General features: G+C 39.9%; 4 protein-coding genes across 5 annotated transcripts; 3 read left to right on the plus strand and 1 right to left on the minus strand.

The window, feature by feature from the left end:
* The first annotated feature begins 8,117 nt into the window (after positions 1-8,117).
* fam180a (family with sequence similarity 180 member A) lies at positions 8,118-16,395 on the plus strand. The gene is made up of 3 exons (XM_030720733.1): positions 8,118-8,193; positions 15,580-15,677; positions 16,045-16,395. Exons 1-3 carry the CDS (start codon positions 8,118-8,120, stop codon positions 16,372-16,374), a joined length of 504 nt encoding a protein of 167 aa, XP_030576593.1. The 3' UTR covers positions 16,375-16,395.
* A 33,399-nt stretch (positions 16,396-49,794) lies between these two features.
* Positions 49,795-91,816, plus strand: sema3c (sema domain, immunoglobulin domain (Ig), short basic domain, secreted, (semaphorin) 3C). Of its 2 annotated transcripts, none has more exons than XM_030719876.1 (18): positions 49,795-49,962; positions 53,231-53,406; positions 69,171-69,331; positions 69,980-70,042; positions 73,195-73,314; positions 75,551-75,641; positions 77,261-77,380; positions 77,470-77,612; positions 77,697-77,811; positions 78,367-78,436; positions 79,586-79,730; positions 80,063-80,285; positions 82,620-82,708; positions 84,589-84,630; positions 84,874-85,031; positions 85,914-85,981; positions 86,712-86,842; positions 88,740-91,816. In XM_030719876.1, the coding sequence occupies exons 2-18, from the start codon at positions 53,271-53,273 to the stop codon at positions 89,160-89,162; spliced, it is 2,298 nt and encodes a 765-aa protein (XP_030575736.1). In that variant the 5' UTR covers positions 49,795-49,962; positions 53,231-53,270; the 3' UTR covers positions 89,163-91,816. The 2 variants fall into 2 exon arrangements, with proteins under 2 accessions (XP_030575736.1, XP_030575737.1); XM_030719877.1 differs by having other exon boundaries at positions 53,234-53,406.
* Positions 91,817-93,301: 1,485 nt separating this feature from the next.
* Positions 93,302-102,113, minus strand: cd36 (CD36 molecule (CD36 blood group)). Its single transcript, XM_030720460.1, has 12 exons — positions 101,877-102,113; positions 101,321-101,481; positions 101,016-101,160; positions 96,996-97,151; positions 96,793-96,884; positions 96,494-96,543; positions 96,308-96,377; positions 95,892-96,079; positions 95,660-95,778; positions 95,493-95,566; positions 93,949-94,003; positions 93,302-93,861 (listed from the first exon to the last, which is right to left on the minus strand). The coding sequence occupies exons 1-12, from the start codon at positions 101,997-101,999 to the stop codon at positions 93,688-93,690; spliced, it is 1,407 nt and encodes a 468-aa protein (XP_030576320.1). The 5' UTR covers positions 102,000-102,113; the 3' UTR covers positions 93,302-93,687.
* Positions 102,114-105,984: 3,871 nt separating this feature from the next.
* On the plus strand, positions 105,985-121,013 carry gnai1 (guanine nucleotide binding protein (G protein), alpha inhibiting activity polypeptide 1). Its single transcript, XM_030719781.1, has 10 exons — positions 105,985-106,155; positions 106,341-106,500; positions 112,431-112,473; positions 113,973-114,114; positions 114,431-114,588; positions 116,205-116,333; positions 117,886-118,015; positions 118,214-118,367; positions 119,016-119,248; positions 119,741-121,013. Exons 2-9 carry the CDS (start codon positions 106,383-106,385, stop codon positions 119,204-119,206), a joined length of 1,065 nt encoding a protein of 354 aa, XP_030575641.1. The 5' UTR covers positions 105,985-106,155; positions 106,341-106,382; the 3' UTR covers positions 119,207-119,248; positions 119,741-121,013.
* The last annotated feature ends 883 nt before the right edge of the window (positions 121,014-121,896 follow it).

A 121,896-nucleotide genomic window follows, 5' to 3' on the forward strand; every position in this document is an offset into this window, starting at 1 on the left:
TCATGTCAGAGTTCACAGTACAATTAGAAATACAAGTAGAAAAAGACTGAACAAGTATGACTGCCAGGAGAAACCTCTTCTCACTGAAAGACCATGGCAGCATGGCTTAGGTTTGCAAAATTGCATCTGCACAAACCACTTCTGGAACAATGTCCTTTGGACAAAGTGGAGATGTTTGGTCATAATGTACTGTGGCTACATTTGGCAAAAATAAATACATTTAAAAAACCATTATATCAGCACAAATTGTCAGGCACGGTGGTGGAGGGGTGATGATTTGAACTTGTTTTGGACCACAGGACCTGGACACATTGTAGCATTTCAGTGGACCATGAACTACTCTGTATACCAAAGAATTCAATTCAATATTATTTATATAGCACCAAATCACAACAGTCACCTCAAGGTGCTTTATATTGTAAGGTAAAGACCCTACAATAATTTCAGAGAAAACCCAACAGTCAAAGTGACCCCCTATGAGGGGGTGACAGTGGGGAGGAAAAACTCACTTTTAACAGGAAGAAACCTCTGGCTGAAACGGGCTCAGTGAAGGGCAGCTATCTGCTGTTTGGGTGTGAGGGGAGGGAAACAGGACAAAAGATATGCTGTGGAAGAGAGACAGAGATGAATAATAATTAATGACTGAATGCAGTGAAAAGAGGTAAATGAAAAGAAATATTTAGTGCATCATGGGAACCCCCTACCACGAGTAAGCCAGCAATCTGAGAGCAAAGTGCTCTATTGGGGTGATATGGCACTATGAGGTCTTTAGATAAGGTGGAGCCAGATTATTCAAGGCCTTGTTCATAAAAAGAAGAATTTTAAATTAAATCCTGGATTTAACAGGGAGCCAGTGAAGAGAAGCCAATATGGAGAAATCTGCTCTCTCTTTCTAGTCCCTGTCTGTACTCTAGCTGCAGCATTTTGGATCAGCTGAAGGCCTTTCAGGGAGCTTTTAGGACAGCCTGACAGTAATGAATGACAATAGTCCAGCCTAGAAGTAATAAATGCATGAATTAGCTTTTTAGCAACACGCTGAGACCGGATGTTTCTAATTTTAGAGATACTGCACAAATGCAAAAAAGCAGTCATACATATTTGCTTATTATGTGCATTGAAGGACATATTCTGGTAAAAGTCCAGAGAGTAAGTCTCTGGTTAGACATTGTGGTTCTAAGATTTGTAGGGCCGAGTACAACAACTTCAATTTTATCTGAATTTAGTAGCAGGAAATTAGAGGTCATCCAGGCCTTTGTCTTGAAGAAATTACTGCAGTTTAACTAATTGATGGCTTCCTGGATATGTAAAGCTGGTTATAATCTGCATGACAATGAAAATGTATGCAATGCTTTGTAATAATACTGCCTAAGGGAAGCATGTATAGTGTAAATACAATTGGTCCTAGGACAGACCCTTGTGGAACTCCATAATCAACCTTAGTGCGTGAAGAAGACTCCGCATTTACATGAACAAATTGGAGTCTATTAGATAAATATGATTTAAACCACTGCAGCACAGTATCTTTAATACCTATGGCATGTTCTAGTCTCCATAATAAAAGATTATGATCAACAGTATCAAATGCTGCACTGAGGTCTAGTATTCAAGAGGCAAATGTGAGACCATCTGTCTGGGAGATAAAGTACAAATCTACAACAGAATAGCTCAAAAGAAATGATCAAGGCGTTGCAATGGCCCAATCAAAGTCCAGACCTCAACCTGATGGAAATCTTGTGGCAGGACCTTAAGAGAGCTGTGCATAAACAAATGGCCACAAAGCTCAATGAACTGAAGCAACATTGCAAAGAGTGGGCCAAAATTCCTGCACAACAATGTGAGAGACTGATAAAACAATTAATTCAAGTTTTTGCTGCTAAAGGTGCTCCTACAAGCTAGTCCTGTTAAAACCTGTATTTAAAAAAAAAAATCACAGGATTGCATAGTGACTTATATTACCTCTTTCTGGAAAGAGAGGGACAGTTTCAACTTCTCTCACTGTCAAAATGTGGTTAATCTGCAGCATTTTTAGCTCATCACTGGTTATGAAACTAAATCACTACAAAGAGAATATCGGTCTTGAATGAATGTTGACCATTTTTTTCTGCAGACACATTATCATTTTGCCAGATGGCCATTCCTATGTAAAACTTATTCAATTAGTCTTTTTTTTGATAAACACAAAAAGTAGTCTATTCATCAAAATAACACAATTGTACAAATTTGTACTCACAAGCATGTAAAGTTAAGAAATACAAAAAAAAAAAACATTGCACCTCATCAATTTGCATCATTTCTTTTTCATACATTTTTTTAATAAAAATATTTTAAATCGAATTTCCTCTTAAATATCCATATGTGTGTGTTAATACTGAGGCACTTATGATGAGGCTCAAAAAAACTGCATCCTCATTACTCATGACCAGTTAATAACTGTAACTGGAAATCATGAGACCAATTCATGCATTGGTCATGATCATATTGAGGGATGTTGCTCTGTACATGCATTTGTCTTTCACTATGACTCAATAAGTACCTTTCATTAATATGCAGAAATCCACCAACGCACAAGCAAGGATGAGGGGTGCATGATTACAGGAAATGAAGTGCACATTGTTATTTAAGATGCAAGAAAATGGTTAGGTGTTTGGCTTTCCTTCAAATCCTGTCAACTTTTTTTTCTGATCTAATATAATATTGTGTTAACTTTCACTGCAGCTAACTTAGCTTTGTTTTACTTTCACATGACAGAAAGCTTCCCATTTATAATATTATTTTGGAGGCAAGCTCAAGCAATTAGTGTTGCCTATTTAACTTCATAATTTAAGATAAATGCAACTGAGCCCTACGATTGCATACCCTAAAACATTATAATCTAATGGATCTTAAATTTATATGAGAGCATGTTGTCCCCAGATAGTCCAGCTTTAATTCTGATGTCATATTAACATATCTTTTTTTAAGAAATGCAAACAGGCTTAGTTAAACTGTACGTTTTGATGTGATATTTTGATCTTTTCCTCTTGTGTTCCAGAAAGTACACAAGATTAGTTTTTTTTTTTCAGTGTATATAACATTATTTTATGCATAGACATGATTTTTCATTAGAAACATAATCGGCCAAAGGGCCTTGGGTAAAATGAGCTGTGCGCCCCTGTTGAGCAGCCTCATGTCTTCCTGGGGCAGCTTTTTGCTGGGAGCCTGCTAATTTTCCCTTCAGTGGATTACTTCCCTGCCCTACTTTGAGTGCATATCAGTTAGTCAGTGATAATTTGATGAGGCATATTTTTTTTTAAAAGAAAATTCGCCATGTCAGCATTACACTATCTAAAATATTAAAGGTATTAAAACTAGAGTCTGGGCCAGATTTAGCAAAATACAGAAGCTTTTTATATGTTTGCATTTTGATGATCCCACAATGCTTCAGTAATGTCGAGGTCCAGGCTCTGTGGAGGCCTGATAGTGTTCCATTGTGTGCTTTTCTATCCAGGTATGCTTTTACTGCATTGCCAGTGTGTTTGGGATCATTGTCATGCTGAAAAATGAAGTTATTGCCAATCAAATGGTTTCCAGAGGATATCAAATGGTGCATCAAAATCTCACTTTACTTTTTTTGTGTTCATAATTCCATCAGTTATGATGGAATTATGAACACTAAAAACTTCCAGTTCAAAATTCCATCAGTTATGATGGAATTATGAACTGGAATTATGAACACAAAAAACTTCCAGTTCATAATTCCATCATAACTGATGGAATTATGAACTGGAATTATGGCTGGAATGCAGCCAGCGGTGTGTGTGTGTGTGTGTGTGTGTGTGTGTGTGTGTGTGTGTATATATATATATATATATATGCTATACATCATGTTAATAAGTGTGTCTGCACTTTTAAACTACTAAGACAGTTATTTATGTTGTTTAGCTTTTTTACACTGCAACAATGGCTGCACTGTTGACTATGAATCAAGTTATTAAAAATTAATTGGTCAAACAAGATAAGCTTGAGAACATGGGAGAAAATTAGCAACCTGATTTTTACAAACACGTTCTATTAATTTCTCAAGATTTACAAAGCATTGTTTCCTGTCATGGCTAATTGGGATATTGTTAGGTAATAAATACTGCATGCCAAAGTAATGTGACAGGTGGTCTGTTTAGGCTAACATGCTGGTGTAGCTGTCTCCTCTCCAGTGTGCAGGATATATCAGGCAGACAAGTACCTACTTTTTAGGATTTGGAGACACCTGGAACCCGCCAGGGCCGATCATGATGTTCCAAGCTGTCCAAGACATGCTAGCTCCATTTAAAGACTCAATGCTGTGCTGTGTCTGTGCTTCTGTGCTGACGAGCCCTGATGAAATTGTTTGCAGAGGTGTGATGGACAGTTGAGGTAATTATTCTGCTTGAGGTATGATGATTAGGCATTGTGGTTGAGCACTCACACACTCGCAGTATTTTGTTGAGTTGTTTTGATGTGTGATGTGCCTCCTGCCAGCTCGGTAGAATGTGTTCTAGACAACCCGTTCTCACGCTGGCCTCACTTGTTGTGACGGCTGCCATGCTGCCACTAACTATGGTCAATCAATAGATCTTGGTTTTAAACTCTGGGAGTTCATTTCTAACTGTTCTCAAACTTTTTTTTTTTTTCAGTTTTTCCTTAAGGCCCAGATCTCTAAGTTGTTATTATCCCCATGATACACATTTTTTCTACAATCTTGTCCCTGGTATTTACTCTCATTCCATCTTTTATTTTAATATGGTCCTCCAACACGCTCCTTCTGATTTGTCTTTTCTTTTTACCACTTTGCAGCCTTGAGGACAAAGCAAGAACAAATTGTCATTTACAGTGAAAGTCTTACAAAGGCAAGCTTTTCAGCAGAGCTTGGATTGAGGATTAATAACCCCACCACCACCAAAAAAATAAATAAAAAATCCCAAACTCTTAAATGTCTTGGCTTGTGAACGCATCGGAACTGTACAGCAACATGTATATTAACAGTACTGTTCATACACTGGAGGCATTTTTCTCCAGGTAGCATATCTAAATGAGTATAAGCAGTCTCTTGCTGTGTTCTCTGGGCTTTACTTGCTGCAATATATCAAACCATTAACTACATGCCTATATCATAATATGACATCATTTCACTATTGCTCAAAACACTCCCCATGAGTCACAGCCTTTTAGCCAGGAAATGGTACCAAACCCCTACGGTCCAAATCTCAGCAGTTTCTTTATTTGTACTCTCAGATCAGGTGTTTACGTATTATCCCGACTCACTGTATTGTAACACAAAACTGCAGCTGCAGACTTTTTTTTGCGTGATAGTAATTTGACTATTAAACAAGCATCATGCAAGTTGAGATGTGCACTGGGCTCATGTAAATTTGCATATTTGAGGCATTCCACTGATTTACAGCATAGAAGCAATTAAACTAAAGGATGTCTCGAGGGTCCCCACCTGGTTTAAACCCAAACAACCTCTTTGATCTCTGTTAAGTGGCTGCATTCGCATTGCCAGACCTTATCTGAATAGAATTCAATTATTTCTGAATTCATGCACCATCACCAAAAGAGTTGGGGGAGCGACAGCAATCACTGCAGGATCTTGGATAAGTTGGGGAATTGTGGATCACTTAGGATCTGTGTCATAACACTGCCCCCTCATGGTTACAAAGACAAAAGAATTGTTTTTCTTTTACTGCGCATATGATCCGACAGTGTTTGTACAACCTCACGCACTCAGGGGTCATTACCATTTTTCTTTTCTTACAGGAGTTAAATCTGTGCACCTGCAGGCAAACACAAGGGACACGCGCAGCAGAGAATAATGTTTTAGGCTTTTGTTTTGCCCTTCAGAATGCCATCTGCTTATGCCTTATGTGTTACTCATGTGAATCACATGAGGACGAGACTTACAGTTTGCCCACAGAGGCAGTCTTCCAGAGTTCTCATCCTTGTTACTGTGTTTTGTGTTCAGTAGGTTAAAAAAAGATGAGGGCATTATACCTCGGATGCCCATCTGCTACGAGCAAATATTCAAACGTATGGTCGCATTTAAGCAAAACCACATAAATTTAACACTGTGTTTGACTTTTGAATGTCACTATATTAACATTATTATGCTTTATGTCTCCCAATCAAGCAGGATGAGCTGGGGGTGGGGGTGTATGCTGTATAATCCTTCCATGCACGTTCTTCACTTTATTTCCCATCAGATTTGTGGCACACTAAAATGAAATACACGAATCCCGCACTGATGATGACATTTGTCACGCGCAGAAATCACCCGAAGGGTTTCCCAATCGTCCACTCGCTTTTCATCACCGCTGAAATGAAATGGGAGCACTACTTGTCTCACGCTGTTGTATGATTGCATTTTTGTGACCTAAACTGCTGAGGCTTCTGTCAACTGGGAAGACCTCAGTGGCTTCCCATTCAAAAGGTGGATGATAACTGCATGCAGATAGTAGACTTCATTGTTTATTCAAACGGTATAGTGTTGATAAGAAGAAGCTAGCTCTTATCGGCTTTATTTTGTAAAATAAACATTTAAGTTTGGTGTCTTCAGGCTCTATTTGAATAATTAATTGTTGCTCTCTAATCTACTGCTGGGTCATGAGTGTCTGTCTTTTTAACTGCTTTTACGCAGGACCATCACTGGCATATTATCTCTTTTATTTTAGCAGACACAGCCTTGGAGGATCAGCCAAGAAAACAAACTATCTGAAATCCAAAAGCACCTACACAGGCTATTATATGCTTTGGCAGCAGAAGGCAGACTGTGTGTTTATTTCACATATTCTGTGACAACGAAGAGCAGAAGGCACTGTGGAGGAGAGAATATAGACTTGTGGAGAGAGTCTTGACAGCCTTTAATCAAGATGCTCTGAGTGGTCCTCACAACGTTGTTGATGTTGACAAGCTGTTTGTCTCCAGTCTGAAGGAACATGGGAACATGGGAATACTTCTTGAAAAGCATAGTTTCAATTAATTATATAACAACAGAGAAGATGTGAAGATACTTAAATAGGGAGAGGGTTTCCATTTTTAGTGACTGAACAGAATTATTGTTTAAAGGTTATTTTGACAGTGGCTTCTGTCATTTATGATGGATTGTAATCATCAAGTGCTGAGATTTGTGAACACAGCGGCATGTATTATAAAGTAGTAGGACAGACCTAGGGGCTAAGGAACCCTACGGTTAATCAAGCATACTCAAAGGAAAAACAGGCAAAAAGTAGACATATTCTATTGTAAGCGCCCAACCTGGGGCAATATCTCATGTAGCTGGAAAAAAAAATCCAAATTCCCTGAAAGAAATACCTTGAATATGAGTGTAATGTCACTTGTACAGCCAAACAGCATTTGTCACTCTCTGCTATCCAGTTTTCCAGTGAAGATTGGAATGTTTAGCAATAATTCCGATTCATGGATAATAATCTAGGTTGGAACTGATCTCCAGGCTGCTTCTTTATTGAACTGGTGTGAAAAAAATACTGACTGTTATCTGGAGGCAAAATTAGCCATCTTCTCTATTGTTATATACTTGAATTCTTGGTTAATTAATTGAAACTATGCTTTTCAAGAAACATTCCCATGTTTCCCATGTTCCCATCATCACTAGACTGATTTTGGCTCAGTGGATGAAATTATGCTCAGGCAGTAATTTAGTCAGCCACTCAACCATTTACTCAGTCGCCTGGTCAACTGAAAAGTCACCCAGTAACTGAACCACTCAGCCAGTAAAGCAGTCATCCAGTAGCTGTAAAGTCCAGCCAAGAGGGCAGGCGTTCCCAAAATCCTGATGAATTCCAGATGAGAGCCCAGACACCCTGGCTTGAAAAGAGAACACACACACACACACATAGCCACACACAAAAAAAAAGAAAAGAAATGAAACGAAAGAAGATGATGAAGGGAGGGGACAATAGAAAAGTGAAAACAGTGAATGAAAGAATGATCCTGCACACGAAACTTGTGGAGTGGAAAGAAGGGTTCTTATCCCCCCTTGAGATGTTCATTTTTGACTGAGATTGCATCCCTTAAGTGAGACAGAACTCAGCAAGAAGAGAGTGTGTGCTGATTTGTGTGAGTGGATCTTGTGTGTGAGGATCAACATGGCACAGTGGTGGACTTTGCTCACTTTTATTTTCCTGTGCAGCCCCTGTGCAGCCAGTCAGCACCACAGGAAAGGTAGGTTGGTACACCTGCTCTAGTAATTAGGTCTAATAAATGATTATTAAGAATCTGATAAGTCTCTCTCTATCTGTCATGAGACCAGTGGGAATTTCATCATCATCACGAGAGAAGAATATTTCCACTGACAAATTATTTTGCTTTTATTTGCGACCTCATTTAAAATGTTACTAGAGGACAGAAATAAACAAATCACGATGGCTGAGTCTTGGTGTGTGTCTTTAGTTGGTTCCAGCTGTGAAAGAATGTGTTTATCTTCTTGAGTTAGCAGGAACATTGCAGCATGCAGGACATCAGCAGATCATTTTCAAGTGTCTGGCCTGTTGTCATTGGATCTACTCATTGAGGAAATTCCTTTTTCATCACTGTCAGGCCTTTGAATCTGCAGACAAGTCATATGATGCTAAGACCAGCCACAAGAAAGACATTTTTGTTGAAATCCAGGAAAAACAAACAAAAAAAACCCCATATTTTAAAATTATTGCTTTGGAAGACCATTTTCTCCCTCAGGAATGAATCAAACATCCTAAATGACATTGGTCATAAAAGGAAAAATATTGCATTTTTTGATACTGATCATGGATTGCTTTTGAGTCAGTATGTTTTTTTTGTTTTTTAGCTCTTGTCTTGCCTCTACTCATTCTTAAAAAGAAGTATCTGACATTTTAGAGGTTTGTTGCTCCACTACATTCACCATCTATTTGCTAACTTTGCCATTTGGTGCTGGACAATCACAGTAGATTTATCAGACATGTCTGTGTTGACAACAGCAGCTCACAGCTGCTGAAAGCATCAGCACCAAAACCAAAACCAAAACAAAGATGAGCTCATGCTCAGAAACTCTTTAGAGTTGAGGGAAACTGCAGAGTCTAACTGGTCTCTATTTAGTTTGCCACCATGAGCGAGTCAGTTTACACTGAAGCAGATGGCACAACTCAGAAGAGCTATCTCGCCCAGGCCAGGAGTCTGCAGTCTGTTTACACCTACAGGCCAGTGGCCATTCTTCAGTGATTAGCATGATCCTGGATAGCAGCGGGAAGTCAAGGAGGCCATTTATGGGAAAAGGGAATGACCACTGCTGAACCAAGGATGGGTCTAAGAGTGCATCTTTCACCATCTTATAATGCTATGGTTAGAGCCACTCAACTCTCCGTGAATAGTACTCATGCCATTGATCAATGGTCGTGACAATTTGCATATTAAGAGTCATAAAACTGAGCACAAGGCTCATTGTTAGGCAATAGTGTTGGTTTTGGTTGTTATGCAGCTGTACTGTTTGTAAGGCTGAGAAAGCCTGCACTCAGCTGAGGCTGAAGAAGGCACTTGAATGAGCGGTGAAACATTTTCTCCCACTGAAAATGCAACATCCAGATGAAGAGAATCAACTTTATGGGACTACTGAGCATGCATTAAGTCATTCACACTGAAGACTTCCACTTGATCCATTAAAAAAAAAAGGCTACATGACAAATATTTACTAGTACAGCTGCATTTCTGTGGGGTTTCATTGAACATTGTCATACATAACTGAAAACTTTCATTGTAATCAAGTCTTCAGCTACGTTTTGGTTCCTACCTGTCTCCTCTTTCTGCATTGCCTTTTGTGTATATATTGTCTCAGTCTTTCTTTGTATTTTGTCATGTTATCCACATAGCCGTGCGATCCCCTGTTCTTTGTGTTTCCTGAGTAATACTCCTAGTGTGCTCTAGGTATTTGGATTTCTTCGCTAAGTGTTTTATTGGCTAACTGATTTTTGGACTTGTTTTTGGACTTCGTGATTCTCTGAACTAAGAAACATTCTCTCTGCTTTTAAGATTAGACTTCAAACTTTACTTTTTGAAAAAGCTTATAGTTGGGGCTGGATCATGTGACCCTGAACCATCCCTTAGATATGCTGCAATAAGCCTAGGCTGCTAGCCTAGGCTCTTTTCACTCACTGTGTGTTTAAATACAACTACTGTGTTTAACCATGAACAATTATTAAACTCCGGCTCTCTCTCCTATAGTTTGCCTTTTGTCCTGTCTCTCTCTGCTCACCCCCTATTGCTACATAAAAGATTAACAGTCTTTTATGTACAGTATATGTTGTGCTATGCATCTTAACAATTTTAACATTAATGCATGTTGAAAAGTGGTGCTAAAGGGTAGACTGTGCATTTAAACATGACACCAAGGGTTTACTGACCAAGGGTTTCTTCTGTGATGAGTTGGGAATGTGTCCGGACATAAAGGGCTAAGCTCACATGTCTGTGGAGTGTGAGTGATGGAGGACTAGTAGAAACTGCAGATATGTAATCTTTCACCCCATAACTCCAGTTCTCACCAGTATCCACAGTTTTCCAATATTCACAGTGTCAAATCCTATCAGTATCCCTGGCAACGCAACATGACTTTATTGCAGCTGGGCTCAGCTTTACTAGGAATATTTATGTTAAAGTCTGTGTTTGCATCACAAATCGTGGAATTTGAATTAGACTCACTAGAATAATGTTATGGTTTGTAATTTTACCATTTTCTATCATTTGGAGATGAAGTGAAATGTAGAAGATGGGCTATTGCAGGGAAGATTTCATTGCATCCTGTGTCCTTTTCACCCTCTTTTATCGTACGCTGGAGGGATCCAGACATCCATTTTGGTTTTTTGTTTTTGATTGTTTTCCTTCTCTCTCTCTCTTTCTCTCTCTTTATGTCTCTCGTCAAGACATCCTTCCAGCCAGGAGTACCATTTAACCCAGCTAATTAATGGATCTTTGTCGTTCCCTCATCTCCTTGCATGCAGTTAGCTGGAGATTACAAGTTCCCTGCCTCTACATAATGACACTGGGGGGAAGCCTGCCCATCCAAACATTGATTGTTTGGAGCGCCGAAGGAGGGAGGGCAGCATGACGGATGAATAGGCTTAGAACAAGCAGTAGGGAAAGCTGATATGTTGTGATAAAGGACATCAGCAGTATATTAAACATCCAAACTGAAAAAAGAAAAATCAGCTCATAAGAACGAATCATCTTGTTTTGTTTTTTTATAAATATATATATGTGTGTGTGTGTGTGTGTGTGTGTGTGTGTGTGTGTGTGTGTGTGTGTGTGTGTGTGTGTGTGTGTGTGTGTGCCCTTTTCCCTTAGTTACTTGCCATATTATCATAGTGTCCCAAACCTGTTAGTTAATTATTTTCATTCTAGACTTGCTTGTGTCATTTAGACACCCAGTGTGTGGCACTTCATAGCCTTCATCTAGGTCAGTATAGCCCTCGTGACATTAAACATGAAAAAATTGAAGAATTTAACCAAATGACTAGATTGTTATTGCCTGTGCACATTTACAGCAATGCAGCTCCAACCATAACAAGCTACAGTATAATGTTTTTATTCCAAACTGCTGTTGCTGCTGCCATAAACATAAAACACACACTTTCACATGCCAAAGAACTATTGCAGCAGTATACGCTTTTTTATGCAGATTGCACATTATTAATTTTAAATGTAAATCAGCACTGGGTTGGCTTTCAAGCTGTCATTTCCCTGCATCTCCTCAATCCTTTAACAATATAACCCTTGCTCTAATGAGCACCCTCGAGTGTTGTATTGTTTACATCAGCAATGGCCCACTGAAGCTGCAGTATCTGTTTGGTATCTAATATGTTTGCACAGGCATTGCTCCTCTACAATGCCTGATGCATTTGGGAGTCACTCACTCATTGAGGAGTATGCATTTTCACCTACAAGTTGTCATCCACTTAGAGGTGGATGTTAGTACTTGATCTAGGGAAATCTTCCCACTACTTTTCCTTGGTGATTTGGGGTTTGGACAACTGTGCATCTTGCATACTATATTGTTTTAGAGTCACTCTTTAGAAACTTCAACCTTCTCTGTTGGAATACAATTTCTCACATTACATCTTGACCAGCATTTAATTAATTATGTTTGGATTTGAAATTTACAAAAAAAAAAAAAAAAAAAAAAGGAAAGTACATTTTAATGCTTAAAAGCCAAATTCATATTTTAGGGAAAGGGCAGTGAAGTTGAACTTGGCCACTACTGATCTGAGATTTCAAAACATCTGGCTATAGCCGTGTTGGACAGGTGCACAGATTGAGATAATATGATGAGGATGACACAGATGTGCCAGATTTGTGGAATTCATTACTCCACTATAGAAATGTGGAGCTACAGATTTTCTGTACATTCAGAATGGTGGCTGTGTTGCCAAAAAAAAAGAGCTGAGACTGGCAGTCACCCAAGCAGGAAGCAGGTACACGGGGAGCTCTGTCAGATTATGTGGCTTTGGCTGGCCTCACTATTGCTATAAAGCTAAATGTATCTGGCCAGCGAGGCTGCAGGCAGTGGAGCTGATCATTACTGCAGAATTGGCAAAGCAGCAATCCATAGATGCCACTGTAGAGCAGAGGAAGGATGTCATCCAAATTCACATGGCGGCCAGTGTTTATATACTGTATACCTCATTAAGATTTATGTGTGTGATCTGTGTGTTGGTTTATACACTGAATCTTGCACCAAATGGCAACAGAAGCAGTGGAAAAAGCGAGCTGAACTTCAGAGGAAGTTTTACCTCAATACATCATACTGTGAATCATCTTTCTGTGCAAATTAAATCTGCTTTTCAGTTCCCTCTCCTGAAGCAACATTAACAAAAACTGCTCTTGGACTCACACATAACAGAGACAAGTGAGGAAATCAGAGGTTGTACTACTACAAACAGACCCTGCACATCCTCATGTGATCCTCATTCTTCTTCCTTTTTTTTTTTTTTTTACAGACATGTTTAGACTTGATCTCACAAACTCTTCACATTGCCAGTAGGAATATCTGCTCACTATCACACAGGACTGCTATACAAAAAATGAGAACACAAATGCGTTGTTGGATCGAGCTAGTTCATAAATCATTCCTATGTCATTTAGATCATTTAGATTGTATTGGTGTTTTTCATTTTAAACCAGCGAACTAGAACATCCCTGTTTTTAAGTACTCTAAGTCTGATAGGTTTTCGAGGCTTCTTGGCATGTCAGATGGAGCTGTTTACAATAAATCAAATAAATTACTGAATTTCAATATCTATCAAAATCTTGCTTGTAAGTTATGAGGAGCCAGTATCATTATTCAGGTATATTACAGATCATCATTAAAATATATAAATTACAGTACTGTGCCAAAGTCTTGAGCAGCCCCTCAGTTCATTAAGTAGTCTTCAGAAATGGTTCTTCAGGCTTATTGAAGGACATTCAAAGACCTTCTTTGGATGTCTGCTGCTTTTTGTTCCATTCTCTGCCAAGACAATCCCACACTGCTTCAAAAATGTTGCCTCTGAGGAGGCATGACTGGTGGTGTTTCATTGTGTGTTTTTCTATCCAGGTATGCTTTTACTGCATCAGCAGTGTGTTTGGAATCATTGTCATGCTGAAAAATGAAACCATTGGCAATCTGACAGTTTTCAGATACATAGTGGGTCAAAATCTGATGGTACTTTACAGAGTTCATAATTCCATTAGTTTCGACATGGTCCCTAATACAACTGGCTGAAATGCAGACCCAAAACATGACAAGCTTCTACTGTGTTTTACAAATGTCTGTTTGAAAACTCACTGTTGTACTTCTCTCCTGACCTCCTCTGTACATATTCATGACAATTTGGAGCAAAAAAAATTTATTTGGTTTCATCAATCCAGCTTGAAGCCTTTCTGTCTGGGTTTCGCGTGTTCTCCCCGAGTCCGTGTGGGTTCTCTCAAGGTACTCCGGCTACCTCCTGCAGCCCAAAGACATGAATGGGGTTAGGTTAGGTGATTCTAAACTGACCATAGGCATGAATGTGAGCATGAATGTTTGCCTGTCTCTGTGTTAATCCTGCGACTGACTGGGGACCTGTCCAAGGTGTACCCTGCCTCCTGGCCTGTGACATCTGGGATAGGCTTCAGCCCCCCCATAACCCTGAATTAGACAAGCAGAAAAAATTGGATGGATGGATGGATGGATGGCTTTTCACTCCAGTTCTTATGTAACCTGGCATACCTCAGCCTTTTCTCTCTGTTTTCCTCACTTAAGAATAGTTTCTTAAGAACAGCCATACTTCTGCTGAGACTATTTCTGATGAGGCTTCAGTGAACAGCAGATGGATCAAGTGAAGGACCAGATGCATCTCTCAGGTCCTGTGCCAGGTCTTTACTGGATTTTCTTTTCCTATTTTTTAAGGACATCATGTTCTGATACCTACTGTTTTTTTGTTTTTTCTTTTTCTTCTTCTTCTTCTTCATCCTCAAATCGTTCAGTTTTCTCAGTTTTTCTTTTAAGGACATAAATTTTCAACTAATAGTTATTTGGGAATCATCTTGGTGGTGCAAAAATATTATTTTATGCCTGTCAGACTGTGTTGTCTTTGGCTTTTTTCATAGATTCAACTAAAGAAATGGGCACAAATTATTTATTTGTGTGATGGGCTGTCAGTAACAAAGTGCCCAAACATTCAATTTAAAATCGGTTCTTTGATAAGTTGTCTGTTATGTGTAGACACAACACTGGTTCATCATCAGTGTTAAGTGGCTTAACAAACAAAAAACATTCCTCTGAAAATGGTTGGGTGCAAGGACTGGACTGAATGAGTGAAAAAGCAACAAATATGCAACAAAAAACTGAAAAACTCCAAAAATCCACCAGGGATTGAGAACTAATCCAAGAATTCTCATGTCTATACAGCAGTTCACTCTGGTAGCCCAAACTTATTAACTCTGAAGTTTTACTCACACCGTACTCTCTGTATTTTATAAACACACAGTGAAAACTAAAATATTTCAGAATGGTTCTATGGTTAATTGCTAATACATCAGAAATATACGTAGGCAAGAATATGAGTAATTTTGGTTGCTGTCCACCTCTGGATGTGAGCTGTGTGGCCTGGTAGATTTTACCTCTTGTTATCACGTGCAGCAAAATATGGGTTTTGCAGAGTTTTACTGCAGAAATGAGGCAGCAACAGCAACTATTTCTAGCTGAAAGTGAGGGGTTTCATTCCAGCTATATCAGGACACCTCACATTGTAAGGTCCCCTCACATATGGACTGACACTGAAATCTGACCAAATGAGGTCAGTTACACCTGCCCTTCTGCAAGTGAATGAGCAGATCTCTCACCTCTGGGGAGCACCGGGCCACTGGCATTTGTAGCAACTATGGCTCAGGTCAAAGACCAGTTGCTCTCTTCACACCTGGAGCCCAATTCTTACCCACATACATAATATTTGAACAGTAATGAATATGTGTTTACTCAACCTCTGGCCCACCCACATAAATGCCACAATAAATAATGTGCTGCCTTGTTTCTTGAGCACAAGGGAGATCGTCTATAATCCAATTTCCTCTTCTCATGTGTTCCAGCTCTGTATCCATCTGCATACAGGATAAAACGTGGAACATATTCACTCATCAACCCCACATTCCAGCAGTCAGTGGAGGACATCGAGCTGCTTTTTGAGGTCAGTTTATTTCTTGTGACCCTGAAACAGTTCACGAGCTGTTGTTTCTTTACTGGAAACCAGTATGGCTACAAATGTGTTAATTTATGCACAATCTCCCCCTGCTGCTTAGAATGAAACACTGTGTACCACTGCTGTGCTACTAATCATTAGCAGGAATGTGAAATATGTGTTTACCCAAAATCTTGGTGACACTGATGAAAAAAAACTTTTAGTATCCAGTCTTTGGCTCATTTTAAGATATTTTGATAAATAGGTTCTTTGGAATAGATTGAAATAGCTGTTAAGGGGTGTGACCTCACTAGCAACGTTTCAGTTAGTTGGTTATATAAGTGAGTGTTTTTCTGTATGCCCCACTATCTCCCAGATTCTGCTGGCTGGAATGCAGATCCAAGGTGATAAACACACCCTGCTGATCCCGGATGAGGAGCTGGCCTCCCTGAGAAGTGTTGAAAAGTTGGAAGTCATCTGTGAGGATGTACTCCCTAAAAGCCTCTCTGACATCCGCCGTCTGACGGCCGAGCTCACCCAGCGGCGCCAACCACTGAGCTGGCAGGACTTTGAGAGGACAGTGCTGACACTAGTGTACATCACCCAGACACTGGCTCAAATCAGTAACAAGCACCAGAGAGAGATGTGGACCGACACCCTAGTCCAGCTGTTCCGAGCTGTTCATAGAGACCTCAAACCCTTCTGAGGAAAGAAGAAGTCGTTACATATATGTTACACACACACACACACACACACACACACACACACACACACACACACACACACACACACACACACACACACACACACACACACACACTATATTACCAAAAATATTCGCTCATCTGCCTTCACATGCATATGCACTTGGGTGACATCCTGTTCTTAGTCCACAGGGTTTAATATGATGTTGGCCCACCCTTCAACAGCTTCAACTCTTCTGGGAAGGCTTTCCGCAAGATTTAGGAGCGTGTTTATGGAAATTTTTGACCATTCTTTCAGAAGCGCATTTGTGAGGTCAGGTCTCTGTGCAGGCCAGACAAGTTCTTCCACACCAAACTCGCTCATCCATGTTTTTATGGACCTGCTTTGTGCACTGGTGCATGTTGATCATGTTGGAACAGGAAGGGGCCATCCCTAAACTCTTCCCACAAAGTTGGGAGCATAAAATTGTCCAAAATGTCTTGGTATGCTGAGGCATTAAGAGTTCCTTTCACTGGAAGTAAGGGGCTGAACCCAACACCTGAAAAACAACCCCACACCATGATCCCCCCCTCCACCAAACTTTACACTTGGCACAATGCAGTCAGACAAGAACGGTTCACCTGGCAACCACCAAACCCAGACTCATCCATCAGATTGTCAGACAGAGAAGTGTGATTCAAGACTTCAAAGAACATATCTTCACTGCTCTAGAGTCCAGTGGTGGTGTGCTTTACACCACTGCAGCCAGTGCTTTGCATTGTGCTTGGTGATGTAAGGCCTGGATGCAGTTGCTCGAACATGAAAACCATTCCATGAAGTTCTCTATGCGCTGTTCTTAAGATAATCTGAAGACCACATGAAGTTTGGAGGTCTGTAGCGATTGACTCTGCAGAAAGTTGGTGACCTTTGCACACTAAGCGCCTCAGCATCCGCTGACCCCGCTCTTTCATTTTACATGGCCTACCGCTTTGTGGTTGACTTGCTGTTGTTCCCAATCCCTTCCACTTTGTTATCATACCATTAACAGCTGACTGTGGAATATTTAGTAATGAGGAAATTTCAGAACTGGACTTGTTGTACAGGTGGTATCCTATCGCGATACCACACTGGAACTTACTGAGCTCCTGAGAGCGACCCATTCTTTCACAAATGTTTGTAGAAGCAGTCTGCATGCCTAGGTGCTTGGTTTTATACATCTGTGGCCATGGAAGTGACCAGAACACCTAAATTCAATGATTTAGATTAGTGAGTGAATACGCTCAGTGTGTGTGTGTGTGTGTGTGTGTGTGTGTGTGTGTGTGTGTGTGTGTGTGTGTGTGTGTGTTAGTGTATAATGACCATCCCATGACTTTGAAGTAACATCAACAATTTCCCAGTGTCATGCAATCTAAATACTAATTCTGTGACTGTTATACTGCTTGTTATATGATACTATTTGTAGATATAAAAAAACATATTCTTTAACATAAAAACAAACTCAGGGTCCAAACTCACTTTTATCAGAGCTTTTAAGCACGATTTGCAGCCTCCCTTGGCTGACTGAGCGGATTCCAATTAGCAGCTCAAACCACAAACTCCTGAAAAGTTGTATCAAGTGTTTTTGTTGTGTTTTGTTGCCAACTACCCTTGTGAGGTAAATAATAAAATTTTAATGTTCAACAGATCAGTGCAGCTTACTTTTCTATAAACTCCAAGTCTAGAGGGGCTTTGAAGATTTATTTCAGCAAAAATTTAGTTCAGGCAGACCACAAAGTCCCAGAGCATCAAATGATAGGTGAGCTGTCAGACGATATAGGTTTGTATGAGATCAGCCGCTGATTCACTTGTTTGCATCCATTGGCGTGTCTTCCACAAGGCACCTCGCTTTAGCCTGCCCTTACTGCTTCCTCTGTGAGCAGCTTTGCAAACTCCCTCCATCTCAGCTGCTCCTTTTTTTTTCTTTTTTTTTCATGCTGTCTGATGTATCAGCGTGTCAATATCATGATGTGATCTGGTCCTCAAGGGTACTCATTCATGCTGCTCTCCCTGTCCTAGATTTTCTATGTGAAAGACAATGGTCATACATTAGATCCATAGCACCAAATATAACTCAAGCTTCTGCAAATGAGAATAAAAATTTATTTGAGTAAAGTGGTCCTGGGTGAAATCTTTTTTTTTTTCTTTTTTTTTTTTTAACTCTCTACCTGAAATTTTATGTTGCACCATTTTCAGATAATAGTTTCCCTTGACAGTATATTTAAAAATCAATGCTTGCCTCAATTCTAATTTGCTACGCATTCATCCAACTCTTTAGAGTGGTTTTCAGAACAATTTATCATAATCTGCTGCAGTATGAAACTGTCACCAATGTGCCCATTTAGGCTGAGTCCACCTACACATGATTAATTTCATGTCAAAATACTAGGAAGTTACAGTAAACAATTAGTCTACTAATTTATAAAATAAACACTCATTAAGTCAAAAAGCCAGCATACTAATAAAGGTAAACTATTAACTACTATTTTATATGTGATTACGATATGTAACTACTTTTACATTTTTTATGAAGTGTTTCTATGGGCAGTTTTGTTACTGCAACCCTTGTTAAGTGTCACTTCGTGACTGTGTGTTTGTTTTTCACTCAGTAATGCATTATTTCTGATTCCGCTTATTTGTGCGTCATGCAGAAATTAAATTAAATCAACAACGCTTTTGAGCTCTGTGTATATGTACAAGCCACAGGACGACCTCATTAATCAAGTGCGTCCCGGTGAGCTCAAATAAACTTCTCAATCTAAGTTTAATGAAAATCCATCACATAAATACACACATATGCGCAATTATGCCAAAGTTTTTACTTCTGATTTTTCTGATTATCCCGATCTTTGACCTAGTTTAAAAAAAAAAAAAAAAATCAAAGCAGTACATTAGTTTGACAACTCCATGGGAAGTCACCTCCAACCCCCTGCCATGCCTGTGTACATGTTTGATGCCATCAAATAACTTTAGAAGGCGTGAGATGCTTTGCTCTGTCTGGAAAAAGGTTGCTCAGCTCATTTGATTTGCCACTAAAAGCCCTTTGAATAAAACCCACAGATTTATACTTAAGAGTCTGTGTACATCAATACGCTTGATTGCATTTCTGCAGTCTGTAAAATATCTGATAGATACCCATTTCCCCGCTCATTTTGGGAAATAGGTACTTAAGCTTTTGTGCAGTTCATTCATCGAGGATGGAGGATAGAAGGGATAGAAAGCAGATATCTGCTTTGTGTTGTTTTCCCTCCTTGAGTTGATTAGTTTTACATTTGCTTACACCTTACAGCATTTTGCTCAATTCACACTTCTTTCTAGCCTTGGAAATGCTCCTCATTTCCTGCTACCCAAATCGTGTTCTCAGTTGCAGTTTCTGAAAATGTATATTCATTGCTGAGCTATGTTGGCATTGACTAGAGGGCGCTGACTGATGAGGGAGTCAGTAAGGAATTTCCTTCCAAGGCGAGGGATCAGCCTTTACCCTATGCACCGCTCTAACTATGATGATCAAGAGGAGTCTTGGTTTGGGAACACTTTCACAAAGCATGAAGAACTTAGGGGGTATTGAATAAATAACATGGTTTGACATGGTTCATTCTTTTAACTTGCTTTGTCAGTTTCAGTTACTTACTGCAGATGTTGCCGTCTTCAAGCAGATTTTTCATTCTCAGTGACTTTCCTGGCTGACTTGCACTTGCAGGATTGAGAAAAGTCCATCGTTAGAGAGGAATTGTGAGATTGCGGAATATTTGCTAAGCCTGTAATTCAATTTTGCTCCGTGATCATATTGAATGTACAAAATACCAGGGACGTGCAGCTCCATTAGTACAATCTAATCCTTAATTGTCATAAAGTTTTAAAATGATCTGACAAACCGCTCTGCTTCGCTTCATTTCCGTCCCCTCTTCTGTGATTGTGGTGCAGATTCAACAAGAAAAATTGGGCTTTTACGTGGATTATTGACTTATCAGTGAGCTTCATGAAAAATGAGTCTGCAATATTTTATCCATTTAGAATATTATCCCTAAATGTCAAGTGGAGCCCTCTTCAGCATAATGCATGTTGAGAGAGCATCACCAAGTGGCTGCAAACAGAACTGCTCTCCACATCTGAAACTTTAAAGTTTGTCTAAGAACCATATCATGTCTTCATGTAGGATCATTTAGGATATTTCTACACAGTCACTGAGGCAGCGAGGTAAATGTTACAAATATCTGTTGTATCCTTTCCCATGTTTTAACTGTTTCGTGTATATAGGACATAACATGTGTATTATAATCTGTAGCATAGATGATGTACTAAAGGAAATTTTAAAAATTCCCTATTGTTGATACATATTCAGTAATAGCACAATTAAATCAAATCCAGTGAGTCCCGTGAGTGTGTCAACATTTCAACTAATTGTTTAAGAACTACCCACCCCCAAGAAAAAAAAGAAAAATATATTTGGCATAATTTTTTTTTTATATAGGTTTTATTTTAACCCTGTCTAATCCAGTAAATATTATCAGCTCACGATGCTCACTAGGTGGCAGCATTTCCAATCTGTTCTCCTTGATCCACACTCATGTAATCTGTCATGCTGCTGCCTTTTGTTATTGACTTGTGCAGCAGATATAATGAGGAGTAAAGGGTAAAAAGGAAGAACCGAACTACATAATGAAAGCAACACTGTAACTTGTACTCATACGTTCTCCTGTTTTGTTATGCATGCTGGAAAACTTCTTGTCCTTGTATGCATTACAATACATCTTCTCATGCTGACGCAAAGTGTGGGAGACAGAAAACGACAGCGTGGCATTTCTAATTTGATTTATTTTTCATCGGAGTGTGTTTTTGTTTGAGGTGGATTAATTAGAGCTGAATCTCGTCAAAACTGGAATGTGTCTTTCCTGGTAGAACTATCCTCTGATCACCTCCAGCTGAATACCCAGTTGTTTTAACTCAAGCTTATCAGCTGCATATGTTTTCCCCACAGCTGTCAGGCATATTTTCATGCTTCAAGTCTGCAGGCAGAGTGAGATGGAACTTTACAGTGTGTCACATATATACCCACTGTGCTTTCTCCATCAAGTTAAACAACTCAATGCCTGAACAAACAAAAACAGTGACTCAGGATCTTGATCCAAATTGTCATAATTAAGGGCCTTAATTATCCCTGCAGTCACTGAATATCACAATTTTTCTCCCTTGAAAAACAGTCAGTCTCTTCAACGAATCTTTGGCATGATATGTTCGTGAAGAAGACGTTATTTTTTAAAAGCAAACAAATTTTACTTGCTAAGCAGCGTACATGCACTGCCATCTCAAGAGGGAATTTGAAAAAAGAAACAGTGTGAGCATCCAGATGTAAGACTGAATGATGGGAGGTGATTTATGAGCTGCAGCCGCTAACAATGTGAGGTCATTAACATCTGCTCATCAGCCACCGTCATGCCACTGTTGTCTTGCCTTCTTGTATTGCTAATAGTAGTTTAACTCACACCACCCTGCATTGCCTGGAGCCCAAGTTTAAGGTTATGATTGTGCAGCTTCTAAGGATTTAGCATTATAGCAGCTTGTCAGCTGAAACCACAAATCTGGAAATAGGTTTCGGGCATTCTTGCAACCCTGTCATTCTCATGCGGCTAATGTGACGTGCATAAAAGTTGCTGAGCTTGGCAGAAAGATGGCGCCAGGGATGGCTAGATAGATGGACGGATAGACAGAGGTGGGCTGCTTTAGTAACACAACAGGATGCCTCACCGAGTAGGAGAGCCAATTGCACTGCATGGGTGAGAGCAGGCAGCCTGCTCAAAACAGCCTCCTGCTTACTCCGGCTTCCAGGAATCAGCATGGCTTTTCACAAAAACTTCACAACAGCTGGGAGCGCGTGACAAAGAAACAATTCTGTGTGGATAATTACTGTCCTGATACATTTGGATGCAGAATTCAAATGTGTTTCCAGTATTCAGCCCCCCCCATGTTTTATCTTATCATGCCATTCCAATCACGAGGATCTTCTGCTAAACCATTTCAGTTCTGGGATACCTTTCAGCTTTCCCACCAAATATTTTCCCGGGCTTTACGGAATTTTTGATAAGGAAATGGGAGAAAGTTGGCAGGCCTAGAGATAGAGACTAATGCTGACTTATCGAGCACCGCGATGAAGAGGTCTCAGATTCACATGGGAGTTGTGGTATGCTGTGTTTCAGCAGGGCTCCCCAGGTCCTTAATTTGATTTGGCATGGTGCAGATCAGCCACAGGTGGAGTAGTCTCAAAGGGACTCTTCAGATTGCACATGAAAGACTGATAATTCTGCTGTTTATGGATGATGTCTTAGATTCTCCCAAAATATTTTTGATTTGGAAGATTTTCACATTGACAGTCAAATATGGTGATCTGTAAGGGAGCTCAGCCACCTAACTCTGTGCTATAGCACTTCAGATTAACACCAGCGTTACGTCACATATGATATGTGTGTAAAAAGGCAACTACTTTGCCAGCCTGTCAGCCACAGCTTTAAGGAGATAATACAGTATGCCAAGCTGTGCTCAGGGGTAGTTTCACACCACCAGAGCAGCCAGAAAAACCTGCTAAAGCCTAACACGGTAGCTAGTACTCAGTAAATTTCCCCACAAATGGGAAAGAGTCCTCTCTTTTCTTCTAGCAGTCAGAGCCTCTTGGCAGCGCTCCAGGACAGCAGTAAATTCACATTTTAAATCGTCACCATGGCTGGAAATGTCGGTCATGACAAATGGTTTTTTCCATCTCATGTCCTCCACGCAGCTCCTTGTCTCATCAATATAGGATTAACAAACTCTTTCTAAAGGAAAAAACCAGTAACAATACAGGAACACGTTCTAATTGTAATGTGTTTCAGGTGAGCATTATCTTGAATCGCGCTTTAATGAGAACTTACTGATCACATCCAAGGTGATGTGACCCGCTTTCTTGCAATGAAGAAAGCGGGTGAGGCCTAAAGTCCCCAGGGGCTCAAAGACTTCTTTGCAAAAATCCTCTAATTCTACACCATTTTATTCTGAGTCCTTGTAACAAATCATGTGTGTTTGTGCTGCACAGCTGCATTAGCAGGCATGCTTTCATTAAATGTTTTATGGCACTCTAACGTGCAGAACTTTGGACTGCAGAACAGCCGTGCCCAAAATTCCTCTTAATTGATAAAATCTGCAAATTTCTTATTTATTTATTTATTTATTTATTTTTTTTTTTTTGCTGTTGATTTTTTTTGGAACTGTCGCACAAAGACTGACATTAAAGGGATTCTGTGGAACCAGAGCCTGGCTGTATGAGTACTGAGTAAACAGCCAAAGCCTAAGAGGTGGGCTCATGGGTACAATCTGTCATGCAAACACTGCTAAACATTTTATTTTCGTTTAGATTTTCCAAAATTAATTTTTATTTATACTCAGCCTCGCTTCCGTTGAACTCGGTGCACAGTGGTAAGTGATATGACGACAGCAGGTGGCCAGGAAACTTGACCATAAATGAATTCGGCTCAACAAAGTTTGACTCACATTTTCCTGTTTAAAGGAGAAATAATCATTAATTGACATGATCAGACCTCTGCTAGGTTTGTTTTAATGTTACCCATTTTAGTTTGTTTTTCATGGACTTTCTGCTTTGGCATAAACACTCTCGGGAAGCGCAGCGTCAGCAAACAGAATAGCGGAATTTGTTTCTTACAGAACAAACACTTTTTGGCTGTGTGTATCTGTGTGTATGAGAGTGTGTGTGTGTGTGTGCCCTGGCCAATTCACCAGAGGCCGCCTGTCTGCCCCATTATGTGTTTGGTGTCAAACTGACTGTGAAGAGGTGTACAGGGCCCCTGGGAGTCATATACCAAAGTTAACAATTTGCTTACACTCTCATTTCTCTTCACATCTGATTTGTATATCATCTGTGTACACTCTTGTGGTATAATAAACTGTGCTGGTAAATGTCTTTGTCCTGAAGTTGACCTCAGAAGACAGGCTATTGCCTTGTACCCCCACACCATGCAGTCTTTTAGAAGAGGCATTGTTTTCTTCTTCAGAAAGGATACACGTTTATGAGGAACAAATGATTAAGAAAAAAAAACATAAACAGCAAAGGTTCACTGGCCTCCAGATGAATTTTTCCAACAATCCAATTTAAAGAAACAGATGTGTGTTTAGTCACAAAGTGGCTCAGCAGATGCTTTCAGTTTGGAAGTTGGACAACAAAGCTCCACTCACCGCACAGACATTCACTCTGACATGTGGGACGGTGTGTTCACTGCTTTCTCTTTTCCCCCAAAATTTTACTTAATTCACCTCCTTTTCCAAAGATCCACTGAACTTTCAACAGTCGGGATCTTCTCTTTCAGAAAATCTATGAGTGATGTTTCATGTGCAAAGGAATGTGTTACATTGTTTCAGCGTGCAAGCATATCACTCCAGTTGTCTGCCCTCACAACAAATTTAGCCATTTTCACTCAGGAAATCCTCGTCTGGTATCTGAGCCAGGACAGCATACAAGAGTGTGCTGATGCCATTACACATGAAATCCAAAGATAAGCTTTTCGTCTGTATTTTACAGCAAAAAACAACCAAACCATGTGTGTTAACTGACTAAATAGCTGACACACACTTTATGGTTTGCTTTCATTATTGACCTCATAATCAATCATTTCATTTGCATTCTTTGTCAGTAATTTCTAATGTAATAAAGATACAGTCCATGGCTCAGTTAGCATGCCAAGAGCAAAGTCTCATATATGAGGAGCCATGCAATCAATAGTAATCTGCCAGTACAGCTCCTGCTATAACTATATTAAATATGCAGTTCTTGGTCTGAAGACCGCAATGTCTGTAAATAATGCCCCAATCCATTTGAGTTAAGTAAATATACACTTTATAGTAAGTCATTAATGCTGCTGCTTTAATGCTGCGTACTCTCATGTTCTCTGTCAGTACATGTCTTTACTGTTTTATTTCCTGTGACACAGGCAGAGTACATTGTGTCATATACCGTTATCTTGTTTCCTTTGTGTGCACTAATAAGACAATATGAATTTCCCAATGTTTAGTGGATGCATTCACATCCACTAAACATTGGGAAAGTACTGGAAAATGTAGTGACATACAAAACACATTCACACAAATAAATGTCATCATTATTCATTTTTCTTCTTTGGGCTGCTCCCATTAAGGGTCACCACAGTGGATCATCTGCCTCCATCTCACCCTATCCCTGGTATCCTCCCCTGTCACACCAACCTTCTGCATGTTCTCCTTCACTACATCCATGAACCTCTTCTGTGGTCTTCCTCTTTTCCTCCTGCTTGGTAGCTCCATGTTCACCATCTTGATGATCCACATGTTTGATTTGGCAAGGATTTTACACCGGATGCCTTCATGACACAACCCTCCCCATTTATCCAGGCTGTGGACCAGCACTAGGAGCACATTGGCTTGTTGCCCACCCATGGTTGGGTTATCATCATCATTTTTGTCATCATCAAAGCCAAACTACTCTGCTTCTACATTTATGTGTGGTTAACATTTTTGTAATAAGGCAGCATTTAAGCGTTGACGCTCTGGTACACTAAATCGTCACCTCTCCCTCGCTGTATATGTCTCAGTTTTGCAGATATATTTCTGCTGTTGCTCCTGCCAGTGTGGCCATTTTCTGTGCAAGTTAACTTACTATTATTGCTTAAATTTAAAGCATGAATGCAGCCACCATGACATCACCAACTGATCTGTGAACTCTGCATTTTTAAAGCCTCATGTTAGCATGTTTTGGTGCCATGAGTGAACATATTCAGACAAGAGGATGGACTGCTACTGTAAGTTATTGGCCAACACTAGCAAGCTAGGTTAGCAAGCTGCAAGACATATGGTTTGTCAGATAACTGCATCAAAGTGCACAAAAGCCACAAACACAACTGATTGGTCCAGTTCAATGACTCATATTAGCAGAAGTGAAGTCTAACAGATAGCGATTGGCAACGAATCCCGTGTGCTGGCAAACCTGTCAGTCACAGCAGGTCAAGCTCGAATTTTAAGCACTGCAATTTTAAGCATTACAACAGCACTAAAAGCATGCTTTTAAAAAAAAAAAAAAAATTATACTTCAGGAAATGCTGTATTTGGCACATTCATGGCAGCTTCTTTTTCAACCCCAGAGATAATTAGGCTACCCTAGTCAAATCATATAGTCATATTAAGGAAATCCAATCATCCCCTTTGAGTAAGGCATAGCAACAAACTCCCCGCCCAAGAGAATACTAAAAGTTGAAGCTGTCATAAAACAAGCAAAAACAAACAAACAAAATAAATCATATTTTTTTTTGCCCTCCCTACTGCTGGTGTCAGGCTCGAATTTGCACCTAATGCAAGCCAGAGTTTCCTGCCCTGCAGTCTGCAGCTACAGACCGCTGCCACTAATACGCATGTCAAGAGTACATGTCTCAGATTGGCTCGGCTGGCTTTTTGTGTGTTTGGCAAGTGTGAGTATACACTGTGAGGCTGCTGGAGACTATATTTTCTGCCACAGTTATGTTTGTGGGTAATTATTTTATATGAGGGTAAATATTAGTGAAATTATGGTCACTTTTCAACCTACATCTTTTACAGATGTTGTTTTAAAAATGCAACCTACACTAATATGGTTAAAGCCTTTTTTTGTACATGTCTCAGTTGTATATATGCCAATAAGTACAAATATTTTTAGATACTACAGTTTTTCTCCTGGCATTTGCCACTTATGAACAGCTTGTTTTCTTAAAATTAGGCAGCAGGCAGCTGTCACCTTTGTGATAACACCCCAAACGGTAAACAGCTAGCAATTTAAAGCAAATGCGGTTTAGCTGGTATCCCAGCATAGCCCCTTACAAACTGAAACACACCTAAATATTTTTTTTTACATCTCTTTTCTTCTCCAGTCAAAAACCTTTGTTACTGTCCGTGAGATTTTTCTGAGATTTTGCTGACATGCATGAAATCTTGAGCATGGTAATTCGAGAAAGTAACCGGTCTCTTTATGGGGATGGCCTCACGTGTAGCAGATGGTTGTCTAAACCAATCTGGAATTGAGACAACGATCTCTGCCACACACTCCCCTGGGAAACTGGGTCCACAGGTTAATTCTGACCTAATCAATCAGAGCCTTGAATGGAATTACCTTTGAGTATTCCTGATCTTTCACTCAGCCAATTAAGACTATTCATCTGCTCGGGGTGGAGACGGTCCCGTGGCACTTGCAGGGTCGAACTAATTAAACATCTTGGCTTCTTGCTGCTGTCTTCCAGCTCATTTCCTTAAAACCTGGTCAACTCCATCGTGGTTCAGCAAAACTGCTCTTTTTGTTTTAGACATTTACTGTGTTTGATTATTGATTTGGACCTGAAGTCATCACAGGTTAAGTGTAAATCTGTAAGAGGTCACACTACTGAAGTAATCAGGAAAATGGAGAGTGACAGGCTTCATTGTAGTTGAATTGTGTGGCAGACAAAACTCAAAGTGATACAGAGAGGTGGAGGAGCTGCTTAGAATGAGCACATGATAAATGATCTTCCCTACAATGGCAAGCCAAACAGCAATCAATGCTAAAATTAAATGATTGGCAGATGACAGCCATGCTGAGGTCTGGATGCCTTTGTTTCAAATTCTGCCTTAATTTTGCCTCTTGCTCACATATGTTTATAATTGTTTGCTGTAATGAGTCCCTTCCTTATAACCAAGCAGGCTTGTCCTTGGACACAGCATCTGGCTGCCATAGAAAATGAATTCATAGCCATGTCTTCCTTCCACAATATAATCTTCTCTCAATGCACTTCCAATTTCTAACTTAGATAGGATTACTCAGAATAGATAAGGAAAGTGGAAAATTTCATTTCTAATGGTTATAATAAAAATGCTGCATTACCTTCATGCTATAATCGCTATAATCTTAAAAATTAGTTACAACTGAAACTGATACAGTGGATCCATTTTCCTGAACTACAGTATGAGTTATTCTTTGAAGAGGGGGAAAAATGAAGCAGGAGATTGACCGGCAGATTGGTACAGTCTATGGTGAAGGCAGAGCTGAGGCTGAAGGTGAAACTGTCAATTTACTGCATCTTTCCTTGCCCTGGGTAGTGACCAAAACAATGAGATGCCGGTGAACAGCAGTGCAAATGAGTTTCCTTCAAGTGGAGTCGGAGCTTACCCTTAGAGAAAGGGTGAGGAGCTCATTCATTCGGGCAGGGCTGGGACAACGCTGCCCTGTGGAAACCTAACAGAAGGAGTGTTTCGGGCATGAGCACCCAGAACACAATGGAGGTAATGGCAGAGTAGTACTGCACTAAAGTGTTGTACTAAATCTATGGCATAGCCGCATAATGGCAGTTTAACACAAAGATAATGCCTATCTAGACAAAACATAATAGGCTCTAAATGTGTCTTATTTGCTTACAGTGCTAATGTAAGAGCCACTGCCAATGTCAATGTACTGTATGTAGCCTACACCATTTTTTTTTTTTTTGATAGCTGTGACAAACAATGTATAGACTAAACAGAGCCAATAAATACTGAACAAGTTACTTTTACTGAAATGCAGGAAAGTAACTTCAATATTTATTTGTTCCAAGTCCAACATGATTGGTTCAATTATACTCACAGTAGCAGAGAAGTGGGGACATACCAACACACAAGAATAAATGCAAACAGTCTCTGAGCATTGAATACAATACAGGACTATAACTCAAGCTCAAGAGTGATTTCCAAGTGATCTGGACATAGATAAAGGATGGATGGATGGATGGATGGATGGATGGATGGATGGATGGATGGATGGATGGATGGATGGATGGGATTTAGAAAAATCTAATTCAATTCATTGATATAAACTGACATGACTCAAAGAAAAGCTACATTTGGCAATATTTTCTCTCATTTTATGCCAAAGATGCACTAAACAGTTCCAGCATGCAACGCAGTAATGCTAATTAAAGGGGTTATTCAGATGATTACATCTTACCACTAATCCTGGGCATATTGATTATACTGTCTGGGCCTCAATCCGTGCATCACTCAGGGTTTAAGTGGCCTTTGGAAGCCTCGACACTGAAAGGAAGGCACAAATAAATAACAGATACTAAAGTAATGAGCCATGTTGACAGCCTGTATGACTTTATTTGACCATTTTAATAAAAGCTTTATTTTCAAAATTCCAGATTAATCAGTAAAAGCGTATTTGAAACAGAGGTGAAAGGTGTTAGCAAACAGCTGATATACATGAGCAGGACAATGAGTGTTCAGCCATAAGCATACTGTGGGTTTTGATCTGAATATGCAAACATTCTCAGGAAGAAAGCTGTCCTCTTCTTAACTCCATGTAAAAAGCAGACTGGTGTCCTCCTTAGAGGGGATGGAAGCAGTCACTACATCAAACTAGAGAGCTGCACGTTTTAGCATGTGTTTCAAGACAAGTAAAAAATTACATTTTAACTAAAACTGTGATCTTTTTCCTATCTTTTTGTGTCTGTCCTTATCCAAACTGCAACTACAAACAAAAGTCAACAGCAAGTGAAAACAAAGAATAGAAGTGGTCCCAGATAAGACTTTATTACTCCCGTCGCAAGTCAAGTGTGTTTGCCTTTGTTGGTCTTTTCATTAGGAACACTTTCATGTTGTTTCAGGAATGTGTACATGGGTAGTTTAAGATGGCAAGACAAACAGCTGGTTTAGACTGAACTTGTGAATAAGATACATTTAACTTACTGATATTTACTTAATATATGACAATATTTGCTTGTTAGTATTAAATACAAGATAGTTAATGGGGCTGTGTTTTAGTTTTGCAGACATTTGATTCATTTCACTGATATATTTAGATAACTACATTTTCATCTAACACTGCTATAGTGTAAGTTATGACGTTTTTACAGTTCATCCAAAGCAGGGACAAGATTTCATGGTAATCCACTGACTAGTTATTGAGACATTTTACTCTAAACCATAAATAACGCTCACTGGCCACGTTGTTAGGTACACCTGATGAACTGCTCGGTGCATTTAGGCAACCTGCTGAAGTTCAAACCGAGCATCAGAATGGGGAAGAAGTGTGACTCAAGCGAGTTTGCACGTGGCATGGTTGTTGGTGCAAGACGGGCTGGTGTGAGTATTTCTGAAACTACTGATCTACTGGGATGTTTCCCACACATGACCATCTCTCGAGTATTCAGAGAATGATCCAAAAAAGAGAAAATATCAAGTGAGTGGTAAATCTCTGGGACAAAATACACTGTCAAAGGTCTGGGAAGAATGGCTAGATTGCTTCAAACTGATAAGAGGACAAAAGTAAATCAAATAACCACTTGCAGCAATCAAGGTATGCAGAACAGCATCTCTGAATGCACAACACATTAAATCATTGATGCAGAGCAGCCACAGCAAAAGACCACACCGAGTGCCACTCCTGGATAGGAAACTGAGTTTTTATGACTGTGTGACACTGTCATGTCAACATGGACCAAAGGTGAGGATGTCATGATGGGGCCAAAACAAAGTTCAGGAGGAGACCAGAATCAGCAGGACTCGTGCTTCGTAGACTATGAATGCCTTTTATAAAACTTCCCTATCAGCCATCAAATAGCTTGTGAAATTTTAAGTGTGCATCAAACTGGTGGATCACTGATGTCAGCCGCATCATCCGAGTGGCTGTAATCAATTAGAAGTTATGGCTACATCCAAGGTATTTTCCACTTGGAAACAGAAAACAAGTTTAAAGTAGATCATCTGATACAACATCTGACATGTTATCACTTTATAAAATTTTCCACTGTGAGCATGCTGGAAAACAATTGCTGTTTTATATAGTTTTAAGCCTTAAAACTCATAAATAGAGTTCTTTATGAGAAGAACCTAAAATAAATCAACAGCATGCCGCAATTCAATACTATAGTTGTGTTAGCCAATAGAGTTTGTGCAGAGTGTGCATGCAAACACACGGTTAAAAACAGCATCCATCAAGATGAGTAACAACCCGGCTAATTGAGAACCTTTACAATGAATGAAAGCTAATTGAATTCTACTGTGCCGGTGACAGAGTGCTTTCAGACGTTAATTTATTTTGAAATTAGTCATGCTCGTCAGTTCACCCCTGACCCCAGGAAGCATATAAAACAGCAGGATGTTTACACAAGCCCCAATTTCTACAGGGCCCGTATATCCACCATGGTCCTATCGTGCAGGCACTCTAATCTGATAAATGGGCCTTTGTTTCACATGGAGTTATTTATTATATGGATTTACAGCAGGAGTGTGTGCAGTATTTGGTATCTACACTGAGTACATTTTTCATTTAGAACCATCACACAGTTGTAAAATAAAGGCATTAAAAATATATGGCACTATTAATCGATATAAATTGGACGCAATTTATTTAACTAGATGCTAGAAAGCAAAACCATATCTTCTAAGGAAGTGAAACAAGCCACTTAATTTCCCTGCACCGGAACCTCACGAGGCTTCCAGTATAATAACAGCTGGATGAAGTCAGCTTTTATCAAGGAGTGATAGAGATAACACATTAAATGTTACATCTGCTCAATACTGCAACTGCAACCCAAAATGTTACTATTTATTGAATTTTTTCCTCCAGTTTACAGCAAAAGAATGAAAATGCATTCTGAAAAGGTTTTGGTGCAAGGGCAAGAGTGCAGCAGTCTTTTATGGGAAGTAAACCGGCAAGGGGTGTGCCTGCCTTGTGTTCAATAAATAATAAATATGAGCTGCTCTGAACCAAGAGTTACAAGGCCAGGGCATACTGACAACAACAGCCTACAAAATCACAGGTTGAGACATAACTTGAACCTCTTCTTGTATTATATGCAGGTGAATGGCTTTCGTGGGTGTCTGGGGGCTGGCTGGTTGGGGGAATGTAGGGTGAAGGTGAATGGAAGAAAGTCTGCAGGTCCTTTGGGGACAGATAATTTGAGGTGGGTATCTGGCATTTGAAGGTTCATGGTTCACGGGGAGCTGACGGGATTGCAGTTCCATGGGGAAGTCTTTGGTGTGTCAGAGGGTTTGTAGCCACCTTCCAGTTCCAGCACATGGGAACTGACATCACGCATCTGTGTCTAATGCCAGGGTCGGGTAAGGGATATGTCTTGACCCTTGACCTTTGGTGAAATTCAGCCATTCGTCACGCGTCGCTGAATCAGGAGCTCTGGCTCCTGGCACATCTGTTCATAATGCAGGTAAAGTGTGGGGGCTGCAGCTTCCATGAATCCCATCAACCAATCTGCTGATATATAAATTGATCGCAGTTGAGACATGTTCTTACCCGGACTACAGCAGAAGGTTCTGTCCTTTGAACCTAAAAAAACAGCCATAGTTTAAAAAACTGCTTCTTTTTTTAATGCTCCATCTATCTTTACACTTCAAACACTGTCATGATTGTATCAAAATGCCCCATTTAGCAGTCCACTGGTGTTTAAAAGGATCATGAAAAGGGGTCTTTAAGGAACTTCAGCTGTTTACATTATCCAAGATGAATGATGCTAGGTCCCAGTTAGATACACACTTTGTACGTGTTACTTTTTGAATGGCTTTCTGTAAAGCCACACATTTATATACTCTCGTGATGGTCACAGAACAGAATACATTTTGAACTGACTATGAGGTTACTGTGTATTAAAATCCTGAACAAAACATCCTGGATAAAACAATAACGATTTTGGATATAACAGCTGCAAGCTTCTTCTACCCAACCACCACCGGCTGTTTCTGTTCTGGAGACTGTGAGGCTAAAACCAGTCTGATAAATTGTTGAAGCAGTGTCTATTGAGTCGGCATGAGCTGTGGCTAAACACTAGGATATTGAAAATGAAAGAAAAATCCGGGGCTTGTAATAAAAAGTAAGTTTAATAGACCTCTTTAGCCACCTATTTATTTCTGCTTGAGGCTAGGACTCAAGGCTACATTTATTCCTACCTTGACTGCTGCCAGTATAACACTAGATTGAATCATCTTAAAAGTGGAACACTGACAGTGTTCAAATGTCAAACTGCAGTCAAACTGCAAAGCGAGTCCTTTCCCTTTGACTTCTAATGTGCCCAGCTGCTTACTGGTTGGTCCGCTGTTCAACTACTTTGATATATTTTTCCGTTAGGCCTGTTTTTCAGAAGCCAAAATAATGATTCAAGATTCAGCACATTTATCATAATGACTTATGATATCAAACTAGCCGGCTAGTTTGATATCATAACGCTGACAGTTCCACCCTCTGATCCAAATGTGGCTACATTCTTCTTCAAAAAACCAAGATAGCTACAAATGCGAAAGTAAATGCAAAATTTTACCTGAGCTTATAACACAGTTATAAGACTCTTGATAAATGAGTTGAATCTGTTATGTTTCTGTACACTTTCTCCTTGTGAAACAGATGGGGCACTGTCTTTTTACTCTCCTCTGTACGGCCATCCTGCTTTTAATTAAAACTATTCTCATCATAAACAAGTACTGCATCTTCATCAATCTGCGACTGACACTGGGTCGCTGATAGACAGTTGACCCGACTATTAATTAAGATTCAATCGGATAATCACGACTGTTTAGAATTGACACTGAGAGCTGAGAACGCCCACAGACTATAAATGACTGATTCAAACTGAATGAAGTGACAGCTATTGAGTGACCTTGTTGCTCTGAGATGATCAAGAAGAAAAATCCCCTCTTAACCTGATTGAAATTCCTGTTGAGGTGGTGCGTGGGGATCTAAAGTTGCAGCAGTGATCCACGGCGACAGTCAAACAGCAGGAATTCAGATGAAAAAAGATAGCAGATATCAGTCCTACCTCAAGAAGATTTTTATCTGTATCTGTTTCCTATACACCATCTGCTTAAGTCATGAATTATGATAGATGGTTTGGGGTGGACTCTGCTTGTTGCAACAGGCTTTGCCTTCAGCTAAGACTTTTTTTTTTTCGTCCAGCTTGTGTTTTATCTCATTTTGATCAGTGACTGAGAGTGTTTGCGATTCAAAGTAATCACTGCAGGCTCTCGTCAAAGTTTGTATTACTAGCCAAATCAGGAATATGCTGCTGATTTGAGAGTTCAAATTTAGGTTAAACCAACATGTTCCTAGCATGAGGTATTGTAAAATCAACTAACAGGAAAACCAATTTTAGCCAGTCATTAGCCAATCTTGCATTTATTTATTTATTTTTTGCTCTTTATTAATTGTTTACCACATTTATTCATCAAGTTATTTTTTTTCACTTCCAGAGAATGTGCACTTGTACAGCACATTCAGTGTATAAAATCTGACACAGTGACAGTTCAGGAAAATGAGTGAAGAAATCCAATGGGAAATGCAGCAGAAAGCACAGTAACAAGATGGGAAATGGTTTGGAGAGTTAATGAGCAGAAGCTGACAGACCAACAAGGACTCTGTGATTAAGCACCTCTGCATCTTACACTGCTCAGTTTTAAAGTTTGTCATTACAATAACTTATTAAGCTAATGGCCTCTGGCTGAATGGATATGTGTTAGAATTGCAAATATCAGTCTTGCACTATGAAAAAAGTACAAAAGAATTAGAAGAATTCATACATTTTGAGATAATGCCAAATCATCAGTATGAGGTGTATTTTCTTAGCTTTGAATGACAGAACACTAGCAACAGCTGAACCTCTCAGTGCCTCTTTAAACACAAAAAGACGTAATAAATGAGAGTTAATGTGCAGGAAGGAAGGCGAGAGCTGGAAAATAAGTTCCCTAATTTTTAAAACAGAATCAAAAACTTATACTTGCACTCTTTGTTAAAAGGTAAGTAGAGGTTCCAGCATAATTACAAGATATAACATGAGCAGCAGGTTGGTTTTAATATTTTTTGATGATTATAATTATTCTCTATCACTGCAAAGCCTTTTTTTTCTACCGGCGTCTCCAGAGAGACAGAAAAAGAAAATGTGCACCAGAAAAAAATGGCCTTCACCTAATTTTCTGCTTATTGATGTGATGTAATTATAGCCCATACTGGGTTTCAGCAATACATGTAGCCTCTGCTTTCATGGTTTTTTTTTTGTTTGTTTGTTTGTTTTTTTAAATGCAATATAGATCCATTGGAGATTAAAAGGTCAGAGGTGTTGATGTAATGATAAAAATATGATTTTATTATGACTATCAACTAGGGGTGGGACTTTAACGCGTTAATTTCGATTAATTAATTACAGGGAAATTAACGCGTTAAAAATTTTAACGCATTTTAATCGCACTTTGCACCGTGGAACGTTTCTCAGTGCACGAGTTCCAGTCATACAGATTATATCGACGCACAATGTCCAAATTAGGGGCTGCATCCTGCGAAGGACCCGGCCCACGTCTTTCACAGCCCACAAAGGCCAGAAGTGAGCGGCTAGCCTTCATATCAGCGTCGCCTGCCGTCACCTCTGCATAGCTCATGTCGCCTAGCATCGTGAGTGCGAAGCACAGCTGTGTAAAAGCAGCTGGTTAAATGGAGAATGAACTTTTTCTCCTTTTTGTGGTTTAATTTTAAGCCTTTAATTCAAAACAAGCTGTTAAAACAAGCATAACACATTTCAACATCAAGGAATACAGCTGAGAGAATGATTAATTTTCAACTATAACAAGTGAGACATTAATGTTGAATAAAACTATCCAGTTATGATGCTTAACTTTAATTTCAGGAGTTTATCACAGGAGCACTTTCGCCCTTCGTTGATCTGTGTAGTAGACTGGTGGGAAAATAAACAAAACCTTGAAGTTTAAGCTTATGTATATTGAGTCATTCATCAACTAAACTTAAATTAATATTTATCATGTTAAATATTGAAATGCGATTAATTTCGATTAATTAATTACAAAGCTTGTAATTAATTCGATTAATTTTTTTAATCGAGTCCCACCCCTACTATCAACACATCTTTCCTGCCTAGATGGCTTCAAGACTTCAGCACAAGAAAATTCTCTTTAAACAAAGACAAAACAGTAAAGGCAGGACAAAAGACTGCTGGCACCAGCTTGAATTATGCTGCCCATACTTATTGCATTCAAAGAGCGTCTGAGTGACCTCAGAGTGGCTTAGCTTAATACCCTCAACACCCTCTTTGTGCAGTTTTAACCTCTGCCATCAGAGAGGAAGTAAGCTTTCATTAATAGGGCCAAATTTAAATAGATATCTGGGAAAATGTGCTGCCTTGGATGTAAGCACTAAACAAGGACCCCCCCCCCCCCCCCCCCCCCCCCCCCCACACACACACACACACACACACACACACACATATATACATATATATATATATATATATATATATATATATATATATATATTAGGGGTGGGACTTTTTAATCACATTTCAATATTTAACATGAGAAATATGAATTTAAGTTTGGTTGATGAATGAATCAATATACATGAGCTTAAACTTCACGAAGGGTGGAAGTGCTCCTGTGATAAGCAAACTCCTGAAAATAAAGTTAAGCATCATAACTGGATAGTTTTATTCAACATTAATGTCTCAGTATAGTTGCTCAGCTGTATTCCTTGATGTTGAAATGTGTTATGCTTGTTTTAACAGATTATTTTGAATTAAATAATTAAAATTAAACCACAAAAAGGAGAAAAAGTTCGTTCTCTGTTTAATCAGCTGCTTTTACACAGCTGTGCTTCGCACTCAGGTTGCTAGGCGACATGAGCTACGAGGTGAGGGCAGGCTAAGCTGATATGAAGGCTAGCCGCTCACTTCCGGCCTTTGCAGTCTTCGTGGGCTGCGAACAACGTGGGCCGGGAAGCTATACGTGATACTTAACTTATTGATTTGTACATTTTTGTCCAATAAAAATAAAAATAAAAAAATAAGCCTTGTAGCAGTTTCCGTCCAGTCCGCTGGGTGGCAGCCGCGACGCTTCCTCTAAACAAAAACCCTCTAAATAACTGCATCTTTTTTTTTTTTTTTTTTTTTTTTTTTTAAATTAAGTTTCACAAAAGTAAGTATACAATGAATAATAACAGTATCCACAGTATTCCTGACTTCTCGCCACTACCCATAATTCATAGCGGAAACCGGTAGTTTACTTCCGTTTGCGCTGTTGTTTACGGTTGCGGGTTACACACTTGCCGTTCATTTAAACATGTTGACACTGCAGTTTCTTTTACCTGGCCTAAATGGTACCACATCGGAGGTGGATACATTGCAAGGATGTTTTAAAAAGCAGCGAGGTAACAGTGCCTCACCCGTCACTTGTGTAAATGACATGAAATTATGGCCTGAAGTCAGCTACATCGACATTATCAGTTACCTTGTTTTTTCCGAAGGTGTTGATGGCGGGGAATCACGTAATTATAAGAGCACCAGATTACCTTCAAAGCAATAAAATCAATAAAGTAATGCTGAACAAATAAGGCAACGTTATTTTCCTTAAAGCAGCTGTAGAGCTGAGCCAGCGGCCAAGCTAAGCACTTAGCATGGGTCATGCTAAGGGAAAGTGGAGCGGTGGAGACAGTCAGCTGTTCCCAATCGCTGATTAGGGAAATCATGCAGTGATGCTGCAGCTATTCTGTGGAAGGTAAATCACTGATCTGGATATCAGAGTGTTCAGATCACTGAAACAGAAACACTGGACTGGCCGAAGGCTGTGATCAGGGAGACATGCAGCTGTCATCTTGCTAACTGCTACGTGTTTACATGAAGGCACGCATTGTTTAAGCTTTGTGTATGCTGTATGCTGTAGTGTCACACTATAAATAAAATAGTGTAAAAAAATAAGAGGCTGTACATTAAAGGAAAACTTAAAACATAAGGAAAAAATACGGTAATAGGATGTGCAACTGGGTAGTATAATTTGGGGGAAAAAGAACAAATTTACAGAATAAAATAATTTGAAAAAATGTACAGACTGATGTAGGGACAACCGGCAACAGCACAAGTTGAATCCGAGCTCATGTTCCAACTAATAAAGCCGCCTGTTACAGCACAAAGTAACTGAATTTTGTCATGAACTCTGGCTCTAACTTTGGGTAACCGGAAGTATAAAACCGAACAGCGGAAGTAGCAGTCTGTCATGGCAGCCTACGTGTGCTCTTCCAGAAACCCGTGAAGACATAAAGAGACATGTACGAAAAAGTGTTGTAATGAATAGATATGAATCCGGAGGACTTAATTTTTTGGACTTTACCACCGTGAAAAACACATTTAAAATTAATTGGGCTAGAAACTTCATAAAAAATCCTACATCAATTTGGAACTTTATTCCCCACTACATTTTTTCCCGTTTTGGTGGCCTGCACTTCCTTCTAAGGTGTAACTATAACGTAGATAAACTCCCTGCCTAACTGTCTGTATTCCACAAACAGGTTCTCCTGGCCTGGAGTCTTGTTTATAAGCATAATTTCTCACCACATTTTTATATTATATGGAATAATAGAGACATTATTTCCAAAAACAAATCACTTTTTCATGAATCTTGGTTTCAGAATGAGATTTGGTTGGTGAGTCAGTTAATTAATGAGGAGGGATCACTGCTCTGTTACACTGAATTTCTATCCAGACATAACTTTCATGTGACTCCTGAGGAATTTTCTATTGTCATCAGTGCCATTCCTTCAGGCGCTTTAATGTTGTTTAGGAACAGACCTACACCTTTGGCTGCACAGGGATCTCTCCTCTGTATAACTGACTGTCCAGAAGGGAAAATCTGCTTTTCATCACAACCCCAAAAGAAAAAGAATAAAGAAATACATGCTTTATTCCAAAAAGATATTGTTACCATCCCTTATATAATTGCATATTGGAGTCGACTCACCAATAACATTGATTGGGAAAAAGTTTGGATGCTCCCTCATAAATTTTTAATTACAAACAAAGTTAAGAAGGTATCGTATAAAATTTTACATAAATGCTACCCTGCCAACCATTATATGCAAAAATTCAAGAAAGACATCAATACAAACTGTTCTTTTTGTAACTCCCATCCAGAAACAGTGGTTCACTTATTTTGGCATTGTTCGCAGACCAAACAGTTTTGGGGAGACCTCAGCAGATTTTTCATTGATTATCTCCTCAAAGATTTTGTTTTACACTGGGAAAATGTTGTCTTTGGTTTTCATAAGTATGCCAAGAAATAAGGTAAATGCTATTCTTTAATAAATTAGATTTTGTTTTTAGCTAAATTCTTTATTCATAAAAGTAAATTTAGTAAAAAAAACCCTTGTTTTGCAGTATTCAGAAAGGATATGGAGTATTATTTTAAACTGCTTGCTGACTCAACAAACAAGAAGGCTATCAAAACGTTAAATATATGTTCCACTTATAACTTTTTTGTCTAATGTAGATAACCCCTGGCTCACCTGGCTCATTTGTATGTTATGTTCTTGTATACTATTCATTGTATACTTTTGTGAAACTTAATTTAAAAAAAAAAAAAAAAAGGGCAGCAGCCGCGATGCTTCCTTAAAAAAAAGGAAGGCCGGTCGTTTCCAGGTCCGGCCTGGAAACGACCGGCCGTTCGGGAAACCTCCCGATGGCCACCACGCCCCTGGCTGAGAGTATTGGTAAGAAAAGGACAAGCCCAGTGTAGCTAACATTAACTGATGAGCTGCCATAAAAGTATCTGTTTTTCCCTATTTGACAAGGCGTGTCAGCATTTTGGTCACATGGCTACCAGTTGGGTTTCTGAGACAGGATGTACTTTAAAGTAAAAAAAAAGTCAATCCATTAGTCACTCAGCAGAAGGATCTTAACTGTTTTCTGAACTGATTCCAAGGGGAAAAGCATCAGGTATCAGCTCTGGTGACACCAGTAATACCCAGTTCATTGTCATAATGCACCTCAGTATTTTTCTGTGCATCGGAGGAATGGCCAAACATTTTGAGAGGGAGCAGCAAGTAAACCGTGACTTTTGGGGGGTGTAGAAGTCCAGTTTGAAGGGACATGCTGGTCTTCTGCAATCATCTTTGTACAAACAAGCTTTTTATGTTCCACAACAGCAGACGTGGACCATAAAAAGGCTGAATGTGTGGAGAATGACCCAAAGAGCTGACATAATAAACACACTTATTTTGAAAGGAAAAAAACAAAGTGCAGCAAGGGTTTTAACAGATCTTAGTGATCAGCTGCTTCCTTGTGCTGTGGCTCAGTGAGTGTCCCTTCATCCTCAGATCTGTAAAGTGCTCTCAGTGAATTGGAGTTGATTTGATTTTAGCCTGTAGATTCTGTTCTGATTGTAGTTTTGTGCACTAGTGGCCATCTGCATGCTGAAACCTAGTTAGTTCATACTGTTCCCTGTGCATGAGGGACTGACTGTTACTTCTTGCACAGTGCCTCACATTGTATTAGTGTCAGTGCACTGCAGCCTCCTTTTTGGCTAGCATGGGGGGTGAAAACAAGCTGAGAATAATCACTTATGTCCTTTAAAGTGATGATTTTCAACTTGAATATCCTCTGAAGAAAGATGTTAACATGTACTGTTGCTTCTCTCGTTTTTTGTATAATTGTTTTACCTTTTATAGTGGACTTGTTCTGTTTATTGGGCGTTTTCTTGTATGAAAAATAATAAAGGCCTGCTGGGAACAAAAAAAAATAACTGGAACCCGTGCCCTGAGAAACGTTCCAGTGCAAAGTGCGATTAAAATGCGTAAAATTTTTAATTAATTAATTTCCCCGTAATTAATTAATTGAAATTAACTCGTTAAAGTCCCACCCCTAATATAGATATGTGTGTTTGAATATATGGACAGCGCCTGTCATTTACAAACTGCCAGTGCTAAGCTTTTAGTCATTGTCCCAGCTTGTGTATATGTCCTGTATTTTATGCTCCTTGTCTCCAGTTTCATCCTGGCTTTCATTGGGGATACATCTCTGCTTTCCTCTCTGGAGCCTACGATGTCCCTTACAAGCACTTGTCTCAGCCCTTATCTTGAGATGCGCTCTTTACTCCAGAGACTGTCTCAGTGGGTATCAGACATCCAATAATCCACCACCTGAATGGTATCCAGAACCATCACCCTTCCAAATATACAATTTATTCGTCCATTTCCCCGACACTGGTGCTGCCGCTAGTGCATCCACAGCTTGGTGGCAAATGGCTCGGCCAAAGCTATCATTCTTACAACCTCACCACTCCAGCAACTCCATTATTCCAGTATCCGCTTCCAGAACTCTCCTCCCAGCAGCTGTCACTTGCACGAGTCCAAGCACTCATTCCAAACACAGAGCCTCTTGGTACAGATTTGCATCATGTTTAATCCCAAAACTATCAGCCTCATCCAGAATATGTGCCAGATATCGATATCATACTGGTCTCCACCCCCCAAACTCTGTTTCAGTTCATTAAAAAATCCCTTCTGCTCAGAAAAGTTCTGTTATTAAACTGAATGTTGTCCAGCATTACCCCGCCTCATTCTGACAAAAAAGCTGCTGCACTGGATGTTTCAAATAATATCACCTTATGCTACAGGGATTTAATTTAGCAATGCCTTATTGTATTTTGCATTCCTGAATCTACCTCACAATCTTCATACATTTTTCACATATATATATATATATATATATATATATATTTATATATATATATATATATATATATATATATATATATATATATATATATATATATATATATATATATATATATATATATTAGGGGTGGGACTTTAACGCGTTAATTTCGATTAATTCATTATGCGGAAATTAACGCGTTAAAAATTTTAACGCATTTTAATCGCACTTTGCACCGTGGAACGTTTCTCAGTGCGCGAGTTCCCGGCATACAGATTATATCGACGCACAATGTCCAAATTAGGGGCCGCATCCTGCGAAGGACCCGGCCCACATCTTTTGCAGCCCACGAACACCACAAAGGCCGGAAGTGAGCGGCTAGCCTTCATATCAGCAACCGTGAGTGCGAAGCACAGCTGTGTAAAAACAGCTGGTTAAACAGAGAACGAACTTTTTCTCCTTTTTGTGGTTTAATTTTAAGTCTTTAATTCAAAATAAGCTGTTAAAACAAGCATAACACATTTCAACATCAAGGAATACAGCTGAGCTAATGATTAATTTCCAACTATATTGAGACATTAATGTTGAATAAAACTATCCAGTTATGATGCTTAACTTTAATTTCAGGTGTTTGCTTATCACAGGAGCACTTCCACCCTTCATTGGTCTGTGTAATAGACTGGTGGGAAAATAAACAAAATTTTGAAGTTTAAGCTTATGTATATTGATTCATTCATCAAATAAACTTAAATTAATATTTCTCATGTCAAATATTGAAATGCGATTAAAATGCGATTAATTTCGATTAATTAATTACAAAGCTTGTAATTAATTCGATTAATTTTTTTAATCGAGTCCCACCCCTAATATATATATATAATGTGTGTGTGTGTATATGTGGATATTAATTTTTTTATTTGGCTTACTGTATTACATAAAACAGGTCTGCCAAAGCTTTAATGAATCTCTCCAGCAAAGCAATCGATGGGTCTATAATTTATATCAAAGAAGCTCAATTTCTAACTTTAAGTAATACAAATTTATCTTGCTAAACCCCACAGGATACTGGTTTGAAATAATCAACAAAACAATTATTATTATAATTTTTTATAACAATGCACATATGAAAAAGCGGCATCTTGTATTTGAATAATTCCACACATAAAAAAAGCATGACATGACTCCAGTCATGAGCAAACAGATGTGGAATGCATGCTGTATGTGTCATACAGTGAGAAGCTTTTTTTTTTCCCTACTTGGAAGAAACTTCAGGGGGAACTCAATTTCTAAACCTAAATTCAAGATGTTGTTTGTAATATTCTGGAAAAGGAAATCTCGCTGATCGCTTTCATTTCAAATTTGACAGACAGCGTCCATATCAGAAAATCAGGAATGATCAAGAAATGATTATCGGAGGTCATTTCCAAGTCCTGATACAGAACTTTCAATATCCTGAAACTGGCTTAGAGACAAGTAAACATAAATCTCACTTGAGGCTTCTGAAAGCTGCCACTGAATACCACAACTGCTGTAACAGATTCTTTTTAATATGTAAGATCATTAAGTTTATTAGAGTAATAAAGATGCGGATGTGAATGTTGTTCACTATAAAATCTATTAAGACTTCAGGCTTGAACTCCGTGCTACTGTTGAAATGTGCATCATATGCACATGTACAGCAGCTACAAGAAGCAGGAAGTGGGGATAAATCATAGCCAGACTGTATTAGTTCCTTTGTGGAAGTTGATGCCTTCAGTAGAGAACTTTTAATTTGATTTAGTGTTTCCCCCACCCACTGAGATGGAAACGTGGAAGACAGGAAATGATGTGCAGGGATGAGAGAAGAGACATATATGAGAAATTACCAGCACGGCGTGCTATGTGAAACTGGGACAGAGAGGTTTTAAGCTATAGAGGAAATTACAAGGAAGTAGTGTCCCAGTAGTGTGACATTGTTGACACACTACTTGCACTACTTGTTTGCAGGTTATTTAATGATATTCAGTATTGTGCAAAAGTCTTGAGCCACCACTCATTTCTTTTTGTTTTGCTTCCAAGGAGGCAGTTTTTGTTGTACTAGTAGACTGTTGCAAAAATTTCTTTAGTTAAATCTACAAAAAAATATCAAAGATAACACAGTTCGGCAGGCATAAGATAGTATTTTTGCAGAAACAAGATGGTTCCTTAGGACCTGTTAGCTGAAAAGTAGGGATATTTCAGCATGGTGAACAGTGTGTTCTTAAAAGATTTGGGGGAACTGGACAAATGGAGGAAAAAAGAAAAAGAAAGGCCTAAAAAAAACTCTACAGCAGATGAACAGTGTCTGAAAGTCATGTCCTAGAAATAGGGGGGAAAATCCAGCAAAGACCTGACACAGGACGTGAGATGCATCTTGTCTTATAAAAAATGGTCTCGGTGGAAGGGTGGCGGTCAAGAAGACTTTCTTAAGAAAGGGAAACACAGAGAAAATGTTGAGGCATGCCAAGTTATGTAAGAACTTGACTGAAAATCAGTGGCCAGAAGGTTAAGTTCCTTGGCTAGCACTAGTGCTACCTGTGCATTCATTCATTATGATATTAAACGGGATCCTAGTATTGGCTTCTGAACAGCCAACTCCTTAGCATAGCTTTTAGCTCAGCAAATACTGAACAAGCCTCAGCATTCCCTGTTTTGTCGTGTATATTACTCTAAATGAGATCATAGTTTACAAAATGAACATTGTGATGTATGAAAAAGACTTTAAACTAATAATCAAGACCATAGACTCAATTAAATTTTTATCGAGATAATTAATAAAGTCAGAATGAAGGCAAAATAGTCAGATTTCAACTCATCCAAGCACCAAATCAAATATTTGGGTACCTCACACCCTTACTGCCATTTCATTAAACAGGGTACTGTAGGGATCCCTTCTGTTTTTGTTTTTCTTTGAGCAATTGTGACCTTTTACTGAGTGCACACTATAAAACTGAAAAATGTTGGGAAAAACTGACAACATGCAGGCAGATTCAAGGTTAGATGGAATAAATAATTAGTCAGCGGACAAATGAGTCACTTTAACAAGCTCACTAAATATTTCCTTTCTTTAGCTCATCACCAGTTGTTTGTCCTGTCCCTTTTCATCTTCTCTTATTCCCTCTTTTCTGTGCCAGCCTGTGCTGGACCTTATGTTTCATCTGCAGTGTGAGCTCATGCACCTCTGATATCTTATGAAAAATATCCTCTCACAGGGAAAGCCATTCTCCAGACTCCCCGTACGCTGCTGTGCTGCAATGTATGTATTCCAGCTGATGACCTCAGACGCTGAGATAGAGGTGCAGGGAGATTTCACTCCAGATGTTTTGACGCAGCGCGTGACTCTGGCAGAATTCCTCACCTCTTTTTGCAGGCGTGGCTAAACTCCTCGATTAATCTCTCAAAGTGAGCTGTTGAACGTGAAGGACTCTGCAGAGTCCTGTTTAGCATTTATCAGATCTGCCCTTTGGTGCATAGCAGCTAATTAGTGTCCCATTATTCACATCTCTGCCTTTTGTTTTTCCTCACTTTCACAGAAGTGTCAGTCATAAGTATGCCATGGCCGCACAGATGGAAGGAACATATGTAAACTCAGAGCAGCTGCCCTGATGGGGGGAAATAATCTGGTTTGATTTACGCAGTTATGAATGTGTGTGGCTCAGCCAAGTGATCAGTTAGTTAAACACGTTGCAGGGTATTGCTTTGGTTACGCAAGTTTAATATGAACAGTTTATCACAAGTCAGCATCTGAAGAATGTTGGGCAAAATGTCAGAACAGACACTGAGATACTGTCAGCACTGAGAAAGGACTTTTTTGTGTGAAGCCTTCTTGTGTCCAGCACTGTTGAAATAGAAACCATTTGCATATTCATGGATTTTTGTATAAAAGTAGGTCTTTATTTGTCCCAAAAATGTCTTAAAGGTAATTTTATCAGGACAAATCACTGCAGTGTTCACAGTTAGAACTTTGTTATCTGTCACTTTACAGAGAATTGCTGTGATTTCCTTATTGTTTCCGTTGTGATAATAGCAATCATTTATTTGTAACAATAATTATAAGTTTATTTGTAACTTATCAAAACCAGCATTACAAATTACTTCCCAGAAATATAGAATATATGCATAAACAAGGAGGAAATTAGAGAGAATTTACAAATCAAGTAAAATTGCCCAGATGAGACTCAAATGCAATGTCAAAGGACCATGATGAGGTAAGACAGGCCATTCCACAGCTGAGGAGGCCTAGCAGCAAACGCTCGATTGCCTTTTGTCTTTGAGCGTGAGGTGGGAACAGTTAACAGGTTTCTGCCTGGGGATCTGAGGTTGCGCACCGGTGGGTGCAGGAACAGCAGTTCGAGTATATATAATCTGGGGCCAGCACGTGAAGAGCTTTGAAAGTAATAAGTAAAACTTTAAAATCAATTCTAAAAATAATGGGCAGCCAGTGCAAAATAATTGTGACTGGAGTGATATGTTCAGTTATGGTTCTTGTAAGAAGTCTGCTTTTTGTAGCTTCTGAATACAATTTAATGCTTTCTGGTTGTTACCTTTTAAAAGGCCATAACAATAATGTAGCCAAGAGGAAATAAAAGCATGAATGAAAGATCATGGTATCCTTGTGATACTCCTTAGGTGGTAGTAGCATGACTGTGTGACTTTATGTCTTTCTTGAAGATAAAACCTGCAGGTTTTAGAACTCAATGCATTATAAATCAAAAACCTATAGGACACACTGTATGTTTACTCTGGTTGTTTAAACTTTTTTTTTTTCACAGTCAGGAAAATGTTAAACCATGAAAAAAAACCCTGAAAAATAAAATCTAACACTAGTGGTGACAGTATATTAGTGTGTTAGTGTTGACCATGTGAGTCGGCAAGTGCTTAAATGTGCATGTGATAAGGCCAACACCGCAGGAGGTCCTCCTTTAACCTTGGTCTGTGCTTTTAACATCAGCATGACAAATGCATAACATCTGCACTGCTAATGAGGGACAGGTTTTTTCAAAGGCACATGTGTGCATGGCCAAGAGATTAAGTGAGATGAGCATTTCACGCACAGAAACGCAGCACAGTCCTTGTCAGATGCAGTCTCTGCATCAAAGACTTTGACTGGATGCTAAGTAACCAGACTCAAGACAGTTATCATAATATTTTGCAATAAAAGATAATAAAAAAAAAAAAAAACAATTGACCAAATTAATCTGTTTTACAATCACTTACCGTAAGACAAAGACATCTATAATTATATCTCATGTCAAACAGCACACCTGTCTGCCATTTGTCACCCTCACTTTAGCTCACCACTCTCATCAAGTTAATTTACTGCTGTGGCTCTGTCATGGGGACCATAAAAGATATGCCTCATCTCAATTTTGCTCTCACCCACCTCTTTCTATTCTTCTCCTTCTCCACCTATAAGGGCCATGTCTAGCCTTCACGGACCAATGAAAAACCTGCACCGCTCTAGTGGGCCATCCTGACACTTTAATTGGAGAGGCGTAAATCTGGCTCTATTGTCAAGAAGAGGGGTAATTATTTCCTCCTGTCTGAGCCACCAGTGAACCCCTCTTTCCTCCCCCTGTTTTACTTTTTCTCTCTGTCAGATGCTTTCATCAGAGAGCTGGCTCACACACCACCTTTTATTTTCTGTCTTTCCTATGTTCTAATTTTTAACAGCCTGCTCAAATATTTCCATAAAACCACCTTGCTAACGTGTAAAATCCTTAACATGGTGCCTCATATACATGCAGTGAAGTGTCGTGGGACATCCAGCTACGGAGGAATAAAAAAAAAAAAAAAAAAAGTCAACAGTGTGTCGTATCTCTCTGCAGCTTAGGGTGGGAATCAAAGGCTTGGTGTGACTGTTACCTGGTGTTACATACTGTAGTGTTCAGTTTTAGGCCAAAGTCTTTCTAGACTCCTGACGCCTCTGGTTTCTGCTTGTGTCAAGGCTGCAAAATCTGCATTGGAATAAATAATTGTGTTGAAGCACTTTTGGCAGGGTTTAGTTACACAATATAGTTTTATAAGCTTCCCCATGCTGGCCGAGCTTTCCTCACTGAGCTCATTTAGAGTAGCTGTGTGTTAACAGTGAGTTTTTGTCGTTGATTTTTTTCAGTTTTTTACAAAATTGCTACACATTCAGGTTCGGGTTCAGGTTACTTTATTTGCACCCACAGGTACATCTGGTCTGCAGTCATCCTTCCTCACATGCACAAATAAACACAGACAACAGACAAGCGTACACAAGATAGTGAAGAAATAAATAAATATTAATATAGAATCCTCACAGCATTGCGTATGATAGCAAAACTGAGTGATGCTTCTGGAACAAAATCTGTTTGTAAACCATATTTTCTGCACTTTGGGACTAGAAGCCTTCATCCAGAAAAACGAAACCGAAGCTGAGCATGAAAAGGGTGCAAGTCATTAAGTCAAATAGAACCAGCTAACTGTCTGGTGTACAGGGATGCTGGGTTCAACTGTGAGTCACCAGTCGGCCTGTTAGACCACTTAACAATTTGATTTAGTGAGTTTTTGTTCTTTACAGACTTGTATCCAAACCATGACACCAAGGAAAAGGATTAAGCAGAATCAATAAAGGCACAAATAAAATGAAATAAAATCATCATGATTTTATAAGTATGGAAATGAAAGAGTTACCTCAAATGTGACAGATGTTGGTGCCGTTTTTGTTTTACACAGAGCTTCACTGTTTGCCTCAAAGTTTAGTTTGGAGTCAGTAATTGTTCCAAGATATTTATAAGACTGAACACATTCCACCCAACATCTGTCTCTCAATGGCCGTGGCCTCTTGTGTATGAGTACATTTTCCAGCAGTGTTCATATCCTTTGGCTTAGATATGTTTTAACTGAAGTACCAGGGTCATCTGCATATTTTAAAACGGTCCCATTCTACCTGCTCTGACACATATTTTTGTACAGTACCTGTTCAAAGTTGGGTTAGTGTGTGCAAACCTTTGACTGGTTCTCTAAATAATAACATTTCACATTTATTTTGCAAGACTGCATTAGAAATAGATAAAGGAATAATCTGTTTTTTTTATCCAAAATAATGGGATTGTGCCAAGGATGGCAATGCTGTCTCTCCAGCCACCACTTTTTAATGAAAGATGAAGACTATATTGGCTTTGGTGATCCCCTAATCGACCAAATTTTGGATGAAAACCTCTTATATTTAATGTAGATTTCCCCCATGGCAAACTGAAGTAATTTTTGAGCCCATGATTTTTCTAATGATACAATAGTTTCTTTGGTTCATGACCTGCAAGCTCAATATTATTATGCTGTCACTTCCAGCTTTATGGCAAATGTTTATATGCTAACTCAAGAGGACTAACCAGAGCTGGCTACACAGACATCACTTGACTCTAGTGATGTCACACAGTGCCAAGCATGACTGTACGTTATGTTTGAACCATTTTTAGTAAGAAACTCCTGAATGAAGTATTATTTGATTTGCAAAGTTTCAACTACCCAGTAAGTAAAATAGTTTTCTTTAAATACTCACAAGCCAAGTAATCCCCATGGGAAACAAAAAGGCAGATGAAAGTAGAAATAAACAGAAAACATCTGATTTCATTTGTATCATAGAAGGCAATCTGATTATTGGATCACCTGCAGATTAAAAGTAATGCAATCTATCTGTGATGTGAACGTGTCTGACCTTTTGGGCTTCACCCTCATACTGTGCGAGGCACGCGTCCTCTACCTCTCTGATGTTTTGAGCTGTGCATGTGATCTGTTTGCTGTCTAGTTAACGGAGAGAGGGAGGACGATCGTGGAAAGCAGGGGTGGGGAGGAGGATGAGGAGGAGGAGGAGGTGGAGGGGGGGACTTCAGTGGAGAGTGTGTAATAGGACACCCGCTCTCTCTGTCTTTTCGTTCTCCTCCCTCTCTCCTCTCCTCTCCTCTGTCCTGTACTCTCGGTCAAGTCTGTTCTGTGAGCACTTAGATGGAATAGCAGCATTTTTCTTCTTTGGTGTTATTAGAGGATACTGGAAACAGGGGAGAAATACGATCCTGCCTACTTAAACTTGGACCAGCACTGAAGGAAGCTCCTGAGAGGTGAGTCACTGACCAAGGTCTGATGTGTTCCTGTCTCTAAAGGTAGAAGGTTTACCTGCCTTCTGCACACTGTACTTTTCTGTAGCGGATCTCGCTGTGGATGCAGAGATGAGTTGGTAGGCAGCAGGCTAACAGGTGCAGAGTCCCACCAGTGAGAATTGGTAAAAAGGGCTGGAAGTAAACTCAATCTGACTATAGAAGAGTGTGCCAGATCACTTGGTGCTTCTTCTAAATCATGTGTGGTATTACATCAGACTTCTGTGTCATGCTTTATTTTCCACTCATGTGCCTGCTGAACAAATACTTTGAATTGAAATATGAATTCCCACAATATGAGGCATGACTGTTCATTACCCTGAAGCCAAAAACATGACTTTATGAACATTTCTAGTTTCTTCATTGATCTAAATTAAAGTTGTTGTCTAAGTTTTTTAAGTAGTGGAAATGCACAAGCTTTGAAATCAAAAGATCTGTGTTATTTAACATGCTGTTCTGAAGTTTAAGTAGTTGAAATATACACTTTTAGCTGTGCCTGCGAGTCATGTGTGCAGGGGAATGTGTGGCTGTAATAGAGCTGCTGACAACCGAATGACAGGGTGTGGTATGAACGCACACCGTCCTGTTACGACACAACTTGTTTATTTAAATTCTTGCCGTCTTGATCGAAACGCTAAATTTAATCTATCAAACTTAAATCCAAACGGGAGGACTCGTTCCCTGTCACTGTGTTCATGTATTTAAAGTATTAATCGGAGCAGATGGGAGCCCAACAATCCATGGAGTTTTCTACTTTCATCAATATTAGTTTTTGAGCCTCCAAAATGGCAAGATGGGAAGTTCATTAGGCTGCCAGCCAAGCAAAGAGCAGAATAAACATAATTATTGTTACACCCCACTGGAAATATAACTCTCCGCTCACTCACTTCACTGACCTGCTTTGTGAGAAGACATTTAATTGGTGTTACAGAGATTCCTGGCACACTGAAGCCCTGGAATTTCTGGGCTGAAAAGCTCAAAGAAATTAATCAGAGAATTTATTATTTTTGTTCATGGCAACAAACAGTGAAACATCTTTTTCTGGGAAACCCTTTCATCGAGGGGAGCGTTACGGTGCTCCGTGAGTGGGATGGAGAGTGAGCTCATTCATGTATTTGGCGTGGCATTGCAAAGTGTCCAAACCCAGTCTCATGGGGATATCACAGTATGTGCATGAGAGTCCCCTGAGGATGAGTTTAGCAGCTGTGAGACCAACAATTTCATGCCAGAGCCTCTCCGTGGGGAGATCACCAACTCTCTGGAGGGAGCAGGGAGTGGTAGGTGTGGATGCTCCGCAACTCAAGAGGTCAGTTCACCTAAAATCTGGGAAAATATTGTTCTCAGTCAAAAAAATGAAGGACTTGCAAAACTGCTTCAATTGTATGTGATAAAGGCAGAAATCTCAGTGAACAATATCTCAGAATCTGAGCACATCAAGCTTTATTTGCAAACTGGGTGACCAGATCTTTTAGGGACCAGATCTTTTGGGGACAGATTACAGAGTAGTACAAGTGTGAATGCTTGAGCTGAAGGGGAGAGTGTGTGTGTGTGCGTGTGTGAGGGTGTGTCGATGATGCAGCAGGAGAGGGGCTGCAGTACAGCGGCTGGGGCCGTCTGCCCCCGTGCTGTTTTATTTCTCTCAAGTGCAGCCAAAGACATCTCTTCCCTCTGCAGTTCTCCATATGTTTTCCTTATGCACCTGAAAAGCAGAATTCCACTTAAGCTATATATCAGTCATGCTGCACTCCACCTCACACACATATTTAACCTATTTGTATACTACACCCCAAAATTAAATTTTCATAGCAATCTTGCAGCTTTTGTATCTCTTGTCCATCAATTTTTTATTGCACATCTATAAGACATGACATCAGAGATTTAGTCTGTGAAATTTTTATTTTGTTTTTGCATGTGAAAGGGTCATTTTTTTTTTCTGTCTAGTGCACTGTGGTTTTGTACAGCACAGGTGGTGGAGCAACCAAATGAGTGGTTTAAAACAGCCGAGCCTTTCTCCAGCAGTGGAGTTTTTCATTGCAGGAGTTAGCGCCCCACAGGCAGAACGGTACCTGCCTCTATCAATAATTGAGCTGCTTTTGTCCTGTTATGGAAAAGGAATGAGGAGAGGCTGAGGGGAGAGTTTCTCCAGCAGCTCTTTTGTGCAGATTTAACTCATCCATATTTAAGAGAGCTACATTTGCGAGGATAGAGTAAGTGATGGGATTTAACTGGCATGTTGTGTTTTTATCTCTTTCTTTGTTTGGTGTAGTTTGTTTAGTGTGTTTTTTCTCCATAAGTCAGCATTTCTAGACCTGCAAAACAACTGTGAATTAACTGTAAATACTAGCAGTGTGTTGTGTTCTATATGGTGTGGTCGTCTCAGAAAAATATTTATTCTCTAGCAATGCATCAAAGTGTATTTTTAAGTAAATATTTAAATTTAAAATGTAAAAAAGTTGAAATCCGCACTAATCAGGAATAATGCTATATAACTAATAGGTCATATTTGTTACTCAGGAGCAACTTGAGGTTCAGCATCTTGCCCAAGGAAACTTCGGCACACGGACTGGAGTCATGGATCAATCCACTGACCTTGAGATTGGTAGATAATCCACTCTACCACCTAAGCCACAGCTGCCCACAACTAATAACAAACATGAAACTGGTGGTTTCAGTCAATTTCCTAAGCAACAGCAACTTTCTAGTAACCTTCCAGCAACAGTCTTTCCACTAGTTGCAAACAAATCAGCTGGTTCATATTTGGCATTTCTGGCAATAACTTCTCATTTTTCCATTGTATTTCTTTTATTTCTTCTTATTATTATTATTATCCTTGCATAGTGGTCTAATGTCCATAAAATTATGCAAAAGTGCATGCATCTTACTGCATATGAAAGCATGATCTGCCAAAGGTTAACTACTGTTTTGCAGAAATATTTAAGATATTTGATGTGTTCCCCAGGTGTCAATATGTTATAATTTCAATATAGACTATATTTTAATATATACTAGCACTGCCCTGCTAAATAATATTCAAATATTATTGCTCTATATTTAACCGGGACATCTTTTGAATCATACCTTTGGTAGGTTTGTGGTACCAGTTTTTGTAACAGAAGCTACGGTGGGTCAGGAGACACAAATATAAATGCTGTAAACCTTCTGTTGTTTTTAGCATTAAAGTATAATGGAAACATGTTCTCAGAATCCACTGTTTTCTCTCCAAAACCTCCAGCAGCAGTGGTGACTGGTTTTGGTTCCTGAGTGGTGCAGTTATGGGCAGGCCAGAGGGGTTGGCCAGGCCACCTCTGGTGTCAGCTATGGCGTTTTCCCTCCTGGCTCTCTTTTTCCTCTGCGCCGGGGTCTCCAGCCTCCCACAGCCTCTGCCAAGAGTCTTCCTTTCCTTTGAAGGTAAGAAAAAAAATGCTCATCAACTTAAATTGTCATGATCATCTTGTGATGTAATGAGTTTGCACCGATGCCAGGTCTTTAGTGCACTAATACTAAACAAATGGATGATTATCAAGTCTAGCTGTGGGCTACATTTTAACAGAGTAGAAAAAGATATTTAGGCTCTTAGGCAACTATGCTGGAAGTTTTAGTTTGTTTGTTTAGTCATGTTTTTTGGATCAGAGTTTGGAACCTTTCCCTATGTTTAATCTCATATGCCCCAGGCCTCAAATTTCCATTTCTGGACAATCCTTGTCTATCCATTGTCTTCCTGTGTGTCTACCAAAAGGAGGAGGTGGCACTGCCTGTCAGAACTACTCTGTATCTGTTCCTAGTTAAACTTTAATCATCCACTCTGTACCATGGGCATGTGGGTATTGTTGCTGCCTCTGGTTTTGATTCTCCTGTTTTATTCATTTATTTCTCTGATTATTTTAGGATTTCTTTTTTTAAATGCTACATTGGTTGGATGGGCAGGTTTAATTTGTGAGTGTGTGTCTGTCTGTGCACGCTTGTGTGAATCCACGAAAAGGATAGTGGATCACTCATGCCCCTGAGCTTTGAGTGGTGCAGTAACCTTTTTTTGCAGCAGCGGGATAGTGTGCAGGAGCTGAAGGAGACGTTTGATCACCTTTCAGTACCTCTCGCTGCGGATTAGGCAGCACAGAGCAGCTGAGGCTGTCCATCAGCAACGTTTCTGCACTCAGATAGTGAGTGAAGCCTTGCAGTATATGCCTAAAGCAGGTGTAGTTTTATTTTGTTTACTTTCTCTCTTCAGTTGATTAGATTTTTCTTAGTTTTGGCCGAGAAACAGGCTTTTCAAAATTCAATTTCCTTGTCTTTTATTCTCATTTCTTCCTCTGTATTTCTTTTCCTTTTATGGCTTCATGTTTTTTCTATTGCTTATTGCTTCATTCCAGATAAGAACCAGTCTGTGGTCCAGATCCAGACCTTCTCTGCTCTGCAGCCTCTGAGTTGTTAAATATGACAGTTATCTTTTAAGAAAAAAGCCCAAACTAATGACCAAATCCAAGGAGAAAGCTGACATTCTAGCTTTGGTTTTGACAACTGAACTCACATTATTTACTCAACTCCTATTTTTTTAGTTACGGTTTCCAAATAGCAATTTTAAAAAAGGTCACAGGTGGCCGTGCTGAAAAACAGTCTGCCTTCAACGATTGATTCTCTTTCTAAGTGTTGATTAGATTAGATTGTTTTGCTTAGTTTAAGAGTTTTTCACTGCAGGCAGGACCATAAATGGAGAGTTTGACTTTGCTATCTGAAGCACATTAATTCCTCGTCCACCTCAGAACTTTACCCTTGACGAATGCTCGTCTGTATAATGATGTAATGTGTGTATTTTCCTGTGCTACAATTGATATATTTGGATACATTTTGCACACCTATGTTCTAAAGTTCTAAAGGGTTGTTATAGCTAGGCTCACATAACTTTTTCTTGACTATTTTCTGTGGGTACTCTTTTCCCAGTACCGTGGCTTGTTCTAGTGATGGGTGATTGTCCTAGCATTCCTCTGACATATTTGCTTTGTGACAGCTTCCAGGCTCTGTTTCGCCTGCTATAACTGCCTTATATGTATGTGTTACCTAGATGAAGAAGAATGGCAAAAGCAAAGAGCTCTCTTTGCTTTTGCCATTCTTCTTCTGTAGTATTTTCTATTAGCAATCTACCATCTGTTTCCTGCTTGCACTGGCACAAGTGCAATGGTCAGCGTGATGTGTTTACAGTCAGCTTATTATATATGAATCTGTGGAAATACCAGAAGTAGATCAGTCACAGTTACTGCAATGGCATCTCCCCTACAATATGAAAAAATACAGTTTCCTACTTTTACATTTAGTTTCTTTGTAATGCTACTCTTAATAAATATGTCTGAAACTGTGGGGCATTCTGTGAAGTACTCAAGTGCTTGAACAGTCACGGCACAAAGAGCAGTCCTGTCTGAGACAGTGCACGCATGTTCACTGCAAGTGCACGGGTCCGAGGTGTTTGCCAGTAAAACACTAAAGAAAGGAATTTGTTCCAAAGAATAACAGCATGGAAGATTTGGGTTAAAAGTAGTCAATCTCAGAGTGTGATATTAGCTATCTAGCTGGCTGCCTAGTTTAAGATTGAAGATATGTAGGCTTAATTCCAGCTTCGATTTAGTACATCAGTAAGTCAAGAATAAACAGCTATGTTTTGGAGTCACAAAGCGCTTGCAATTCATGGTTGCTGGAAAAAGTTTGGCGTTGTTGAGCACCAGATGCAAGGAGAGTCTTGGGGAGCAAGGTGGAGGTTCATTTCTTACAAAAACATGAGGGTGGGGAGGGTGAAGAAGTCAGGGAGAATGTGCTCAGTCCAAAGCAGCCAGAAAGATGAATGAAGAGTTATAGAAGACGTACAGAAGACTGGCGTCCCAGTGGGGAGGACAGTGCAGGTGGTTTGGCACCTGCTGAGTGTTTAAAAGGTTAGTCATTCATTCTGGATTCTTCTGCTCCAGATGTGAGGACCAGTTAATTACTGTGAGCTGGAGCAAGCTAAACAAAGAAAATAAACCAGTGGCTGAACTGCACATAGATCATTTCACAACATTTGAGTATCCCTTTCCCTTTTCCTCCTGGTGTCACTGCTGAAATCCAATCCAGAGGTAAGGCAGGTTCGTGGGACTCCCGGTGTAGCCTCTCGTCCTGCAAAGAATTTGCTCTCTCCAACATTCCTCTCTCCCTTGTTTAATTCTTGTACTCTTCAGGCAAAAGCAACCAGACCGCAATTAAAAACCCATAATAAACAGTGAAAAATGCAGCTAACCCAAATAATAAACTCTCCAGTGGTGCCTTTTTCTTCTATGCCGCAGATAATAAACACAGGCCCCCCTTTCCTTACAGCAAAACTATTTAGGGATAGCCAGTATGATAAAAGATAATTGCTATACTCCCCTTCACTTATTTTAAGTGTCTATTGTTTTCTCAACATTTATTTTGGCCTGCTTCGTGGTGTGTTTGATGTATGTACTGTGTCAGAAACCGGCTGAAATGCTAATGTTAATTGCAGTCAGACAGAGAAATCTAACACCTTTCAGATCAATATCTGCAGTGTTGCTGTAATAGGTTTGGTCTCATCAGAACAAAGTTATAATTGATTTTCTTTTTCAATTCATGAAATCAAGTTTTTAGGCCTTTTCAAGAAGCCAAGCTTGTTTTAAACTCTAAAGAAGGCCTTTGGGGTAGGCTGTTTTTGGCCTCGGTGCCTTGAGGCAGCAGCTGCAGTAATATTTGATACTGAGAGATAACAGTGCCCTTTATATGAGCCACGGAGTAAAATATGCCCCCTCATCACATTAACCCTCGACAATGAAGAATGAAAATTATCCAGTTTGTTTAAATATGATGCCATAGGGTTCTGGGCCGGCCTGTCGGGCTTGCAAGGATTTCAAAGCACAGACAGATCCTGTCTTTTACTGTAACTGAAAAAATACATTATTAATCCCCCATATCGTTGTTATGAAAGAGGAAATTGCCCATAAAACTACAGAGATGTTTTGTACCAGGCTATAAACATGCTAATTTCTGCTTTAAATCTGGGCTTGTTAACATGGGTGTCTGTCGGGACTGACACACTTTTGGAGTCAGCCTCAAGTGGCCAATAGAGCAACTGTTTTTGGCACATCCATGTTCGCTTAATTTTTCAACCCCCGAGGCTGCTGCTTGGTTGAGATGACAGGATTAAAATAGTTCTGCTGTGGGTACCAGACAAATTACTACTACTACTCTACTAAAATACTCCAGTGATTCAAAAAGTAGTTTGAATATTGGGTGTGCTGTAGTATACAGGCTTTGTGTTATAGGCACCATCCAGTAGGTAACATTTCTACCTGTGGGAGAGATTATTATGCTGTCTGACACTGTGATTTAAAATGTAAAGTGTGTCATTCAAAATAAGCTGCTTACTGGTTCTGCTACTGTATCAGCAGTTGGCCTAACTGGTGCCAAATGTCATTCAGGCTCATTTACCTCACTGGTGGGCAGATGGGGCAGCGGTCTGTGTTTGTGATCGGGATCATTTACCCTCATCAACAGTCTCCCGCTGTTCTGGCAAACTTCCACATTCAATACAATACTGATTTACAAATGTATAGACTTGGAATGTCAAGTCATAAAACATGTTTATTTGAAAGTGAGTGGGCCATATGTGTTCATGCTAAATGCAGATTTTGGCACACACATGTTTGAGAGCCTGGCCGAGACAAAGGGGAGATTGATTAAGATGATGCCTGTAGTTAAAATCATGCTGGTATGAGCCACATGGGCCACAGCCTGAACAGAACCAGGCACGGAGATCAGGAACCAGACATCAGCGAGCGGATACGCTCCCTTTCATGACTCATTACTGCATCCACTCACCGCCCATTTATTCATACAGGAATACTGTTCATACACTGTGGGTGGATGTCAATCTGTTGAGGATGTTTACATGGTGCGAGTGAGTGTCTGCATGTCAGTAAACCTGACAGAGTGAGTGAGTGTTTGCTAATGTTAAGTGCCTGAATGTGCATTCTTTGACTTGATTGCATTTAAGTGGCAAACCTTTCAATGAGTCATTGTTAAAACTATGTGCTTTTCCAGCTTTATAAACTGCGTGCAGCAGTGAGACACAGTATGCAAACTTTTTTTGGCTATACCTCAAAAACAAGACTTTTTCTTATGTTTGTTCAAGAGTTATATTGCATTAACCTCTTGTACGATGTCTTAAATATGAATAAAAACTGAGAAAACAGAAGAATGACATACTGTAGGGTCTTCGTTTGCCTGAGGTTTAACAACTTTTGATAAATGATTTCTAAACATTTTTTTTAATTATTAAGAGAAAATCATGATCATTCAGCAACACAAACACTAGATGTGACATGACTCGATAATGGCATGCATATTCTCTGGGGATCAACAAAAGATCAAAGGGTCAAAGGGCAACACTGACAAGTAGCCAGAAGCAAACCAGGATGTATTTGACTGTGCTACAGCACCGACATGCCTCAGCTTTCCTGCCTCTGCTTTACATTTCATCTGCTTGTTAACAGCTTCATTTTTTGAGGTGTAAACATGATGAAGTCTGTGAAGTAAAATCAGTGATGCTCTGTTGTTGTGAGGAATTCATGGCAGGCCAAAGCATGAGCCTGTCAGGCTGTCAGCAGACAGAGAGAAGTGGTACAAAGAGCTATAGGTCAGCTATGTATATATGAATACCAGCATGCATGTGGCATATTTCTTAAGGGTGTATATGCATTCTCACACAAACCCACACTCACACCATTAGGTCTCCGTGTAACTGCCTGAGTGACATTTTCTGCAGGCGTATTTTCAAATGTGGTGAGCTCCAGCTTGAGGCTGACAGCCCATGAGATGTTTGACAGCTCCTCTCTCAGCTGGCCTTTCTCTGCCTGTCTCCCCATTTTTAGCCATTCCCAAGTCTGACCTTGCAAACCCTGTTGAATGTTTTATTATTCCCTCTCTGCACCATGTTGAAAGGTAATCAATGGCCATTAATACGAACAAAGACAGAGTCTCTTGAAGGAGAGCCAAGGTTTCCGAAAAATTCTTTAGCATTAACACAAAGCAGCAATCCGATTTTAATGAAAGGATTATGCTTGTTTGCTTCCATCACTTGTTCTGTTGTGTAGTATAGTTCAGCTCAGCTTATTAAAGTGTACAATAACTATATTCATATGCAGGTTTTTCTACACATTTGCACAGATGGCATTTACTCTCTCAGAATAAAGGCTTAAGACACATTATTTTCCCTTCACTGGAAACATTTTGTGACATCAATGGATTATCTTCAGGCACATGCATCAAAAGGAAATGTTTGCTACTGGAATCCACATCCAACTGAAAAAGTTTCAGTGGGTATGTGCCATTTTTTGAGCTCTAAACATGTCATTTTTTTAAGTCAGCACACCAGAAACAACCCAATTACCTCATTACCTCAAACTACAGTCCCAATAAAGAAAGGACAGCCTCTTTCAATTCAAAGGGTTTATGCATCAGGACAAAATAACAACTCATTTGGTACTCATAAGGTTCTAGAATTATTTAAATAAAACCTCTAATGAACAACAATACATGACATACTGCACCATCTCATTATTTATTTAAAAAAAACTTAGCCAACATGCAGAAGCAGGGTTTGCAGGCATTCATTTATGCACAGCTCTCTGATGTCCATTTCAATTGAGTTGAAGTCTGGACGTTAACTGGGTCACTGCAGCATCTTGATTCTTTTCTTTTTCAGTTCTGTTGTAGATTTGCTTCTGTGGTTGAGATCATTGTCCTGTTGCATGATCCAGTTTTGACCAAGCTTTAGCTGTCAGTCAGATGTCCTCACATTTGACTGTAGAATATTTTGGTACAATATTCTGCACTCATTGCCTGCAAAACAGGCAAATCATCACCCCTCCACCACTGTACTTGACAGCTGATATGAGGTGATTCTGCTGATATGCTGTGTTTAGTTTTATGCTGTTCATCATGGCCAGACATCTCCACTTTGGTCTCATCTCCCCAAAGGTCAGTGTTCCAGAAGTCTTGTGGTTTGTTCACATGCAACTTTGCAAACCTAAGCTGTGTTGCCATTGTCTTTTCAGAGAGAAGAGGCTTTCTCCTGGCAGCCCTTCCAAACGAGCCATACTTGTTCAGTTTTTTTCTAACTGTACTGTCATGAACTTTTACATTTAACATGCTAACTGAGGCCAGTTGAGTCTGATATGCAGCTCTTGGGGGTTTTTTGCAGTTTCTCTGAACATTGCATGGGACCTCGACCTTGGGATGAATTTGCTGGGACATCCTCTTCCAGGAAGATTGCAAACTGTCTTGAATGTTTTCCAATTCTGAATAATCTTTCTCACTGGTGAATAATGAACTTAAAACTGTTCGGAAATGGCCTCATAACCCTTCCCAGGATGACGGACAGCAGCTATTACTTCTCTAAGATTATTGCTGATATAATTGCTTCTTGACGTTGTGCCCCCACACCCCTGAATGCTCCAGATGAGTAAATTGCCAAAACTTCTGCTTTTCTAGAAGTGTTCACACTTGCTGATGATCATTTAATCAAGTGGATTTGATAAGCAGCACCTGGTTGCTGCTTACCCTCTTAATTCCCACCAAAGCAGTAAAGGTGTGCTTAATTTTCATATGCTACTTCTGCATTTTGTATTATTTAATCATATGGTGTGTGGTGTTGTTCATTTGAGGTTCCGGTGCTTGCTAAGGACCAGATAACTTTTTTAATGCCCTGATACAAGATATAATTTCAGCCTTGAAGATGGCTGTAGATGGTTTTCATATATGTCTAGTAAAAATGTCAGCTCTAAAAAAACCTCTGACCCATATCTCCTGAAGGCCTCCCCTCCCTCTGAGACTCTCTACAAGATCCTTCCTGACAGTAAAAGCACAGAGATTTACTGTCCACTAGGGTGACTAGTAACTAGAGACTCCTGATATGGGCAGGTGAGAGGTCACAGGTTAAAAGTGACGGCAGCTGTATGGATTGATTCTGTGTGAAGGAACGACTGCTGGTGACATCTGAAGAGATGGCATAGATGCTAATTGAGGCGACGGGATCGCAAACTAGCTGGTGTGCAGGGAGGCATGATGGACAGTTTATCAGCTCAAGTTTCGTCTCTTACAGGAAATACTAGCTGTTACCTTAGCAGGTCAGCCACGCACCAGCAGTTAACATCACTCTGCGCAAACACACACAGAAAACCAAGGGAGAAAATACACTTCCATCTCGCGTGTCATGTTTAGATATGGTGTCTGCTTTTTGACGCCAGGGTGAGAGAAGGCATATATTTCAACTCACACACTCTGTTCAGCCACATGATTCCCATTAAAAATGTCTGGATGTAGATAATTGGTGACAGACAGCAGTCAGGAAATTAATGACACACAGCAGATATAAAGCCAACAGGGCTTTTGTCCATGACCAGTAGTTGCAGTACAGTAAGTTTTAGAGTGCTGTTTGCACGCTGAGTCCAGCTTTCCTGGGAATTTGGAGTATGTCAGTTGCACAGACAATCGGACGACTTTGTCAGCCAGCACAAGATGTCTTGGGTGGTCTTCTTGTACTAGATTGGCATTTTAACTTCTTAACCCTTCTGCCATATTTATATGCCACCAACCATTACTGTATACCACCGGTTGAATCCTCAATGAGAATTGATGGCTAAATGTTTCAGCGCCAGCCATTTTTTTATCCCTAAAGAGGCTTGGAAGTTGCCAGGATAAAGTGTTTTGCAGACCCAGTATGTGTGAGTGGGTCAGCACGGTGTTAGGTGAGTGCAGCCATCCAGAAGTGAACCCAAGAGCTCTTAGCTTTGTCTGGATAAAAAGCAACGGTATTTGGCACCAGGTTTGAAGTCAGGCCTCTGTGATGAAACCCATTCCTTCTTGTAAGGAGAGATGAATGAGAAGGGGGCGGTATAAGCCCCTGCTTCAATATTTATCAAGATGAGTGATTGGGGTCCTCCCACCAGCTACCCCTGACAACCACAGAACGGGCTCTGCTTTAACTAAATGGAAAGCAAGCCTCATTAGCATGGAGTTAATATATTCATGCTGGCCTTTCAGGTAAAAAGCCAGTTGATGAGGGCTGATTTGCATGAGAGAAACTAAGGTTGGTTTGTAATTGGCCCACCGTTCAACCTTGAAGTGTGTTTAATTAGGTGCAGGGATCCTTTGGCTTGTGTTCAGACACTAGTATTAATCAAAAAACCCAACACTCTTAACACCCAGTCAGTTTGATTAAAGCTGTTTATCCCCGATCCACAAAAACTAAGCTAATATCCTGACAAAATAATCCAATATTGTTCTTCCACGCTGATTTTATCACCATTTCATGTGGACATAAAAGTCTCTGCCGGTGGAGTTTCTCGTCGTAACTCCCTTATCTGGGGAATCTAATGAGTTACAGCTGCTGCCATATTTCCCGTCAAAAAAAACAAAAAAAACAAAACGTAACACCACACTGTTCCTATTTCCTATCAAACTTGACGGAGATCCCTAAAGGCTGCTGAAGTGACACCAGCTGAGTGAATTGGCACCAGCTCCTAAAATCTCAGACCACGCGGTTCAACATTACAAATGCCTCTCTCATAAACATCCCGCATATTTTCCAGCCACTGTGAAGTTCCAATTTTTATGATGCTGCATTACAACAGACCACTTCTTGTATTATTATCCCTAACCAGAACCATGGAAGCATTGTTTTCTTCTGGAGTCACTGCTTTAAAACTCGTATTTGATCACGCAAACAATTTTGGGGGCCAAGTCTGTCAGAAAGTCTTTAAAACCTGAGAGAAGTCTCCTTGTGGCAGTTGCATTTCCTCTCCTGGATATGTAGTAACCTCAGAAGAAAGTAATTGAATTGTGCACTACAAATTCCTCCTCTGCCATACACCAAAAACAGGGGCACAGTGACGGGTCCCTTCTTTTTACACTAATTTTCTTTCTATTTCTTCAAAGTTTTTCACCAGTCACAGAAAAAAAGTGCTGTTTGTTTTTCACTCTGTGGGATGCCTCGCTCAGTTATTGCACTGAACCCTGTGCCCATGAACAATCGATTGTCTCAGAGTTTACAGGAGGCTGAATTAACTGCCACACTGATCACAGCTTGTAGCTGCTTCAGATATCTGTTTTTTATATGTCATAGTGACAGCACAAATAAATACAGTCTGCTTTCAGGAAACAAAGGTCTCCATTTCATTATGAAACTCCAAAAAGGATATGAGTCAGAGATCATCTTATATGATCTATGTTTATGACATTTGTCACATTGTTGGACAACCTACGATGTTAGGGTTTTTTTTATTAGTCTTAGTCACCAAATTCAGTTTTTTGAATGTTAAAATAGTAGAGAAGATGTCTTGTGCTTGTTTCGCTCATTACAGTTACTAAAAGAAAGGCTATCAAGGCCTCTCCTGCTTTGATTTTGATCCCTCTGTTTTTATTTTTCTGTCACAAGTCCCTTACCGTCCTGAAGGTACAATGCAAAACCAAAGGAGTGTCTACTTAAAATGGTAAACAGTGAAATTAAATGAATGCACTTAAAAAAAAATGTTACCTTTTCATTGAAATGCTTGATATCCCATCTTTCAACATGTGAAGAATGCTTTCTTGTTATATGATTAGCAGGAATTAATCTGCTGTTGAGTAGAATTGAACTGAATGACTTCTGTTGTTTCTTGACCCAACAAAAGGCTTTTGTACCTCTTCCGTTTGGCCAAAAGAAAAAGCATGGAACAGAGATAAAGTCTGAGTTTCCCAGCTACCAGCTTTCCTTTTCTGCTAACCCCACTGTCTATCCAACAGATCAGGGTGGAAAATTGGTCTGCCATCCAACTCATGGGGCACAATGGGTCAAAGCTTAAAGTCAAAGCCAGGAGACAAGGGACTGCTGTTACATCCACAGGGAGGGGTACATCCACCTACCTGCATCCATAATAGAAAACCCACCAGCTGTCAGTGCTCAGGCCCTGATTCCTCTGCCTTTGCTTGCTGGTGTTATCACTGCAGGTTGAGAGGAACCAGTGACGTGCGGTGAGGGTCGTGACTGGTGAGGCACTGACGTCATCACATCAGATTTACAAACATATAGCTTATTCACCATTTGATTGGCAACAGTTGTTTTGTTTAACATTAACATAGTCTGAAGCAAACCTTTTAGCTCCGGTGTTGGTCTTCCTTTAATTATTATCTTCTGCTTCGATTGAAAGTCCAGTTTAGAAAATTCTTTCAGTTGAGTTATGTAATCTTCCATGTTGAACATAAGGCCAAGCAACAGGAAAAACTAACTGGCCTTGCTAACTGTTTATGGTAGCTTGCCGCCGAGGAGTCGTAGAGTCCCTGGGATCACCAGCGCCCCCTACCATGAGGCACGAGAACTGCGTGCCTCACCTAGTGTCTCTTCGCAGCAGTTTCATGATCGCTCAACACAAGAATGCATTACACACACATACAGTTGTTAATGAAAAAAACAAAAAAAAAAACTGTGCATTATATACACCAGCTAAAATATGGAAATTTAGTTCATATAGTAAAAGTGTTAGAACGTTTTAATAGCCACATGCAAAGGGAAAGTAATCCGGTCTCACTGCATAGCATGCCAGCACAGTTAGTAGTCATTGGCAATGACTATACTGAGCCGCACCACGGATTGCGCAATCCGTGGTGCGGCTCGCCGGGCTGGTGCCTCACCGTTCGTCTCTTAGTATTTGACCGGCAAATGCGAAAATTCAGCGATTTTGAAAAAACTAATCTAAAAATGGTGTAGTTAAATCGAAAAGAACTTTAAAATACAAATCACTGAATGAATATAACCATTTAATTTATTTTTTAATTTTATATTTCCACGATGACAGGTGAGGCCGTGCCTCACCTGCCTCCCCTGACTGCACGTCACTGAGAGGAACAGAACTAAAATGACCAAAGGCAGAGGGAAAAAACAGATGAAGCCATTTCATCATCCACATTGTTTTTCGTATCATTAAAAGTGAGGTTCACACCCTTCAGACTGCTCAATAAATATTTTAAAATGCAGCTTCCAAATCCTTCCACTAGCAGGATGGGTTTATTATCTTGTCTTTTATTCTGTCCTTTATTAAACCAAGCAGAAAATGTAAATCTTGAAACTCCAACAAGAATCTCAGTGATGCTTCAATAACTGTGTAAACAACTGGTTTTGACGCTCTTGCCTTTTAGCGTTTGTGTGATCTCAGCAACTAGGAACACATAGCAAACCACAACAGAAGAACCGCATGCGATCCAAGGGATTTCGTCATCTTGGAGATACAAACACAGATGTACTCCAACTTCTGTTTTCTGTTTTGATTAAAACAAGAAAAAGTTGTGCTGTCGAAGAAAAAAAGAACTTGATATGATGTCATAGTGGATTGATGGGATCCTTGGGAGGTCTACAGATGCCTCATACAAAGGTTATGAGCTGGTGCTAATTCTGTAAACTCTGGGTGAATGTACTGAATGACTCTGGAAAACCTTGACTGTTCAGAGCAGCCCTCTCTCCCTAACAGAGCAGGTGCACCATCTGGCAATTTGAACTTCCAATGCAGGCGTGACTCATGTGTTTATATGAGATTGAAAGCAGAGCACTGAGAAGACACTGGATCCAATGGTATGCAGGCTCCAGTGGGTTTCGGTTTGTCTCTCACTGAATAGGCCGGATCCACGTGACACACCCCTGCTGTGTCCCGTCTCAGCACCAGGCTTAGCTGGTCTTCCACCTTCACGAGGGAACATAAATGTCTCCCATTTCTCCCCACTGAGAAAATAAGATGGAGTTCACCATAATATTAAACAATTATTTCACGCAGACTCCACCCATCTGAGCAATTCGTCCCCTTTGTGTAATGTTCTGGAAGGGTTCTGTCAAAAAGAACAGGAGTTCTTAATTTTATTAATGTCAATGTGAATTATGAGTGGAGGAGTCTCAAAGGTAAGTCAAACTCGGCTTTCGGAGGCAGATAGGAAAAAAGCTTTGATCAAAAATTCAAATGGAAAATAGAAGTTTAGTATATGGAAATTTAAACCAACTTAAGCAAAACTTTGAACAAAGGGTGGTGTGGTGGTGCAGTGGTTAGAACTGTTGTTTTATACCATGAAGGTTCTAGGTTTGAACCTCCCTCTGTGGAGTTTGCAGCCAGGTTCTCTCTGTGCCTCCATATACTCCAGCTTTCTCCCACTGACCACTGATATGGTCAGGTTTATTGGTGATTAACTGGTAGTCTAACACACTTTAAGTCTTTAACCTTTAAATCTTTAAATACCTTTAAAAAAATACCTTATTGTCTTTGCTAACTATGGCTAGTTTTATCATACTAATCCTGGATTTTCAAAACTTCACATACTTCCTCTTTTCTCCTGCACCTCTTCTTTTTTTAAACTTCTCTTTCAAACAACTAATATAACTGATTCTTTGGCTTCCACTCGCTGAGGTTTAACGCAACCACTGAGCTTATTCTTGCCTGGATAGGCTATAATGCAGGACTGTAAAACTGCAACCCCTACTTAGTCCATCCATTGTGAAGAGCTGCATGTTCTAAGAGCAGCTGCCACTTTTATGCTCCACAGAACTATCATGATGAAGAGTTTTCAGTGTTTCCTGAATCTCATCCAAGAAATTATTTTTAGCAGATTAATAAAAATGCTTTTTAAAGAATCTGGAACCCTGCCTGTTTCTAATTAGTTGTTAGTGAGTCTTTTACCCTTGGTGGTTTGCACTCTGCCAGAGCCGAGCGTGAAACATCATTAGCCTTTTCGGCATTGCAAGAATATTACCGCTGCACAGAGCTCTCTGTGATTCTATCTATGATGCCATCCTTACGGTTGCTTTGAAGCATGATCCTGATGCAATCTCTCCTTGAAAAGTTTTCCCTGTATTAAACACAAATCTGCTTGACAGGACACCTTCACCTCTAATTTTGTTTCTCATAAGTCAGGCAAAAACAGTGTCGTATTTATGTGCCTGTTCTTCATTAGGCACCAGACGATGCTCTCACTTGGATGATACAATGTTTAAAAATACCCAGCTCTCACTTCAAGACATTAACCATGTAAGGCAATTTACCTAAACACAGTCGAAGGAGAGAGCGAAGAGTCGTGGGAAACTCGCCTGTGACTGAAGTGGTTAACTCATCTTTATTTAAAGTTAAATACTCCAGGCTTTACGTGGCGCACCAAACAACAGCCCGGGATGAGAGCGAGGGGTGCCACAGAAAAGCCACTTTCCTTTGAGATAAAAGGCTCCAGCCTCAAAAGCATATGTCACACAATAATGAAAATGTGACTTTAGCCGAAGGCGGTGAAGCAAAGTATAGACAACCTGTTTGTTGATTAGAGGAGGGAATGCAAAGAGGCCTCAGAAAGGGTCAATAGAGGGAAGGAAATGGAGAGTGTAGATCTACAGTGCCCCCCCACACACACACACCCCTTGCTCTCAGTGCAGATTGAAAAAGTGATAAATATGCATGAGTTTGGCTTCGACAGTGAAGGTCTTTGATGGTATGGGTAAGAATTCTTTATCTTTGGAGCAAATAGCCTGAAAATAACTTTCTGAGAAGGTTTACTTTGTGTGTGTCTCAACAATGTTCACTTTTAATGAGTAGAAAAGAGTCTTTAAGAAGACTTTTTCATACACTACGCATTCAAATATACTCACATGCAGCATCTGCCCTGAACATGTGTTCTGTACTCATAGCTTTCTTTTAACTGAGTGTATGAAGGTTAAGTGAAAAATATAATATGTATGTATATCTTCACTGATAGATCAATTTCAGTCATCAATGTTGAGTCTCTAGCCTTCAGATTAGGCTTCTTTTGCATCACTAGAAAAACAAAGAGTAATCTCAGTTTTGCATCCTTTTATGACCAATAAAACCTTAAACTGTTTTAGGGGGAATGTAAGTGCCAGGTTGTGACCATAGAGTATATATAAAAGATAAACATAGATCTACCCCGGTTCCCAGCACTGCTTAAGAAAGAATGTATGTTACTAATGGCTGCCTCTATTTTAAGTGACAGCCGGTGAGGCAGCAAACCGGTTGGAAATGGCCAATGCATGGCATTATGGTCGTTATGTCCATTTTTATATACAGTCTGTAATTGTAGCATGTGAGAAGTTCTGTTTCATTGATTCTGATATTATGCAATATGAAATCCATGCAGTAACCTTTAATGGAAGCGACTGCTACTGTGGTTTCCCTGAGCTCAGTTTCAACCTCAGACAGGACTGCTGCAGCTACCGCCTTTGTTTGCACCCAACCACATGCATAGTTGACATTTCCCAATACTTGTAGAGCACATTCAGTACATAAAATTAACAAATGACTAATCTTCAGTAATGCACAGGCCTGGTGCTCCCTCACCATGGTTGGTATGTGTGGCAGCCCTGAGTCCTAGTACTAGTACGCTACTGGGTAAAAAAAAAAAAAGAGAGACTGATTAGCCAGTGTACAACAGCTGTGCCAATTTGCTCACACTGGCACTGCTCCTTAAGCCGTCCTTTCCCAGCTCCCCCTCTGTAGCTGAACAAAACCATACACTGCTACCACATGCCCTATTACTAAATATGAACCTCTCCCCCTCTAAGTTAAATCAGTTGACATAGTCACAACATCCAGCAGGTTTTTAGACTTATAAATCCAAAGATCTGCTCTGAGTGATCAGAGTTCTCTCTCACACTGTGGAAGTAAAACATTGGGTTGTATTTCTTTGGCCTTGGTCCTGACTCGATTTGGAGTCTGTTTGGAGTCAGTCGTGACTGTAAACTGCTGGGATGTGATCTTATCTAGGAGTCACCTTAATTGGTCTTGACTACAGCCCTCTCTAGATCTAGAATTGGCCCTGTTTCTAATACAAAGAGGAGGAGATTAAGACTGTTAAGGTTAAGAATGCATTTTTCTGCAAATGTGTTACAGCAGCTGTGGTTATCTCTTACACGGCATATTTAAAAAACAGCATCCTAATGCTAAAAGTTACAATGCTGAATTTTCTTTTCAGATCTTGGGGGCTCCGGTGTGGACAGAAGAGATCAGTGTGGGCTTGCATGTATCAGTCTCTCTCTGTTTAATTTAGTGGAAAAGCTTCTCTTATTGTCAGTGTTGAAACAAGCTTATTTGTATGTTATATTTAGTGAGTTTTCTCTGTGTGCCTCTTAGACCTGCAGACCTCTGAGTCATTTGAACATTATAGTATATCAGACAATGCCATGGACTACAGGCTCCTCCAGATGGATGAGGACCAGGACAGGATGTACGTGGGCTGCAAGGACCATGTTCTCTCCATGGACATCAACAACATCACCCATGGCACACTTAAGGTCAGCAGATGCTTACTGTTACTTTTCTCTTCTGCAGTGCTGGTATCATCCTGCGACATCTTTTTTTTTTTTTCCTCACAGCCACAAAGCAGAAATAAACGTCATGTAAAAATACAGTGTAGGAGACACCATAACACCAGTGCTGAGGATATTATTATAATGTGTGTGCAAATTACCATGCATTTGCCATCATCGGTACAATTTAAGGGTTTTTCAAAATAGCCATAAAAATGCTCAAGCTCACTTATAACTAATTCTGCATGCGGCGAAGGAATCATCCTCTGTGTAATTGACAGGCATGAAGTGCATAAACAGATGGGAAAGCATTTAGGTTCCCCTGGAGAGTGCTGCACTGCATCCATTTTTGTCAAGTAAATTGCTTGATATATTCATTGAGCGCGACCTTTAAGCACCTCTCCTTGGTTTGAAAACATACATTTCCACAGATGATAGCTAGCTGTAATCACTGACACTGAGACTTCTGTGGAAACTAAAAACGTCTGAGCATTCATTGTACAGATTTTCCCGGGGATTTTTGTCTACAGATTCAGGATATAATCAAACGTCATGAGCATATTGATGTTACGCCTCTCTCAATCTGTTAGTCACTAATTTAACTGATGTGCTTTTTTTTTTTTTAATCACCAGGTGTTTTGGCCGGCATCAGTGAGCAAAATAGAAGAGTGCCAAATGGCAGGCAAGGATCCCACAGTAAGGAGATTAAACCTCTTATAAGCTTCCTCTTTGACTTGTTGGGGCTTTTTAGGGTCCAATTGCTGTAGAAATTAACAAAAAACACAGAGTAAAGTGTCTGTTCTTCATTTATATGTGTTTAGCATTCAGCTGAACACAAAGACTCTATAAAAAATGGGTTTAGCCACCATTACATCACTCTTTGGTTTTTAAAACTCAGATTTTGAAGCAGAGTTTAGTATTATGATTATAACCATGTTGGGTTTTTTGGAGACAACCTCAAGTGGCCATTAGCAGTATTGTAGTTTTTGGCATTTCCATGTTCAATTTAAATACAGCTTAGATTATTATCTAGCTGAACAGCATTTAGTTTAGCAGTATCCCATAATGGTCATTTTTTGATCATGCAGCATTAAATCTGTCAGTGTACCAGAGTAAAAACAGCTAAAAAAAACAAAACAAAAGAAAGCATCTTATTATATTTGGTGGGCAAGAACCCATAAATAGTCGCTTAGCTACTACCTAGGTTGATAATGGTAATTAACACTAACCTACACATGACGGGTTAAAAATCCTTCGTGCTTTCCTGCTTGATATCCCCAATTTAGACCAAACATACGGTCCTGGGAACAGAACCAGCCCACCAAAAGGTTCAATTCGGCCCACTGGATGTCTTAGGACTATGTGAAAACTGTAAAGAAGGACTGTATACATTTAAACCTTTAAATGCATTTTTATCAGTTTTATATTCTTTTCACTAATAAACACATGACTCATGTTCTGTCATACACCAATTTAAGTGAGTAAAAGAAACTGTTAAATGACAGAAAATGAGGTGTCTTTTTATTATTAGTATTTCTGTATAATGTAGAAAATCTGAAACATATTGTTGAAATTGCACTTCTTCTTCTTCTGAAGACATCTCAGGGATTAAATGTGTAATTAAACCTCTTCACACTGAAAGAAAAAAGAACAATCTGGAGGTGTATTTTATATATATATATATATATATATATATATATATAGGTAACTAAGCAATAGCTTTGTTGATCCATCCACTTAAAACCAAACTGGTCTATATGTGTCACACAAACTAAAATGAGTTTGACACCCCTGATCTAGACTAAAGGTTTTGTTAGCTGTTCCAAGATCTGTTCCTCCAACTGGGTCTGCAGCGGAAGTTGCCTCCTGGGATTTCCCTCTCGCATCTGTCGGTTTGCGTCAGCTCCAACTGTATTTGTATCAAGCGGCAGATGTCTGCAGGGTCGCCGGCTGGCCTGGAGTCCTTCTGGCATCGTCACAGTTAGTCAGTGCAAGAGTGAGGTGTGGGGGCGATCGAAATGCCACGGATCACTGCAAAAATAAAAATAAGAGAGAATCAAAGCTTACTGACGCAGAGGTTTCATAAGCCAGCCTGATTTTGAGAAGCACTTGTTAGCTGCAACAAAATTTAATGAAGACATACAGTGAGACTCAACTTATTCCTCCTTCGCATCTGTTTTCCTCTAATTGGGTTGTTCTGAAGCATGTACATGCAAAGTTGTCTATATATACTGCAGTGCTGAGGACACAAGAATAGAAGGGGAAGAAGAAATTGTCATAAGTAACTTTTTGCACAAATGGAAGGCCTAATTTTTAAAGTGACTATAAAAAGAGCCACTCTGCCACCAGTCCCGCATGTTGTCGTACATTCTCCACCATCTCTACATCATCTGACACCCTCTGGGCTAACAGAGCCAGGGTTTTAGTCAACATGCTGTTGCAGATATATATATAAAAAAAAAAGCTGTTTCCAGTCATGGAGTGATTTGTGCTGCTCTGACTCATAGCAAGCCTGCTGCAGACAGGCTACCACAAATATTTGGGTGAGCCATCTCTGTGTGGAGCCACTTGATGGCCCCTTGTCCCTTCTGTCATGGCTTTTCTTATTCGAATCACTGCCAGTTTTCTTTTTAAAGATTTCACTTTCTGTTTCTGTCTTACCATTTTTCCCCTTGGTCACTTTTTCCAACATTTTCAACATCTCTCCATTTCTTTTCTTTCCTTTTTTTTTTTTTACACCACAGAGCATTTTATTTTCTCTCATGCACAGTCTCCTTTCTCATAGCGGGTTCTTTTATTTCTTTTTTTTTTAAATCAGAGCCCCTATACATCTGTTATTGTTATAAATATGAGGTTTCCCTTCTTCAATATGATCTGTGGTCAGTTCCAGAAAATTACGGCATGCTGTTTGTCCCAAAACGCAGCATCAGGGGAGAAATTAAGTCTGTTTGCTGCTTGCTCAAACATATCAACTATAAAAGAAGGCTGTATATCAGGAAACATGAAATTCAAACATAAGTCATATGTGTTTGAGTCTGAAAGGCTAATATGTGATACTGGTGCCGGCCTCGGAAGGATGTGATGAAACAAATGAGTAAAGTTAATTGTAAGACAGACAGAGCTAGATTTAAAAAAAAATAATAATTTTTTTAAAGAGTATAAAATATGTTAGATATGGGTGTGACAGTAAAAAAAAGTTTTGTTACTTTTGATTGATCGCTCCCAGTGGAGCTATGTGCACTGACCATGGGTTGCAGCAGCTGTCATTCCAGCATGGCCAAGTTCCTGACAGCTCCCTGGATGTGTGTGTTCCTCTGCTCCCCACTTCTTTCCCCTTTCTCTTCACTTCTCCACTTATTTTCTGCAGACTCAGGCTTAATTAGCCACGAAGTCCAGCAGTCCTACAGCTGTGTGGTTTGGAAACTGGAAGCAAAGATGCAGAGATGAAGTTAGAGCAGTAGTCAATCTTACCTGGATATGTCACATATAATCCGCTGCCCTTAATACCAGACCTGTGAGCTGAAGGATCCTTTTATTGTATATATGTGTTTTATAACCATCACAGCAATTGAGATAAGTATGAATTACGACTTCATTTGAACCAGGTTCTCTATTTGTTTTTCCTCCTTTCCAAAAATAGCTGTCCACAGACCAAGCAGTGACATCAAGGTGGCTACAGTCATCACTTATATACTGTTTATATAAATTTAGCTAACATTAGCTCACGTTTACTACCACATGCACTATCATACTGGGCCAGCTAATAATAATAAAAGCTAAATTTCCTCCCTCAGATTGACTTTATTTACATTAGCATGTGCATCTCATTGTTTACCTGTATTTTCCAGCATGGCTGTGGGAACTTCATCCGGGTGGTGCAGCCTTATAACAGAACTCATCTGTTCATGTGTGGCAGTGGAGCGTACAGTCCCGTCTGCGTGTACGTCAACAGGGGCCGCAGACCAGAGGTGGGTATAAACGAAGGAAGCACTTCATTAGAAATGCAAACTCATGAAGGAATAAATGTTTTAGGAACACTGGCTAAGTGATCATTGCTGCAGCCACTGTAACACTTGTTACTGATTAAAATTTCCATTGTGCTTTGTCGATTATGACTTTATAGGCTACAGAGTGATTATACACAAACATGATCTCAAAAGTGGAAAAATAAAACTAGTCTAGCACTCCTGTACATCTGCATTTATAGTGTGAGTGATTAGTATGAAATTTAAGTGAAGATAAGGACATTTTTGTAAATCTTATGGAAGTTTTAGTTACTCTGTTATTTCCAAAAATAAGCTTGTGTCAATTATCTTGAGCAACTGTAATTAAAATGATGTTATTCATTTAATTCAGTTCCTGAAAACTTTAGTGAACTGTTAGTATAAAGTGTGTGCTAAATTAGTTTGAATACTGCCACACAGAGAAAATAAGCAAATCTCATTCACTGTGTGACAGATAAAGTAATTATAAAAAAAAATGTCTCGAGAGGTCTGTTTACTCTTTTTTGTAATAAATCAACTTATGTGCAATTGTTTAGATGTTCAAACCAAACATGGCATGTTTTTGATTGATTGCTACAATAATATGAAAATTGAATTTTCTTTGCACCGCTCTCTTCTGGAAGGAGAACGCCATAATTCAGAATCACTAAGTGCTGAGAATACATTAAAGGGATGTCAAGCAGTGCATAATAAATTGCTTTAATCATGCAATTTATTATTTATAGATCTGCAAGGAGTTAAGAAGCATCAACATATGGTTAAAAAAAAATAAAAAAGTTCTAGCAACGTTTTCATGTAGTCAGTTTGATGCCACATGAGAGCAGAGATGCCAGGGATAAGAGAGAGAAAACTGAGGTCTAATGTCAAGGATGGATGGCTGTTTTCTGAGCTCTCATCTCTGGCCACACAGCTCTGAAAGTGAGAGCGGGGAAGCCCTCCAGGAGAAAAGTGCTCACCGAGTGAACAGCGTTCAGCCACAGACTGTCAGCTGCTGCCAAACACTAATAAGCAGACTGAGAGAGCTGCAAACCAGGCTCCTTCCTCACCGCGGGGCCTTTTGTCATTTGAGGTTTTTGTTTGAAAGGCAAACTGCTATGTTTGCAACTTCTGAACTCAAACATGTCAGTGTCTCAAGAAAAGTGATCTGTTAAAAGTTACACGCTGTTGTGGTGGCAAGCTGACAGTGAGCTCTCATTGTGGACCTTCGCTCCAGGTTGTGAACGTGCAGCAGACTGTTGATTGGATCTTACGGGGAGTTTTTTCCACATGTACTTCTCAGACACATAGTGAATTATAAACTGCAATAAATGTCACTCTTAATAAAGGAATTAATCTTTTATTTAGTCTTTAAATCTTTATATGGTGTCATAACTTTTTCAGAAGTGCTCATAGCATATTTTGGGGTACAGGCATTTGTTAAAAATGTACCTCATACAGTGGATCTCATTTAAGGAAAAGGAAATCTGCACTGAATATCAAATAATCACTGCATGATGGATTGCACCTAAATGGAAAACAAACAATTTTCCAAGCCTTTAAAAGCACATGTATCCCTTCATCTTTGTGCAAATTTTTAGTACAACGCTCTGCACAGCAAAGGTCAATTGAATCACCAATAAATAAAACCTTTTGAGAGGAGAGGTGCTTTAAAATGAATAAGATGGCTATTTTTTGCAGTGTAGAGGTTAATGACAGGACCTGCCAGATGGAGTCAATTCACTTCCAGAACCTCTTGGCGAACAGACACATTTTCCTGGAATAATGGTGGTTAGCTGACGTCATCCCCATTCAAGTAAGCTGCACCACTGCCATGGGCAAGATCTAAATACGATGGGACAGGAAGTACAACAATTTACAAAGGTTACTGTGGCACTTGGACTGTCCAGTCTACCACAAAGAGTCTGGCAGCATTTCCACCTGAGAAGAGGAGATGGCTGTCCAGCACACGAGCAGGGAAATTCCTCCTCCTCTCCTCCCAGATGGAATGTTCTTTTTACTATCCCACATGGAGCAGTTAAGGTAGACCAGGGCAGGCCTGCGTCTGTGCTTCCTTAAAGCCAAGACTCTGAGCAGAGCTGCTCTGTGGGACTATTGTTGCACTCAAACATGCAGTTTTATATGGTAGAGAGCACAAGACAGAAGAACATATCGTATAAAACTGTCTCCAAAATGTCTGACTTCCTCTTTTTCTCTGTGACAGGAACAAGTATTTCACATTGACTCCAGGACCGAGTCAGGAAAAGGAAGGTGCTCCTTCAATCCTCAAGTGAATACAGTCTCTGTCATGCTCAGTAGGTGCCTCTGTTGATTCCTACCCCCCCCCCCCCCCCCCCCAAAAAAAAAACCTCTGAAATATGAATTCAGTCTCTTTTTTTTTTTGTTCTAGATTTAACTTTCTGTTCTGACAAATGACACTGAAAATAGTTTGAAGCATCACATTCAATACTGATGTATGACCTCACATAGGCTTAAGAATGCTTTGCATTGCATGGTTTTCAGTGATTTGCCAATTCAGTCATGATTTCTTCCTTCTGTGATTTGAGAACTCTTTTCATTGGTCCATATAAGAACCAATATAGACAAACGAGAGAAAGCTAATATGAGCTAAACCCAAATTATTTCCATAATATGGAGCAAAAACAACAGTGTGCATAAGCCATAGACTGTATTTAAAAGATGGCCACTGTGACCTTATCATTTCTTTGTGAAATCTGGTTCCATAGCTTTTTGTCATTATCATGATGGGATGTGATGTGATGTGATTTGTAAGGACAGGCTCATCACATCTGCACCCATACAACTTACGCCCTAAATTATACCCTCTATCATCATTTATTTTTACTGTAAATGGGACCAAAAAAATTCACATCAAGCTGTAATAAATACATATACAGTTGTTAAAGTCATTAAAATGTTCACTAATAAATCAAATTACCCTCATAGGCATCTATGTAATCTGACCTCTTTTTACAGTGGCAAATAGAAGATCTGCAGTGGACAGTACTTCCATATTGGTGTCACGTTATTTAATTTGCCATACAAATTAAAAGCAACATGGTAGTTTACATTTTGTCATTTAAAAAGGGAGGAAAATTAAAATTTCAGTTTAATACACATAAAACAAACAAGTTAGTACCTCAGTCAAGTCAGGATAAACCAATCCCTCTCTCCAGTTCTCTTTCCTTTCCTCTCTGATTGGCCAAAGGGTGTTTGGTTGCTGTTGACATGTCCAAAGGTGAAACGCCCCACCCTCAGCTCTGCTTTCTGACACATGAGCATTGCCGTGTCAGCAGCAGCTTTGCCAGCCAGCGAGCAATGTCAAAGATCACCAGGAGGGAGCCAGAGGGAAGAGTGCAGAATAATCCAAAGTGGTAGGAAGGGTCTGCCAAATACAGCCGAGGTCAAAGCCAGTGCTGTGAAAGCAGTGATGCAGCACTCTGAGCCTCTAGGGAAAATCTGAGGCAGTGTCTGGGCTCAATAAAAGCTGTGCTTCATCTCCAAATCCTCATGTCTTGGACCCTTTGTGGTTGTCTGAGTACTGTCAACACTCACTCCTTAGCAAGCTGGTTTGGACAAGAGCCACATACCCTTAATCCTCCCCTAACTTGCCTGACATCCTCAAAAACATATGGTCTGAAACTGATAGATGAGTAAGTGAAAGAAAAGGAATGATAAAAAAAGCATGAAGCAGCTGTGAAGAACATGCTTATTAGCAGCAGGACACACACAGAGTGTAAAGTGCTGTTAATTCTGTAGGCGTTTGGGATCATTCTCAAAAAATAGTAATGGAATAAAGTGTAACCATATAGTACCAAAATATCTGAATGCACAAAATGTCTATTTTGTTGATGTTTTTAGGGATTGCTGGGTAAAAATATATTGTTGAGTTGGCTTCTGTGCATTCTTCTAGATCAGGAGCTGTTCTCAGGCATGTACATTGACTTCATGGGGACAGATGCTGCCATCTTCAGGAGCCTAACCAAGAGAAATGCAGTGCGGACAGATCAGCACAACTCTAAGTGGCTTAGTGGTGAGCACGCATACATATGAAAGATTCTATGGATGAATTCACACAAATAAGGCGTAACAGGCCTCTTACCCCTTTTCTGTTTCATTCAGAACCCATTTTCATCGACGCCCACCTCATACCAGATGGAACAGACCCCAATGACTCCAAATTGTATTTTTTCTTCCGTGAGAGGCTAACAGATAACAGTGGAAATACTAAAAATATCCACACCATGGTGGCCAGAGTTTGTCCAGTAAGTGTCTTTTGCTCATGGCAAAATAAACCAGTACCGTTTGTTTTGTGGTTTTGAGTTGTTACGCGCAGCTTTTGTCGGCAGAATGATGTCGGAGGACAGCGCAGCCTGGTCAATAAGTGGACCACCTTTCTCAAAGCCAGATTGGTGTGCTCAGTTGTGGAGGAAGATGGCACTGAAACACATTTTGATGAACTTGGTGAGTGAGGAAAAAAAAAACATATTTGCAGTAATACACCCTGTTATTATCAAGGTATTACTTTCACACATCACTTCCACACTCAGTGCCTTTATGGTCCACAGAACAAGTTTAAATAAACTTTGATGTTTGAAAAATATAATGCCAAAAACCAAACACATTACTAATTTCCAAAAGCTTGCTATTTATATTCCAAGGTTTCAAACAGATTGCTTTCTCCATAAACACTCCCTAGAACATCCCGTGTTTGGTCTGGATAAGGATTTCAGCCTTTTGTCCAGTTTCAAAACAATTGTTCTGTTGGTTTTGGTTACATGGTATCCAACCATGAGCATATTTGACCAGCCTCAAACTACAAGCATCAGCACATAGCATTCGAGGCCCCATCAAACTCCATCTGTCAACATGTACATTTATAAAAGCAGGCATTCATCCATCTTTGGCCTTCTTATCTGCAGGATGAAATGAAATGAGATTTGGGGAATTTGTTGAAGGTATTAAACTGGAAGGTGTATGCTTTTGTCTTTGTGTGCACATATGTGTTTTCCCTTATAGAAAGTGTGTTTTTGCTGGAAACGGATCATCCCAAGGGCCTGTTGGTGTTTGGCGTGTTCACTTCCACAAGGTAAGACCGATGAAGCCAACTGTAACATTCCTGCGGGCCTCAGAGGTATGTTAATCATTCAGTGGATATCAGCAGATGGGGATGTGCTTGTCAAAGGGCTGGTTACATATAACTATCGTGTCATGTTACAGAACAGCTTATTCAGATGACGAACTATCAATTACAATATCCTGGTGGTTTCGCCATATGGCACTCTTTGATGTTCTTTCCTTAAGATCTTTTGCAGAGTTGTGCCATGTTGCAGACCGAGTGCAAGGGATACAAATATAGGACATCTTAATATAGTTTTTGTATGAGATGATCTTGTCAGATGTCTTCCACAAGCATGGAATAAGAGCACTCAGTAGGACTGTTGAGTGCACAAAGAATTTAGTTACTGCATTTTTCAAATAACTGAAACCCAGCCCTGTTTCTGCACCTAGATAAATAAATTCCAGAGGCAAGCCTAATTTTTTTTATTATTCACTATGTCCCAAAAGTGGCTGAGCCCATAAACATAGCTGGAAAGTGTATGTAGTCTCTAAAGAATCCCATAGGCTTCTATAGGACTGGACGTCTTTTTTGCAACTACAGCTATTGTCATCTAGTGGCCTTTGGACAGAATGTAGCTTTTTGCTGCATTGGCTTCATTTTTCCAACATTTCCAAGCTACATTTATCCATGCTTATTTTGTCTATATCAGTCTGATCTTTAATTGGGTCTGTCTGTTTAACCCAGGGTGACACTTCCACAGGCCCTTGATCCACTTGTTACCTCAGGATTGTAGAAAGCCCGCAGTAGTGTCTCCTGGCTCAAAAACACAGCCAAACCAAACAGTGAGGTCGTCGAGATCTCTGAGCTCTGTGTTATTCCTTCTTTCTTCCTCCGTCTCCACTTTGCACAATATGCTTCTGTTCCCCTTCTCAACAAAGCTTCTTTTATGTGTTAAGCTGTGTGGTTTTAAATGGCTGAGCCAAAGCACATCAGACAATCGAGGAGGAAATAGGTGAGCTGTCCACAGTGGAGCACGACAGCTATTTCACCTAGACTCAACTTCAGAAAATGAGACCTCAATAAACAACTTCAGAATATTTCATCTGGGAGGGTGCTGAGATTGTGAATACTGATTCCCTCTGTAGTGTCTCATTCAGTTTATGCACTTCATTTCAGCTCTGTGTTTAAAGGCTCAGCAGTGTGTGTGTACAACATGGCGGACATTCTCACAGTCTTCAACGGGCCCTTCGCTCACAGAGAAGGGCCCAACTTCCAGTGGGTTGCATTCCAGGGGCGCATCCCCTATCCAAGGCCAGGAACTGTAAGTTCATTTTTAGATCACCCTGTCATTTAAAAATTAAAAAAAAAATCTAAAAATATTGCTCAAATATTTATCTTTAACTTCTTAGAGATTCCAAACTTTCATTTCAAACTCATCTCCTAAAGATTTTTAGAGTTAGCTTCCTGTTTTATATTATATAAATAAGTACCCAAACCATTTAAAGACACCCAACAATAAGTAATGTATTTTCTTAATAATAGGACTAAAAATTACATTTTCTGTTAATTTTATTATTTTAATTTTCATTAATTGATGACAAATCTTGTGGAAATGTGTGAATGAGAGTGTAAACCCTCCCTATGTTTCTCCAGTGTCCCGGTGGAGCCTTCACACCTGACATTCAGACGACAAAAGAGTTCCCAGACGACGTGGTGACCTTTGTACGCAACCATCCTGTAATGTTCAACCCCATCTACCCGGTGGGGAGGAGACCCCTGGTGGTTCGTACCAACGCTGACTATAAGTACACAGCGGTGGCTGTGGACCAGGTCATGGCTGCTGACGGCAACTACCAAGTGCTCTTCCTTGGCACAGGTATGTGTTCTGCAGGTTTCATTCACATATCTGGCTTTTTGAAGCATGTATCACTGCCTGCTATAAGCCTCTGACACAGCTTTCTGTTCTTTTCTTTATTGTCATTGTTCGCAAAACAGTGAAAAGCTGTTCAGTAGCTCTTTTGACACCAAAAGACAAAAATAGACTAGAGAACAAATATAAAATAAATAGGTGAACACAGTGAGATAGTAAATACAGAATAACAGCACAAAATGCAATGTGGCACAAGAAATGAGAGTGACATGGATAAAAATTGTACTTCCAGTTCTTTCAGTCTTATGGAGGGAAGCAGGGTTACGCTTTTTACTGCCAAAGGGAAGAAGCAGTTTTTTAATCTGTTGCTTTTGGACGTGATTGATCTGAAGCTCTTCCCAGAAGGTGGAGGGGGGAGATAAAGAGCAGTCTGGGCTGGATGTGGTTCATTATAATACAACAACAGATCACTAGAATATTTTAATATCTTAATTTGATCAGTTCCTTGAAATACATTTGAAAGAAGTGAAATAATGTTGCAATCTATAACATAAATAAATGCTGAATTCCACATTGCACCTTTATATGACATGTATGCTTTGAAATGTCAGTGAATCTCACCCTGAGGCCTGCATCACGGGATCAACACAATCATCTTTTCCTAAGGTTGATTCTTGGAAGGTGAGCTCTAAGTACTACTATAAACTAATTTACAGTGACATGCAGGCAGATACTGACACTTTCTTTCCAAGCGATTAGGTAAGTGGAAACTTATTGATACAGCTGGTTATCAGATAAATAGATAAAATGAAGAACATTATGCTGTTGCCATTCAACACAGGCAGGTCACCATGATGCCACATGCAGTATAAACTGATGTACAGATAGGTCAGCGAAAAAGATAAGGTCCATTTAGAAAGGATTTTTATCATTAAAGTTGTTGCCTCATGAGCACAAGATTAAATGAGGGGCACCGCTGTACGATTTCACTTAAAAGTCAAATCATTCAAAATGCTATCATCCTTCAGCAACTTCTATATTTCAACACTGGCAAGCAGAAATTAAGTTTATGAATATGCTATGCTAAAAATAAAGGCCTGACAGTAGAAACTTAATTTTTTTAAAAATGTCAGAATACCTGTGGCAACTGAGATGTTGGTAGTACCATGATATGGTGCTGCTTGAATACAAAAGGCTGATATGGGGGTGTGCTGATACAGAAGACAACAAGAATACCATAAGTGGATATACCAAAATACTGGCTGACAAGTGACACCCACTCCAGAAACCTGTCAGATGTCACAAATATTCCAGCATGACAGTGAGCCAAAGCACACTGACAAATTTCCACAGACTTTTCATAAGAAAAGCGAAAGCAAAAATCAAAATGGCACAGCAACATAATGCCTGCAGCACTGCTAAAAAATATGTACTGACACACACACACACACACACACACACACAAACACACACACACACACACAGAGGGGGAAAATAGGAATGAGTGTTTAATTTACATTAGAGCAAATATCCTGTTGTTGAACTTAGAGGGTTTGTTTGTTTTGTTCAATTTATTTTTAACTGTAACTGAGAGGTGGTAAAGTTTTGATTTATTTGACACACAATATTGTGTACCAATTTACTGGACAGTGAATATTTGTGTAATATGTACCCATCTGTTTCTGTGTTTGTAACACCAGATTTAAATAATAGAAAAATATGTGTTTGTTAGCAGAATTATGTGAGCATTCATGCTTGTAATTGTCCATGTGTGAACATTTGCATTCAGCAAACTGCTCTGGGAGTCTCTTGCACAGCTGCTGGTGTTTATCAAGCAGCCTCTCCTTTCTGTTCCTCCTGCCTTGATTCTTGAAGAGTAGCCATCACCGCGTACCCATATCTGCTCCTGAAATGGTGCTTTGTCTCAAGGATGAGGGAGACGCTCTTATCGGGCATTTCCAGGAGCTGTTACTGTAACCCCTCCTCCCTGCTCTGCTGCTCAAATTCCCAGGCCGAAACAGCCATATTGATGAGGGTGGCTCTGTGTGTTTTGCCCTTTTTGTGGTCCTTGACCTGCCTTAAGAGCTTCCATTCCCATTCCTGTCACAACTGATTTTGTTTTTGGAAACTGGTCATGGCTATCATGCCTAATTCAAAAGCAAACATGGCCAAAGGAAAACAGAGTTGTGGGGGTTTTTTTCCACAGCAGTTGTGTTCTGCTTTTATTGATGGCTCACAGTTCTGGATGTTCACTGCTGCGTGGCCGTATCTGTTTCACACGGTAGTTAAATGCATGTGTGTGGTTAGAACTCATGAGATGTCTGCTTTTTTGCCCTTCAGACAAAGGTACAATACAGAAGGTGATTGTGCTGCCGAGCAACCATTCCCTGCATGACGATCTGATCCTGGAGGAGCTGGAAGTGTTTAAGGTCTGCTCTCTGCATTTCTCTTTTTTCCTCTTTCACTTTAATCCCCCTTCTCTCCCTAAATCAAAGGCAGGGAATGGGAGGAGGGTGTGTTTGGCCACTACACAAAGGCCAAGGGCAGACAGACAAAAGGCAGGGTGGCATTTGGGAGATGGATGTTCTGTAGTGTAGAGCAGTGTAGAGTGATGAGAAACATGTTAGCATACTCCAAGTCTGGAATGTTGCCCTCAAGTGAACCTTTGCACATGTTGCTTTATCTTAGGTCATATCACTAAAAACGTGATCGACCTGTGATCAGCGGAAAAGTCCTCGTTGATCTTTGCACCACAACTGCACCACAGTTAGCAGCTTTTAGATGTATCCCTGATCCAACACACCTGAATCAAATGGCTGAATTACCTCCTCTGTATGCAGTCAAGTTCTCCTGGGTCCTGCTAATGACTTTTATATTTGACTCAGGTGTGTTGAAGCAGAGACACATCTAAAAGGTGCAGGACACTGGACCTCGAGGCCTGGATTTGAGGATCCCTGACTTAGAGGGTGCTTATAAGATAGTGCACAACTAATAGTATAGAACCTAGCTAAATGGCTAAAATAATTATGTACATCTGCTTCTTTACAAATATAGCATTGATAATGTACAGGGCTGCGCAAAAGTCTTGAGCCACCCCGAATTTCTTTAAACTTTGCTTCCAAGGAGCCAATTACTCTTGTAACTTTATAGTGATGTTGACAAATAGTTCTTCAGGCTTTCTGAAGGTCTTTCAAAGCTTTTCTTTGGACATTGGCTGCTTTTTCACACACTTTCAGTCCTAATACCTAACCTGATTTTTTACAGGAATGTTTTTTTTTTTATTTCTTTTTTGCTTGTTGAAACACTTACCTATGAATCACTCAAGCATAAAAAGGCACCTAACATAAGGGATGAACCAGCGTTGTGTTTACGCATAACAGACAACAAAGAAGCCATTTTTAAATTGCATCTTTAGGCACTTTCTTTCTAGCAGCCTGTCACAGAAACACATGATCTGTTCCCATTACTTTAGTTGAATCTATGAAAAAAAAATACCAACAGTAACATGGTTTGACAGGCATGAAATTGCAATTTTGCACAAGCAAGGTGACTCCCAAAGAACTATCAACCAAAACCTGGCATATCTCGGCATGTTGTGCAGTGTGTCCTTAAAAAATCTGACCAAACTGGACGAGTGGAGGACAAAAGAAGAAGAGGCAGGCCTAAAAAAAAACAATATCTACAGCAGATGAACAATATCTGAAATTCACATCCTTAAGAGGTGTGAAAAAATCAGGCTAAGACCTGACACAACTTTTGTGTTTGCATATTTCAATAAATTGCTGCATCTATTTCCTAGCAAAATATAAAGAAATAGTGGCTCAAGAGTTTTGCACAATACTATATTGGAAGTGAAATGAAAGTAACAAATGCCCATTTTGTTTGTTTAGTAATGATTGTGATAGGACATGCACCCTTAATAGCATCAAGCAAAACAATAAGTATAGTAAATTTCAGGGCATTTAAAAATATAAACTCACATGTTTCTACAATAAGCCATATATTTCACTGATCATCATGGTGTAATGATATCGCTTGCCTTCACTCCTTCTTTGGAAACATAAGAAAAATTTTCCAAAAAATAAATAACAGATCCATAGGGCCTGATTTATTTTGGTCTATATTTCATGAAACAATAAACTGTGAGAGAGGTCATTCAGTGCTATATAATTACCATAAACAAATATGATTAGGGTACCTATTTTCTCATCTAAATCTTATGAATTAAAGTGCATTTTCCAGAAAGTTCTAAAATTAATGTCTAAGCTCTGAACTTTGTTCTTGTGTTTGTTTGTTTGTTTTTTTTTAGAATAAGGCTCCTGTTACAAACTTAAGAATATCCTCTAAAAAAGTAAGTATTATGAATATGTTGCCTACGCATCTGCTTATCTTAAGTGTAGGTATGAAACATTCATTGTCCATGGCCACTGTGTAATGCATTCAACAGGAACCTCCTGTGCGTGATAAGCCTCCCAAAGGCACGGAAATAATAAGCCATAATTTTTTTTTTCTTGCACTCTGCCTCATTTTCCTGTCAGCTAGCCACTTATTAAGACAAACAAGGCTGCTGACATTTGAACTGTTTACTTTGCAGCAACAGCTGTACGCCAGCTCTGAGTTCGGGGTCTCTCAGGTCTCCCTGCACCGTTGTCAGGCGTACGGCTCAGCTTGCGCTGACTGCTGCCTCGCCAGAGACCCCTACTGTGCCTGGGATGGACTCAGCTGCTCCCGCTTCTACCCCACCGGAAAAAGGTATACAAAGCTTTCCAGTTTGAGGGTTTATAAGTACAGCATTCTGCCTGTATTAAATTTAATAGTAGTCACTAAAGATTACTTTCTTGTATTGTATCGAAGGAAAAAAAAACACCATGCAAACCCCAAAACAAATTGTTCAGTGATAATTAGTGCTGACAGGTATTGATAGGAAGCCCATTCATGGAGGCAGCCATCCAAAACTTTCACAAATCTTAAATAAACATTAGCAACTTTAAGATTTTTCTATATTATACACGTTTTGTTGAAGTTAACTTTTCTCAATGTGCAGGACAAATATAGTGAGGTTCACAGTCGCCAATCAAGACACAGCAAATATCAAATCAATCAGCTTTCCAAAGTGTGGGAAGCAATTCGTGCATGACAAGAATAGAACATTTTGTGGAAAACCTGTGAGGGCAAAAAAGCTCACATGACTGCAATCCATCAGTGCACACTTCTGAGTAAGACGTGTCACAGATTCCACTTTTGTAGTTTCCCTTCCGGCGTCTAGACATAACACAGACAGGGCGGCATGAGCGACGCCTCGTCTCTAAACCGGTGTCGTTCTGGTTTCTTTAAGGACCAGCTGCGTGCCTCTTGACAGTCCAGGTCAAGTTTGGTTTGGTTGTAGAACAAAAGGCGCGCGTCTGTTTTTCTGCAGAGAATGTCTGTGAAATGTGTCAGCTGTTTACATGCTCTTTTCCTCAAGCTGTTATATATATGAGTGTTCTCCACTGAGTGGAATAATATGGTCAGATTTTCCTCATATTGTTTTGGCAGCGACTGCACCATCCACCATTCCAATGTCACAGACGGAAGGCTGTCATGATTGGGTATTTTATTTTGTTGCCATCGGCTGACTTTTTTCTCCTTTTTCAGGAGAAGCAGGAGGCAGGATATTATGCATGGAAATCCACTCACTCAGTGTAGAGGATTCAATTTAAAAGGTAATTAAATTAATCTCATTTTAAAAGTAACAGTGACTCATGTGATTATAATCAGTGTGAAAGATTCAAAACAGAGCTAAAAGAGGGGCAAATACTAGACTAATATTTGTAGAAACACAACTCAGAATGAAAATTAATGTTGTTTTGTGTTTCAATTTTCTCCCTTAATATAAGCCCACACTAGAGGTTTACACACAGTCTGTACCTACAGATATTTCTGTGTGCATTCTGCAGCATTTATGCTTATTTTTGAGTCCATACTCGGCACATCATTCTGCACAAAAATGTATCCAATCCACTGGCAGGTGCAGTTTAATGAGAGGAGAGAATTGGCTCCCCAGAGTGTTCAATTTCCATGAACAGTTTACTTTACTAAATTAGCACGAGCATCGGGGACCAGCCATATGGCCATTACCACTAATTAGTCGCAACCCTGTCATACACCCGACTGAGTGATGAACCGTTTAGACTGAAGAAAAATGACAGCGTTAATAACTGGATTGGTCTGATATGAAGAAGTCTATATTGTTGGTAGAAAATGAAGTCTGGGTGGGGCTTGGTTGTGCCGCAGGTGTCAGACTAAGCTTTGAGTCAACATTTCACTCTCGCTGTTGAGGCTTGAGACAGATTTGAGTCCATCTGTGCTCTTTGTGTCTGTCACCAAGTGACGTATGAATTGCCTTTCTTGACCCTGTGCATGCATGTGTGTATGTGTGTGTGTGTGTGTTAGCTTACAGGAACGCAGTGGAGATGACACAGTACGGCGTTAAAAACAACACCACTTTTCTGGAGTGCCTTCCCAAGTCTCCTCAGGCATCCATTCGCTGGCTGATTCAGCGGGACAATGACCGAAGGAAAGAGGTCTGTTTGACATTTGAGGTGGTCAGAGGTCAATGTTACAGCCCACTTTAGCTGTGAAATTTAACAAGATAATAGGGGGGCTTAGTGCACAATGGAAATCCTTCAGGATGCAAGTGATTTGATTAAATGTCCTTTTTTTCAGCCCATAGGGGGCTGCTCCAGTGTTTGGTTAAATATTACATCAAAGATTAAACATGTCGTAGCAATCCAGTGAGCTCATATGAATTATCAGGCCGTGTACTGCCTGAGGAAGGACACTCTTAATGCTTATTGGCAGGGGAGCATTATAATGAGTGTTGATACAGATCAAACATGATATGGACCTTGACTAATGGCTCGATACACTCAATACTCAGTGGGGAAACATTTTGCAAATATTTGACACCCCTTAAATGGTGGGAGCACTTTAAAAGGCAGTGAAAGTTTAAACAAAGCTGGGCATAATGAAGACACATCTTTTATGCATTTAGCTCTCACCTCTGTGGAGCAGGGTTAGAGTAATGGCAGTTTGATAGCCCTTTACTTGTGAAAAAAAAAAGAAGTTAGTCTTAAAAATAAAGTACTTTAGTTTTATGGTGTGTAATTTTTGGAGCCTTTTCCAAACTGAGGCCAAGTTGATTTGGAAGTAGTCGAAAAAGAATAAACTGTGTTACATTAAGGGTGTAGGAATGAGTTTATATTTAAATTTTTGGCTGTTACAAGTCACATAAGACCTCAGACACAAAGGCCTCAAAGATCTGCCTGTGACCCCTTGGTAGCCTCCAGTCACTAGGGAAAAATGTGACTAGTTGGCAAGCGTAGGTTGCTGGCTGTCACTTGGTGAAATTGGTTGCGAAGAGGGTGCTTCACCAAAAACCTCCTTGTGATTGCATTGGTTACACAGCTTGCTGTGGTAACCTGTAGTTTGCATGGGAGATGTCACCTTGTCTGCAAACACTTGCTAACTAACCTCTGAGCTGTAGTGAAACGTAAAAAAAATGCAACGCAAACCGGAAACTGAGAATGTTGGCCTTCAAAGTAAAACTCATGCCTTATGACTGCAGCCAACATATTTCAAAAGGAGCAACTTTTACTTTGAAGGCAAACGGATTCTATTTCCAGTTTGTCTCATACTCATCACAGTTTTGTTATCACTTACTGAGTAGCTGGCGAGTGTTTGCAGACAAGCCAGAGTTTCCATGCAAACTACAGGCAACGGCACCAATCTGCTAGTGACCAAGGCACTAGCAAGTAGGTTTTCAGTGCAGCACCGTATACCTTTTTGCAACCAGTTTCACCTAGCAGCACCAAGCAACCTCCCACAACCACTTGTTAATCCCCTCGGTAAGCAACCAGTGCTTACCGAGGTGGTCACCCCCTGGCAACCACTGGTCACCAGGAAAAAATGACTATTCCCCCGAATGGTTGCTGGCAGTCACTGTGAAACTGATTGCTAAAGCTCCAGTCATGCAGACCTAGAGACCAGTCATACCACATAATTAAACTTTTTTCAAGCTTTTCAAAAAATACACACTTACAGTTTTGATCATCTTACATGTTTTGATTAGTCATCATTGATTAGTCATCATGAAAAACTGACCCTTGAATCAAAGTAGCAAAGTCCTTCGAGGCAACTCTCCCACCAGGATAGTTATTTCAGGCATTTATTCAGCCAGTGGGTACAAGCACATTCATAAAGGAATGTTTCTTCATTTGGCTTTTGAGGGTGTGACGCACCATAAAACTGCCATGTTTTCCATTACATAATTCTTCAACATGCTTCTTATCAGGATTTCTTAAAAGTCTCTCCCTTATAATGTCTCTAACTGTACTATGTACAATAAATCTATGTCCAACATTTGTGAGGACTCCTTAAATCTGCATTTAGTTCTGAGTCAGGTTTTTTGTTGTTCTGCAGGTAAAGCTGAGTGACCGTGTCCTCTCCACTGAACACGGCCTCCTCATCCGCTCCGTACAGCTGTCCGACCAGGGCCTTTACTACTGCCTGACCACCGAGAATGGCTTTAAACGCACTGTCGCCAAAATCCGTTTGCGTGTGCTGAGTGAAGCCATGGTGAGCATGCTGACAGACAAGCAGCAGTCTCCTTGGGCATGGGCCAGCTCTTTGCACCCCAAGGTCCTTTTGGCAGCTTTCAGTCCCGAAGAGAGCCTGGCAGTGCAACAATACTGCAAAGAGAGAAAGGAGCTCAAAAACCTCCAACAGAGGCAGCAGCAGCAACCACCGCAGCCGCCCGGGCCTCTCAGGGGGGATTTGGCCAAACTGAAACCGTTGCTGGACCGGAGGAAGAGCCGCAATAGACGCAATCACCCAGAGGACTGACAGAGGGTGTTGGCAGCTGCAGAAACAGACATGCACACTTTCCTATAATCCTATACGCCACAAAACAGTTACAGACCCCCATATTCCAACTTTCATCTCAACTCTAGAGCTCCATTGTTGATAGACATAAGAAGAAGGGTGGGGAAATGTTATTTAGCAATATGTCCTTCTTCTTGCATGAGGAACTGTGACCAGAGGGCTGTGACATGAGCCATTCTTTTTTTTTTTTTTTGTCACAGTCACAACACAAACCAAAGTGGTCCTATTATGACAGCCACTAAGAATCTGTTGGCTCTGCTAATATTGCTAATGGTAATACACATCAGGACACAGCTATATTTTAAACATTAGAGTGAAATTTGAACTAGTTGGACATACTCCCATGTGAATGTTTTATTTTTTAACCAAACTGTTGAATTCTGGGACAACAGGACTTTGAAAATAAATGTAGTTAGCATACTGTTTACAGTACCAATGGTCATTATAGAGCATATGGCAATAAAAAGTCTCGTGTTAGCGTGATGAAAGTTAAAAATCTTTTAGCTCAAAGGCCAAGCTTTACATCCAGCGCTGAGGTTCCCCAAACAGAAATTCTCAGCTAATTCAGTATGAAATTCCATGTGACTTGTTGCATACATTTTACATGATCTCTATATTTATTCCTATTACTCGGATGTACATGTACTGTATGAATATGTGCCTCATGTGTAATCTGCATATTGTATCACAATTCTCCTGTTTCCAGCACAGAAGCATGTTTAAAGAAGGTCTCTTAAATCCTTGGCTGGATTAGATTTTAGCAACCAAGCTAGCAGACATGCACATTTTAATTAGTTTACAAGTATGCAACTGCTGAAATATGACAGTATCCATCACTGGATCCACATTTTCTCTGCTATTTCCAGCAACTTGGACATACATTTAATTCAGAAATTATTGTTAATGAAGTAGTCTGTGAGTTAAAACCTTTAACATATGTGAAAAGGCTATTTTTTCCTAAACATTGTTAATGTAGATAGTGATTGTTTGTTGCTTGTGTACAGAGGTTTGTTTTTGTTGTTTCTCTGTTTGTTCAGTTGTGTCATTCTTTTAATTTAATGTTGTGCCAGATATTGTGTTTTAAATGTGTATATAATTTCAACATATTTTGCCAACTAACTACGACTGTATCTGCAAATTGCAGAGATATACAGTATTATTTTAATTTTGAGAAAAGGCTGTCTAGCGTGTATCTTCTCTCGTACAGATTTCTCCTGCATCATGTCAACAGTGTAATTTTAGTGTTATGAAATATATGTATTTCTATTTATTAATGTTATGATAGCCTGAATAAATTTGTTCAGTTGAATCTCAGTTTTACCAACAAATCATAGTGTTTATTGTAAGACTACATCAGTTTTTAAATACACTCTACCATTGTGTCTGAACTTTTACTGGTACTGTACATTTTTACTACTATAGTGCTGTGAAAAAGTCTTGGCCACCCCTAATTTCTTTATGTGTTGCTTTCTAGTAATTTTTATAGTGGTCTTGAGCAATAGTTCTCAAGCTTTCTGAAGGTCTTTCAAAGCTTTTCTTTGGACATCGGCTGCTTTTTCACTCAATTTCAGTCCAGTCCTTATACCTGACCATTTTATTTTCTTTTTTTTTGTTAAACAAAAAGAGGTATTAGTTAAAAACTATTACTGTGTCCTTTAAAAAAAATATTTGAGGAAACTAGGCAAGTGGAGGACAAAAGAAGTGTCAGGTCTAAAACAAAACAGTATCTAAAAGTCATGCCCTTAATAAATGGAGAAAAATCTGGCAAAGACCTGGCACAAATCTGAGAGATGCATTTGTCCCTTCAGTTGATCCATCTACTGTTCACTGAAGCCCAATCAGAAATGGTTTCAGCTATTCTTAAGGAAGGAAAACAGCTTTGAATGTCCTTCAAGAAAGCTGAAGGACTTTTCCGGAAGACTACTGAAAAAAAATGAAAAGAAAGCTTACCTAAGAGAGTTCAGGCTATGTTGACAAATAAATGTATTTTTATCAAATGGTAAACTTTCAAGCTTGTTAGATTTGTGCAAACTCTGGTTTTGCCAAAAGCATTCACTCACCCATCCAAATCATTGAATTCAGGTGTTCCAATCACTTCACACAGGTGGCCACAGGTGTATAAAACCAGGCACCTAGTCATGCAGAGTACTTCTACAAACATTTGTGAAAGAATGGGTCGCTCTCAGTAAATTTCAACATGGTACTAGCAATGGCGCAATTTGGAATAACAGTAGCTCAGTCTCGAAGTGGTAGGCCTTGTAAAATCATGGAGCATGGTCAATAGATGCTGAGTTACATAGTGTGCAGAGGTTGCCAACTTTCTGCTACAGACCTCCAAACTTCATGTGGCCTTCAGATAAGCTCAAGGACAGCCCACAGTAAGCTTCATGGAATGGGTTTCCATGGCCAAGCAGCTGCATCCAAACCTTACATCATCAAGCTCAATGCAAACTGTCGGATGCAGTGGTGTAAAGCATGGATTCTTGAGCAGTGGAGATGTGTTCTTTAGAGTGACAAATTGCACTTCTTCATCTGGCAATCTGATGGGTGAGTCTGGGTTTGGTGGTTGCTAGTAGAACAGTACTTGTCTGAGTGCATTGTGTCAAATGTAAAGTTTGGTGGAGGGGGGGATTATGGTGTGGGGTTGTTTTTTAGTAGTTAGGCTCGGACCCTTAGTTCCAGTGAAAGGAACTCTTAATGCTTCAGCATACCGAGACATTTTGGACAATTTCATGCTCCCAACTTTGTGGGAAGAGTTTGGGGATGGCCGCTTCTTGTTCCAACATGACTGTGCACAAAGCAGGTCCATAAAAACATGGATGAACAAGTTTGGTGTGGAAGAACTTGACTCAACTGCACTGTCCTGACCTCAACCCAAGAGAACAGCTTTGGGATGAATTAGGGCAGAGCCTGCGAGCCAGCCCTCCTCACAAATGCACTTCTGGAAGAATGGTCAAAAATTCCCATAAATGCACTCCTACACCTTGTGGAATGCCTTTCCAGAAGAGTTGAAGCCTTTATAGCTGCAAAGGGTGGGTCAACATCACATTAAACCCTATGGATTAAGAATGGGATGTCACTCAAGTTCATATGCATGTGAAGGCAGATGAACGAATATTACTGGCAATAACGTGTATGTGTATATAGTGTATATTTCCATGTATGTTTGCACATGTTTCAATAAATCAGTTGCAGCTCAAGACCTTTGTACCATACGGTGTAATGTGCTACAAAACAGACTTTAACTTTCTTTTTAATAGAACCCATGCTGATAAGATAATACAATAGCAGGCTTATTATATTGCTTGGAAGAAGAAGTTTGCTATTTAAAAAAAATAAATAAATAAAAAAATTTACTACACTTGCCAAGAGTTACAGAGAAGATCTAAGTAAGTAAAAATAATTTTTTTTTATTTTCACACAGAATAGTTTTTTTCCAGTCTTTTCACTCAACTAAACTACCAAAGTGTTTTGTAGCTTCAGCTTAAGATTTAGATTTTACCTGGATGTGGAAGCTTAAAAGGATTCAAACATTGCAAACAAAATCTTGCACATTTGCAACAAATTATACTTGCCAAAGAAATTCAAATATCAGTGCAAAGGTACTTGGGATACCCCAAGTTTGTGCAAACCGCACATCAACAGAAGTAAGACTTGTCTTTCTTTAATCTCAATAAAACACTTCCCAATATAAGTGACAGGTAGGATTCCTGTGGAACAGCAGAATCCAAAACACCCATAGGAGGTTGCAGAGGGTCATTTAAAACCTATAAAACTAAAGAGTGGCTTCCTGCTGAGCAAAAAAAAACTGTTTTCTCACCAGACAGACACAAGTTCCATTCACAACTACAGAATAGTAATCCCCGAGCTTTATTTTATTACTCTGCCTGATTTATTGGCCCCGTAAAGTAAAGCGAAAGTATGCACAATGCAGAAATTTGTTTTAGCACAGGGAGCCATCCAAGCTGTATCTTGAGCCAAAGGGGATTTACAGCAAATCTGTTTTCATAATTGGTAAGAACAATGCAAGGGAACAAAGGAACAGGATCCCAGATGGAAAAACTCTCATTTCCAGTATTTATTTATTTTAAACACACTAATTCAGCAAAGCATACATTCGCACAATATTTCAGTTCATATACATTTCTTTCACAGGATGTCAAACTAATCCATGTCTCCCTTCTCAGAGATCTCCTGGATTACCTGACAGTTAAGAGTAGTTTCCACTACCTTTACCTCTAGAAATCCCTGATAGTTAATATTACAGTGTTTGCGATTAAACTGATAATTGCCAAAGGAATTCTTTACAGCTTTACAAAATCACAGCACTCTTCCAGGTTATCACAGGAGTTATAATATTCAGGATAACAAAAAAAAAAAAACCTCCAAAAGTGCGAGTCTATATCAAAAAGTTTGATGTTCTGTAGCAGCTTCAATGCACTGTGCTCTTATTTATGACAAACAGCTGAATGCATGAATGATTCATTCACGCATGGATGGCTTTATCTTTCCTCCTCACACAGACGTAAGAGATTAAACACAAGACAAAGATGATCACACCTGCAATAAGCAGTACTTGTTGTATTATCTCCAACATCTGGATACGGGAGGTAAGCTCCCTCTTAAACATGTCCGCTGTTTCGTCATCCAGCATCGCAGTCTGGTAACACAGAGGAGACATGAGTATGAGAAAGTGAACACGATTCACTCTTCGTGACAGAGCGGCTTTTTTTTTTTTTTATCTTACCTCATTCAGCCAAGCAAGGGGGAATAAGGTGTAATTTTTCACTTTCTTTAGCACCCTGCAGGACAAGAGTTTATTAATTTTCATTCACTGCTTGATTCTCTCTCAAAACATCCTACTTTAGGAAATTTGCTAATTCACTTTCTTATTAAGAATAAGATGGGAATATAGATAGCTCTTTCATGTAAGTACTCTAAAGCTACATTTAGCCACAGGTAGCTTAGCAGAAGAGATTCATAGTAACATAAAGAAATGCATACTCTGAAATCCACGCCAGCCAGAGGGGAAAACAGTTAGCCCCACATGCACATGAGATCTCCTTTCGGAAATTTTTTTTAATGAAAATATCTACTAGGAATAATCTAGTTTGCTACTTAGCACTCATTAGCTGGTATCTGCATCTGTGCACTGCACCTGGAGAGTTTATGGATGCAACTTGATAATGGCTGAGTCACACTAGGGTAAAAACAGGAAGGCAGCTTCCTTGTGACTAGGAGGGGGGCTGCCTTTGTAGTTGTTCAATATTTGTACTAATTTTTTTTTGCTCTCAGAGGTTGATTGCAAGTAGTTGACCAACTGGTTACCCAGAGGTTGAGCGTGCAGCACCCTCAAACTCTGACTGACCACGTTTGATCGCAAGGCAAACACCCAAGTCTCCCCTCTCCCAACAATCCAGTCTGACTGAGACTGACTGCAATCGCTTTCAGGCAGACTGGCAAAGGTTTCACACATTGCAATCAGTCTGAGGCTTCTGTGTTGATGAGAGCAACTTGTCTGCAACGTTTCTCTTTGCAGTAAGACACAACTGGTTGCCAATTGGTTGTATTCTAGTTATATTCCTATATACACTAAACACAAGATTCCCAAGCCCCTGTGTCATTTTAGCGTTAAATGTGTCCGGCTGCAAATATGTCATGGTTTGTGGATCCACTAATGAATTTCTGTTTCAAATCTATGAGGTTCTAGCTGGACTCTTAATGTAAGTGGTTAATGTGAATTTCTGTGTGCAGACAGGAACAGTTTTGCAATTTTCTCTGATTTATCACAGTTAATCATTATCACAGGTTCTGTGTAATTGCCAACTTCACCCCATTCAGTTACAGATAGTGGACTGATAACAGATTGACTCTTAGACCGTCTCATTCCCATTTTATTGCCACATTGATGCACCAAGGTAGCTTTGAAGACAGCAACTGACTGCGAGTGATCGATCACAAGTTCATTGTATGCAGTTGTTTTGGGTTTCCCCTGTGTGACTGTAGCATAACCTGGCATGGCAGTACCCAAAATGCTAATGTTGAGGCTTCAAAATGCCATAATAACTACATCTAGTGTATGGCTGGAATAGTAGCAGGCACATCACACTACACAAAGACCATTTGGAGTTATTATAAATTGTTTTTGGAGGGGCATAATTGTGTTCCGTCTCTGTGCAAGTCCAGAAGAGCTAGTTTACTACAAAACCCCTTTAAACAATTTTTGTTCAAACCAGACAAACAACAAATTGCCCCTCATTGTTTCCTTTAAAAAGGTGAACGACAACTTACGTGATGACTTTTGATGGCCCATACATCATATTCACTTGAATTCTCTTGGCAAAATTCAGGGTAAAACCAGTAGTCTAGGGAGAAATTATAATAAATAAAAGTTAGTATCTACCATCTCCTGCTGACCCTGACATATGAATAAATAAATACATAAGATTGGCTCATACAGGTTCCACTTCCAGGAAAGTTTTATGGTGCTCTTCGTTTGGGTTTAGACCCAACACGTCCTCCCGAAGAGATGCACTGCCATTAAGGAAGTGAGGCAGAGAGATGTAGACAGGTCTACCTGTTAAGATAGGAAGCACAGAATTACAAGCTGTTGAGCAGATTGATATAACATTACAACTGTACAATATCTTATTTTCCAGTTGAGTCTTGATATTCTGTATGCTGACTGACCATCTGAACAGGAACTGATGTCCAGCACTCCAGCCAGAGTGCAGTTTTTAGTGGTTTTGTGATTTCTGCAGAAACATTTGTTGTCTGGGTTGTCCACAGGAGAGGCCAGGGTGGATGGTAGGAGGCCGTAGCGGTAAACTTCGATACCTTTAAGATTTAGAGTTGCCTCATAGCTGGCTGACACAGACCTGAAGAGAAAACAGATGAGAAGCTAATCCAGGTTCAACTTTCATGTACTAAGTCATCTTTGGCTTCATAATGCAACTTAATTCACATGACTATATTAGAAAGCTCTAGCCTCTAGTGGTTACTGATAGGCTAAAGTCCAAAGGTTTCAGTAATGATGCCATTCCAGCTATTATCAAGAGATAATGGGCTTGACCAAAATTCCACCTACAAATGAAACAATTTATCACCTGCAGATGTCTGATGAAAAGAAAAAGAGGGGTATCTTCTTGTCCAAAAAGGGAGGGAAGGAGGAAGCATCTGAGGAAAAAGAGGAGAAAAATGTCACAAAGTCTGTTCATAAAGATAATTTATCTGCATCAGGAACTGTGGAAATATGTTACAAGTGAATGAGCATGTTACTGTATGCTACATACCTGTCCCATTGATCATGTCACAATATTCATCATTCCAAAAACTTAATTTCCTGTGAGACAAAATGTAATTTGTCAGAAAAAAAATTGCAATTGGATTTAACAGTAAAAATAAATGTGGTTATAAGATGTTCTCTTTCAATATTAGTAAAATCTGATTATCTATTTAATTAATATGATTATAAATAAATAGCATACAAAAATAAAAAATCAATTAAAAAAACAGGACGCATCAAATTTGGTACACCTTGATCAAAGATCCAGGCTTCAAATGCAGTATCTTTAGTCATAACTGTACTCACTTCTCTCCTCTCCATCTGTCAATTATTCCCACTTTTGAAATGTCGTCTTTTCCATTGAAAACATTGTAGTAGCCATCATAGGTATCATTGTACTATGGAAAACATATTTCATTCAGTTTTGTTAAATAACTGACATTCATGTTGTTTGCGTCAGTGGGTAAGACTTGTCTCTCTATGCTTACCAGGTGGAAGTGTTTACTTACAGGTGAAAATAGGCCGATGGTGTCTTTCAGTATTGGGTCATCATAACCCCACAACAACTCCTTGACTGCACGTTTCTGGAACAAGGAGGAATTTGTTGCCTTTATCAGAACTTCTAGAGCGATATGCATCGTTGGGGGAACCAGCGAATAAGCCCCCTGGAAGAAAAATCCAAAGCACAAACCCTTACATTTGGAAAATGAATGAACGAAGGCATCACACAAAAAAGGTAACATGGTTCCATGTGTACATATGTAAAATGTGCAAACAACTGCCTGAGGAAAATAAGGCAGAAAACAATCTTCTTTTATGAGAGCGATTACTTACAAGCAAGCTTACGCTCAATGTAACCATTACAGTACATTAGGTACACTTAATGTAACCATAAATTATTGGTTTAGACAATAAATTATGAAAAGTTCTAATATTTTTCAAATTGGGTCATATTCTCAACAGCCACAATGCCACAATCTACAATCATGTAAAAAAATAATATTTTATAAACTGTGCAATTGTCAGAGAAACTGCAAAAAAACTCTTAATGACTCTTAATGATGGTACAATTAGAGGAAAACTGAAAAAGTATAGTTTGTTTGGAAGAGTTGCTAAGAGAAAGCTTCTTCTGTCTAAAAAACATAAGAATAAGCAAATGATAGGAAAAACTTTATTGATCCCAGAGGGAAATTCATATCTCTGACATAGCTCATCTGCTGTTTGTATGAGAATTGAAAAGCCTGATGGCTGTGGGTACAAATTATTTTCTGTATCTATCCGTTTTACAATAGTGAGAGGAGAGTCTTCTAGTACTGATGTCTTTTCGGTCCATAAAGATGTTATAAAGTGGGAGATTAGAGTTGTTCAGGATGGCTTCTAATGTCTTTAGTGTGCATTTTTACACCACCTCTCCCAGCATGTCCAGCCTGGCTCCAATTACGGAGACAGCTTGCCTCACTAGTTTGTTCAGTCTCTTTGCATCCTTGTTTCTGATGCTGCCACCCCAGCAGACTGCAAGCAGGGAACAGCACACTGATAGAACATCGTCAGCATTTTACTACAGATGTCAAGAGATCTTAGTTTTCTTAACAAATAGAGACCGCTCTGACCATTTGTTGTATAGTTTGTCTGTATTCAGGGTCTAGATTGTTATCTAGGTGTAAACCTAGATATTTATATTTTGTTACCACCTCTATATCCACCCCACATACTTTCACAGGCTAGAGGGGACCTTCATTTTTTGGAACTCTACTATCATTTCCTTTGTCTTATAGGTGATCTATATGAGATGGTTTTTGTGACTCCAGTTACTAAAGGCTTTAACAACATCCCTACATTCACATTCCTGTCTATTCCTGATACATGCCACAATGGTAGTATCATCCAAGTATTTCTGAATGTGGCAGGACTCAGATTTGTATTTAAAGTTTGCTGTATAGTACAATGTCAAAAGGAATGGAGCCAGGACAGTGCCCTGTGGAGCTCCCGTGCTGCTCATTAACATCCCAGAAACACAGTTCCCCAACCTGATAAACTGTGGCCTTTCTGGTAAGTAGTCTGTGATCCAGGAAACAAAGAAAGAATCTACACCCATCTCTGTGAGCTTGTCTTTGAGTATATTTGGTTGAATGGCATTGAAAGTGCTTGGAAAATCAAAGAACATAACTCTCACATAAGCGCCAGATTCCTCCAGATGAGCTAGGGCTCGGTGAAGCATTTGGAGGACAGCATCATTTACTCTGATGTGTTGTTTGTATCCAAATGCAACATGGCATCTGAACAAGCCACAAGACCTCTGGGACAATGTCCTTTGGACAGACAGGGCCAAAGTGGAGATGTGTGGCCATAATGTATAGCACCAAGTGAAAAACAAACATAGCACATCAGCACAAACACCTCATACCAGCTGTCAAGTAGTGGTTGGGGTGATGATTTGGGCCTTTTTATAAATTCAAATTTGAGGACATTTGACTAACAGCTCGACCCAAATTTGTTCAGCAAATCTACAACAGAATGGCTGAAAAAGAATAGAGTCAAGATGTTGTAATGGCCCAGAGTTCAGACCACAACTTGATTAAAATGCTGTGTCAGGCCCTTAAGAAAACTGTGGTTAAATGAATGCCCACAAACTTCAATGAGCTGAGGCAACATTATAAAGAAGAGTGGGTCACCATTCCTCCACAATGATGTGAGAGACTAATGAAGCCATACAGAAAATGATTAGCTCAAGTTATTGATGCTAAAGGTGGTACAACAAGCTATTGAGGTGTACTTAATTTTTCATAACCTCTTTTTCGCATGACTATATAAAAAGAAGCACTACTTATCTCCTAAAGCCTTTCAAATAAACATAAACCATTTCAAAACTCTCCTAGTGTGAGTAAACACACAAGCTTGTTGCATTATTTGCAGATTTCCGGGGCAACTGGCCAAGTAACCAGCAGCTGCCTATTCATGAAAAATATTTAAGTTGTCAGAGTAAGTCGTTAGAGTTGTCAGAAAGATTAGCATCCTGTTTTAGCATTTTTGGCTATATGCATGCCATCTGCTGGAAAACAACAAGCTAACCAAGTTAGGTACATTAAAAAATATTCATGTAAATGTAAGAAACTACCGTGGATTTGCTATGTTAGTCTAGCTATCTGCAGTCTCAATTCGGGACACCTTTCCTGCTAACCAAGCCCCATTATCCTGATCATCTGTGCATACCAAATTGTTAGTATCAGAATGTATTTTTCTATAACAAATGAAGTTCGATTATCTGTTTGTTTACATAATAGTGCTTTTGTGCACTTGTTCCAAACCTGGAGGCCAGGGCCCTGTTCCTCAGCTTAGGAATTAAGAAACTCTGAGTTTTGAGTTCCAGAAGAGCTGGTCAAAGTTAGCTCAATCAGCACTGAGGATTTTCAGCCTGAGTTGAGAGTCTGCATGCCTAATGACAAAAAGTGCAGAGCCTGTATTTTAATCCAGGGAACTGAGGAATATAAATATGAACCATGACAGCTGTCTTAAAGTACAGCAGAGGGGAAAAGAGGAATTGTAACTATTCAGCATCCAGCTTAAATCTTCCTTAACAGATAAAGTGGCAATCTTTCCAAAAGTTACTTTCCAGTTTTAAATATAATGATTGGGCTGTAAACTGATAGGGTAAACTGAAGAAGAAAATGTGGGTCAAACACATAAGACAAAGTTACATAGGCCTAAAGACCTGGTAGCAGCCATCTGGCAACCACTGATTGTGAGGGGAAAATGCATACTCCCTGACTGGTTGGCAGGTGGTTGCTGGAGGTTGCTTGAAGTGATTTCTAGAGGTTGCTGTCAGTTGCTAGCATAAAATTGGTTGCAAATAGGTACAGTATTTGGTGCTAAACCAAAAGCCTCCTTGTGATTGCTTTAGTCTTAGAAATGGTGACAGTAAATGGGTGCAGCAGTCGCCTGTAGTTTGCATGGAAGTCACTGGTTTGGCTGCAAAGTTTCCCAAACGGAGACCATTTGCTTTCAAGGTCAAATTTGTGCCAATGCATTTCAAAAGGTGCAGCTTTTACTCTCTATTATCTTGAAAATTTTATGTCAAGTGTAGCATGCCTGAGAGATTCCAACACAACAAATGATTGTTCACTGATCAGTTTCTTATATGTCAGGACCTTCAGTTGTATCACAAAAACAAAAACAAAAAAAGTGCCAGTTAATTAAATAGGAACAAAAAAATATACAATTTATGCAATACATTAATGAGTCTTGTTCTCTCATCCTTGCTTTGTGGATAGTTTCATTCATGACTAAAATGAACCACCCTGGAAGGTACAGTAAATTGCTTTCTTTACAAACATAATGTTACAAAGGGTCATTAAGACAAAAAAGGTTTGGAATCCAAAATAAATGTTTGAAGCTCAAATCAACCTACAGCAAGCCAGCACAGCTCGCTCTGGCATTGCTCGCATTGGCCGTAGACAAAACGGCACAGCAACTGTTAAAAGTAGAGCTGACATAAGTCAGGAATCACCACACACACAGGCACTGACACTTACAGCGACTGCCAGGTTCAGAGAGGTGACTTCATCTTCCTCTGGTCCCACAGACATGGATGGTTCGAAGATGGCACCCATGGGCAGCAGGAAGGAGGCAGTATTATTGGTGTTGATTGAGATGTTCGCTTTGGGAAGAAATCTTGTCCTTAATGAGGAGACAGTCTTATTCAGACATGAATGTATGTGAAGTGGCATGAGATAAATGTGATAAAGGGCTAAAACAGTATTGCTTCTATACTGAATGACTTTTAAATTAAAAGCCTTCCATTAAAATGATATTAAGGAGATAAGCAAATCAACCTTACTTATATGTGTAAGGTCCTCTTTCCTGTACTTCCGGAGGTGCACCAGCCTCCACAACCTGCTGTGGGTTTTTCACGTCAAAGAACCAGAACTGCCTGTACACTGCTGCCCCTGTAGCTACCCAGTTGTCATAAGCTGTCGTCCCAGGCTCGATGACGGCTTCCTAAAACCCCACAGACACAAACAGTCTATTTTTAACATGCCTCAAGACTGCCAGCAGGCCAGCAGCTCCTCTGATACATGAAAAAGGTGGATGCTCTGTTATTTTAAAAGATCGCTCAGATTTAGACTGTCTCTACAGTGTCTATAAAATCACACATGCTTTTGACAGATGAAAACAAGAAGGCACACTTGGCTTTTTTGCACGGCTTCTTGTTTAGCGTTTGCAGCAGCTTTCAACAACATGCTCCTCTTCCCTCTCATTTCACCTGATTCACCTTGATCTCCGCGCACACACACAGACGCACACATACACACACAGACACACACACACACAAACACACAGACACCCTCTATCACTCCCTATCCTCCTTCCAAGGGTGAAACTGAGCACCATACCTTCTTGACTGTGTTTTCAATGATCATGTCCCCCACTGGGATAAGGATGCCTCCCAGGACGGCTACCACCGCCCCAAACACAGCTCCGGCTAAAAGCCCGCACCTTCTGTTACAGCAGCCCATGGTGGTGTGTGTTTCCCTCCTTCCAAGCGTACATCCGTCCGTCTGCCTGGCTGCCTGGCTGCTTGTTCTCCTTCTGTCTCTGTGTTTGTGGTGTGTGCTAGTATGTGTAGCTTGCCTGTGTATCAGCAACAGCAGCACCAATACACGCAGGCGGTACTATAAGAGGAGTTGACAGAGCAACAAAGGCCAGGTGAAGGCACACACATCTGGTAGGTGTCAGATAAACTAAGTTATATAATGACAAGACAGGGTTATGGTTCACCTGAGAGGAATTTAACCTGGCATTAGTAAGCACTTTCAGACAAGGTGATAACAGTTGGTTTGGGGAGAAAGGTTCAAAGAGAACATGGGATGCAAGGAAAAAGTGATCAGGTCATTATTGCATATGGTTTTGTTAGATTTTATTTTATCCTAATTGCAGGCAGTATAATAAAATCACTCACAAAGATGTACCACAGTGTAAGATATCACCATCTAACTGGCCATCTCTTGTCTGTTTTACTCGTTCTACTCATTCACAGCTCTGGGGAACAACACACAAGCTTAGAAAGAAGGAACACATAAATGATTAAGCATATTCCCATTATGGAGATACGGTACATTCATAAAACCTTATCTGTATTTGTGGCTGTGTCCCTTAAAATGAATTGCACCTTATCTCTCAAAGATAATCCCCATGCTTATCATGACTCTTTATTGTAATAAATGAGTTATTTTTATTTCTATTGGAGGTTGGTCAGCAGCTGTATAAATTTGATTATGATCGTGGCAGTGCAAGGATAGCAAAACCCTTCAAGGTGGCTGTCTTCTTTGATATGCTTTTAATTGTGTGGTCTGGTGGTTCCTGACTATTTGAACTATGTAGTTCAAATTTGGCTTACCCAATAGAAATGATTGATGGGTCATTCTGGCCATGATAGAGGAATACATGCTGAAAAAGATATGTCTATTGCACCAAGTCCATACATTAAGTGGTGTGTGTGTGTGTGTGTGTGTGTGTGTGGGGGGGGGGGGGGGGGGGGGGGGGGCACATTAGTGTAGATCTTTACTGACATGTGTACCTAATGCCAAACGATTGAATACTACACTTCCCATAATGCAACTGCCTTTTCCCTAGCCCCTCCCTGATAAACAAACATATTCTAAAAATGTGCACCCTTAGTCTCTAACTCGGGCTTTCCACTATGAAGGTGACGCTTCAACCCGAAACCATAACAGCCCCTATGACATCACTGTGACATGATGAGGTGTAATTTTCTCTGACTACAGAAAGCTCCTCCGGTGTAACAACAGTCATTATACAACTGCTTTCTGCAGGGTGTATTTTACTCAATGTGACAAGCAAATTACTCCTTAGATATAAAACTGTTGGGGTGCCTCTTTAAAAAAAACATTCTAAATTCATGCAGCTTTTTTTTTACTGTGCAGTAAGGCTGAACAGTCAGTATTTCCGGCACATGCACTCTGAAGTTACATATTATGATCACTAGAGGGCAGCACCACCTTTCCCTCATCACTCACTGCATGTTCAGCATAGAGGGCCTGTTTACACACTAATTCCATTACATCTCTTTGCCAAAGGTCTGTCTCTGTCTGTTTAAACAAACACACTTATCAAACAGAATGAATCTCACCTGAATGACTTCATTGTTTTTGCAAGTATGACTTTAGGATTTCACAATTTTGAGCCTTGTGGGAACCAGCGCAAGAAACCAGTAAGCAGTGTTTAAAAAGGAGGGCACTGAGTATATTCTGTAATCGTGGCTTACTTTATCTTTCCATTCTTGTATATAAACTCCAGTCCACTTGATAGCAAGAGGCCGGTATGTTTTCCTATGACCTTCTAATAAACAGAAGAGACAGATCATCCCAGTTACTTTCAAAATAAAATGTAACTTTTCTAGGGCTAAGGTGTTATACAATGTTGTAAAAGTTTTATTGTTATTTCTGTTATAGTCTTAATTACTTATGTATATTTTTCAATAGTTGATCTAAAAGCCCATCTATTTTCATCTGCTTATCCAATTCAGGACTGCAGAGGTACTGCCTACTCCTGCTGTCATAGGTCAAAAGGTGTGGTAGGCCCTGGACAGGTCACCAGCCTGTCAGGACTAAAGGATTTAATGGTACTTTTTCTAGTTATACTCTGCAAATTTGAGGTAAAACTTTCCCCACTGCTGGGGAACACTTTACAGTTGGGTAAGGTGCTGTTCTTTTAACTTTTGATAATTCTTTTCAGCCCTATCCCCAGTCCTCAAGAGCCTTTGCCTTTTCCAAAGCAACCATTGTTAATAAAAAAAAAAATGTGTTCTTTTGGCTGGTTAAAGACATATTACATTGACTTGTTGCTCCACCTTGTGGTACAAACTGGTAATATTTTAAAGTAAATATGTTTTGGACAAAGTTATAGTTGTTGTTCTGTCATATTTTGCTGATAGTTTGGGGAAAGTTTGGAAGGTTTTCAGCTATTTTAAGCACTGAATGTTACAATATTTGTTAAACACATGGATGAAATAGATCCTAGAGGTGGAAGTAGAACCCTGAAAAGTATTTTCTAACTCTAAAAAGAAGCATCTTTTTGAATGAGGCACAGTGTTTTCAAATAATATGAATGCACATCAATCAATTTTATATGTTGGATAAAACAATTCTATTTCTTCTTCTTCCACTTGCTCTTTTTAGGGGTCAGTCGTCTACCTCTAGGATCCTCCTCTGTCACACCAACCCTATTATTGCTAATGAACAGCACGGTGCCATGGTGGTGAGCACTGTTGCCTCACAGCAAGAAGGTCCTAGCTGGAGTTTGCATGTTCTCCCTGTGCCTGTGTGGGCTCTCTCTGGGTACTCCAGTTACTCCCACAGTCCAAATACATGCAGTTAGTGGGGTTAAGGTAATTGGTGATTCTAAATTGGCTGTAGGTATGAATGTGAGTGTGAATGGTTGTCCATCTCTCTGTGTTGATCTCTCTGTGTTGACTGGCAACCTGTTCAAGGTCTAACCCCCATCCCCCTCTCACCCTATGGCAACTGGGCTAGGCTCCAGCACCCCTGCAACCCTGAATTGGCTAAGTGGAAGAAAATGGATGGATGGATATTATTATTATTAGCAGTAGTAGTATTGGATAGGGTATACACTCTGCTTTACTTGTCTCAAATCTGGAGAGGGGCTGGATGACTAATCTCCAACTAAGGTCAGCATTGCAAAATTGCATGTTCGCCCAAAAAGCCTTGTTTGTAATGAAAAAAAACTGCACAGAAAGTAAGCAAAATAATGATTATGTCACAGGAATTTGTCTGGAAAAATGCAGTGCTTACTTTGAATACTCACACTTGGCTTTGTCTGACAGGCTAAATTATTTAAGCCACAAACAATGGTTGTGAGCTGCTGAATGGGTGGGGGATGGGACTGCTATGGTAAGAGGTATGGTTCCCATGGGAGCAATATATATATATACTTGTAGGCTAACCAGTTGCAAGTAGCCTAAACAGATGCAGTGAAACATTGAAGTAAAGATTTGCATTGTACTGTATTATGTCATGTCTTTTTAAAATTTTGTAATTATTAACCTCCTTTTACACTCATAAGGAAAATGCAATTTTTGTATATTGTAAATTAAAATAACAGTCACGTGATTTATGTTATGAAATGAAAAAGTGAGAATGATTTGGGCAGGCAGTGATAAGCTGTGGATGTGCTGCTTAGAAGTGCGTTTAAACATTAAGACGTTTCCGGTGTCGGGGGCTACCTTCAAAATAAAAGGGTCAGACGCTAGCTTTACATTTAATCTTATGAAAAGGAAAAAAGAAATCATGAAAAACAAAAAAATTAAATAAGTAAAATTTGATAATGATTGATTATTTACGCATAAAATATGTGAATGTACACCATAAAGGTTATTTTTAAAGGCGTTTCTTTAAAAAAAACATCCATTTTGAAAGAGTTTTTTATTGTGAAAACCGACGCCGGATGTGTGTGTCGTTGCTACTTGCGGAACACAGTGCACCGCTCACCAGTCCTAACTGCACATACAGTACTCACCGTTGCAACGAATGGAGGCGAACGGGTGGGAGAGACATCGCCAAGGAATTATTCCGCTGTCGAAATAGCTTTCCCTCGGATGCAACGAGGATTTCAACCTGAGGACATCTCAGTCGGGTGAAGAAAAACTGTTGTTTTTTTGTTTTGTTTTAGAAAAGTCGAATCGCTTCCCCTTTCACCCCCCCCCCCCCCCCCCCCCCCCCCCCGAAGACATCGCTTGCCAGTCATTTTTTAGAAAAAGGGCGTGTGTACAGGGTGAAGGCAGCTTTAAACAATTAATGTGGGTATATATGTTATTTTAGATATTCTTTTACACCAACTGGGTCTGAAGGACACAGTCGAGGATGGGATGCACACTGAGTACCGAGGACAAGGCGGCGGTGGAGCGCAGTAAAATGATCGACAGGAATCTGCGGGACGACGGGGAGAAGGCAGCCAGGGAGGTCAAGCTTCTGCTGCTCGGTAAGGAAGACGGGAGGCGCGGGGGGGGGGGGGGACTGAACGAACTTCGCTGTGTGTTCGTCCACAGCACTGTTAGCTTAAAGGATACGGTGGGGAACACACCCTGCTGTGAAACCCACATTAACCACGCTGGTTAATGGTCAGTGTTGGGGTTGCGTTAGATTACATTATAGTTGTGAAGTGTTACCGAGTTTCCGCATCGCTAGCTTACTCCCCTCCTTGTTAGCTTCAGTTTACCGTCCACTCTCCTCACTTTTAATACAAACTATCAATTATAAACGCAAAAACAACACTTCTGTAGTCGAAAAACCTGCTATATAATGTCATTTTGTGTGTATTTAGCATTATGTTTTGGGGGGCGGACGGGTGGGGGTGGGTAAGTTTGAAACATTCATGGCAGGATGTTAGCGTTACATCCATTAAGTACGTCTCTGTGGTGAATTTATTGACTAAATCCTTTCAACAATGGCACATTTCCTCTCGTCTGGTCCAGTTCCATGCAGTGAAATTAGGCCTTTGGTTCATTAGGGGTCCAGTCCTAAGTTAGTGTGACTGAAAACTGGTTTTAGTTTATTCATTTTAGGACGATTATAGGTTAAATTACAATTGTTTTTCCCCCTTTTATGGTATAATACTGGTTTCCCTGTTCTCATCTTAAGACATAAGCAGGCGTGTTGTCAGCAATAGGTACACAGCTTGTGCAACAAATGCAGAAAATTACAGTAATCAAGAAGCAAGAATACGGCTGATTCAGTTAGAAGAAGCCACATAAACATTAGCAGAAACCACAACTCATTTAAACTAAATTGTAACTGATCAACTTAAATAGCCAAATAGTTGTATGACATTAGATGCTGATTTAGATATAGTGGCCCCATGGCACTTCTTTGCAATGATTAGTTTTTGATGGATCTTAATGTGTGTACCCTAATCTGCCAAGTATAGGCTGTTACTGTGTTAATTTGATACTGACCTATGAGATGTCATTTAAATGGCACAGTACACCCACTGAAAACTATTACGCTTCATTATTATAATTTGTTGCATTCATTGCATGCGTTTTGTCATTTTCTAGCTCCATCTGACAGCCCTGCGTGCACCAATATGTGAGCTATGTCCATTTAGAAGCTAGTCGTGTGTCTTTTAATGGCATTGCTGAGATGTGGGGAAGCACTATTTTGCTTGTAAATAAAGGCCACAAGTCTAAAACTTTTCCATCAACAGGTTTTAGGTGGCTTGCTTTGGGAATTGTTGACATGCACACACAGTATGTGGGTTACCAGGCCACAAAGTCTGAGGGCAAATACCTAAGAGAAGGTGCATACTAGGAGCTTTTGGCAGCTTTTGCACAGTTCAGAAACAAATTTTCTGCCATTATTACTTTTCTGTTTTTTTTGTTTTTTTTAAACCGTGCATCAAAAGAACAGTCTTTTTTTAATTTTTTCTTTTTTCTTGGGAGACAGTTTGCTTTTTATTAAGGTACGAATTTGTTTGTACAAGATGGTGCGTATTTTCTCGTTAAGGTTGCATTCCTTGGGTGTTTGGAAGCCAGATGGGGCTTGCTGAGTGAAACTAAGCAAGTTAGGTCAAGTTTCTGCTATGTTGCTGTAGAGAAGAATATGACTTTTTTGTCAGGCACAAAAACCATGCGGCACTGCTTTAACACTTCTCAGTTTCAGATAGAATAGGTCGTGTGGCACTACTCATGGCTGCTTTGGCTCTGTGTCCTGTTGTCTGTGTTTGATCCATTCACTGTGGTAGCCAGGTAACCCGCTCGGCCTCTTCAGGTCCCTTCCTGAAGTGACACACAGATAGGTTGAGATGCCAGGAGAAAAGAAAAGGAGGACTTGTAAGATGAGAACACTGCTAATGACTAGAGCATTAAAAATGAAAAAAGCTCCGCTGCAGTGAAGCACGGGGACCTGAGTTAGGCTTTTGAGTTATTTACTTTGCAGAAAAACAGTCACTGAGTACACTTGTTTGAGGTTGGTGATTTGCAAGCGATTCAGGAGTGTACTTTTCTCTAAACACACCCTGTCAACAATGCATCCAGGGATGGTGTCGTATATCTCTGGATGCACTTGAAGAACATAAACTCTTTTGTGCAGCTTGTGGTGGTGACCTCAACCCACTGTTGGAGATACTTGTATACAACAGGTGGCCAACAGTTTGATGTGGTGACCACCTGGTTTTCATGCACTGTCCTAAATGTTAATTACAGGCTCATGGTCTCTCCCTGTCGCCAGCATAGAAAAGTCATCTTAACGTAAAACAAAAACAATAAACTCAATTTGCATGAAGGGAAAAAAAAAAAAATTTGAATTTTTAAAAGGCTGTGTGCACACTGTCAAGTCCAAACCAGCTGGCAGGCTCAGGTGTCTCACAGAGTGAGGAAATGTGATCTTTTCTATGAAACATATTTTTCATTTAGCTCCAGTCTTAATATGGCTCTCATTTTATTTCCATCATCTCCAAGACCCAATTATCCTACTATTCATATCTACATGCTAAAATAGATTACAATCTCCTCAGCCTAATTACTCGTTCTATAGCTGTCGTGCAACTGTGGGAAGATTTTATTAATAAACCTCAGGCTTATTCTGACTCATGTCATTGGTCTCTTTCTAAAGTTTTCATTTTGTTTTTTCTTTTTTTCCTTTTTTTTTTAAACACATGGTTAAACCAGCATTAACAAACATGTCTTAGAGATGGAGGGCCCCTCACAGTAAACAGAGATGACAAAGTAGTTAAATTATGCGCAGTCCTTTATTGCTGTAAGCACATTAAACATCGAATGGGTCAGTCTGTGCCAGCGTGCGTGTGGTAAGCAATCTCTTAGTTGTCGATTTTTCTTTTTTGGCAAATTGATCTCTGTGATTTAATATGGTCATTTCCCGTGGTGGGTAGCACCTCTCCGAGGCTCCTGGTACCCTTCACGAGTGACTCATACTTAAATGCCCCAGAGAGAGAGAAGGGGGGGGGGGGGGGGGATTGGATAGTGAGTGAGAGGAACAATAAATCATAAAGGGAAAATGGCTGTAGGAGACTTAGAGAATGTAAAAGAGGAAGCTGAATAAGAGTGGAAAACTAAAAGAGGGAAGGGTTTGGTGGTGTTGGGCTCATGTTGCTAATGTGGCATCACTAATGTGTTTAGCACATTGTGCCAAACTTCATAAGCACGCCTTGAGCCCTTGAACTGCTTAAACCTCCTGACCCATGCACATTTATCTTCATGCCATTGATCCGACCCCAAAGCCAGCATGAATGAAGAGAATTTTTACTTCGCTTTTGACTGCAATTTTGGTTTGCATGTATGACATTACTCATTCTGCACGGCATTTATCAGCAACATATGGTTAATCTATAAATGAGAGAGCCAAGGCGTTTTAATCGCGTTCTTATAAAATATTCCTCCTTGGCTTCCTGCTTGCGGAAAAGACCAACTAGGGTGAGTTCCAGGAGGGAAGATGTGTTTGTGGTCGGTAGATAGAAATGGCTCAGTTCTCTGTGGAAGGATGGGGTGGGGGGTGGGGACCCACAAATTTCACTGCAAGGGTTAGTTTGAATTTTCCTAAAATAGTTAGAACCACTAGAAACAGAAACCAGCTGCTCCAGTGGTTCTGACTCCAGCTCTTTTGGGGTGGGTGTATCAAAGCTGTGGGCGTGTAACATGACTCTGCATGAAGAGCAATAGGTCAGGCGTGTGGTTCTAAGTAACCCTTAGAGGCCTGTGTGTGAGAGAGAGAGAGTCAAAACCAGTTTAACTTTCTCTTATGTTCCTCAAATCTCAAGACTTTGACAGCAGCCACACCCGGATTATGTCGGTCACTTATATTGATGCTTTTTTGTCGTTTTTGTTTTTTGTTTTTAAGCAGAAGGGGAAAAAAATGAATCACATTTGTCTTAAATATGAAGGAATCCCTCCAAAAATGTGGTAAAATATGTTCAATCTTAATCCTGAAAGATCAGTAATTTAAATAATTGAAGAAAAAAAGATCAGTAATTATTGATTTAATTAACTGATTACTTGCAGCTCTAGTATTTTCTGCTCCAAGCAACCTTTCAAAAATAAGTACAGTTTTTAGTACACACAAGTGCCATAACTTCAATTAAGAAGCCTGCTTTCTACTTCACTGTGAGCGCATAGAATGCCTGAAGCCCCACATTCACAGCGACATATCCGTGGCATTGTCAAAATGGCTCCTGGGCAATGCCGAGGGGTGCAACTGTGCCAGCTCACCAGCAAGCCATGCCCAGTCAAGCAGCGCACGCACCGTCTGTGCGCGAGTCCTACGAGGCTTCACACCAGTGAGTGTTTTGGCCTCGGAGCACAGGGAGCTGCCACTGTACCGTCAACCCCCTCAGGGGCGCTCCAGCGCCTGAGTGGTGACACGTAATTAAAATAATGTGTTCTCAGGTGAATTTCATCCAATTATACTGAAGGTGAAGTGCCAGGGCTGTACTATCAGCATGCAGCTGTTACTGAGAGAAAGTTTGCAGGAATTCAGTCACATACTGTGTACCCTGCAGTGGGGTACATGCAATTTTTTTTTTTTTATTCATTTTGTGTTCAAGTTTTTATACATTTTTTCTTACTGCACAGCAGGCTCCACAAGAAGCGGCACTAAAAAATACATGTCCTCCTTTTTGTTTAGTTTTGGGTTTTTTTCTCTTTTGTTTTTGCAATCGCAAGGAAAGTGGAAGTAGATTAGGTGGGTGATTTATTATGCAAGAGCACGCCATGTTGTCCCTGCTGACACCATCACGAGGTAAAAGATAGTGGTAGATTTCATGATATGATTCCACTTCCCCTTATTCTGTTTCTAGGGCTGAGAGAGAAGCTGTGGGTGTTTACTCGGGGAATAGCCACACTCTAGTGGTTAGAAACACCTTCCCTACTGGCAGAGGAGCATTACGTCAATAAGAACCGGCCAATTGCTTCACTATAGCTCAGGTCTCCGCTACTGTAATATGAGGACATTGATTGTACATTAGTAGTTCTGATGTTGTTTATGGTAATACCCATTAGAGCACACAAGTCTAATGAATGTGTGTTGTGAAGCTATCACACATGGCTTTTATTGGTGAGGAAGATATTTCAGTAAAAGGGCACTCACAGGGAACTGGTGCATGAGAGGAGAAAAGGGCTGAAGATGTGGTATACATGATGGACTTGAGCTCAGAGCCACATGGTCTGTTCAGGTGACTGTAGCCTCACACCAGAGATGGCCTGAAAATGACGAGAGCAGTTAAAGTGACACCGTGAGATTTAAAAGATCCACAAAACCAAACAAAAGCTGTGCCGACGGTCTGATTCCCTTTATGGCCACCCCCCTGCTCCACCACTAGTATTGCCTCATCAATCGAGGAAACTGACGTCAATCTGATTAGTGGTCAGCGCCGAGTGTCTTACCATGCTGAAGAGGTGCCTTGTTGTTGTTGTTGCTGTTTTTCAGGAATTCACACTGCTGTCAATAATAATCTCTTATCGAGTGAACACAAGGCTGATAAAATCCCAGACAGACATTTAGCAACAGATTCAGACACACTTATTTGGGATTGAGGAATTAAGATATTAAAGGCTGGAACTGCCCGGAGATGAGACCTAATCAGAAGTTAAAAGCCTGTTTAAGCTAAACACTGTAGTCATGCACAGATTTCAGAGTGCAATCATACAAACGCAGTCTTTTTTCTAAGTTCTCCTTTGGTCAGCGGGGTTATGTTCAGGCTGCATTTGCATGGTTTCCCATCATTCCTGCTGTTTGGTCACATTGGATCCTCGTGTAAAAACATAAGATTTTGTGGGCTGGTCAATATAAGTGTTAGCTTCTAATTATTTGTCACTGGAGCCTTGAATGCAAGCAACACCAAGCTCATGAAATTTGGGGGGGAAAAAATCTAATATACCCCCTTTTTTTGTCTTTTTGCAGGTGCTGGCGAATCAGGGAAAAGCACAATTGTCAAGCAGATGAAGTGAGTATATTTCTCTCCTGGGTGTGTCAAGTCATTCTGCACACTGAACGAGCAAAATAAACTTGATTCTCTTCTTCTTTTTTTTCCCCAATTGCTTCTCTGATGAGATGCATGATGACACCACACTAGATTACACACTGGAAGAGTATTCATTTTCCACAACACAAACAGTGTCAAACAGCAATCATGCTATCATAGTCTCTATGGGTGATGTTACACCCTGTGAGTTGCAGTACAAACAGGTGTCACGCATAATGGTCATGAAGACAACCCAGCAACATACATTAATATACACTCTGGCTGTACATCATCCATAAACTGTGTGTGTGGCCTGCATATGAATTACATTTTTGATAAATGATTTTATGGCTACATTCATCAATCAGCAGAGATCCGCATGTCAGAAGCACAATATGTTTTTGCAGTTTTTTTATTGTACATGTCCTACTGTAATATTGCTTTATTGGTTATTAACCAGTGAGAGATTGTTCAGTGTCTAGACAGATAGCCATGTGATTTAAGGAAAGTGTTTAGTGTAGCTTAATAGCGCTGAATTATATAGATGTTTATAGCTGGTCAAAGCTAGTGTCAGTAAGAACACTAGTTTCGTCTATTAGTTTAGACGAAACTAATAATTACATGAACTAACTAATAAGCATTCATGGCTTAATCTAGTGCCAGTGTGATCAGTAACTCTGGTTCCATGCTAAGGATGCATTCAGAAAAACAATAAGTACACTAAGCTACATCTTACCACTATAACATTTAAAAATGAGGTTTAGGAAATAATCACTGGCATTTTTAACTCTTTGTTATTTTATAGACCAAAGAAAATATAGATTTAAATTATTTAAGAACTTGGGAGTCACATGATTCCAGTGGGTGACATGCTACAATAAAAATGGGCACTTGAAGTTAACCAACACTTTTGAAGGTCTTACATCTTCAGGAGGAAAAGTTGGCTTGGGGTGGAATGCCGGTGATGGTGTAAGGAAGATGGAGTTTGCTGAAAGACTGACACATTGTTGGTTTGTAGGCTGCCAGTAGTATGGCATAAAGCTTCTCCTACTGAACAGTAAAGCCAAAGCTCTATTCAGAATTTTTAGTTTGAAAAAAACCGAAAGAACTCCAAGATAATAATTTTACATAGCATGAATTCAGCTGATGCCTTTAGTAACCAACACTGAGTGCAAGTGCTGAAAAAAATCTCCTTTTCCCTGGATAATCATAACTCCTGCAGCCAGAAATGAGGAGCTAAGAGATCAGGGCCACTGTGACTAGATAGTGTTTGTGCAGATGGGGCTTTTTAAAATGGTAGTGAAGTTGAACTGAGGAGGAAGAATAATTTCTAAGAATGATTTTTAAAAAATGATGTTACATCATTCAGCATGTAAAAATAAGTTTTGTTTCTGTGACGGACAGTGTACTGCAGTTGGCCCAACTGCTAACCTGCTAACTGCTAACCGACTGTTGTTTTGCCCCCCCCCCCCCCCCCGCAGAATCATCCACGAGGCGGGCTACTCAGAAGAGGAATGTAAGCAGTACAAGGCTGTGGTCTACAGCAACACTATCCAGTCCATAATCGCCATCATCAGAGCCATGGGGCGCCTCAAGATCGACTTTGGTGACCTTGCAAGAGCTGTGAGTAGAGGGAGGATTGTAATTTGGATTTCTACTCTAAACTAACCAAAGTAAATTTGTGGTGTTGGGAAACAAGCAGGTAGTTGCATTAAATACTCGCTGTCAGCGGCAACAATAGTCTCAGCTTACACACCCTTCAACATAACATTATGAAAAATGGGGGGGCATTTATTTTGGCCGTTTAATTTTTAGCTTTCTTTATGATGTACTTAAAATGTGACTGGCATTTTAGCTTGATAGGTCATGTGAATCATAATGGTAGTGTAATGACTTAGAAGGCTGATTTATGATATCACCACCCCGACTCCACTCTCAGGATGATGCACGGCAACTGTTTGTGCTGGCGGGCTCAGCAGAGGAAGGCTTCATGACAGCTGAGCTGGCTGGTGTCATTAAGCGACTCTGGAAGGACGGAGGTGTTCAAGCCTGCTTCAGCCGCTCCCGCGAATATCAGCTCAACGACTCGGCAGCATAGTGAGTCACACAGTCATACAAAAATAATGGCCGGGTTCACCGCAGCTGTGAGTCATCTGCAGAAAAGACTGTTAATGACAAAGTCTTTCACGTCAGTTGACCAGGCGCCCAAAATGAACACCTTTCCACTGCAAACACACAGAAGCCAAACACAGGCTGCCCCAACCTTCAACCGTGCTTAGAGAGCAACTTGTACAACTGATGTGTCTGGACTTTTAAACTGTCAATATTTGCTTTCCTCTATCGTGCCTGAAGAGTGATGGCTGCAAAGGCTGTTTAATCTTTGACCTCTTACTTCAGCACAGGAACATTTACCACATGCTTAAAAAAACAAAATCAGTAAAATATTATATACACAAAAGAATTCTCTCTTTAGCTGAGTATGTCTTTCCCAGTTGGAACCTACCATATATTGCCCTGGGAACTGAAACAGATTATATCAAAAGGCAGCCTGTTTTGTTTTTTAAATAAGAAAAGCCATTTGCCTCGTTTTGCTGCTATAGAACAAACATCAGCAGTTATATTGCAGGACAAACCGCAGCAGTTGGCTATTTTCTAATTATTTCCGCTTATCCTGCTGTCCAGGGGCTTTTCTGAATAGGGAACACCATCGCAAAGCAGTGTGTATATATATATATATATATATATATATATATATATATATATATTATAATTTTTTTTGTTTTGTTTTTTTACTTCGCGTAATATCCTGTAGGACAAACAGCAGGCTTGTTTGCATGAAATGGAGATTACTTGTGCTTCTGCTAACAACTACAGGGTACTAATCCCCACCCCTTCCTTGTAATTTAACCTTGAGGTATTCACTTGAGTCATAATTCATCCAAAGTGTCTAAGTTTATGTGTAATATCCTTAACAGTTACAACAAATATTCCAAATTTTCCTACTCTATTTGCAAAATGTTGTTGAGAAAGCAAAAGCCTACTAAAACTGATAGAGAATAAATTGAATTCCATCCTTCTATTTTGAGTACTCAGCTATTCCTATACAAGGTAATGAGTCTGTCTCAGCAGGTACTTCATTTGGCAAAATGTGGGACAGCACCCTGGACAGATGGCTAGTTTATTACAGGCCTAATACAGAGACAATCACACTCACACATAGGGAGTTTCCAATTCAGCTGCATATTGTTAGGACTGTGGGAGGGATCAAAGCACACAGAGGGAACCCCACATCCAGTGAAAACAATGTACATTCCCCACTGAAAAAGAGCAGGGCTTAGATTCAAACCAAGGTTCTGTTTGCTATGAAGCAACAAATCTAACCACAAAGCCACTGTTAAATTTAGACACAATGGCACAAAGACAAATGTTGTATGCTGTCACTTAGCTTCCAGTTTTTATGCTTGTTCTCTAAGAGTTTTATTTTGTGTCAAATGAAAGTTTTATACAGTTGAAATGGGCAACAGAAATGAAAATAAATAATTCAGATGTGTAAAACTGGGTTATATTGACCTCTGTACCTTGTTTTAAGTCCAAAATATAGAATCTAACCTGATTTATCACCTCCCTGCACTGAGATTAGACATGTGTGACCTAGATATATTTTCTCCAACCCTTCCTCCCCTCATGTCCTTTTCTTTTCGTCCTTCTCTCAGCTACTTGAACGATTTGGACAGGATATCCCAGGCCACCTACATCCCAACTCAGCAGGATGTCCTGAGGACCAGAGTCAAAACCACAGGCATTGTTGAGACACATTTCACATTCAAGGACCTGCACTTCAAGTGAGAATTTTGTTGCCCTAACAACTGGCTCAAAGGGATTTACACGATGTCTTAATTAGTTTTCCTTCCTGTTATTGACTCATTCACTCCAAAAGAAATTCCCTTTATACATTTACAGCTGTACATTGTGACACAGTCTGCGAAGGTGTTGCACACAGCAGCGATGATTCAGTTGTCGCCCTCTGTTAACACAGACAGGAAGTGAGCGCAGGAGGCCTGGTGATGTCACAATACCACAAGTGTTTTTAGCCAATTCAGCGTCACTGTAATGAAGACAGATATTCCTTGCAATTAGCACACTGAATTACAAACCTGAAGTAGACATTGCTCTGTGTAATGCAGGAATTAACTAGTTATCTCTAGAACAAGGTATTTATTCAGTTTAGGTACTAATTTGAAGACTCTGGTTAAATTTGTTTTCTAATTTAAAACTTAAGTATTTCCAGATGTACTTCTGCAGTTTGGTAAACCAGTAGAAACTATTACAGAAGCTAAATGAGGCCTTTTGATGGTTCCCTTGACATTTCTTGCACTGTAGCTATGCGTTTGATTTTGCATTGGTGTCTCTCTTGAAATCACAATGTATGGATAGATAGTAATTTGTCCGAAATGTGGAAAAAAAGTATAAGGACTCATAATTATTTATCTCTGAGGCTTTCCTGAGAATCCTGGCCCTAGAGTCAAACATTTCAAAGTGTGCAATTAAGGAAGTGCCTTCCTGATCTGGACTTAGACTGTATATAAATGATGGAAGCCTCAAGCTTGGCATTTTGGCCTTGATGATCTTTTTGTTTTGTTTTTGATTTGCTTTGTTAATTGGGTGTGACCATGGGGGTGCATCTGGGGAGTTAAATAACACTAACCTGAGGAAGCTAGCTTGGTTAGCAAGCTGCATCAGTAATTCCTTGTAATATTGACTAAAATGCTAACTTTGGCTAGCAAAAAATAAGCTTAAATTACAGTCTAGCAAAATTCTTCTCGTACAGCTGAATGCTGGAGAAAGAAGACTTATATCACTGAGTGACCATAACCCAAATGATGCACACTTTCAAGTCCTATAAATGTTTAAATAGGCTGAGATTTAAAAATTTCACACCTCGTGCAGTTGTCACAAAAGGGTTTAAATGATACAGACATAAAGACAGTTTATTGTGCCAGACTGAACATGCTTATTTTGACTTGATATTTGGGCTGACTCGAATGTCTGCAGGGATAGACTTGATTTTGGAGCAAGCCTCAAGTGGTCTTTCAGGGAACTGCAGTTTTTGTCACATCTGCTACCTTCATTTTTAGGTTCAGGTTGTTTCTGCTTGGTGCTTCTCAAGCCCTTTTTATTGTCTTTTACATAATGATTATGTGCTCAGTTTTTAATCGACATTTGTTGTATGCTTCAGTGTTTTCTGAACCAGTAACAGTTTATAAAGTTTATTTTTCATTTATAACCAAGACGTCATTTGTTTTCTTTGCTTTGCTCTCTACTGCCATACTGCCTGTAATGTCTGCAGTCAAGCTGAGAAATATGCTTACATGACCACTCCTGTGTTCCACCCAGAATGTTTGATGTAGGCGGTCAGCGGTCTGAGAGGAAAAAGTGGATACATTGCTTTGAGGGTGTGACGGCCATCATCTTCTGCGTGGCTCTCAGTGATTATGACCTAGTGCTGGCCGAGGATGAAGAGATGGTGAGTGGTTCCGCTGTGTGACTCATGAAATATGACATAATAGCAGGCACTCTGTGTTCACACACAGCAGGAACTTTGTCTTTGTGCATTATAATCATGATGGTCAAAGAAGTAGAAGTAAAGGATCCGTTCCACTCATGATGTCTTTATGGATCACTGAGCAAAATGCAAAGACCACTTTCCTTTTTTCTCCCCCAGAACCGAATGCATGAGAGTATGAAGCTGTTTGACAGCATCTGCAACAACAAGTGGTTCACAGACACCTCCATTATCCTCTTCCTAAACAAGAAGGACCTGTTTGAAGAGAAAATCAAGAGGAGTCCTCTTACCATCTGCTACCCCGAATATGCTGGTGAGTCTGGCAGCAAAAAGCTTTTGTTCATGGAGTCAAATTGTACTTATCATGCCCTCAGCTCATGTCATTATAAAACAGCACGCCTTACAGCACATTTTAAAACTGTTTATTCTCTCGCTAAATGCAAGAATATAGCTTGCAGGAAATCAGCACACCAGCACCTTTGAAGCGCTGTAATTAACACCCTTTGGTTATCCCCTGCAAAGGAGAGCGGCATCTTAACCCAAATGTTGTTTTTGTACAGCACCCATTTGCCAGACTGTGTGTTGGCCAGCACCAGTAACCTTCTGAAATCTCTGTTTCAGCCCAGCATGTTCATCCACATAAACCTGCAGCATTCTGTTTTTATTCTTTGGTTTCTGTACAAATGATACAACTGAAATGCATACTAATTAGTGGATTATCAAAGCATTGTTGCCATACAATTACAAGAAATTTGCATACATGCAATTAGGGATGCACCGAACGTGATCTAGGCCGATACCAGCATTTAAAATAATTTGACTATTTCTTTTCTTGGCAAAGGAAGCCCAGTTAGCAGGATAAAGCTCGGCCATGCTATTCATTACCTCTCAAATGTATACTTTTAGTGTTCCTTCCTATGTGGTAACTTCCTGGGCCTCACTTCCACCTCGTCTTTCTCAGGTTCCAACACGTATGAGGAAGCAGCTGCCTACATCCAGTGTCAGTTTGAGGACCTGAACAAGAGGAAGGACACAAAGGAGATTTACACCCACTTCACCTGCGCCACAGATACCAAGAACGTGCAGTTTGTCTTTGACGCTGTTACTGACGTCATTATCAAGAACAACCTGAAAGACTGTGGACTCTTCTGAAGATGAGGATGATATGAAAATGACAACCTTTTTTTTTTCTTGGTAAGTAATCCCTCACATGCAGCAGACGTGTGTGTGTGTGTGTGTGTGTGTGTGTGTGTGTGTGTGTGTGTGTGTGTGTGTGTGTGTGTGTGTGTGTGTGTGTGTCACGGATGAGGGCACATATCAGGAATACAACTGTATGTGTGTTCACCATAGAATCAGGATGGAGTGGGAGTTGTATAAACCACAGGAGCCTTGTTTAAATGTCTTCCTAGGTTTTCTCTTTCTATTGTATTTAAAGAAAAATTTTAAATCTTTTTTTTATTTCCAGAGCATAAAGATGCAACATAATCCATCATAATTTAATCACTGATTTGGGGGAATTTGTGCCTTCTTATTTTCAAAGGGTTTAAATTCATTTTCTGCTCAAATTAGATGCATGTGGAACGATAGCAGCAAGGTTGAGCTCTCCAAAACCTCTCTTTAAAACCGCCACCCCTCCTCCATCTACTTGTCTTTCATGTTTCTTTATTTCTCCCCTTGTGTCCTCAGGCAGTGGAGCCGGCTTATTGTGCATGTTTGGTGGGGAAGATGAGGAGAGCCAGGAAAATCAGTCATGGACCAGTGCTGTACTATATGCCACTTTGAACAGCTTTATTTGTTTTTTGTCTTGGAACGTTTGGAACTAGCGTTACAACATTTGTGTAGGATGTTTGTATCATTGTAAAAGCGTCGCTGCAAAATTTTCTCTTTTGCACCTTTTTTCATTTTTGAGAAAGAGGAAGTCATGTTTTTGTTTTTTAATTTTTTTTTTTTTTTTTTTTTTTTTTTTTTTTTTTTTATTCCTGCTGTTCCTTCTGCCACTGTCTCCGGAAAAGGAAATTCCACTGTTGATGGAAATGCTCCTTTTCTTCCTTCTCCGCAACCAAAAGGGAAGAAAAGGGGTGCAACTTTTGAGTCCAGTTTGTTGGTACTTGTGCCTTCGCATGCCTTTTACTGCGGTCATAGTACAAACGCTTGTTCTTTTGCCTGCTGAATTGTTCTAGACATAAAGAGGTAAACTGTTTTCATATGTTAGTGTCTCTGCTATCTTCTGTGTGCACACCACTGAGCTATCAGGAGGAGGATTTCCCTCTAGTTTTAAAGGTACATGGGTCTCCATTGTGACCAACATGTAGCCTCCACAGTCCCCTAACCCCCACACGCCCTGACAGTGGAAGGCCTCGTCAGCCAATCACACAGTACAATACTGCGATGTATATTGTTACATTTGCCCCACAAATCTGGGGTCCTGGTTTTTAAACAATGTGTAATATATCCATTCTTTCCAACCATTCAGAAAGTGGTTAGCTGAGGCACTGAGCTTATAATATGCTTAAGTGTTTTAAGTACAAAGACCAGAGTAGGCACATTTTACTGTATATTTTAATGTATTTGGGGGAAAGGCTATGGGTTATTTGGTGTTGAGGAGAGAAACATAGCCTCAGAATAGATTGTTGTGAAAGTGAGAATGAGGTTTGAAATGTCTTTAAATTCAGATGCTGTTCTTGGATCCTGCCTAGTGATGATTTTGAGAGTAGAGACACTGCTTGAGGATCCTGGAAGCCTTTTCTTTAGGTGATGGAAACTATGATGGTCAAGGGAGCCTGGTCTGTTATCATAGATCAGGAGTACTTTGCCAAGAAAGTGATGTTAAATGAGACCTTGGATCTGTTCATATGAAGAAACTGCCACAACTGTCAATGTATGTGTATGTTCTTTGTGGAAGGAGAATCTTTGTAGACTCATCTCCCTTATTTTGCTAATAAAAATCATTTACAAATCACATGGTTTCTGTATTATTGTGTATAATTGTGTATATTATAATCTCTCTCATCCACAGTGTGTCTTTTGTCCTGTCTCTCTCCCCTCAGCCCCAACCATTACAGCAGATGACTGCCCCTCCCTGAGCCTGGTTCTGCCGGAGGTTACTTCCTGTTAAAAGGGAGTTTTTTCGTCCCACAGTTGCCAAGTGCTTGCTCATAGGGGGTTGTTTGTTGTAATTTGGCGCTTTATAAATAAAATTGAATAATCTGACATCTCTCTGGGTATTTTTATACTAAGTTTAATTTTTTGTTGTATATATAACAAATATATAAATATGGTCCCACTAATATTTGGTTAAATGTCCCTTAGCAAGCTGCACCTCAACCAGATGCTTTCAGTAGTCATCAACAAGCTTCTGACATAATTCTGTCTGAATATTTGACCACTTTCCTTGGCAGAATAAATAGTTACTTTAAATTGGTTCTGGCTTTTAAGCACAGGCCACAAATTTTTCATAGGGTTGAGGTCAGGCTTTTTGGGAAGGCAATTTCAGAAGCTTTTTGCTAGCTCTGTATTATCCATTCCAAAACCAGTTCTGAGTTTGGGATCATTGTCCTATTGGAACACCCAACTGTGTCCAAGATTGAACCGTCAGTTGATTTGACTTGGCACCCTCTCAGTCCATGGTGACCCTCACTTCACTGTACAGTAACGCTGGTGTTCCAGAAATTTCCAATTCATGACAGGCTTGATCTTTAAAGGTTCTTTGATTATTCCTAAACATCCTAACCCGTTTCCTGAGGGTGACCACTTGGGTCTTCTTCCAGACCTTGGCTGATGAACTGATGATCTTGGAATCTGCAGTTGTTTAGAAATGGCTCCAAATTTATAATTCTCCATCT

This window comes from Archocentrus centrarchus, chromosome 23, assembly GCF_007364275.1.
Source record: "Archocentrus centrarchus isolate MPI-CPG fArcCen1 chromosome 23, fArcCen1, whole genome shotgun sequence".
NCBI lineage: Eukaryota > Metazoa > Chordata > Actinopteri > Cichliformes > Cichlidae > Archocentrus > Archocentrus centrarchus.

Excerpts from the sequence above, each read along its gene's own strand:
- fam180a (XM_030720733.1), top strand. The coding sequence starts at position 8,118 with ATGGCACAGTGGTGGACTTTGCTCACTTTTATTTTCCTGTGCAGCCCC. Across the intron at positions 8,194-15,579 it reads CAGTCAGCACCACAGGAAAG|CTCTGTATCCATCTGCATAC; the intron begins GTAGGTTGGTAC and ends CATGTGTTCCAG. Across the intron at positions 15,678-16,044 it reads ACATCGAGCTGCTTTTTGAG|ATTCTGCTGGCTGGAATGCA; the intron begins GTCAGTTTATTT and ends ACTATCTCCCAG.
- sema3c (XM_030719876.1), top strand. The coding sequence starts at position 53,271 with ATGGGCAGGCCAGAGGGGTTGGCCAGGCCACCTCTGGTGTCAGCTATG. Across the intron at positions 70,043-73,194 it reads TGGCAGGCAAGGATCCCACA|CATGGCTGTGGGAACTTCAT; the intron begins GTAAGGAGATTA and ends TGTATTTTCCAG. Across the intron at positions 78,437-79,585 it reads GGCGTGTTCACTTCCACAAG|CTCTGTGTTTAAAGGCTCAG; the intron begins GTAAGACCGATG and ends ACTTCATTTCAG.
- cd36 (XM_030720460.1), bottom strand. The coding sequence starts at position 101,999 with ATGGGCTGCTGTAACAGAAGGTGCGGGCTTTTAGCCGGAGCTGTGTTT. Across the intron at positions 96,378-96,493 it reads TGACATGATCAATGGGACAG|ATGCTTCCTCCTTCCCTCCC; the intron begins GTATGTAGCATA and ends CTTTTTCCTCAG. Across the intron at positions 93,862-93,948 it reads CCCTTGCTTGGCTGAATGAG|ACTGCGATGCTGGATGACGA; the intron begins GTAAGATAAAAA and ends CTGTGTTACCAG.
- gnai1 (XM_030719781.1), top strand. The coding sequence starts at position 106,383 with ATGGGATGCACACTGAGTACCGAGGACAAGGCGGCGGTGGAGCGCAGT. Across the intron at positions 112,474-113,972 it reads ACAATTGTCAAGCAGATGAA|AATCATCCACGAGGCGGGCT; the intron begins GTGAGTATATTT and ends CCCCCCCCGCAG. Across the intron at positions 118,016-118,213 it reads TGGCCGAGGATGAAGAGATG|AACCGAATGCATGAGAGTAT; the intron begins GTGAGTGGTTCC and ends TTTCTCCCCCAG.